The sequence below is a fragment of the Trichosurus vulpecula genome, chromosome 2 (assembly GCF_011100635.1).
Source record: "Trichosurus vulpecula isolate mTriVul1 chromosome 2, mTriVul1.pri, whole genome shotgun sequence".
Classification (NCBI taxonomy): Eukaryota; Metazoa; Chordata; class Mammalia; order Diprotodontia; family Phalangeridae; genus Trichosurus; species Trichosurus vulpecula.
This window is the reverse complement of record NC_050574.1, coordinates 14,716,995-14,838,637: the sequence shown is the minus strand read 5'-3', so window position 1 is coordinate 14,838,637 and position 121,643 is coordinate 14,716,995. Positions and strand designations below refer to the sequence as shown.

The 121,643-nt window shown below is 38.6% G+C and overlaps 2 protein-coding genes and 1 pseudogene across 2 annotated transcripts; all 3 read right to left on the bottom strand.

The window, feature by feature from the left end:
• Positions 1-16,826: 16,826 nt before the first annotated feature.
• On the bottom strand, positions 16,827-52,376 carry LOC118837813 (vomeronasal type-2 receptor 26-like). Its single transcript, XM_036744910.1, has 8 exons — positions 52,171-52,376; positions 48,870-49,161; positions 42,850-43,653; positions 40,763-40,990; positions 37,736-37,744; positions 30,304-30,424; positions 17,257-18,151; positions 16,827-16,851 (listed from the first exon to the last, which is right to left on the bottom strand). Exons 1-8 carry the CDS (start codon positions 52,374-52,376, stop codon positions 16,827-16,829), a joined length of 2,580 nt encoding a protein of 859 aa, XP_036600805.1.
• Positions 52,377-65,587: 13,211 nt separating this feature from the next.
• On the bottom strand, positions 65,588-115,434 carry LOC118836269 (vomeronasal type-2 receptor 26-like). The gene is made up of 6 exons (XM_036743601.1): positions 115,229-115,434; positions 106,516-106,807; positions 103,464-104,267; positions 100,646-100,873; positions 73,679-73,802; positions 65,588-66,531 (listed from the first exon to the last, which is right to left on the bottom strand). The coding sequence occupies exons 1-6, from the start codon at positions 115,432-115,434 to the stop codon at positions 65,588-65,590; spliced, it is 2,598 nt and encodes an 865-aa protein (XP_036599496.1).
• Positions 98,504-99,567, bottom strand: LOC118838645 (annotated as a pseudogene).
• Positions 115,435-121,643: the final 6,209 nt, after the last annotated feature.

Here is a 121,643-nt window from a genome sequence, read left to right as displayed (position 1 = left end):
TCTTCTTGCTCACCTGTACCCCATGGCTTCTTTGCCTTCCTTCATGACCCAGCTCAAATCCCTCCTTCTGCAAGAGGCCTTGCCAGGCCCCTCATGGCTAGTGCCTTCCCTCTGAGATATCTCCCATTACAATGTATATGTCTTGTATTTATGTAGGTATTTGGATGCTGTCTCCTTCATTAGAATGTCAGCTCCTTAAGGTCATGGACTACATTTTTGACTTCCTTTTCATCCCCAACACTTAGCATAGCACCTGGCATTTAGTAAATACTTAATAAATGCTTGTTTATTGACTATCTGACCTGGAGTGCTCAGCCATTTTCTTCATCAAATGTGTGCTGACCAGTTACTACATGCAACACATTGTACATGTAAGGGAGGCTCCCAGACCTCAGTCTGGCAACCTCATTTGGGAGATACACATATCAATAACCCGATTTTCAGGCAGACTATGATCAATGCCACATTCCTAGTACTACATATACTAGCAGTTCAGAGAAGGAAGATGTGCCCTCTGGTTCAGTATCTTCTACCAAGAGGCCACTTTTACCCCTTGGAGAAAATTCTCCCAAAGAGAAGCTGGGCCATTGCAAATGTATCTGTTCCTAGCTCATGGTGACCTGGTTCATTCCACAACGTGTCTTTGGCAGTTTTATCCCTTGAGGGAAACTCTAGCAGGGGTTGAGTCAGGAAGGAGGCAAGGACTCAACTGAAGAGAACATGGAAGAGTTCAGTCAGCTTTTGTATGAGCAGTGAACCTCTTGCCTTGTAAACCTCAGCTGGAACAGAATCAGCACCAAGTGCTTAGTCACAGGAGAGGAGCCTAATGGGATTCAAAACCTCTTCTTCAATTGGAAGTTCAGCTAGGGAGGGATTGATCTCAACTTGAGGTAAATGATCAATGGCTTCAGCATTGATTGATGGTGGTCTGTTGAGAACACTATAGAAGTGTTCCACCCATCCTTCAAGGATCATGTCTTCATCATTAATAAATATGACCCTATCAGTATTGAATAGTTGACTTGCACCGTAAGTCTCTGGTTGACAAATAGCCTTTAGGGCATCATAAAAGTGTTTTGGCTTGTCAACATCAGTGTAAAATTAAATTTCATCTACCTTCTTACTGAGCCAAGTATCCTGCATCTTTCTAAGCTACATTGCAGTTTACTTTTTCCCCTAATTTTTAAACATTTTATTTAAAGTTTTGAGTTCCAAATTCTGTCACTTCCACCCTCTTCTTTCCCCTCCCTGAGATGGTAGGAAGTCAGATATAGGTTATACACATGGGCTTATGTAAAACATTTCCACATTAGTAATTTCATACAGGAAGACTAGAATGAAAGAAAAGAAAGAAAGAAAGAAAGTGAAAACTAGCATGCCTCAGTAGATATTCAAACAATGTCAATCACTTTTTCTCTAGAGGTAGATAATGCTTCATCATTAGTTCTTTGGGATTGTCTTGGATCATTATTTGCCGAGAATAGCAAAGTCTTTACAATTCTTCATCAAACAATATTGCTGTTAATGTGTGCAGCATTCTCCTGGTCCTGTTCACTTTACTGTTCACCAGTTCATGTAAGTCTTTCCAGCTTTTTCTGAAATCATCCTGTTTACCATTTCTTGTAGCACAATTATATTCCATTAAAATCACACACCACAGCTTGTTTAGGCGCTCCCCAATTGATGGCCCTACTTTTGATTTCCAATTCTTAGCCACCAAGTGTTGCTATAAACATTTTTGTACAAATAAGTCCTTTCCCCTATTTTTGGATGTCTTTAGGATATAGACCTAGCAGTGGTATTGCTGGATCAGAGGATATGCACAGTTTTGTAGCCCTTTGGGCATAGCTCTAAATTGCTCTCCAGAATGTTTGGATAAGTTCACAACTCCACCAACAGTGTATTAGTGTTTTCCCACCTCCCCTCCAACATCCAGCGTTTTCCTTTTCTGTCATATTAGCCACTCTGAGAGGCATGAGGTTGTACCTCAGAGTTCTTTTAATTTGCATTTCTATAATCATATGAAAAAATGCTCTAAATCACCATTGATTAGAGAAAGACAAGTCATTCCCCAATTGATTAGTCTTTTTATAAATTTCCCTTAGTTCTTTATATATTTGAGAAATGAGGCCCTTTATCAGAGATACTTGAACATCTGCCAGTTTTCTGCTTTCCTTATAATTTTGGTTCCATTGGTTTTGCTTCTGCAAACCTTTTAATTTTATATAATCAAAATTATCTATTTTACATCTTGTAATGCTTTCCATATCTTCTTTGGTCCTAAATTCTTCCTGTATCCATAAATCTTCCAGATAAACTATTCCTTGCTCTCTTAACTTGCTTCTGGTGTCACCTTTTATGTGTAAATAATGTACCCCTTTGACCTTATCTTTGTATACAGTGTGAGATGTTGGTATATACCTAGTTTCTGCCATAATGTTTCCTAGTTTTCCCAGCAGTTTTTGTCACATAAGCTTGGCTATTTAGGTTTATCATATACTAGATCACTATGGGCATTTACTATTATGTAATTTGTACCTAATCTATTGCACTGATCCACCAATCTATTTCTCAGCCAGTACCCGATTGTTTTTGATAATTATCACCTTATAATATAGTTTTAGAGCTGGTATAGCTAGGCCACCTTCTTTCACATTTTTTTATTGATTCCCTTAATATCCTTAAGCTTCTGTTCTTCCAGATCAATTTTGTTATGATTTTTTCCTAACTCTATAAAATAATTTTTGATAGTTTGATTGGTATGGTGCTGAATAAATAGATTAATTTAGGTAGAATTGTCATTTTTGTTATATTGGCTGAGCCTACCCATGATCAATTAATATTTTTCCAGTTGTTTAGATCTGCCTTTATTTGCATGAAAAGTGTTTTATAGTTGTGTTCATACGGTTCCTTGGTTTGACTTGGCGGATAGACTCCAAAGTTTTATATTGTTTACAGTCATTTTAAATGGAATTTCTCTTTCTGTCTCTTTCTTTTGGACTTTGTTGGTAATATATAGAAACGCTGATGATTTATGTGGGTTTACTTTGTATCCTGCAACTTTGCTAAGGCTGTTAATAATTTCAAGTAATTTTTTTAGATGATTCTCTAGGATTTTCTAAGTATAACATCGTATCAAATGCAAAGAATGATAGTTTTGTTGTCTCATTGCCTATTCTAATTCCTTTAATTTCTTTTTCTTCTCATTATAATAGCTAATATTTCCAGTGCAATATTAAATAATAGAGTTGATAATGGGCATCCTTGCTTCATACCTGATTGTACTGGGAAGGCTGCAGTAATTTCTAAAAAAATGCTCTTTTCCATTTGTCTTCCTAACTTAGCCAGAATTGGGAATAAAATGATGTTGTTGTTCAATTGTGTCTGACTCTTTTTGAGTTCTCATTTGTGTTTTTTTTGGCAAAGATAAATTGAGTAGTTTACCATTTCCTTGTCCAGTTCATTTCACAGATAAGGAAATGGAGACAAATAGAGCTAAGTGACTTGGCCAGGGTCACACAGCATATAAGTGTCTGAGGTGAGATTTGAGTTCCTGTCTTACTGACTCCAGACCCAGCATCCTACCTACCAGGCCACATTGCTGACCAGTTGAGAGGGGTAGGAGGGGAAGGTAGGAGAGGGAAGGAGGGAGGAGGAGAGAGAAAGTGAGAGGTAGAGAGAGAGGGAGAGGGAGAGGAGAAGAGGAGAGGAGAGAGAGAGACATAGAGAGAGGAGAGAGAGAAAGAGAGACAAAGACAGACAGACAGACAGACAGACAGACACACACACACACACACACACACACACAGATATTTGTTCCCGTTCAGTTCTTTCAGGTGTATCCAACTTTTTATGACCCTTTTTGGGGTATTCTTGGCAAAGATATCAGAGGAGTTTGCCATTTACTTCTCCAGATCATTTTACAGATGAGGAAACTAAGGAAAACAGGGTTAAGTGACTTGCCTAAGGTCACACAGTTAGTAAGTCTCTGAAGTCTACTTTGAACTTTAGGCCTGTCATTCTATCCACTGCAGCATCTAGCTGCTCCCTAATAAAAATAGTCACTAAATATTTACTAAGCCCCCACCATATATGTTGGGGCATCTAGATGCCTCAGTGGATAGGACCCTGGAAATGAGTACAAATCCAGCCTCACATACTATGTGACCCAGGACAACCATTTAACCTCTTCTTGCCTTAATCCATTGGAAAAGGAAATGGCAAACCACTGCAGTATCCCTACCAAGAAAATGTCATCTACCATATGGTCCATGAGCCATAAAGATTTGGACACCAACTGAACAACAGCAGCAACAACTACAGAGACATCATCAACAACAACAATCATGTAGGCACTGTGCTAAGCACCAAGGGTACAAAAAAGCCTGAAATCTCTTCTCAAGGAGCTCATAATATAGCGGAAGAGCTCATGGCTTTGAAATTTTAGTCAGAAAAATTCCCCCCCTTTTCTGCCTGTTTTTTAAAAATTATTTTTTAAATTTTCAATTAAATTTTTAAATTAAAGTAATTTAATTAATTTATTTCTAAAATTAAAAAAATAATTCTAAAAAATTAAATTTATTTATTTATTTTTAGTTTTCAACATTCACTTCCACAAGATTTTGTGTTCCGAGTTTTCTCCCCAACTCTCCCCTCCCCCATCTGTATTGTTCACATATTTTTGCTTAATGGGAAGATATTTCCCTTCCATTAATAGACTCATGTGACCTATTTAAGTCACATGAGTTTGAGTCACATGAAGCTTGAGGTGGGAAGAGCATGCTGAACAGGTGGAACAGGAAGGGGTGGAGCAGAGCTGAGAGGAAGTTGGTCAGAGCAGGCTGTGAGTGAGAGAAGGGCATTTTGCCTGAGGCTGTTTGTTTGTGGGAAGGCCCTAATAGAGTGATGGCTTGGGGATGTTGGTGCCCCCTGCATTGCTAATGTGTATGGATTTCTTTGTTGCTATAATGGTTTTGGCCTCGTGGTGTTGGGATGTGGCTTTCTTGTGTTCAAATGTTTTGGTTCTGTCTTCCACAGAGAGAGTCTGTTATATTTTGAGGTTCAGAACTACACTGGCATATTCATAGCATTTACTGTGGGCATCACATTGGCACTGCACCATCGCAAGATGATGTGTGATTTGCTATAGGCTGTACGTATACATTCATATTATATATATTTTCACATTAGTCATTTTGTGAAGAAGAAATAGAACCAATGGGAGAAACCATGAGAAAGAAGAAACAAACTAAAAAAGAGAGAGAGAGGAAATAATATGCTTTAATCTGCATTCAGATTCCATAGTTCTTTTTCTGGATTTGGATAGCATTTTCCATTATGAGTCTTTTCGAATTGTCTTAGATCATTGCATTGATAAGAAGAGATAAGTCTATCAAAGTTAATCATTGCACAATGTGACTGTCACTGTGTACAATGTTCTGCTGGTTCTGCTTATTTCACTCAACATCAGTTCATATAAATCTTTCCAGGTTTTTCTGAAGTCTGCCTGCTCATCATTTCTTATAGCACAATAGTATTCCATTACATTCATATACTACAATGTGTTCAGCCATTCCCCAACTGATAGCCATCCTCTCAATGTCCAATTCTTTGCCACCAGAAAAAGAGCTGCTATAAATATTTTTGTACATGTGGGTCCTTTTCCCATTTGTATGATCTCTTTGGGTACATACCTAGAAATGGTATTGCTGGGTCAAAGACATGCACATTTTTATAGCCCTTTGGGCATAGTTCTAAATTACTCTCCAGAATGGTTGGGTCAGTTCACAATTCCACCACAATGCATTAGTGTTCCAATTTTTGCCACATCTTCTCTAGCATTTATCATTTTCCTGTTTTGTCATGTTAGCCAATCTGATAGATGTGATGTGGTACTTCAGAGTTCTTTTGATTTGCATTTTTCTAATCAATATCAATTTTGAGCATTTTTTTCATATGACTATAGATAGCTTTAATTTCTACATCTGAAAACTGCCTGTTTAAATCTCTTGACCATTTTTCAATTGGGGATCCCGCCTGTTTTTTAAACTAATCCTCCTACCAAAAGTTTGATCAAAAGGTCAGTAGAAGTCCCTCTTTATTGGGAACATGAGAATTGATGGTTAAACTCTTTAGAATTTATGTGAGATATTGTGGTGCTAATTGTGATTGAAAATCTTCCTGGACCATTCATCCCCCTAATAGGCCTCAGGTGGAGCTAGTTAAAGGAAGTTTGATTAGGGGAGGCTTTTTTGTAGGATAGTCCACATCCTTTTTCTAAGTAGGTGTGAGGCCCCAGTCCATTTGCTCATTAGGTGATAATCCCCAGGCCCACACTCTTTTGCTGATGAGGTGCTAAACCCCAGGCAACACCATTTTGCTCATTAGATACGATGCCCTTGGGCCCTAAATAGGGTATATATACACTTAGTTCTACATGTTCTTGAGTTCCAAATTTTCTTTCCTCCCCTCCCTTCCCCCATCCTCCCAAAACAGCATGCAGTCCAATACAAATTCTACATAAACCTTCGCATTAAACTTATTTACACAATAGTCAAATTACAAAGAAGAATTATTACCAATGGAATGAATTATGAGAGAGAAGAAATAAAACCAAAAAAGAAGAGAAAAAAGGGAGCAAATAGTTTGCCTCAGTCTGCATTCTTCAGACTTCACAGTTCTTTCTCTGGATGTAGCCAGCTCTCTCCATCATGAGTCCTTTGGAGCTGTGTTTGAGCCTTGTATTGCTGACGAGAGCCGAGTCTATCAAATTTAGTCATTACAGAATCAATATGTTTGTGGTTGTATACAGTGTTCTCTTGGTTCTGCTCCTCTCATTCAGCATCATATCATGTAGGTCTTTCCAGGTTATTATGAAGTCCGTATCTTCCCCATTTCTTATAACACAACTGTATTCCATTACATTCATATACCACAACTTGTGCAGCCATTTCCCAATGGATAGGGATGCCCTTGATTTCCAATACTTTGCTACCACAAAAAGAGCTTTTATAAAGGACCATGGAGTGGTCTTTTATAGGACCTAGGAGTGGTATTGCTGGGTCAAAGGGTATGAACATTTTTATAGCCCTTTGGGCATAGTTCCAAATTGCTTTCCAAAATGGCTGGATCTGTTCACACCTCCACCAACAATGTAACAGTGTTCCAATTTTCCCACATGTTCTCTAGCATTTATCATTTTCCTGTTTTGTCATGTTAGCCAATCTGACAGGAGAGATGTGGTACCTGAGAGTTGTTTTGACTTGCATTTCTCTAATCAGCAGTGATTTAGAGCATTTTTTCATACACCTATAGATATCTTTAATTTCTTTCTCTGAAAACTGCCTGTTCATATACTTTGTCCATTTCTCAATTGGGGAATGGCTTTTATTCCTATAAGTCTGGCTCAGTTACCTGTATATTTTAGATACGAGGCCTTTATCAGAGATACCGGTTGTAAATATTTTCTCCCAATTTTCTGCTTCCCTCCTAATCTTTGTTGCATTGACTTTTTTTACACAAAACCTTTTTGGTTTAACACAATCAAAATTATCCATTTTGCATTTTGTAATGCTCTGTATCTCTTGATGTGTCACGAATTCTTTGCTTTCCCATAGACCTGATAGGTAAACTATTCCATGCTCTCCCAAATTGCTTATAGTATCAGCCTTTATTCTTAAATTGTGAACCCATTTTGATTTTATTTTGGTATATGGTATAAGATATTGGTCTATGTCCAGTTTCTGCTATACCATTTTCCAATTTTCCCAGCAGTTTTTGTGGAATAGTGAATTCTTAGCCCAGAAGGTGGATTCTTTGGGTTGATCAAAGAGTAGATTGCTATAGTCATTGACTTCTGTGTCTCGTGTATCTAACCTATTTCACTGATCTACCACTCTGTTTCTTAGCCAGTACCAGGTAGTTTTGATGACTGCTACTTTATAGTACAGTTTGATATCTGATATGGCTAGGCCACCTTCCCTAGCATTTCTTTTCATAAATTCCCTTGATATTCTGGACTTTTTGTTCTTCCAAATGAATGTTATTATTTTATCCAGCTCTGTAAAATAATATTTTGGTAGTTCAATTGGTATGGCACTGAATAAGTAAATTAATTTAGGTAAAATTGTCATTTTTATTATATTAACTCGGCCTAATGATGAGCAAGTGATGTTATTACATTTATTTAGATCTGACTTTATTTGTGTGATTGTGTTCATACAGGCCCTAGGTTTGTCTTGTCAGGTAGACTCCCAAATATTTTATAGTGTCTACAGTAACTTTAAATGGAATTTCGCTTTCTATCGCTTGCTGTTGGGCTGTATTAGTAATATATAGGAATGCTGAGGATTTATGTGAGTTTATTTTGTATCGTGCAACTTTGCTAAAGTTGTTTATTATTTTGAGTAGTTTTTTACTTGAATTTCTAGGATTCTCTGAGTAAATCACCATGTCATCTGTAAAAAGTCATAATTTAGTTTCTTCTCTGCCTGTTCTAATTCCTTCAATTACTTTTTCTGCTCTTATTGCTACGGCTAATATTTCTAGTACCAAATTGAATAATAGGGGTGATATGAATATCCTTGTTTCACCCCTGATCTTATTGGGAATGCATCTAGTTTATCCCCATTACATGTAATGCTTGTTGATGGTTTTAGGTAGATGGTATTTATAATTTTAAGGAAGACTCCATTTATTCCTATGCTTTCTGGTGTTTTTAATAGAAATGGGTGTTTAATTTTGTCAAAAGCTTCTTCTGCATCTTTTGAGATAATCATATGGTTTCTGCTAGTTTTGTTATTGATATAATCAATTATGCTGATAGTTTTCCTAATATTGAAACAGCTTTGCATTCCTGGAATAAATTCTATTTGGTCATAGTGTACTATTCTCCTGATAAGCTGCTGCAATCTTTCTGCTAACATTTTATTTAAAGTTTTTGCATCTATATTCATTAGGGAAATTGGTTTCTAATTTTCTTTCTCTGTTTTGACTCTTCCTGGTTTAGGTATTAATACCATATCTGAGTCATAAAAAGAATTTGGTAGGACTCCTTCTTCGTCTATTTTTCCAAATAGTCTATTAAGTATGGGAATTGTTCTTTAAATGTTTGATAGAATTCACAGGTAAAACAATCTGGCCCTGGAGATTTTTTCATAGGGAGTTCATTGATGGCTTGCTCAATTTCTTTTTCTGAGCTGGCGTTATTTAGGTTATTTACTTCCTCTTCTGTTAACCTGGGCAATTTGTATTTTTGTAAATATTCATCCATTTCCCTAAGGGTATCAAATTTATGGGCACGCAATTTGGCAAAATAATTCCTAATTATTGTTTTAATTTCTTCTTCATTGGACGTGAATTTACCCTTTTCATTTTTGATACTGGTAATTTGGTTTTCTTCTTTCTTTTTTTAAATCAAATTGACCAAGGGTTTATCATTTTTTTTCATAAAACCAGCTCTTAGTTTTATTTATTAGTTAAACAGTTTTCTTGATTTCAGTTTTCTTAATCTCTCCTTTGATTTTCAGTATTTCTAATTTGGTATCTAAGTGGGGATTTTCAATTCGTTGTTTTTCTAGCTTTTTCAGTTGCATGCCCATTTATTGATCTCCTTTTTATCTATTTTATTCATGTAAGCATTTAGAGACATAAAACTTCCCCTAAGAACTGCTTTTGCTGCATCCCATAAGTTTTGGTATGTTGTCTCACTATTGTCATTCTCTTGAATGAAGTTATTAATTGTTTCTATGATTTGTTCTTTGGCCCACTCATTCTTTAGGATGAGATTATTTAGTTTCCAATTAATTTTTAGTTTATTTTTCTGTGGTCCTTTATTACAAATAATTTTTATTGCATCATGAACTGAAAAGGATGCATTGACTATTTCTGCCTTTCTGCACTGGATTGTGAGGTTTTTATGCCTTAGTAAACAGTCAATTTTTGAGTATGTGCCATGTACCCCTGAAAAAAAGTATATTCCTTTTTATCTCCACTCACCTGTGTCCAGAGGTCTGTCATATGTGCCTTCTCTAAAATTCTCTTTGCCTCCTTAACTTCTTTGTTGTTTATTTTGAGGTTCGATTTATCAAGTTCAGAGAGAGGGAGGTTGAGGTCCCCCACTAGTATGGGTTTGCTGCCTATTTCTTCCTGTAACTCCCTTAACTTCTCCTCCTGCTATACCACTTGTTGCATATATGTTAAATAATGATATTGCTTTATTGTCTATGGTGCCTCTTAGCAGGATATAGTATCCTTCCTTATCTCTTATAATTAGATTTATCTTTGCTTTTGCTTTGTCTAAGATTAGGATTGTTAGTCCTGCTTTTTTTACTTTAGCTGAAGCACATTATATCCTACTCCACCCTTTTACCTTTACCTTGTGTGTATCCCCCTGTTTCAGATATGTTCCTTGTAAACAACATATTGTAGGACTATGGTTTTTAATCCATTTTGCTACCCGCCTCCGTTTTATGGGAGAGTTCATCCCAGTCACATTCACAGTTATTATTAAGAGCTGTGTCTTTTCCTCCATCCTGTTTCCCTCCCAATTTATATGCTTTTATTTTTCCCTTTTCCCTTTCATTCCTCAAAAGAGTTTTGCTTTTGACCACCGCTTTTCTCAATTTATCCTCCCTCTTGATTTCCCTCCCTTTTCCCCTTGCTACTTCTTCCCTCCCTTCTGACCACCCCCTTTTTGTTTCCCCTTTCCCCTACTACTGTCTGTAGCACAAGTTTGATTTTTGTACTTATCAGAGTATGCTATTCACTTCTTGAACCAAATCTGATGAGAGTAAAGCTCATATACTGCTCTTCTCCCTCCCTTCTTTCCCTCTACTATAATATGTTTTTGTGCCTCTTCATTTGATGTAATTTCCCCTTTTCCACTACCTCCTCACCTCTTCTCCTAGAACCCTCCCTTTACATCTCTTAATTATGTTTTTATCATTGTATCAGTTATTTTATACTGACACCCACAGTCTATGTGTATCCCTTTCAATTGTCATAATAACTGTACTATTCTCAAGATTGACAAATATGTATATATATACATAAATATATGTTTATAAACATATATAAAACAATGTAATCCTATATAAGGATGTAAACAATTTGCCCATATTGATTAACAAGATTGGTGGGGGTGTTCCCCCTGTTTACCCTTTTACGTGTCTCTTGAATTTTGTATTTGGAGATCACATTTTCTATTGAGTTCTGGCCTTTTCATCAGGAAGGTCTGGAATTCCCTTATTTCATTGAAGGCCAATCTCCTTGCCTGAAAAAATATGATCAGTTTTGCTGGGTAGTTGATCCTTGGTTGTAGTCCAAACTCCTTAGCCCTTCAGAATATCGTATTCCAATCTCTCCTGTTATTTAATGTAGAAGCTGAAAGATCCTGAGTGATCCTGACTGTAGTTCCATGATATTTGAATTGTTTCTTTTTGGCTGCTTGAAGTATTTTCTCCTTTACTTGATAGTTCTGAAATTTGGTTATAATGTTTCTTGGAGTTTTCAAATTGGGTTCTCTTTCAGGGAGCGATTAGTGGATTCTTTCCATGACTAATTTCCCCTCTGGTTCTAGGACCTCTGGGCAGTTCTCTTTGATAGTTTTTTTTGAAGATACTGTCCAGGGTCTTTTTTTCATCGTGGGTTTCCCATAGATCAATAATTCTTAAATTATCTCTCATGGATCTTTTTCCAGGTCAGTTGTTTTTCCAATTGGATATTTCACGTTTTCTTCTATTTTTTCATTCTTTACATTTTGTTTGAGTATTTCTTGATGCCTCATAGAGGTAAGGCTTCCACTTCCTCAATTCTAATTTTTAATGAATTTCTATCTTCATTATGCTTTTGAGTCTCCTTTTCCAATTGGTTGATTTTACCTTTCAGGGTGTCATTTTCTCTATTTAGATTCTGAATCTCCTTAGCCATTTCGCCAATCTTACTTTTTAAAGATTTAATTTCATCAGTGTTTTTTTCCATTTTTTTCTTTTACCTCCTTAATTTGTTTTTTTTTCTTTTTTTTGTTTATTTAATTTATTTAATATATTTAGTTTTAGGCATTGATTTTCACAAGAGTTTGAATTACAAATTTTCTCCCCATTTCTACCCTCCCCCCACTCCAAGATGGCATATATTCTGGTTGCCCTGTTCCCCAGTCAGCCCTCCCTTCTGTCACCCCACTCCCCTCCCATCCTCTTTTCCCTTCCTTTCTTGTAGAGCAAGATAAATTTCTATGCCCCATTGCCTGTGTATCTTATTTTCTAGTTACATGCAAAAACTTTTTTTTGTTTTTGAACATCTGTTTTTAAAACTTTGAGTTCCACATTCTCTCCCCTCTTCCCTTCCCTCCCACACTCCCTAAGAAGTCAAGCAATACAACATAGGCAACATGTGTATCATTATGTATAACCCTTCCACAATACTCATGTTGTGAAAGACTAACTATATTTTGCTCCTTCCTAACCTATCCCCCTTTGTTGAATTTTCTCCCTTGACCCTGTCCCTTTTTGAAAGTGTTTGTTTTTGATTACCTCTTCCCCCATCTGCCCTCCCTTCTATCATCCCCCCTTTTTATCCTCTTCCTCCTTCTTTCCTGTGGGGTAAGATACCCAATTGAGTGTGTGTGGCATTCCCTCCTCAGGTCAAATCTGATGACAGCAAGATTCACCCATTCCCCCTCACCTGCCTTATCTTCTCTTCCTACAGAACTGCTTTGTCTTGACACTTTTATGTGAGATAATTTACCCCATTCTATCTCTCCCTTTCTCCCTCTCTCAATATATTCCTCTCACATCCCTTAATTTGATTTTATTTCTTTTAGATATCATCCCTTCATCTTCAACTCACCCTGTGCCCTCACTCTTTCTCTCTCTATATATATACACATACATACATACACACACCCATAAATATATATACATACACACAAATATACATACATATATATATATATGCATATTCCCTTCAGCTACCCTCATACTGAGGTCTCATGAATCATACACATCATCTTTCCATGTAGAAATGTAAACAGAACAGTTCAACTTTAGTAAATCACTTGTGATTTCTTTTTCTTGCTCTTTTTCTTGATTACCTTTTCATGCTTCTTTTGATTCTTGTGTTTGAAAGTCAAATTTTCTATTCAGCTCTGGTCTTTTCAGTGAGAAAGCTTGAAAGTCCTCTGTTTTATTGAAAATCCATATTTTGCCTTGGAGCATGATACTAAGTTTTGCTGGGTAGGTGATTCTAGGTTTTAATCCCAGCTCCATTGACCTCTGGAAAATTGTATTCCATGCTCTTCGATCTCTTAATGTAGAAGGTGCTAGATCTTGGATTATTCTGATTGTGTTTCCACAATACTCAAATTGTTTCTTTCTGGCTGCTTGCAATATTTTCTCCCTGATCTGGGAGCTCTGGAATTTGGCAACAATATTCCTAGGAGATTTCTTTTTGGGATCTATTTGAGGAGGCGATCGATGGATTCTTTCAATTTCTATTTTGCCTTGTGGCTCTAGAATATCAGGGCAGTTTTCCTTGATAATTTCTTGAAAGATGATACCTAGGCTCTTTTTTTGATCATGCCTTTCAGGTAGTGCAATAATTTTTAAATTATCTCTCCTGGATCTATTTTCCAGGTCAGTGGTTTTTCCAATGGGATATTTCACATTGTCTTCCACTTTTTCATTCCTTTGGTTCTGTTTTATAATATTTTGATTTCTCATAAAGTCACTAGCTTCCACTTGCTCTATTGCACTCTGCTTTGCTCGCAGCTCCGTGCATGATAGACCTCACCCAGCAACCATCCAGGCTATCCTGGGCTAGAGCCCTGCTTCCCTCTGCTATTTTGTGAGTTCTGCAGTTCTAGAATTGGTTCACAGCCATTTTTTATAGGTTTTTGGAGGGACTTGGCAGGGAGCTCCCGCTAGTCCCTGCTTTCCAGCTGCCATCTTTCTTAATTTGGTTTTTAAAATTCTCCTTTAGCTCTTCCAGGAATGCTTTTTGGGCTTTAGACCAGTTCACGTTCCCTTTTGCGGTATCAGATGTGAGTATAGTGAATTGGTATTTTGATCTTCCCTGTCTCCATAAAAAGAATCAGTGGTCCTCAGTTTTTTCATGTTCTTCTTCATGTTGGTTAGCTTTCCTCTCACCTCCCCACTCTGATTCTACCTCTCCCTTTCTCCTTCTTCCAAGAATTGGGAGATTATTTTTTAGATATCATCTCTTCATATGCATCTCACCTTGTGCCCTCTGTCTATATATATTCCCTCCAACTACTTTAATACTGAGAAAGGTCTCATGAGTTACAAATATCATCTTTCCATGTAGAAATGTAAACAGGTCAACTTTAATATTTCCCTTATGATTTCTCTTTCCTCTTTACCTTTTCATGCTTCTCTTAATTCTTGTATTTGAAAAAAATTTTTTCTATTTAACTCTGGTATTTTCTCAAGAATGCAATAAATTGGGACAGCTAGGTGGTGCAGTGAGTAGAGCACTAGCCCTTGAGTCAGGGGGGACCTGAGTTCAAATATGGCCTCAGACACTTGACGCATGTACTAGCTGTGTAACCTTGGGCAAGTCACTTAACCCAAATTGCCCTGCCGAAAAGCAAATAAAAAAGAATGCAATAAATTCATCTACGTCATCGAATGTCAATTTTCCCCCCTCATTTATTATACTCAGTTTTTCTGGGTAGGTGATTCTTGGTTTTAATCCTAGCTCTTTTGGCTCCCAGAATATCATATTCCAAGCCCTCCAATCCCTTAATGTAGATGCTGCTAAATCTTGTGTTATCCTGATTGTGGTTTCACAATACTTGCATTATTTTTCTTTTTTTCTGGCTGCTTGCAATATATTCTCTTGAACTGGGAACTCTGGAATTTGGCTATAATATTCCTGGATGTTATCATTTTGGGATCGTTTTCAGGAGGTGATCAGTGGATTCTTTTAATTTCTATTTTACTTTCTCTATCTAGAATATTGAGGCAGTTTTCTTTGATAATGTCTTGAAAGATAATGTCTGGGCTCTTTTTTTTTGATCTTGGCTTTCAGGTAGCCCAATAAATTTAAAATTATCTATCCTGGATCTATTTTCCAGGTCAGTTGTTTTTCCAATGAGATATTTCACATTGTGTTCTATTTTTTCATTCTTTTGGTTTTGTTTTATAATTTCTTGATTTCTATAGAGTCATTAGCTTCCATTTACTCCATTCTAATTTTTAAGGAATTATTTTCCTCAGTGAGTTTTTAGAGTTCTTTTTCCATTTTGCTGACTCTACTTTTTAAGGCATTCTTCTTCTTATTGGCTTTTTGGGGATTCTTTTTTTTTGAGATTTGGTCCAGTCTATTTTTAAGGTGTTATTTTCTTCAGTATTTTTTTTTTGTGTGTCTCCTTTAGTAAGCTGTAGATTCATTTTTCATGATTTTCTTGCCTCACTACCATTTATTTCCACAAGTTTTCCTTTATATCTCTTACTCGATTTTCCCAATCCTTTTTGAGTTCTTCTGTGGCCTGAGACCAATTCATATTTTTCTTGGAGGCTTTGCATGTAGGGCCTTTGACTTTGTGGTATTCTTCTGAGTGTACGTTTTGATCTTCCTTGTCACCAAAGTAAGTTTCTATAATCTGAGCTTTTCCAACTGTTTGCTCACTTTCCCTGCCAATTACTTGACTTTTTAACTCTTCGTTAAGGTAGGGCTCTGCTTCCAGTGTGGAGGTACTGTCCCAAGCTTCAGGCATACTGAGCAGCTGTTTTCAGAGATACTTCTAGCTAAGTGTAAGTTTTCAGTTCTTCCAAGGTGGTATGATCTAAAGAGAGGTGTTTATTCCTCTCCTGGTCTGTGCTCTGGTCCATGAGTGACCACAAGCATTCTTTTCTGCCCTGGAACTGTGAGGAGGGTTGCCTCTCCACTGCTGCCACAAGCTCTGCTCTGCCAGTGCTCCTCCTCGACCCAGAACTGCCACCCAGGACTGTGACCCAAATCCAAGCAAAGCAAGTGAATCTTGCCTCAGTGCCAGAAAAGAGACCCCTGTAATCTCCTGATCCATTATTCAATCCCCTTACTATCTATGGGCTGAGAGCTATGGAAGCAGCCACTGCCACTGCTCTTGACCCTGATGCCACTGCTGCAGCTGCTGCTGTCCTGAGACTCTGTTGGGGCCAGGGCTGGACTACATTCCTCTCTCACCCAGGTCTGACAGCCCTTTCCTACTGACCTTCTAAGTTGTCTTTGGTGTTTGTGGGTTGAGAAGTCTGGAAACCACCACAGCTGCCAGTGATTCAGTCTCCCGAGGCCTGCTCCAGGTTTGCTGGAGACTAGTCTGTGCTGGTGCAGCCTGCACTGGACTGTGCTCCTTTCTCAGCCTGCTGCAACAGACCTTTCTTGTCAACCTTCCAGGCTGTCTTCACCTCTCTGGAACTCAGTTTCATTATTGGCAAAATAAAGATATTGGACTAGATATTCCTTATGATTTATTCCAGCTCTATGATCCTATGACAGAAATCAATCAAATACATATCAATTCATAAAATATTTGGTCAATGAACATTTTGGGTAAGATGTTCTGCTTGGTGCTGGAGATATAAAGACAAAGAAAAAAAAACAGGCCTTGTCCTCGAGGAGCTAATACCATAGTGGGGAACATAAGCCAAATGCAAATTAAGTATGGTAGAAAGCAGAATGTGGTAAGCTCCTTGTTTCAGGCAGAGTCCTTCCCTAATGTGGGTTCTATAAGGAGTGACACTTGCCATCTGTTTTAGGTGGAGATGGTTGGGCTACAAGTAGGGAATTGCAGTGGCATAGAGAGCAAAGGAACAGAATAGAAAAAACTACTCTTGGATAGAATGAAGTCCTTCAAATGAAGGCAGAGGCAGGAAGGATGGAGTTGCTATAGGTCAGGAATTCAGGCCCAAGGTAATGAAGAAATTGAGCTGGATGTGGAGGGTAGGGAGAGAGGTAACAAGCAAGCAGTAGGTTTGCAAGATGTTTAGAAGACTGCAAGATGTTTATAACCTAGAAAGTGAAGAGAACAAATGCCCATGGTTATCATACCTTCAAATATAAGGGCTGGATTTTAAAGTCTCTATTCCATTAAAAGCAGCAGGCAAGGTTGCAAAGAGGATGTAACCAGTAAAAGTGGACAAGGGGTATTACCAAGATATAAAATTACAGCTATTTGCAGCTAATTTAGACGTTTTATCCAGTATTTCTCATGTCCTTGGAAGAGCCTTTGGGATCAGTTTCCTGGCTCTGGAATCTGCTTTATTCCTTGACCATTCCAGAGTGTTTCTTTCTGGCCTTACCAGGATCACATAGCATTTGGGAAAAAAGATGGAGCCCAGTAAACCAGCACTGGAAGCCAAGATGGCAAAAACCTCCACAGCCACCATTGCTTTCCCCTTGGAGCTCTGGTATGTGGGGAGGAAAGAGACCCACACACTGCAGAAGACTAACATGCTAAAGGTGATGAACTTGGCTTCATTGAAGGTGTCAGGAAGGTTCCTGACCAGGAAAGCCACCATGAAGCTCCCCAGGGCCAGGATGCCCATGTAGCCCAGGACACAGTAGAAGGCAGTTACAGAGCCCTCCTTACACTCAATGATGATGTGGCCAGGCTCAGAGTCAGTGTCTGTACCTAAGAAGGGAGGTGAGGTCCCCAGCCAGATCCCACACAGCAACACTTGGATCAGAGAACAGAGAAGGACAAAAGAATTGGAAACCTTCGGCTGCACCCACATCCTCATCCTGCTGTCTGGCTTTGTGGCCTTAAAAGCCAGAACCACCGTGATGGTTTTGGCCAAAATAGAGGAAACTGCCACTGAGAACACGATTCCAAATGTTGTCTGCTGAAGAAGGCAGGTTGCTGTGGTAGGACGTCCAATGAAAAGCAAAGAACAGAGGAAGCAAAAGATGAGAGAGATGAGAATTGTGTAGCTGAGGATCCGGTTGTTGGCCTTGATGATGGGAGTATCTTGATGCTTCACAAAGATAATGAGGATCAGAACAGTGAGGAGAGAAAAGGAGAGAGCCATGCAGGTCAGAGTCCATCCCAAAGGCTCTTGGACACTGAGGAAGGTCATTACCTTTGGGAGACACTGATCCTTCTCCCTGTTTGGATATTGATCTTCTGGGCACTTTACACAATTGTCCATATCTGTAGTTTATAACCAAAAAAGAGCATGTAGTAAGAATGCACTACATCTGAGACCTTGTAATGGGCAGTGGGGAAATGAACTCAGAAACACAAAAGTCCCTGCCCTCAAGCATCTTGTGTTCGTTTGCCTGATGAGATGTAAGATCTATACAGTTAAGAAAAATCTAGGTGATTAGATGAGGGCAAGAGAACCAACTGGGCAAGGTTTACTAAAAGGAAGATTACATGAGTTGTGAAGGAAGATGAAGATGTCAGTAGATATAAATGGGAAACATTGTGTTGTAGGCATGAAGCACAACCTTGTGTAAACTCTCAGAGGCAAGAGATAGAAAGTGAAATTTGGGGTACAGCAATAGTCCAGTTTGGATGGAAAGGAGATATCAAAAGACAGACTAATATGAGATAAGGCTTGAGGAGTAGGCTGGCTCTGAATTTAAGGGTACTTTGAAAACTAAATAACTAAATTTGACTAGTTTAGCAGCACTTTTTAGAGTGGGTGAAATTGAAAGGGAGAAAAGGAAGAACCTTTACAATAATTTGCCAAGACAAGGTAAGAGGTGAGAAAAGACTGAGCTAGAATGATGGCTATCTCTGGAGAGAAGGGGTTGTATAAAAGATCAGCATCAATAACAATGAAAACAGGGAGTCTATGAAGAGATTTCTTTTTGAAAGTACATGGGAAGGCACAGGTGAATGAAATCAAATAGATGTTGTTTCTCTTGCCCTCATTAAATCTCATCTGGTTTACTGAATTTTGTACATGTTACATCTTGTGAATAGAATGACTCTATGATCTTTTCTTTAAATATAAACCTGTACAAAATATAGGCAGAGAAAGACCTTTTATTAACATAAAATATTTATCTAAAACCAAAATAAAACATCATGTGTAATGGGGTCATGATAGCACCTTTCCCCCAAAATATAGGGGTAAAGCAAGGATGCTCACTCTCCCCAGTATTGTTTGTTATACTTGTAGCAACACTAGCAATAGCAAAATATAAGGGAAAGAAATTAAATGTGCAAAATGAAGTAAAGAGTAAATAAAATTACTGTTATTTGTTAATAACGTGATTGTTTACTCAGAAAATCACAGGGGATCATCAAGCATGCTGCCAAGAAACTAAGAATAGATTTGAAAACTAGAGGAATATTTCGTGTTTGTGGATGGGCTATGCTGATAATGAAAATGATGACCAAAGTTAATTTGGAGGTGTAATACTATGGAAATCATGTGTAACAACAATGTTTTTAGCAGCTCCTGTGGTGGTGTAAGAGCAGTAACAGGAGCATAAGGAGGGTGGCTAGCACAGGTTCTTTGAGCTGCTTTTCTAAGGAAAGCAACTTTAAGGGGTTAACAATCTTACTTTAATTAAACATACATGTACCACTCAGTTCAACGGGAAAAGTCAGCACCCTGGACTTCAGAGAGAATACAAACAGAAATTACAAGCAGAAATTATGAACTGAGCAAGATAAACATCAATCGACAGGCTTCTGTCTGATCATGACATTACGTACATAGTTACCAGAGAAAGAGGCATGAATATCTGGCTTTCCAAAGTGGGGGGGGGGTTGCTCAAATGGCTACCTAGAGTCTTGTCTGGCCAAATCACATGGACACTCTTCCCATGAGTAAGCCCTCAAAGCAAAATACCAACTTCAGAGCATATATACCCTGTTTAAGTCCCCAGGACTTAGAGCCTACTTAGCAAAAGGGTGTAGGCCTGAGGCTTAGCATCTATTTAGCAAAAGGGTGTGGGAAAGATCTTTAATCATTAGGACCACATCATATATCATTGACTCTTGATTCAAACAAAGGACACTCAAAGGCACTTGATTCCCTTAGTGCAGTGGTGGGATTCATCTGGTTTGCACCGGTTCAGCAGAACTGGTACCTAATTTTAAGTTGAATTCAGGCAACTGCTTGTTAGTAGGGGCAGGGTCTGTGCCCACCATGTCAGTGGCGGCCGTGGCACCTCCTCAGCTAGGTTCTGTGGAGAACTACTTCTTAATTTATTTGAATCCCACCACTCCCTTAGTGCTGAGAAGCATTCCAAAACAAAAGACAATAAAAAGTCCCACTTTACTTGTCATTACATCAAATTATCAAAATAATATAATGAACTCAATAAAAAAATAAAATGCGAAATTCAAGATCTAGAATATCAAGATAGATAATGGAATTTTGTAGGGTTGAAGTGGTATAGTTGACATAAGCAAGTTAACTTAGCAAGAACACCTCTAACTTGTTTTAAACTTCCATTTTGTGACCAATTAGTTGTCATGCAAGCACCTGAACGGCATATTTGGCAATGATATGTTTGTGTGTGTGCCCCAATCCAGTAAACAGCTATTAATAGCTTTCTTTTAAAAAACTTTGTCTGTAGCACTTAGCACAGTGTTTTAAGTGTATTAAGCAATAAGAGTTGCTTAATAAATGTTTATTGTATTCTTCGTGTGTCTCCCCAAACTTAGACATACCTGTTAATAACATGTGTCCCAAATCTTGTTAAAAACTGATAAACAATTGCTAATTATGTTAAATCTGATAGTTTAATTTCATCTTCAGATGAGATAATTAATTGGCCAATCAAAACTTAGATGTAACTTGTATATGTCCTTAGAGAGTGCTATAAAATACCACAGGAAGCCACAGATATCAGCCTGTTCATTAAATTTGAGCATCTCATGTCTACCTCAGATAGCACTATTCACATGCATAAACACAGAATATATATATATATGTATGTATGTGTATGTATATACATATATATACACACATATGCATATACAAGTTTGTACATATATATATACACTCATATGTATATGCATGTGCATATAAACACATATACACACACAATCTGTGTATGCATGTATTTTCACATATCCTCACACTCTCAAATAAATGAGTGGTCCAAGGATAGGAATGATCAGCTCCTAAAAGTGTTGCAAACTATTAATGACCATGGAAAAGAATGCAGTAAATCAATAATCATGAGAAAAGTGAAAATCATAACTACTGCAAAGTTCGCCTAACCTCCTGTAAATTGGCAATGGGAATAAAAGATGGGAATAGTCAATACTGGGGGGGTTGTTGGAAGGAAGGCATTGTTGTTGTTTGAGCTATAAATAAATACAATCATTTTGGAAAACAATTAAAATTATGCAAATAAAGGGACTAAAATTTCCAAATCATCTGACCCAGAGATGCCATTACCATGTTTACCCCAAGGAGGCCAATGATAGGAAGTTCTCATATATACCAAAAGATTTTTTTGTGGTGGCAAAGAATTGGGAACAAAGTACATAGATGCCCACTGACTGGGAAATAGCTAAACAAATTTTGGCACTTTAATGTAACGAAACAACACAATACTATATGAAATGATGAATGTGGTATATGGAGAAGTATCAATCAGAAAGCATTGCAGTCTAGCCTAGTCTCTCTCTCTATATGTATACATATGTCTGTATGTATGTTCACTTCAGCTACCCTAATCCTGAGGTCTCATGAATTACACACATCATCTTTCCATGTAGGAATGTAAACAAAACAGTTCAACTTTATTAAGTCCCTTATGATTTCTCTTTTTGTTTACCTTTTCATGCTTCTCTTGATTCTTGTGTTTGAAAGTCAAATTTTCTATTCAGCTCTGGTCTTTTCACTGAGAAAGCTTGAAAGTCCTCTATTTTATTGAAAATCCATATTTCGCCTTGAAGCATTTTACTCAATTTTGCTGGGTAGGTGATTCTTGGTTTTAGTCTTAGCTCCATTGACCTCCAGAATATCATATTCCAAGCCCTTCGATCCCCTAATGTAGAAGCTGCTAGATCTTGTGTTATCCTGATTGTGTTTCCACAATACTCAAATTGTTTCTTTCTGGCTGCTTGCAACATTTTCTCCTTGACCTGGGAGCTCTGGAATTTGGCTACAATCTTCCTAGGAGTTTTCTTTTGGGCATCTTTTTCCAGAGGTGATTGGTGAATTTTTTCATTTTCTATTTTACCCTCTGGCTCTAGAATATCAGGGCAGTTTTCCTTGATAAATTCTTGAAAGATGATGTCTAGGCTCTTTTTTGATCATGGCTTTCAGGTAGTCCAATAATTTTTAAATTATCTATCCTGGATCTATTGTCCAGATCAGTGGTTTTTCCAATGAGATATTTCACATTGCCTTCCATTTTTTCATTCTTTTGGTTCTGTTTTATAATTTTTTAATATCTCATAAAGTCACTGGCTTCCACTTGCTCTATTCCAATTTTTAAGGTAGTATTTTCTTCAATGGTCTTTTGGACTTCCTTTTCCATTTGGCTAATTCTGCCTTTTAAAGCATTCTTCTCCTCATTGGCTTTTTGGAGCTCTTTTGCCATTTGGGTTAGTCTATTTTTAAGGTGTTATTTTCTTCAGTATGTTTTTGGGTCTCCTTTTGCAAATTGTTGACATGATTTTCATGATTTTCTTGCATCACTCTCATTTCTCTACTCTTTTTTTTCCTCTACTCCTCTTACTTGCTTTTCCACATCCTTTTTGAGCTCTTCCATGGCTTGAGACCAATACATATTTTTCTTGGCGGCTTTTGATGTAGGCTCTTTGACTTTGTTGATGTCTTCTGGCTGCATGTTTTGATCTTCTTTGTCACCAAAAAAGATTCTACAGTCTAGGTCTGAGTGCTTTTATGCTGCTTGCTCGTCTTCCCAGCCAATTACTTGACTTTTGAGCTCTTTGTCAGGGTATAGCTGCTTTTAGAGTGGATAGTGCTTTGTCCCAAGCTTCAGGGCTCTTATGCTGCTGTTTTCAGAGCTACTTCTACTCCACAGCCACCACAAGCTCTGCCCCACCAGTGCTCCTCCTCCCACAAGAGTCACCAACCACAACTGTGACCTAGATCCACACAGGGCAAGGCAAAAGAACCCTGCCTCTTTGCTAGTTAAGTGCTCCCTGCACTCCTGCTGTGATCCACCACTTGACTTCTCCCTCTGCATGGGCCAGGGACTCCAGAAGCAGCTGCCATTGGAGCTCTGGAAGCAGTTGCTGGAGCTTCCTGCTCCTGCCACCCACCACTTCTGGGGCTGGGTCCAGATCTAGAAGTCTCACCCAGATCTAGAAGTTTTCCCACTGACCTGCTATGTTGTCTTTGCAGTTTGTGGGTTGAGAAGTCTAGTAAGTCTCACATTTTAGTGATTCATGGACTTGATGCCTGCTCTGCCCAATCTACTCCTGGCCTGGTCTGTCCTGGCATGGCCCATGCTGGGCTGTGCTCTGCTCCTCTGTGCTGCAATAGACCCTTCCCAGTGATGATCTAGGCCATCCTGGACTGGAGACCTGCTTCCCTTTGTTATTTTGTGTGTTCTGTAGCTCTAGAATTTGTTCAGAGCTGTTTCTACAGGTATTTGGAGGGATTTGGGGGAGAGCTTAAGTGAGTCCCTCTTTTCCAGCCACCATTTTCTCTTATCCCTTTTCTATCCAACCCAACGTCCTCTAAACAATGTAAATCATATCCTGCTGAACCAGATATTCCTGGATATAGTGGTGGGACATCTTCCCTCACAGTCCAATACTCAATATTTTGGATCTTATGTGTTTGCTGTTTTCTAATTTGCAGATTTGGGGTCATCATTCTGGATAGAGGTGTACTTAACTCTCAATGGTCTATTATTCAAATTATGTAAAGCAGTGAACAAATTATTTTTCCAATGTTGATATGAATTATTAGAACTTAACTTTCTAAACTGTTCTTTCAACAATCCATTCATTCTTTCTATTAACCCAGATGCTTGTGGATAATATGGAATATAATGTATCCACTCTATATTGTTTAATACATGACATCTTTTCATCTCATTACCTTTGAAATGTGACCCATTGACACTTTAAATCTTCATTGGGGTTCCATAATATAGACTTATAATATCTAGACTTTTACAGTTGCTTTTCCTGAATAGGTGTCAGCACCAGTAAATATAAATTTGCGTCCTTTATCTTGGGGTAGTGGTTCAATATAATCTATCTGCCAAATTTGGGCTGGAACTTTTCCCCTTGCTATTTCCCCAGTTACTACTTGAGGAACAGTTCATTCGTTTTCCAATTGACAGATATAACATTCCTCTGCTACTTGCTTTAGCAATGAATAAGATATACTAGTACCTTGATCTTGTGCCCACCGGGGTGTGGCCTGGACCCCTAAATGGCCATCTGCTTGGTGGATCCATTTTGCTAGTACCAGATCACCAGTTGGTGTCAGAATAGGGAAAATATGTTCAGTAGCAATCTTAGCTAGTCAGTCAGCATGTGCATTGTACTCATATTCTGGCTTAGTGAGGGCCACATGAGTGTCTACATGAAAAACCGGCAAACTAGTAACCAAAGACATGTTCCATATATCTTCCCATAATTCGTTGCCCCAGACTTGTTTGCCATGAATTTCCCAATTTTGATTTTTCCACATTGGCATCCACATAGCTAACCCATTAGCCACTGCCCATGAATCAGTGAATATATGACACTGTCCTCCTTTGTCTCTTTTACTAGCTTGATGTACTGACATAAGTTCAGCATACTGACTACCTCCACCTATCCCAGTATTTTCCAAAGTCTGCTTAGTATGTGGATTATAGACTACTGTTCTGCAATATCTTTTATGGCCCAAATATTTTGCTGTCTCATCAGTAAACCATGCATGTTTCTTCTGTTCTTCTGTTCTTCAATTAGTCCATCATTCTGTTCTGCAGTCAATCATCAATCCATTGTTCAGTTTCTAACAAAGCTCAATATGCAGCTAACAACTGCTTTTCCAAAGGTGTATATTGTAATCCAGATGAAGGTAGTTTCCTTGACCAAAATCCTAAAGGTACATTTTGGCTTTGTTGTTTCTGCCATAAATCCCAATTCACATAGTTATCTTGTACAGTCACTTGTAATTCCTCCAGTCCATTTTGCCTAGGCCATGAGTCCAGAGCCAATTGTATAGCAGCTTTGGCTTCTTCACAAGCTTTACTCTGCTCAAGTTCCCAATCAAATTCATACTTTTTCCTAGTAACTTTATATAAGGGTTTCAAAGTCTGTCCTAAATGCAGAATGTGGTGTCTCCAATATCCAAATAGTTGTATAAACTTTTGGGTCTCTTTCTTATTGGTGGGGATAGGAAAAGCTTGAATCTTTTGTGGAGCTTATGGGAGAATTTCTTGCAGGCCTTCATTCAATTGTATACCCCCAAACTTTACAGTTTGAGCTGGCCCTTGAATCTTTCCAGGGCTAATTTCCCATCCTTTTCCTTTCATATGCTCAATTAAAACCAAACTCTTCAATTCTTTTACATTTTCTCATTGTATCATAACATCATCTATGTAGTGGGTAAGCTGTACACCAGGTAACTTTAAGTCATCCAAATGTTCAGCCACAATCCTATTACAAATAGTTGGCTTATGCAGATATCCTCGTGGCAATCGGGTAAAACTACATTGTCGGGCCTGCCACGTGAAATCAAACTAGTCCCATTGTTTAGTCTATTGAGATCATAAAGAAAGCATTGGCTAAGTCAATAACTGTGTACTACGTCTCATTTATGGATCCTTTCAATTAAGGTAACAGTATCTGGAACAGCCGCACACAAGGGAGGAGTCACTTTATTCAATTGTCTATAATCCATGGTCATTCTCCATGTTCTGACTTTTGTACTGGCCATATAGGATTTTCCAATGAATGTTGTAGGGATTAAACTCTTGCTTTAACACATTCCTTTATAATATTGGCAATTTCATCTTACCCTCCTGGCATATGATACTGCTTCAAAGTAATTCCTTTAGAAGGTTCAGGTAAAGTGATTGGGTCCATTTGTACTTTTCCCACTAATATTTTATTAATTCCTGTTTTCCTTGCTGCAGATTGGTATCTCCCCTCAGGTAAATTCAGAATCATACCTTTCAATATATCTATTCCAATAATGTATTCAGGAATGGGTACAACGACCACAGTATATTCTTTCTTAGGCAACTGCCCAATTTGACTTGTTTGACTTGTTTGGCTGATATTTCAGCAGCTCCTAATCCTGTGATAGTAACAGGAGTTCCATGCCTGAACTTCTCAGTATTTCCATAAATCAAGGTGGCCTCCACCCCAGTGTCTATCAATGCCATAGTTATAATATTTGATCCATTTTTTTCCAATATATAGTCAGATTAATATGGAGCCTGTAATCCCATCTGTGTGTTTCTTTAATCTGAGCTGGGGTTGGGCCCATTTCCTAGTCTTCTTGAAGATGTGACACACTTGAATATAAGGGTTCAATATCTGTAGGATTTGTAGGGCAATTCTTCCTTCTCTATTCCATCTGCTATAAAACCCCCTATCTCAGTATATTTTGTATAGCTCATTAGTTGGAATACAATCTCTTCTTCTAAAATCTACCCCTGCTGTCAATAGAGTAGTAAATTTTTCTTTTCTTGTGAGTCTATTCTGACATTGAATCCACTGGCTATTTACTCTTCTCTTTTGAGGAAATTTATCTTTTCCCCAGTCTCTTAAGTCACTTGACTATGAAATATTATCCAGCACGTCTGAAAGGGGTTTCTCTATTTCTGCAATTAGCAGAGTCAGAATTAGGTGTTTTTAAGTAGAGGGAATCATTTTAACTATTATATTCCTACAATAGACTCCCTAGGGAGTATTATAGTAGACTTCAGTGCTCACCAACGTAATAGCAGTCTTCATTACCTCCTCCTTTAACTTTCTCATACAGTCCTTAAGTGAATACCAGGGTCTATCTGCAGTAGACCACATAGAATCTGCAGGATATTCTCTATTACAACCTCTTGATGGCAAAGCAAACAGATTGATTGTTTGGTTACCTCTTTGCAAATGATAATCCCTAAAACCTTGCTGTACAAAAGGATTCTGACTAATGCTTATGAATCTCATACAATCCACAGTATCTACAGATACTCCTGCGGCAACTTTATCACTGATTCTCACCATCCAAGATATTTATGATTCTCCCATTCTCTGGGTGAACTTACTCAAGATATCTGTGATTTCCTGCTGTGTAAAATCCTCCAATATCTCTCTGGACACTTATCTTGAGTTTCTTCCCTCCTTCACTGTATGGGGCACACTGCTGTTTGAGGATCTAATAATATCTCATTCTTTGTGTGAGACATTGTAGCGTTCTGTGCCTCAGATTCTGATATTGTATCATCTTCTCTAGACTCTCTCCCCTTGTCACCATGGCAACCATCCTAGCAGTTAGAGCAGTTAGATTTGACCTTGGCTGAACTGAAATGCACTCTTGATCTCCTTGGCTCCCTCTGCCTTCTAGCTGAATTTACAGCAAAATTAGTAGATTCCTGAACAATAATCTGTTTTTCTGCCACCTGAGACTCCCCATCTTGCTGTAGTATAGAAATATTCTCATTTGGTCTAACTGTTTCAGTATCTGTCTGAGTCTGATTTCTTTTTCTTAACAATCTGTCCCTGCTTTCATATATAATAAGACATGCTGTAAGTAAAATCCAGCCTCATCTACAGAGTGCTGTTGGCAATTCTCTCCCTGGCTTAACTGTAATTTCTTGCAAACATCTTTCCAAATCTCTAGGTTGTCCCCTGCTTTAGCTTCTGTTTCCATTCCTCACAGAAACCAGTGGCTTTAGACCATTCCCTTGCTAGTGAGGAATAAATTATATCATCCCATCCTGGGATAAACATTTCTTCTTCTAAATCCCTTCTACCTACAAATAGAGATATTATACCTTGTGATCCCATGCTCATCACCAAATGTGTCAGCAAGGCAATAATCACAATATAGATGATAATTGTCGAAATGCCTATGTGGTTCTGTATCAGAAAATATACAAGACACTTCACATAGAAGGTAGAAGAAGTAAGCCATTTATTCAGGCACCAAATAACCAGATTGCTAAAATAATAAGTCCACAACATCACAGCAGAGAACCACTGCATCCCACAACCATCTGGCCCCTCCTGGGGCCTTGCCACCAACAAGCAAAATTACAGCCCAGCTATCACACATCTTCTCTCTTTCCCTCAGCTCTAACTGTAGTAACTGCTCTCTCAGCATTTCCTGTGATACAATTTCCTTTTTCTCTCAGCAAACTCCTCCCACCACATGTGAGTTAGGCTTCTTGTGATGTAAACAGGTCACATAGTCTATTAATGAGAGGGAAAGATCTTCATATCTAAATTGCTATTACAGGACTAAACAAGAATGAACTAGTTATAGTTTAAAATGAGATAATACATGTGTTCCCTCTGAACCCTATCATCATCAGAGGTCATAAATATCATCTAATTAAGCAAGACCTGGGAGTGATTATATTATATTTTGATGATCTTAAGAGAATAATCAAGTTATTAGAAGTCATTGTCGCTACACCCCTATTGCAGATAAGGAAGTCCACAAGTGTTGAACTTTGCATGTATTTAAGAACTTTTAAGATATATTGATAAGTTATTTTGATCATTTATTTTTTTATTCCTTTTTTTGGGCTTAAAATACTTTTATATAACATGGCTCTCTTGGAGGGGGAAATAGAGCAATATTGGGAGAAACTATCATGATATAAAAAAGACATCAATAAAATTAATTTTGAAAAAAAATAAATGATGCTGGCTAGGAATATAGTGAAATATGGAAAGATCAACGTGAACTGATTAAAATAAACAATATACACCACAACTACAACAAGATAAATGGAAAGAACAGCCAAAGAAAATCAAAAGTGAGCATTGAAAAATTATAATACATATGGCACAAGAAAAGAGGTAAAAGAAAATGCCACCATCCTACTTTTTTCCAGAGGCTGGAGGTTCACAAGTGGTGTTTATTGCACATATTTTCAAACAGTTTTTAAAATGTATTGATCAGGTATGCTCATTTTTCACTTTCCTTTTTAATAATCTTTGAAAATATTATTCATTATATGGGATGAATCTTTAGGTAGGGATACCAGGGGACTTTAAAGAGTGCTTCAGAGCCTGGATAAAGAGGAAATTAATAAATTTAAAAAAATGTTCGAGTGATGGAGAAGGTAACTGTGACATTGTGAAATTTGTTGATAGATAGGATAGTGGTGCTCTCAACAAGGAAAGGGAAGTTTGGACAAGGGGCAGATTAGGGGAAAGATAAAGAGATCCATTTTGAACATGCTGATTTTGAGATGTCAAAGGGCCATTCTGGAAGAGATGTCCTACAGACAAGTGGCAACAAAGGACTAGAATTCAGAAGAGTAATCAGGGATAAATGAAGAGATCTGGAAATCATTGGAAAAGAAATCGTCCTTGAACTTACAGGAGCTGATAAACTGCCCCAAGGGAGAATGTATTGAGACAAAAGAAAGACCAAAAGAGAATCTTTAGGAATCCTTATACTGGTGGGATTGGAGATGGATTGTAAACCATCGGGCACTTGAAGCCAGTGCTTATTTTCCCAATTGCCTAACATAATCCCTAACATATCTGAAGTACTTAATATATGTTGGCTTAATTGATTGAAGCCAGCAAGAGTTTGAAAAGGACAAGCTAGCCAGATAAAAGGTGAACTAAGAAAAAAAGTGTCACAGTCACAGAAAACAAGGGAGGTGATAATTTTTCAGAAGGTTTGGGGGTAGGGGATGACTATCCAAAGCTACAGAAAGCTCAAGAAGGATTAGGATTGAGAAAAAGCCATTGGAAATAGCAGGAGCTATTGCTGATCTTGAAAAAAGCAGTTTCAGTAGTGTACTGGGATCAGAAGCCTGATGTTAACGGGAAAAATCAGAAGCAGTAGTGTGTTAATGAAAAGAAAGAGACACAGAATGATAGCTTGAGGTGGTGTCAGGGTCATGTGAATTCCTGTTTTTATAAGGATGGGTTAGACCAAGGCATGATGGGGAAGAGCTGGTAGAAAAAGGGGACCTCTCCCCAGTGGATCAGTAATTAAATGGTATGAACAGCTCATTCACAGAGCAAGAAATCAAAACTATTAACAAGTGAGGGAAAATACTCCACATCATGAAGTATAAAATAAATGCAAATCAAAGCAACCCTGAAGTTCCATGTCACACCAAAATCCGTTACTTTGATGACCTTCCCTGTTTCTATTGAGAACATCACCATTCTTCAGGTGTCCTAGGTTTGCAACTTCAGCTTTATGCTCAGACACTTACCTGTCTGGTTGGAAATCTGTCTGTCTGGGCACTGGGCACAGTCAAAGCAGCAGGCAGGCTTTCCCTCCTGTGGAATTTTCCTGAATCCAGCCCCACAGTGATCAGTGCACACAGCCTGGAGGGTTTAGGTAGTAACAAGAGAAGCAAGTGAATCAGGGCCTGGCTCTGGCCTACAGAGTAGAAGCTGTGCTGCTATATGAGAGTTAATGATACTGGTTCACAATAGTTAAAGATATTCTTGATGTGATTCTTACAGAAAAGAGTAATTTTTAAGTCATCCTTTGGTACTTTTCTTTGATGACAAAGATTCTTTTCAAAAATTTGTATCCTTGGAACCAGGAAAATTCACACGGTACTCAATTAACAATCATTTATTGAGCAGCCAAGGTGGCAGATTTCAGAGAGCAACTCGATTGAACACTCCCAAGATTTTCCTCCAAACAACTTTAAAATAATGCCTCAAATCAAATTTCAAAGTAGCAGAGCCAATAAATGTTTGGGGTGAGATATTTTGCTAGGCAAAGACAACGTATGAAGTCAACAGGAGAAGTCAACCCAGTGGGGTTGTGGTCAGCCTGGAGTACAGTGCATGTTATAGCAATACCAGCAATGAGCCTGGGGCACAATTACAACAGTGGCAGCAGCCGCTTCAGGAGCTCTCATCCCAAAGATGGTAAGGGTGTTAGTTTACTGGTCCAAAAGAGATTAGAGGGAAACCTTTTGTGGCACTGGGTGCCATAGCTCAAATGCACTTCTGGGTCACGCTGTCAGATCACAATTCCAGGGTAATGAAGAGCACTAGTGTTTGTGGTTGCAGGGGAGAAGGAATTTTCCTTCAGATGATAAGTAGTATCTATCTAAAACCATCAGCAGGCATTATCTATAATGGGTTTAAGCTAGAAGTCTCCTGAATAAGAACAGGAGTAAAGTAAGGATGCCCATTATTATTCGATATTGTACTACAAATGTAAGCTATAGCAATAACAGGAGAGAAAGAAGTTCAAAGAATCAGAGGAGGCAATGAGGAAACAAAACTATCACTTTTGTACACAATATGATGATGTACTTAGAGAATCTTAGAGAATCAACTTGAAAATTACTTGAAATAATTAACAACGTTAGCAAAGTTGCAAGATATAAAATAAATTCACATAAATCCCAGCAAGAAGAGACACAAGGAGAAATTCCATTTTAAATGACTCTAGACAATATAAAGTACTTGGTAATCTATCTGCCTAGACAGAACTTGGATCTTCATGAACACACTTAAAAAACACTTTTCACACAAATGAAGTCATAACTGGAAAAATATCCATTGCTTATGGGTAGGTGGAGACCATAGAACAAAAAAAATGACAATTGTGCCAAAATTAATTTACTTAGTGATATACGAATCAGACTAGCAAAAATTATGTTGTAGAGCTAGAAGAAATAATAACAAAATTCATCTGGAAGAACAAAAGGTCAAGACTATCAAGGGAATCAATGAAGGAAATGTCAAAGAAGGTGACCTAGCAGTAGCAGATCTCAAACTGTATTATAAAGTGATAATCATCCAAACAATCTGGTACTGGCTGGGGAATAGAGTGGGGGGTCAGTAAAATAGATCAGGACAAAATACACAGCAGTAAATGACCATATATAACAACAATGTTGCTAGTCACTGCTGTGGAGGTGAAAGACTAACAAGAAGACCAACAAGAAGAGCACACAGGAGGGCTGCTAGCACAGATGCTTTGATCTGTTTTTCTAAGGAAAGCAACTTTAAGGGATGGACAATTTTACTTTATTTAAACATACATATACCATTTACTTAGTTCAGGGGAAAAGCTACACCCTGAACTTCAGAGCAAATACAAACAGAAATTACAAACAGATCAACAGGCAGACTTTTATCTGTCTAAACAAAACACAATACATACATAGTTACCAGGGAGAAGCACCAACATCTGGGATTTCAAAGTGGGGGTTGCTGCTCCAACAGCTACCCAGAATCTTATCATGAACACTCTTTCAATGAGTGTGCCCCCAAACCCAAAAGCCAACCTCAGATCTTATATAAACAGCTCTAGGCCCTGGAGCACTTGATTCCCTCAGTGCTGAGAAGCACTCCAATAACAAATAGCAAAAACTCCTACTTTGCTTGCCATTACATTTGAAAGACAGGACTCATCAAAGGTACTTGTTTACCTCACCATTCCAAAAGAGAAAACAGTAAAAAAGTTCCACCTTAATTACCATAATATGATGTTAATCTAGTGTTTGATAAATCCACTGATCTCTGCTTTCAGGATGAGTATTCAGTATTTGATTGAAACTGCTAGGAAAACTAGAAAATGGTATGGCAGAAACCAGGTATAGACCAATATCTTACATGAAGTAGCATTACACCAAGACCTGATAAAATGGATACATGATTTTGACATAACAGATGATAACATAAGTGAATTAAGGTAGCATGCCATAATTTAACTATCAGATCTATGGATCAGGAAAGAATTTATGATGACACAAAAGACAGAGAGTAATGTGAGATGTAAAATGCATAATTTTGATTGTATAAAATTAAAAAGGGTTTGCACAAAGTGAATGCAAACAAGGTTAGATGGTAAACAAAAAGCTTGGGAAAAACTTAGATCAGGTATCTCTAATCAAGGCCCTCATTTCTCAAATACATAGAAAATTGAGTAAACTTTATGAGAATACATGTCATTCCTAATTGGTGAATGGTCAAAGGATATAAACATGCAGTTTTTATATGAAGAAATCAAAGCTACCTGTAGTCACATGAAAAATGCACTAAAATTACTATTGATTAGAGAAATGCAAATAAAAACAACTCTCGGGCACCACATCTCTCCTGTCAGATTGGTGAACATGACAAAACAGGAAAATGATAAATGCTGGGGAAGATGTTGAAAAATTGGAACACTGTTACATTGTTGGTAGAGTTGTGAACTGATCCAACCATTCTGGAGAGCAATTTGGAACTATGCCCAAAGGGCTATAAAAGTGTGCCTACCCTTTGACCCAGCAATACCACTTCTAGGGCTGTATCCCAAAGATATCATACAAGTGGGAAAAGGACCCTTATGTAAAAAAAAATTTATAGCAGCTCTTTTTGTGGTGGCAAAGAACTGGAAATCAAGGGGATGCCCATTAAGTGGCAAATGGCTAAAAATGTTGTGGTATATGAATATAATGGAATACTATCATGCAATAAGAAATGAGGAGCAGATGGACTCCATAATAACCTGGAAAGACTTACATGACCTGATGCTGAGTTAGAGGAGCAGAACCAGGAGAACATTATACATGATTACAAGCACACAGTATCTGTGATGACTAACTTAGATATACTTGGTTCTTCTCAGCAATGCAAGGTTCTAAGACAGCCCCAAGAGACTCATGATGGAAAAAGCTATCCACATCCAGAGAAAGAATTAGGGAATCTGAATGCAGATTGAGGCAATCTATTTGCTCTCTCTCTCTTTTTCTTTTTTGGTTTTCTTTCTTTCTCATGGTTTATTCCATTGGCTGTAATTCTTCTTTGCAACTTGAATATTGTGAAAATAAGTTTAATGTGAACGTATATGTAGAACCTATGTTGGATTGCATGCTGTCTTGTGGGTTGGGGGGAGGAGTGGGTGGGGGAGAAAATTTGGAACTCAAAAACTTGTGGAACTGAGTGTTGTAAACTAAAAATAAAAAAATAAACTAAAAAAAAGCTAAAAAAGAGCTGCTATGAATATTTTTGCACATACATACATATACACATACATACATATACATATATCTGTATATATATATATATATATACACATATATATGAATTTACTTTGTTCACGGGAAAAAGTCAGCAGAACTTCAGAGCAAATACAAACAGAAATTACAAATAGCGAAAACAACACAAATCAACAAACAGGCTTCTAACTGTCTGACCATAGCCATACATACATAGTTACCAGAGAGAGAGAAGCACCAACATCTGGGTTTTCAAAGTTTGTGGGGCACCTTAATGGGTACCCAGAGTCTCATCTTCCGGTGTTTTGTGTACTTGAATACATTTTATACTGTCCAGAGTTATTTTAAGCATATGACACATGACTATGTGACTCTTACCTTGAATTGACCTTAAATCCCTCTTTTTCTTTTTATGTCAATTTTCTATAATCATGGCAAGGAGGAAAATAGATTAAATCTTTATCTCATAAGCTAATACGCCTTAGCTACCATAATAAGATAGGGATATGTAAGCTCAAAATGCTTTTTTCAACCTGAAATTATAGTTATTTTCACATCCAAAACTACTATAAAATGATTATTTGGATTTATTAGCAACGTGTTGCATATACAGTGAGGCCCTTCATATATCTCAGAGTATTGTGGGAATAGTTATGTTTTTGACTATGTTCCAACTGTGTTTCATCAGTTCGTGGGACTAAGGTGTAAATCTATTATTCAGTGAGGATATATTAGAAAATAATTTTGTACAATCAGTTATTTTAGAGGAGAGTAACTTTTGTTCTATCTTGTGACATCCTAAAGTACTTAGGTTCATTGGAGTAACATAATCATCTATATTGGTAATCATGGTGAGACTTTTTTTTTACTGTTTTCCCTTTTGGAGCACTGAAGTAATCAAGTGCCTTTGATGAGTCTGTCCTTTGTTTCTTTGACTAAACCCAGGAGTCTTTGATGAGCTGCTTAAGAAAGAAGAAAGCCTATTTCACATAGGTTTAAGTTGTATGGTTGCGATGTCCTTTGACCCTGAACAGGGTATGTAAACTCAGAGGTTAGTGTTTTGATGGGGCTCTACCTCACTGGAAATGTCATGTGATGTGCCCAGACAAGACTCTGGTTAGCCACTGGAGCCCCCTGGCTTTGAAAACCCAGATGTTGGTGCTTCTATGTCTGGTAACTATGTAATTCTTTGGTCAGGCAGCTAGAGGCCTGTCTGTTGATAAGTGTGTGTTTGCTCTATTTACATTGTCTCTGTTTGTAATTTCTGTTTGCATTTGCTCCAAAGTTCAGGGTGGTGGCTTTTCCCCCTGAAATAAGTGAATTATATATGTATGTTTAATTAAAGTGAAGTTCTTAACCCCTTAAAGTTGTTTTTCTTAGAAACACAGATCAAAGAACTTGTGCTGGGAGCCCTTCTGTGTGCTAGTGTTGTTGGTCTTCCCCCCACCCCACACAGCAGCTGCTAGCAGCAATGTTGTAACACCATCTCTAAAATAAATTCACCTTTTTGGACATTAAACTTAAGCAAAGAATTCATTTACTTACAAGACTCCAGCTTCTGGGATAAGAACTCACTTTGTGACAAAAACTGCTGGGAAAAATGGAAAATATTATGGCAGAACCTAGCATATAACAACATCTCACATCCTATACCAAGATAAAGTTGAAACTGGCACATGATTTAGACATACCATAAACAAATTAGGAGAGCAAGGAATAGTTTGCTTAACAGATCTATGGAAAAGGGTATAATTTATGACCAAACAAGATATAGAGAAAATAATGAAATGAAAATGGATAATATTTATTACATTAAATGAAAAAGGTTTGCACAAACAAAACCAATGCAATCAAGATTAGACGGAAAGCAGAAAGCTTGGGGAAAACTTTTTTTATAGCTAGTGTTTCTGACAAAGGTCTCACTTCTCAAATGTGTAGAGAATTAAGTCAAATTTATAAGAATACAAGTCATTCTTCAATTAAGTGGTCAAAAGTTATGAACAGGCAGTTTTCAGATGAAGAAGTTAAAGCTATCTATACTCATATAAAATGCTCTAAATCAGTACTTATTAGAGAAATGCAAACAAAAACCTCTGAGGTGCCACCTTACACCTATCAAATTGGCTATTATGACAGAAAACGAACATGATAAATGCTGGAGAAGTTGTGGGAACATTGGAATACTAATGTATTGTTTTTGGAGACCATTCTGGAGGGCAGTTTGGAACTATGCCTAAAGAGCAATCAAACCAATATCACTATTAGGTCTATATCCCAAAATGATTTCAAAAACTGGAAAAGGACCTATGTATATAAACATATTGATAGTAGCTCTTTTTGTGGTGGCAGAGAATTGGAAATTGAGGGATAGCATATCAATTGTGCAATGGCTGAGTAAGTTATTGTATATGAATGTAACGGAATACTATGCTGTTATAAGCAATGATGAACAGGAGGGCTTCAGAAAAACCTGGAGAGACTTGCATGAATTGATGGTGGGTGAAGTGAGAAGAATGAGGAGAACTCTGTCCAAAGTAACAGCCACATTGTGCAATGATCAACTATGATTGACTTAGCTCTTCTCAGCAATACAGTGATCTTAGAGAATTCCAAAAGACTCATGATGGAAAAAGCTATTCACTTCCAAAGAAAGAGCTATGGAGTCTGAATGCTCATCGAAGCATACTATTCTCATTTGTTTTTTTCTTTCTTGTGGTTTTTCCCTTTATTCTGATCCTTCTTTTGCAACATGACTCATGTGGAAATGTGCTTTATTTTAAAAAGAAGTCATAAACTTATAAACAATGTTGTTACTTTTGTGCTCATGTATAAGATTAGATCCCTAGGAACATGGGCAGCTACACTGAATATCTAAATTGGAGTGAACACTGTTGAGAAAATAACAAGGCCAGACGAATATATACTAAATTGTACTAAGATCTCTTTTGTTATACTGGAAACACATGGAGGAAGCTTTGCAGGTGGTCAACAATTCTGTGAGATTCCACCTTCAGAGCTACCAGCAACCAAGAACCAATCCATGAAAAATTATTTCCAGTGACCATATGAATATGTGAGACATATGGTATCTGAAGTCCAATTGAATATTAAATGGACATTGGAAGCGGGCTACTAGGATACAGAGTCATTTGAACATTGTATCACCTGGAAGATTTACCAAAGGGGACTGCTTCCAATGGATTTTTGCCACTCTTTTGCCTCAGTAGGAAACTTCTCTCTGGGACTTTGCACTGCCCATAGAGGATTGCCCTCTACACATTTGAGTGATCCATAAAAGTGCAAAGAGGGAATGGAGATGATACAATATATCCCTACTCAAATTAATCAGCATTTACTCAGGTTATTGTGATTTGATGGATGTCAAGGATTATGTTAATGAATTAAGCAGAATATGATTACTTTAGTTAATTATGTATGTCAACATTATGAGGATGAGTTATGAATGAATAATTTACCATGTACTAATGATTATATTCTTTGTATTTGACTTATAAGCTAGTTTCAGATTGTTAGTATGAAACCTAAGAAGAATGTAATTGTTGTACTACCTCCACCATTCTGTAGTAAGCTTTATTCGCTGGTGTAATATCCCCTCACTCTTATGAATCACTGCCATCCACTCTTTTGTAACCTTTGCTTCAAACTCACAATGTCTTTCGACCCTAGGATACTATAGGTCAAATACTAGGCTGTTATCATTCATAGAATGCCCTGTGATGTTGTTGAAAGGATGTTATGGCCTTTGGAAAGCTCTTCTGAGATGCTTGAGAGTTGATGACCTGTTGAAAGTCTCATGACCTTTAAAAGGCCTGTTCAAAAAGTGGTTATGATTGATGGACATTTTACTTAGTTAACCATAAGATCACCCACTTCCAGAATTGACAAATCAGTGAATTGTAATGACTCTTTCTATTTCTAATGTTCTCCCAAGTGTGTAAATGTAGACAGCACCAAAGAGGAGGAGTCCCTGCTCATAAGGAAGATCTTGGATTGAATTAATTAGGGATCCATGGACTTCCTACTATATTGACTAATGGTGCTTGGAGTTCTCAGTGACTTTTGTTGCAGATTGGAATTTTTTGGTCTACAAGTGTTCTTTCTGATTGGCTTAAAGTAAACACTGGTAGGGGTGTTTGAGTGATGCTTTTGAGTGAATATTGACCAGCCAAGTTCTTTCAACCTGGAGTCATTTTCTGAGGCCTGGTCTACATGTGAGGCATGTCTTAAGATGCTAAATATAGCAAAGAAAAGTACATTTTGAGGTATATCCTAGGTTGGAAGGGAAGGTTATTTTAACAGGTTAAGAGAGAGAATAAGTAAAGGCAGAAGTGGTTCTAGAAACATAGGGAGTTCTCTGAAGCCAGCAAGAAACAATTTTAATGAGGAGGAAATAAAGGTGTATTTAATGAAACTCATATGGTTATACTGACAATCTTGGCATTTTGGTTTTAAGATGGATTCAAGGGAAAACAAAAGAACAAGGGGCAAGTAAAGGAGGATGAATATAAAAGAGTACTACTGTCCTATAAGAAGAGTCAAGAGTGATAGATTTCATAATGTAACCCATGTAACAATGAATACTAAGGAGAAAATTGAGGAAGAAGAAAAGAGGAATAAAATAGATGCTTGAGACATACAGAATAATGTGAGTGGCTGAGCACAATAGAAGACAGAAATACTCAAGTCTTATTGCATCAGTTCTTTTTCTGACAAGGGAAATGATTTTAGAATCCTGAAGAATAGAATAAAAATGATACGTGGGAATTTAAAAATGAAGTTAAATAAGGAGATAGTGAGAGAATACTTATTCACCTTCGTTAAGTTTAGGCCATCAGACTTGCATGAACAACATCTTAGCATGTTAAAAGAACTGAGAGATGTGACTTCTAAGTCACTGCTGTCATTGTCTGAAGGATCATTGAGAATGAGTGTGGTGTTTCATGTCTGAAGGGAAGCATTTCCATTTCTGTAAAATAAAATAGATGAAGTCTGTAAAGTAGAGGCTGGTCAGCCTGACTTTGATTCATTGCAAAAGAAAACAGCTGACTAATGGATTGCATTCGTTACTACAAAGTGTCTTTGCTTCTTCAAGAACAGTTCACGATGGAAACTTATAACCTACATTATAGCAGAACTAGGTAGATTCTAAATTGGTGGAATGAGTGCACAGAAAAAAATCATCTTAACCAGTTAGAGTCAACTTGGAGGAAGAAAGATCTGTCCTTGGCCCTGTGCTTTTTAATGTTTTTATTAATGATTTGGATGAAGGTTTGGTTTGAGCACATAGCTGATTTTTAACCTGAGAAGGATAGCTACCGTGTCATTTGACAAAGTCAGAATTCTGAAAGGTCTCAATAGGTAAGAATGTTGGCCAAAATCTAACAAGATGAAGCTGAATAAGGGCCTATTTATAATGTTACATTTGGTTTAAAAAATCAACTCTGCAATGCAAGTTGGGGGAGGCATGGCATCCATCACAGACATTCACCCGAAAAATAAATACTGAGATTTCAACCTGGCATAGTGACAGTGCAACCACTGGATTTATTTAGGATATCTGAGTACAAATCTTGCTGCATATTTATTAGGTATATGATGATTAACGAATCACTTTGGTCAAATATCAGAGTATCAGTGTTCTAGTTTACTCACCTATAAAATATACTACCTACCTCAAAGGGCTTTTGTGAGGGGAAAAAGTTTCCAAATCTTAAAATACCACAGAAATGCAAGCTGCTGTAATTTTAGTGGCCTTCAAGGTGAATAAGTCAGAAGTATAATGAGTCAGACAAAATGGCTTATTGAGTGTGATTCCAACCTACATTAAAAGCATGGTACAGTGTTTCACCAAGAGGTGAAACAAATATCTGCATCTAAAGTTTAATGCAGAGAAAATAACCAAACCTGTAACCTAATGTACAATTAGCCTCACGTGAGCTTTCTGGGACATTCATCCAATTTAAGGAAATAAATCAGTTCAATCAATGATTTAACTCTATTTTGATGACTTCACACTGTAATTATCTACATTTTATCCTGTATGTGTCTTTTATGTATACATAATTGTTTGTTGTTGTCTCCCCAATTTCATGTGCTTGAGACTGTGCTTCAATCCTTTTCCTCCTCTTTAATTTGAATGTATTAATCTTTTTATACCTTGCTTGAGGTCAAAGGCCTTATTTAACATTAATATTGTACAGATTGAGGAGAGGAAAATGGGTGAACCAAATCTGTGATTTTTTTATCGTAGGAAACCTTAGTGAAAAAATTCCCTCATCCTATAGATATTCACACCTGATCAGCAGTCTTAGAATTTTCTGGAGTCTTGAGAAGCTAGTGACTTGTCAAGGATCATAGAGCCAATCTATGTCAGAGGCAGAAAGTGACCACTTCTTTCTGATGCCTATGCCAGCTCTCTATCCTCTCCTCCATGGTACCCTCAATTCTTGTTGTTATTGTGCCCTTTAGATCAGTGCTAGCTGCCAAATAACCACCTTATTTACAAATCTACTTGGTTCATTTTTATTTAAAATAATGATGATAATTTTTTTGTCTTGGCAGCCACTATTGGGAAGAGAAAGAGATAAACAGACTAGGGTGGACTAGGGAGTGTTGAATGAATGAATTATGACCTAAATGGGATTAGGGTGACTGGACACATAAAATGGCATTTAGTTTTTGCACAAACCTTCATATCGAAAAAGTTTTGGTGTATCGCTTCCTTACAAATGGTGAAATCTTGACCAAGTGGAGCCTGGGGGAAAAACTGCCCCACTTTCACTAGAACCTCATCATAATTAGGCAGCATCCGAAAGTTCATGATATCATATCTAGCCACAGGATTCTTTTCCTCATTCAAATCCACCTGGTCCCCAGCAGTGTTGTTAAAGGAAATATTCCTCAGAGATGAATGAAGCTAGATGGGGAAAGAATTGAGTCACTCGCTTATGTGCACAGGCAGGGGAAAACAGGACCAAGATCAATGGTCCAGGCAGGAAACCTAGTAGCATATTCATTCACCCATTCACTCAATAATTTATTTTCTCATAAAGCAAACATTTTCTAAGCACATCCTCTATATAAAGAATCATTACAGGTGCTGAAGTTTCAATGCCTTAAGATTGTGTTATTGTTATAGAAGTAATTTTTAAAAGTCCTTCTTTTTATTTGGATTTACATAAGAAGGAAACTCAAAAAATTATCATTAATAGAATTGCTACCATCCCTCTCATGCCACCTTGAACACATTAAATTCTTACTTGGGAGTCTGATGAGATAACTCATGTAATGTACTTTGCAAACCTTAGAGTGCTATGTAAATGTTAGATATTATTGCTACTACTGCCACTCTTTCTTCTTCTTCTTCTTCTTCTTCTTCTTCTTCTTCTTCTTCTTCTTCTTCTTCTTCTTCTTCTTCTTCTTCTTCTTCTTCTTCTTCTTCTTCTTCTTCTTCTTCTTCTTCTTCATCTTCTTCGTCTTCTTCTTCTCCTCCTCCTCTTTCCTCCTCCTCTTCCCTATTCCTCCTCCTCCTCTTCTTCTTCTACTACTACTACTTCTGCTCCTACTCCTACTGTAACTCCAGCTTTAAAAATTAAATTAAATTAAATCACAACCCAGCAATTATCATTCAATCATCCATCCATTTGGTGATACTGATGGAGTCCAGGTGAATGGGCAATGGGGAGAATGGTTGAACATTTCTCATGCTAAGTCTCTGATTATCTCTTAAATTTTTTATAATGAAGTAATATCCTATTAGGAAAGCATTATTAGGATATATTTTTAAAAATATCCTTAATTTCTTTTAAAGAATGGCACTAAAGATTTTTTTCTAATTGAGTCACAAGAAACTCCACTGAGTCTTTAGATTGGGACTGGGGAAAGTGAATGGTATTCTTCTAAAACATGGTTTTTAAAAACATTTTTAATGGTCCATTTTGCAGAATGATGAAGCCTATGTATCTCTTCTCAAAACCATCTTCCTTTGTTTTTAATTTCTCATGGAAAAATTCTAAATTTCAGTTAGAAGTTAGCAAGAATAATGATGTAAATTTTTCGTATTCATTTTCATGGATTTTTTGCAATCTATCTTCATACTTCTTGAGTGCCATTGTCTAATGTTAGACCTCAGACTAACAACCCCATGTCCTAAAATGATGACTCTAAATTCTCCACTTAATTAAAGCTGAGGCTACCATCACTTTTCTCAAAGATTAGTGATTTCTTAGAAGCCTGCTTTTCATATTTGTCATGGGTTGGCACTGAGAAGGGTTTATGTATAAGGCCCTGTTCTAAAGCATATAGAATGAGAAAAAATGGGAATTAACCTGAAAGAAAGGAAGTGGCACATATAAAGAGGGTAGTTAGATTTCATCATGTTCCTGCATCTAACAATTTAGTCACTGTTTCTAAAAAACCAATTCAACATGCATTTTACATTGGATTCAAAGCAACTCTCCTAGGTATTAGGTTTGAGAAAATCTTTCCTGTAGTTCTGAGGGAAAGACTCAGACCTTCAGAAAGAACGTGTCCAAAACAATGCTTTGCAGCTACAGGTAAGTCCTCAGTATTATCATATATCCATAGTGAACAAACTCTTAATGTTTCCAAAGGAAGTGAAACCAAGAAAATCATGTAAAACAAAGAAGGTGACACAGGGGCATGCCAAGAAAAAGCAAGGTAAATGCCTATGCCAAGGAAAGTAGCAAACCAAGAATGTCCACTTGTGAGCCTGGGGATACCAATGGACATCACCTGAGGAATAGAGGACATTACCTGCCATGGTTGAGGCACCAGGTCCCCTTCATCTCTCATAGATCCGATTTCTGATCCAGCATGGAGCATTTCATGAAGAGCCCAGGCCACAGCATACACAGCATTGTAGAGCAAGTAACTGAGGCTAGACATGGTCATGTCAAAATGGTGCAAAGGAAGCATCTCCAAGGAAGCATTCAGGGAACAGTTTTCTTGCTCCAATTTGGTTGGCCTATCTGGGCACTCAAATGCTGAGACCCAGAAACTCTTAAGGAAAATGTCTTCTGGGTATTTGGTTGGAGTGACTGTCCTGAGAAAAGCTTTGAAACCAGGAATCTCCCTTGTGTGATGTGAAAATATGAGAGCTCCATGAAAAGCTTCACCATCACGATGGTAGGGTCTCATGGTGACATCCCAGTGTGATGTGATAATACATACCTTCCAAAATCCAAATAAAGGTGGTTGAGAATATCTCAGGATCATTAGTGAGTCTGTATCACCATGGATAATGATCACCTTGGCTGATGATGCCATAATTCTGGGCATAAAAGATACTAAGGATTCAGCATGGCGTCTCTCACTGACAGGGATCTTCTCTGTGAAGGCCACACAAGCTTTGTTCCTTCTCATCTCTTCTCCCATGTCCCAGAGGAACTTCTCACCTCTCATGTCATCTGTGACAACCAGCCCCACCCATGTCCAGCCAAAATGTAGTAGCAGCTGGACAATGCCCGGGTGCAGGGAGGAGTCCTGAGGGGCCATCTGGTAGAGGGAAGGGAACTGGGCCTTGTCACTCAGGGCAGGGTCAAATGGGCCATAGCTTATCTGGATGGGAAAGAAAGATGGGTCTCCCTGGGCTATCTGAAAGCGATTCTGGTGCATAGCAACAAATCTCAATATATTACCCAATCTACCTATGTTCATTAGGCAAAAAATAGAGAGGGCTGCTCTAGTTGAGGACAGTGGGTGGAATGCTGATTACTTGACCATTAGTCCAGCTGAAAGACAATGGTTAGAGAACAGAATACTCTGATGCTACTGGTTTTAAATCCTTCACTTCCCTGAATCCTCTGTGACTTCTTTCCCAATAGTGAAGGATTTCTCCTGACTCACTGTCCTCGTTTGTGGTCCTAAAGAAGTTTCCTGGAAAAACCGACACATTTTTACTATGCGTTGGAGATGGTGGTCATTAAGAAGTGATTCTTTCTTCACTCAAAGTGGAGTTCCTCAAGAATGGTGTTGTTAAAACCAACATGTCTGGCAAATAGATATATGCTCATGTATATGAGGCAGGTAGGTTTCACAGTAGATAGAACTCTAGGCCTTGCGTCAGGAAGCTCTAAATTCATACCCAGTGTCAGACACTTAACTGTGTGGCCCTGGGCAAGTGTCTTAACCACTGTTTACCTCAACTGAAAAACGGGCAAAATAATAGCCCCGAATTTCCAGTGCTGTTGTATGAATCAAATAAGATATTTCGTAATCCTCCAAACTTTATTTACCTGCTGTTTAGTATTTTTAATAGTAATTGAAATAACTGTTTTACATATGTTTGCAATGTTGATGACTCATTGGAAATAATACATTTTTTAGGAATAGAAACCTGTTTAATCATTTGGGTAAAGAATATCCTTGTGCCAATGCAGAACAGCATCCTTTATGCAACACTTAGGTTTAGAACAACCTAGCAGGAGTGAGGAATCTGGATCCTGGAGGCCACATGTGGCCTTCTTGGTCCTTGGGTGTGGCCTTTTGACTGAGGCCAAGTTTGACAGAACAAATCCTTTTATTAAGGGCATTTGTTCTATGAAGTTTGGAGGCTGCAGGTTCCCCACCCTTGAAGAGCAATCAGAGTTTAAGTGAGTTACCCAAAGTCATGTAGCCGATTGATTGCCCAGACCCTGGTTTCACTCTCCCTGCCCCTGGGCTCACTCCGCCCATCCCTGTGTTCACTCTCCTAGCCCCCATTCACACTGGCAGGGCAGGTTCCTAGGGAACAATTGGCCACTTCTCACCTCAGGCTTCAAGGGGTAACCATGAGAGACTGGACATGTCTTTCTCATGTAACTGCTGATTAGTCCCTAGCATGAGACTCTCCCTTCTCCCCTCCTGTTGAATATTAGTCCATATAAATTAGCAAACCAAAGTTAATTATCTTTTACAAATAATTATTTACCAAAGTCATACAATAAAAATAGTTCATTCAAATATTCATCCCAAGAACTAAAAAAGAGCCAGGAATAACATAACCTCTAAGACTAAAAGTAAGAGCTCACACAAGTCATTTAAATTCTCTGAACCTCAGGTTTTGTTGTCTTTGGAATTAGAAAATCAGGTTACATGATTTGCAATGGCTCTTCCTGGTCTAAAAAGTAAATTACTACAATCTGTTCAGTAAAAGGACTACACATTTTTCTCCACAACTCATGATGTTATGGTGTGGATGCAAAACTGAGGTTCCTAAGGACATGCCAACGGAGTTCAAATGGAAAGACAAGGCCTGCCAAGAAGCTTGACTGAATCGGAACAAATACGAGAAAGTTAGCCACCAGGTGAGGAATTTTCTTGGCAATAACTTCTGGGCCCCAATGACACTAAGATTTGGGGTAGGAAGGGCAATATGAATGCCTGTCATGCTGATGACATCTAAGCCCTATTGAGGTATGAATTTCATTCTAGCCGCACTGCCTCAGGCAAAGAAAATGAATTTTGAGTCAGAAAGCCCTCAGTTTAAATCTTGCCTCAACACTTAGATACTATGTGGCATCTAGGTAGCACAGAGTATTGGGTCTAGAGGTAGGAAAACCTGAGTTGAAATACAACATTAGTCAGTTATAAGCTGTGTGACCCTGGGCAAATCACTTAATTTCTTTCTTTTTTTTAAATTTTTTTAAAATTGATTTAACATATTTAGTTTTCAGCATTGATTTTCACAAGAGTTTGAATTACAAATTTTCTCCCCATTTCTACCCTCCCACCCGCTCCAAGATGGTGTATATTCTGGTTGCCCTGTTCCCCAGTCAGCGCTCCCCTCTGTTACCCCACTCCCCTCCTGTCCCCTTTTCCCTTCCTTTCTTGTAGGGCAAGATAAATTTTTACGCCCCATTGCCTGTGTATCTTATTTTCTTGTTGCATGCAAAAACATTTTTGTTTGTTTTTGAACATCTGTTTTTAAAACTTTGAGTTCCAAATTCTCTCCTCTCTTCCCTTCCCACCCACCCTCCCTAAGAAGTCAAGCAATTCAACATAGGCAACATGTGTATCATTATGTATAACCCTTCCACAATACTCATGTTGTGAAAGACTAACTATATTTTGCTCCTTCCCAACCCATCCCCCTTTATTGAATTTTCTCCCTTGACCTGGTCCCCTTTCAAAAGTGTTTGTTTTTGACTACCTCCACCCCCATCTGCCCTCCCCTCCATCATCCCCCCCATTTTTTTATCTTCTTCCCTCTTCTTTCCTGTGGGGTAAGATTCCCAATTGGGTATGTATGGTATTCCCTCCTTAGGCCAAATCTGATGAGAGCAATATTCACTCATTCCCCCCTCATCCGCCCTCTCCCCTCCTCCCACAGAACTGCTTCCTCTTGCCACCTTTATGGAAGATAATCCATCCCATTCTATCTCTCCTTATCTCCCTCTCTCAGTATGTTCCTCTCTCATCCCTTAATTTGATTTTATTTCTTTTAGATATCTTCCCTTCATCTTCAACTCACCCTGTGTCCACTCTCTCCCTCTCTCCCTCTCTCTCTCTCTCTCTCTCTCTCTCTCTGTATATATATATATATATATATATATATATACATACACACATAGATATATACATACATATACATTCACCCGTATATATACATAAACATATATGTATGCATATTCCCTTCAGCTACCCTAATACTGAGGTCTCATGAATCATACTTGTCATCTTTCCATGTAGGAATGTCAACAAAACAGTTCACCTTTAGTAAGTCCCTTGCAATTTCTTTTTCTTGTTCTTTTTCTTGATTACCTTTTCATGCTTCTCTTGATTCTTGTGTTTGAAAGTGAAATTTTCTATTCAGTTCTGGTCTTTTCACTGAGAAAGCTTGAAAGTCCTCTATTTTATTGAAAGTCCATATTTTGCCTTGGAGCATGATACTCAGTTTTGCTGGGTAGGTGATTCTAGGTTTTAATCCTAGCTCCATTGACCTCCGGAATATCGTATTCCAAGCCCTTCGATGTCTTAATGTAGAAGCTGCCAGATCTTGGGTTATTCTGATTGGGTTTCCACAATACTCAAATTGTTTCTTTCTGGCTGTTTGCAGCATTTTCTCCTTGATCTGGAAGCTCTGGAATTTGGCAACAATATTCCTGGGAGATTTCTTTTTGGGATCTATTTGAGGAGGCGATCGATGGATTCTTTCAATTTCTATTTTGCCCTGTGGCTCTAGAATATCAGGGCAGTTCTCCTTGATAATTTCTTGAAAGATGATATCTAGGCTCTTTTTTTGATCATGGCTTTCAGGTAGTCTGATAATTTTTAAATTATTTCTCCTGGATCTATTTTCCAGGTCAGTGGTTTTTCCAATGAGATATTGCACATTGTCTTCCATTTTTTCATTCCTTTAGTTCTGTTTTATAATATCCTGATTTCTCATAAAATCACTAGCTTCCACTTGCTCCATTATAATTTTTAAAGTAGTATTTTCTTCAGTGGTCTTTTGGACCTCCTTTTCCATTTGGCTAATTCTGCCTTTCAAGGCATTCTTCTCCTCATTGGCTTTTTGGAGCTCTTTTGCCATTTGAGTTAGTCTATTTTTTAAGGTGTTGTTTTCTTCAGTGTATTTTTCAGTATTTTTTTGGGTCTCCTTTAGCAAGTCATTGACTTGTTTTTCACGGTTTTCTTGCATCCTTCTCATTTCTCTTCCCAATTATTTCTCTACTTCTCTAACTTGCTTTTCCAAATCCTTTTTGAGCTCTTCCCTGGCCTGGGACCAGTTCATGTTTTTGTTGGAGACTTTTGGTGTAGGCTCTTGCACTTTATTGACTTCTTTAGGCTGTATGTTTTGGTCTTCTTTGTCACCAAAGAAACAATGCAAAGTCTGAGACTGAATCTTAGTGCGTTTTCGCTGCCTGGCCATATTCCCAGCCAACTAACTTGACCTTTGAGTTTTTCAGTGGAGTATGACTGCTTGTAGACTAGAGAGTTCTATGTTCCAAGTTTGTGGGGGGAGGTGCCGGCTCTGCCACACCAGTACTGCTCCTTCCCCAACCCCCAACCCAGACTGGGCTTAGATCTTCAGCAGGCTGTACACTCCTGCTCTGATTCGCCACTTAATTCCTCCCACCAGGTGGGCCTGGAGCCGGAAGTAACAACAGCTGTAGCTGCCCCACCTTCGCTGCCCCCGGGGCTGGAAGCCGAACGGCGAACTCCTTCTACTCCCGCAGCTTTTCCCACTAACCTTCTCAGCAGTCTTTGGTGTTTGTGGTTTGAAGAGTCTGATAACTGCCGCAGCTCACTGATTCAGGGTGCTAGGGCCCCCTCCGCCTGGCTTCTGGTCTGGATGGTCCATGCCGTTCAGGCTGGGTTCTGCTCCACTCCGTTCCCAGCTCCCAGCTCCGTGTGGGCTAGACCTCACCCAGAGACTATCCAGGCTGTCCTGGGCTGGAGCCCTGCTTCCCTCTGCTGTTTTGTGGGTTCTGCCGTTCTAGAATTGGTTCAGAGCCATTTTTTATAGGTTTTTGGAGGGACTCGCTACAGAGCTCACGCTAGTCCCTGCTTACCAGCCGCCATCTTGGCTCCGCCCCCCCAAATCACTTAATTTCTATCTGCTACAATTTCTTCAACTGTAAAAGGAAAATTAATAAAAGTACCTACCTCCCAGGATGATTTTAAGGGTCAAATGATATCATATTCTTAAAGCACTTAACATAGTGTGTGGCACTTAGTAGGTACTTAAAGAAACAAACTTCCATCATTTCTCCCTTCCATCTCTGTAATGCTGGACAAGTCACTTCATCTCAAAGAGAGGGGCAAGAGATGGCAGGTTCAAGATTCCCTACCTGTGGTAATCTGTAGAGCTCCATAAGGGTCCCCATCTGGACAGAAAGAGCAGATGTGGCTCCTCCAATAACAGCCATGGACTTGTCCTGTCTCTGACAACTATAGTTTGGGATGATCCTGTCCTGTCCTGAAAGCCACCTCAGGGAGCTCTCCAAGGTCCTGGCATCACTATGGTAGGTGTTGTAGATGTGAAATCCCAGGGTAGTATTAGGAAGCAGCCTGGAGTCCCTGTTGATCTCCTCCACAGCAAACATCAGGGCTAGGACCTGCTGGTAATTTTTGTGTAGCCACCTGCAGGAAGTGGGGAGATCAGAAGCTAGTAACAAATACTTGGGAGCGCATGGGCTTGAAGGAGACAAATTCAGCCAAGCTAAGTCCAGAGCATAGGGCCCAGGGCAAAAGAAGCTTGGTCTGTGGATCAGAATACCCCATTTTCACATGACTTGCACCCCTTTGCTGTTGACCTGTCTGAAAAATTGGAGTGTGAGTCATGGAGAGGGAAATTCTCCAGAATTCCTAACTGGGAGGGCTACTTGGAATGCTCTCTCTTCCTGCCTCTGTCTCCTGACCTCTTTTCCTTCCTTCATGATTGAGCTCAAATATCTCCTTTATAAGAAGTCTTGCACATCCCCTCATGGTTAATGCCTTTCCTTTGAAATTATCTCCCATTACAATGTATATACTTTCCATTCATACAGGTGTTTGAGTATTGTCTCCCTCATTAATATATCAGCTCTTTAAATGAATGGACCTCATTTTTGCCTTTCTTTGTATCCCTAACACTTAGCCGAGTGTCTGGCATGTAGTAAGCACTTAAGAAATGATTGTTGCCTGACTCCCTGAACTGAGTCACTCAGGTATTTTATTCAACAAATGTGTACTGAGCAGTTATTATGTGAAATGCACTGTACAAGTAAGAGTGTTTCCCTGACCTCAGTTTCACAACCTCAGCTAGGAGACATACACACTAATAACCCCATTTTCTGGTAGACTGTAATCCCACATTCATGGTATTACACACACCAGCAGTTTAGGGAAGGGGGATGTACCCTTGGGCTCAGTGTTTTCCGTCAAGAGGCCGCATTTATCCCTTATGGCAAATCCTCCCAGGGATGAGCGAGCTATTGGAAACATATCTCTTCCTAGCTCATAACAACCTGGTTCATTCCACAAAGTTTCTTTGGAAATTTTATCTTTCAAGGGAAAGTGTGAAAGGGGTTAAATCTACAAGGAGGCAAAGAGTGATTGGAGAGAGCATGCTCACTGAGCCCAGTAAGGCTAGGACCTCTTGTTGTATATCTCAGTCTATCTGAAGCCTCAGTTTCTTGGATTTGTATCTAACACAGGCTCATCTTTTCTTGTATTGTACACTTAGAACCCCTTATCAGATCCATTGTCATGACTCAGGGAGGATCCTTGGGCAGAAAAATGTTTGGGAAGCTCATTTCAGAGTATGAATGGCAAGACTAGTTGTAGGTACCCAGTTGCCTTGGTTGTGTCCCTTCTGCACAAATGAGCCTGGCCCCAAATTAGAAGCGCTATTGGTCTCAAAGAAGTATCTGGTGGCACAATCAATTCACCTTGACTAGTGGAGGACTCTGCACATGCATTCTCTAATGATTTGGGAGTAGACTCCTTCATTTCATCTGCTTAAGTGAAAGATGACACATAACTTTGCTAGTGTTCATCCTTACTGTTGTTCACAATCTACATTTATTAGGTATTTGTTAAGCATATCAGAAAGGCCTCTCTGGCCATGCTCTCTTGGAGGTTCAGTTTCCTCATCTGTAAATTATGAATAATAATATGCAGGCTACCTGCCTCTCATAGGAAATGCTTAGTGTGTGCAAATGCATGAGCGCACACACACACACACACACACACACACACACACGGGGCTGCCCACTTTTCCGGTCAGGTTCTTTGCAGGACAACAGATGCTAATACTTGGTTGCATGCAATGATGTGGCACACTTGCTCATTCCCTGGGATGGGTGCCCATACCAAATATCCATCATCCAGGAAAGAAAAAATATGATTTTGAAGTTGCCATTTATACGACACCTTAGTGTTACAAAAATTATAAACATTATGCCAATGATTGTCACAATCCCCTAAGAGATAGCTACTATTATTATCCTCATTTTCACACGAGGAAACTGAGCCTTAAAGTGGTATACAACAGCTATGTTATTATACTGCTGTTACTCAGAATCACACCTAATAATTGCCTGAGGCTAGATTTAAAACCAGATTCCTACAAGTCTAGCACTCCTCCTGCTTGGGTTCCCAGTGTGTCAGTACCTCCCTCCTTCCTCTTCAGCAAGGACAGCCTGGCAGTCAGAGCAGGGAAGACAGATGGACCTTGTCCCAGACAATTTGATAAAGGACAAGGTCTTCCTTCTTCTTAGACTCCAGTGGTCACAGGAAAGATACAAATGGCAATAATGTGGCCCCTCCTAGTTCGTAATTGAGGGAAAGGATTTTTTAATGCATTCTGGCAATACGGTGGAGCAGGTCAGAAGTTTCCAGGCTTTCCACAGTTCTTCCATAAGCAAATAGAAAATGACCATGAAATGGATGTAGAGCAACAAAAATCTAGGGGTGAAGCAATTGTCCTCGTAAGAGAATTTTAGAAGACTTCAGAAAAGATAGGATCTCCAGGGCCAAGTTATGGATTGAGTGAAGTGTAAACACAAGGGAAATTCCACTGAATCAACAAATAGTAGGCACTGAAGGAAGCAGACTAGACCTCAAGAAATTTTATCCCACATACTTTTACCTCACAGACTAGGAACTTTCAACTCCAGAACTTTTACATTACAAACTTTTGTCTAAGAATAGCAGACAGCTGATTGGGGGAAGACCGAAGAACCTCCTGTTCCCTCCCCCCACACCTGTTGTTTCTAGAAGCCAGGCCTAGTGATGCTGATCAGAAATGATGCCAAACTGTGGCTGTGGGCAAAGAGGAGTGAGCACAAGCCTGGGGAGTGTGGTACTGCAGGAAGCAAGAACCTTTTCATTACAGCTTGGCTGGGAACCTAACTGTGGCTTAAGGGGGGAGGAGAGGCTTCTCTGAGGTTGGGTTCCCAGAGTTCAGAAAACAGCTTACTTACCGTAAGGAGGATCTGAAGCCTAGGTCTACATTGTCTACAGATTTTGAGGATAGATAAAAGCCTAAAAAAGGACAAGAAAAGTCACAGACAAGAAGATAGAGAAAGTCCCCAGGAGCTGGGGATTGAATACTCAGGCTTACTGATCTGTTTCCTAAGATGAAAGCCCAGGCACCTGTTCACTTACTGGTGTGCATTACAAGCCTTGTGTGGATGCTCAGCTCCTGTGAAACTCTTCACTGCCATTAAGTACAGGGGGAAAAACCCACCAATGACCAGGTCTCCATCTCTGTGGACTTGTGGGTTGATTTGCTCAAAGCAGGGGAAGTTTTCTTCCCTGAATAATGAAGAGGGTATGTTCAGGAGCAAGAAGAGGGTCATCGTTAAAAACATTGGGGCCTGTGTCCTGAGCAGTGCCCCAAACTCTGAGCCTGTGAGCAGCCAGGGCATCGACAGCCACTGCTTGAGTTACACTTCAATGGGAAAATCGTTCTTTATCTGACAAGTGCCTTCTCTGGACAGATACCCAGACACTTGTCATTCTCTGCCACTGCAGCACACAGAGCAGAAGTCCAACTCCTGTCCAGGAGCCAAGCTGCAGGAACCAGGTGTTATTTATAATCCTGGTAATGATGGGAGGGGGTCTGGTCCCTGGTTGGTGAAGGTGCATGTATCAAGAAGGAGCTTGAGGGAGCTTCACTGCCTGGGGTTCTGCACCTGAATTTTGGCCTCCAAGGGAAAACCCAAAGAAAAATATGTTTGGTCATCTTCCTCCCCCTTCTCAGCAAATCCCCATGGTAATCCGGCAGCCTGTTGTCTCAATGACACTTGCTGAGCCTTGGAAACTTGTGTGTAGCTGATACAGCAAAACTCCTGGGACTCAGAGAGGGGCCTGAGTTGGATCAGGTGTGATCAGCCCTGATTCACTGAGAAGAGGGGAGAATGAGCTGAAATTAGTGGTACTGCCAGCCTCCTCAATCAGGCCCTAACATTCTGTGAGTTCAGAAGCACATGTCTTCTGATGCCAGGGCCTGAAAAACCCCTTCTTCAATGGCCTGTTCCATGAATAGTCTATTCACACTGGGCCAGAGCTCTTCCAACCTGCTCCCTGAACCACCTAGTGATCTGAGCAGTGTTTGCTTGGGTTTGGCTGTGCTGATAGTTTCTTGGGGTCAATGTCACTTTCCCTGAGAGAATAGAAGATCCTTGAAGGCATAGTCTTTTATGTGGGTCTTTTTATCTCCAGCACTTAGACCACTGTGTGGCTATAGTAGATTCTTAGTCAGTGCTTATTGATTGACCTATTCTAGGCAGTCTTTCCTGGTCCCCTCCTAACTTTCCCACTGCTAGTGTCTCCTCACTTGAAATCCCTTCTGTCTATTTCATCTACTCTGTAAGGACTTGGTATTGAGCTAGTTGTTCAAAGTCTATCTTATTACTATATGAGCTTCTTGAAGGAAAAGATTGAAGTTGTGCTTTTCTTTATATGCCTTGCTTGGCCTTGGCACAGTGTCTGGTACATAGTAGGCTTGTGCTTGTTGACTGTTTTGTTTCTGCCCATGTATCCCCGGTACCTGGGCCAGTTCTTGGCAGATTAAATTCTTATTGAGTTGTTCTCAGGGATTGCTGAGTTACCTTTCAACTCTAAAATTCTGTGATCCTGTGATTTCTAGGAGCCACAATGTGGGAAGCATAGTGATGAGCTAGAGTTTCCAGAGGACAGTAGGTATGCCCAAAGACCTTGCATTCTTTATTCCAAATGGTCAACTATCCAAAATGGGTATGCTGAGCCTGTAGAGGATTTGGGTGGACATGGCCATTCAATACAATTATTTGAAAGAAAATCATGAAAGGATTTCAATTTCATTTTCTTAGCCACAAACAGTTGAATTATGACAAAAGGATAGAGGGCAGAGAGAAATCAACTGAAGTATAATGGAAAGAAGGAACCCTTTGTAATCATCATAGTTATTCAAGTTATTGTGGTCTGCTTCATGTAGTAGTGGGTTCCCACACTTTGGAGGTCTCTAGGAAGATGCTAAATGACCAGTATTGGGAAGAGTATAGAGGGAATTCTTGTCCCAATCTAAGTTTGTCTAGGGGGCTTCAGGTGTTTTAACTCTGAGATATTCTGTTAAAATTGAGTCCCCGGTAGAATAATTGTCCCAAGTCTCAGGTAGAATTCACAAAGGACTCTTATTTATGTATCCTTTTGAGGAAGTTTCCTTTATTCTCTTTTTCCCACAGAATAAATTTTACCATGGTCAGAAAATTCTAAGTTTGGCAATATCTCATAGACAATGAGGCTTTATAAGGTATCAACTTAGCTTTGAGTAAAAACAGCTCACGCCTTTGAATATGAAAGACAACCTTTAACCAGAAGGACACTCCACAAAGGTCTCCAAAGAGTGAAAGTTCAAAGCTATAAAGTAGTAGCATTTCTTATCCAATGGTTTCTCCAAATTACAATGGGAGAAATAAGGATAAAAGAGTACCAAGGATTTAAACCTAGAACCAAAACAAAACTTTTTGTGAATCCAATGATATTAATCCCATAGAATGCATTTCTCAATTTATCTTACATGGAAAAGTCATTTCATACCACTCTTTGCATTGCCTTAACAGATCAGCATACAGTAATGAGAAGGAAGACTTTTATTTTTTTACACTTTTTTTTAGCTTTGACTTTTTAAGGAGGAGAAAGAATTTCTATTAGCTAATTTCCCAAATTTTCAGACTTGGAAATCTTCCTGGTCTCTTTTTATCTAAATGAAAATTTAAGCTTCCTCAAACTTTTCTGCAATATTCTACTAAATCTTACTTAGCCTTTTATTTTGGCATGTACTAGATGTTTTAATAAGTGACAGAAATCAGAGCTTTATTGTTCCAATTGGCTTAAAATGACTAGTTCTAGATTCTTTCCTTGACCAAAGTTTGAATTTCCAAGTTGTACAGACATTTTGTGATCTTCTCAAGCAAAACTTTACCAATTTGATTTTTGAAAAGCTTACAGATTTATGCTCTATTCCAATTCCTCTAGGTGACTTAGCTTCTAATTCACCTAGGCAATTAAATTCTAAATCATTCACATCATACACCCCAGGTGGGTAACAACCTCTAAGTTTCAAACTGGAAAACCACTTGCTCTGTTTGGAAGATAGAATTTTTATGCTCGTTTCAGTTTTAAGAACTAAGTATTCTCTCTCTTCAGGGAATAGAGAAAGTGACAGGAATATGCTATTTGTGTGGAAATTTTACCAAATTAAACCTAGGGATCTGTAACCCCTAAAACCTGCTAGGATATTGCATCATTTGTTAAAAATTCCTCTTATCTGTCTTTTTGCCCTCCTAACTTGGCCAGAATTGGGAATTAAAAGATGCTTTTGTTCAGTAGCATCTGACTCTTTGTGATTTCCAATTTTGGGTTTTCTTGGCAGAAAAGTGGAGTGATTTGCTGTTTCCTTGTTCACCTCATTTTGAAGATGAGAAATCTGAAGAAAATTGGGTTAAATTACTTACCCAGGGTTACACAATTAGAAAGTAACTGAGGCCTAATTTGAACTCAGGTCTATCTGACTCCAGGACTATCACTATCCACTGTACCATCTAGCTGCTCTCTAATGATAATATGGTAAATAAGTATTTATTAAGCATCTACCATATACATTGGGACATCTGGATGGCTCAGTGGGTAGAGTTCTGTTTCTGAGATCAGGAAGATATAAGTTCAAATCCAGTTTCACTTACTATGCAACACAGGGCAAGTCATATAACTATTTTTTTTGCCCAAATCCACTTAGAAGGAAATGGCAAACTACTCCAGTGTCATTGCCAAGAAAACCTCATATGCCATAGGTCCATAGAGCCACAAAGAGTTGTATATATCCAAACAACAGCAGCAGCAGCAGCAACCACCATGTACCAGGCATCGTACTAACCACTGGTGATACAAAAGTGCCAAAAGTCAGCCCTGCCCTCAAGGAGTGCACAATCTAACGGAAGAGCTCACTGCTTTGAAATTTTTGATGGAAACATTTTCCCACTTTTCTGCCTGGTTTTTAAGCTCAGGTACAGTTGAAGGGGTATAGTGGAAATAAGCAAGCTAACTTAGCATGAGCACGTATGACTTTTTAAGCCTCCTTTTCATGACCAATTAGTTGCTATATAAGCTGCTTTTCTGTAATAAGATAAGCACCTAAAGGGCTTCGTTTGGTAATGATATTTGTCCCCAAATATCACAAACCCACTAATGAATGTCTTTCTTTTTAGTAATAGTATCCCCAGAATTTAGCACAATGCGTGGCACATAGGAGTTACTTAAGAAATGTTTCTTGCATTTTACACACCTCCTTAAACCAAGAAGTGCCTGTTAACTACATAAATGTCTGAAATCTTGTTAACAACTGATAAATAATTGCTCATGATATTAACTCTGATAGTTTGCTTAAATCATGAATTAGATAATCAATCACCATTCAAAACTTAGATTTAACTTCTAAATTCCATTAGAGGAACCATAAATGAATCCTAGTAAACGATAGATATCAGCCTCCTCATGAGTTGTGTCTAGGATTGGTTCCTCTGTTCTTTACACTTGGACATTTGACCATTCCATGTCTACCATGGAGAGAATTCATGTATGTACACACATACACACAGAACACACACATATACAAATGCATGTATGTGTATGTATGCACACATACATACATATATATTTTTATGTTACGCACACACATATATGAATTTACAAACACCCACACACACTCTCTTTCACACACACACACACACACACACACACACACACACATCCAAAAAGTGTTTCCAAATAAATGAATGGTCAAAGGATATGAAAAATAAGTTCTTAAAAGAGTTACAAACTATACTCTAAATTACTAATAATGAGAAAAATGCAAATCAAAACAACAACTTTCACCTGACCTCCTGTAAATCGACAAAGGTGATATAAGATTCAAATAGTCGATGTTGGATCTTATCTTTTTAAGGAACACTCCATTTATTCCTATGGTTTCTAATGTTTTTTTAATAGGAATGGGGTTTGTCTCTCTGCATCTATTTCTGTATCTATTGAGATAATCATATAATTTCTGTTAACTTTGTTATTGATATGGTCAATTATGCTGATACTTTTCCTACTATTGAACTGGCCCTGCATTCCTGGTATAAATTCTGCCTGGTCATAGTGTATCATCCACACGATAATGGATTGCTGTAATCCATTTGCTAAGATTTTATTTAAACTTTTGCATTTATATTCATTAGGGAAATTGGTCTAAAATTTCCTTCTCTGTTTTGTCTCTTCCAAGTTTAGGTATCAGCACCATATATTTATCATAAAAAGAATTTGATAGGACTCTTTCCTCATCTCTTTTTAAATAGTTTATATAGTATTGGAATTGTTTTTTAAATTTTTGGTAGAATTCCCATGTAAATCGATCTGACCCTCGATTTCTTTTTTTGAGATTGTGTTGTTTAAGTATTTTATTTCCTCCTCTGTTAATCTGGGCAATTTATATTTTTTGTAAATATTCATCCACTTCACTGAGATTGTCAGCTTTATTGGCATACATTTGGGCAAAATAGCTCCCAATTATTGTTCTGATTTCCTCTTTGTTGGTGGTGAATGATACTGGTAATTTAGTTTTCTTCTTTATTTTTTAAAATCAAATTCATCAAAGGTTTATCTATTTTATTGTCTTTTCCCATAAAACTACCTCTTAGTTTTTATTTATTAGTTCAATAGTTTTCTTAATTTCAATTTTGTTAATCTCTCTTTTGATTTTCAGAATTTCTAATTTGGTGTTTGGGGATTTTTAATTAGTTCAATTTCTAGCTTTTGTAGTTGCATGCCCAATTCACTGATCTCCTCTTTCTTATTTAATTCACATAAGCATTTAGAAATATAAATTTTTCTCCCAAGAACTGCTTTTGGTATGTTGTCTCTTTATTGTCATTCACTTGGATGAAGTTATTGATTGCTTCTGTGATTTATTCTTTGGCCCACTCATTCTTTAGGATTAGGTTATTTAGCTTCCAATTAATTTTTAGTCTATCTTTCCATGGCTCCTTATTACATACAATTTTATTGTATCATGATCTGAAAAAGGATGCATTTTTTATTTCTGCCTTTTTGCATTGGGCTGTGTGATTTTCAGTATTCTTCAGTATTTTTGCAGTATCCTTGCCAAGAAAACATCATATACTATAGGCTTCATGCAGCCATTAAGAGTTGGACACCAACTGAACAACAGCAGCAACAACAACCATGTATCAGGCACTGTGCTAAGAACTGTGGATCCAAAAAAGCCAAAGGTTAGTCCTGCAGTGAAGGAGGTCACAATATGGTGGAAGAGATCACATCTTTGAAATTTTTGACAGAAAATTTTCTCCTCTTTTCTGCCTGGCCTTTACACTCATTCTCCTACCAAAAGCTTGATCAAAAACTCAGCAGAAGGCCCTGTTTTTTTGGGAAGGAGAGTTTAGCATGAGAATAAGTGGTTAAACTCTTCAGAATTTGTCAGAGATAGCCATTTACTTGGTAAGATTGTTAGTCACTTAGCTGGATCAGGATCAACAAGTATAGACTTAGGCAAACCATTTCTTCCAGTAATTTTTTTTCCAATTTCTGAACAGAAGCCCAACAATGCTTTGTGCCAAAACAGAGTGATCCCATAATGAATGCTGACCACTCCAATCATGTCAGAATTATGCCATTATTTGGCAAGGGAATATGGAGTATCTGACAATGAAGACTGACTCAAGCAGTCACAGATTCTGCACCAGCTTCTTCAGAATTGAGACTTACATCAGGCTTATATCATTAGTAATAGGAATCTTATTATATACTTGAGTTTTATGTTATCTTAGAAACCAAACAGAAAATTTAGACAGAAAGGATAGTCAAGACAATATAATAATCACAAACAACAGAATGACAATCAGACAGATACATTTCTTGATTATTTGCCGGTAGAAAATAAGGTGAAGGGAAAGAGGGTTTAGAAAAACAGTTCAACTTTAGTAAGTCCCTTATAATTTCTCTTTCTTGTTTACCTTTTCATGCTTCTCTTGATTCTTGCATTTGAAAGTCAAATTTTCTATTCAGCTCTGGTCTTTTCACCGAGAAAGCTCAAAAGTCCTCTATTTTATTGAAAATCCATATTTTGCCTTGGAGCATTTTACTCAATTTTGCTGGGTAGGTGATTCTTGGTTTTAATACTAGCTTCACTGAGCTCAGGAATATAATTTTCCAAACCCTTTGATCCCTTAAGGTAGAAGCTGCTAGATCTTGTGTTATCCTGATTATGTTTCCACAATATTCAAATTGTTTCTTTCTTGCTTCTTGCAGCATTTTCTCCTTGATCTGGAAGCTCTGGAATTTGGCAACAATATTCCTAGGAGTTTTCTTTTTGGGATCTTTTTCAAGAGGTGATTGGTAGATTCTTTCAATTTCTATTTTACCCTCTGGCTCTAGAATATCAGGGCAGTTTCCTTTGATAATTTCTTGAAAGATGATGTCTAGGCTCTTTTTTTGATCATGGCTTTCAGATAGTCCAATAATTTTTAAATTGTCTCTCCTGGATCTATTCTCCAGATCAGTGGTTTTTCCAATGAGATATTTCACATTGTCTTCTATTTTTTTCATTCCTTTGGTTATGTTTGTAGTATCTTGATTTCTCATAAAGTCAGTAGCTTCCACTTGCTCCAAACTAATTTTTAAGGTAGTATTTTCTTCAATGGTCTTTTGGACCTCCTTTTCCATTTGGCTAATTCTGCCTTTCAAGGCATTCTTCTCCTCATTGGCTTTTTGGAGCTCTTTTGCCATTTGGGTTAGTCTATTTTTAAGGTGTTATTTTCTTTAGTATTTTGGGGGTCTCCTTTAGCAAGTCATTGACTTGTTTTTCATGGTTTTCTTGCATCTCTCTCATTTCTCTTCCCAATTTTTCCTCTACTTCTTTTACTTGCTTTTCCCAATATCTTTTGAGCTCTTCCATGGCCTACGACCAGTTCATATTTTTCTTGGAGGCTTTTGATATAGGCTGTTTGACTTTGCTCAGTTCTTCTGGCTGTATGTTTTGATCTTCTTTGTCACCAAAAAAAGATTCTAGAGTCTGAGTCTGAGTCTGAATCTGCATCCTTTTCCATTGCCTGGCCATGTTCCCAGTCAACTACTTGACCTTTGAGCTTTTTGTCAGGGTATGACTGCCTATAGATAGAGAGTGTTTTGTCCCAAGCTTTAGGGGCTGTGCTGCTGTTTTCAGAGCTACTTCTACTCCACTGTCACCACAAGCTCTGCCACAGCAGCACTCCTCCTACCCCAAGAACCACCAGCCAGGATTGCGACCCAGATCCAAGCAGAGTAAAGCAAGTCCTGCACTCCTGCTCTGGTCTGCCACTTGATTCCTCCCACTGTGTGAACCAGGGACTCTAGAAGCAGCTGATGTTGGGGCTCTGGAAGCAGCTGCAGGAGCTTCCTGCTGCTGCTGTCACCACCACCTCCACCACCCCCAGGGCTGGGGCTGGACCGCTTTCTAACACCATCTAGCAGTTGTCCCACTATCCTGCTCCTTGGTCTTTGGCATTTGTGGGTTGAGAATTCTGGTAACTGCCACAGCTTAGTGATTCATGGCCCTAAGGCCTGCTCTGGGCCGACTCCTGGTCTGGTCTGTCCTGGTGTGGCCCATGCTGGGCTGTGCTCTGCTCCCAGCATGACACAATAGACCCTTCCCTGCAACCATTCAGGCTGTCCTGTGCTGGAGACCTGCCTCCCTCTGTTATTTCGTGGGTTCTGCACTCTAGAATTTGTCCAGAGCCATTTTTGCAGGTATTTAGAGGGATGTGGGGGAGAGCTTAAGCAAGTCCCTGCTTTCCAGCCACCATATTGGCTCCACTCCCTGTCAGCTCTGCTTTTTTAATCAGGAATGCTTGAATATGTTCAATTGTATTAAATGTTCATTTTTTTCCTCCTGAAGGATTATACTCAGTACCACTAGGTAGGTGATTCTTGGTTGTAACCCTAGCTCTTTTGCTTTCTTGAATATTATATTCCTGGTAGTTTTCATTTTCAGGTTTCTTTTAAGAGGTTATTGGTGGATTCCTTCAATTTCTATTTTACCCTAAGGTTCTAGGATATTAAAGTTGTTTTCCTGGATAATTTTTTGAACTATGATTTCTATGCTTGTTTTTTTTTTTTTGGTTCATGGCTTTTAGGTAGTCCAAGAATCCTTAAATTATCCTCTCCACATCTATTTTCCAGGTCAGTTGTTTTTCAATGATGTAGTTCACATTTTCTTCTATTTTTCCACTCCTTTGATATTGTTTTATTTTTTCTTAATGTCATTTGGAGTCATTATGTTCTTCTTGTCTAGTTCTAAGTTTTGAGGAATTATTTTCTTCAGGGAACTTTTGCACCTCCTTTTCTGTTTGGCCAATTGTACCTTTTAAGGAGTTGTCTTATTCAGTGAATTTTTATGTATCTTTTTCCATTTCTTTCTGCTTCTTTTTACAAAGCTGTTGATTTGCTCCCCACCCCAGATTCTCTTGGATCACTAGCATTTATTTCCCCAACTTTTCCTCTATCTCTTTTATTTGAATATTAAAATCTTTTTAAAACACATGTAGGAGTTCTTTTGGGGCTTGAGATGAATTTGCATTTTTCTTCGAAACTTTGTACATAGCCCTTTTGACATTGTCTTCTTCTGAGTTTATGTTTTGATCTTCCCTGTTACTATAGTAACTTTCTATGGTCAGGCTCTTTTTTCCTTCTTTGTTTTTTGCTTATTTTCCCTGCCTATTTCCTAACTTTTAATTTTATGTTCAAGTCAGGCTATGATCTGGAGGTAGAGGAATTAAGGTCCCAAGCATCTTGCACTGAAGATGTGGGACCTCACTGCTATCCTGCTGCAATCTGGGCATAAATATTGCTGTTAACCTGTGCTGGGACTTTGAGGCCTGCCACTGACCTGTCCTCGGGTTTGGGGTGTGGATGTTGGTGTGCCCAGAAGTTGCCTGCACTGGATTCTGCTCCCATTTTACCATATTGAGACAGACTTGCCAACCTTCTAAATTGCCTTGGGATGCCAAATGTTTCATTCCATTTTTCTGTTTGTTCTGCTGCTCTGAAATTTGTTTTGTGCTGCTATTTTATAGTTGTTTGGAAGTGAATTTAGGAGATTCAGGTGAGTTCCTGCCTTGCTCCACCATCTTGGCTCTGCTTCTCTTCAGCGGCCTCTCTCAGTGACCAAAGACCCATTTCATAATATTCTTGCATTCCTTTAAGTTTTCTTTTATCATTTTCATTGGATTATAAAAATCATATTTTTGCAATTTTAAAAATCTTTCTTTAGCTTTTCTGGGAATTATTGTGGTGTATTTTTATTTGAAGTTTCAGCTTTTCTGTCATCATAGAATTTTTTATGTTCCAGTTTGTGTGTATGTGTGTGTGTGTGTGTGTGTGTGTGTGTGTGTGTGTGTGTGTTCTTTTTCCAGGCTATTTCTTCATTTTGAACTTTGTGATTTTGGATGGCCAAGTGAAATGAGCACTAAAAGACCCCTGTAAGGAAATAATATTCTGAGCAGGATAACCAGCAAAAAGTCACAGTGAAACACATTTCTAGCCTAGGAGAACTTGGTGGGGCAGAAAGAGAGGTCTGCAGATACTGGAGTGGAGGCTACCAAGAAGGATTATGGGGTGGAAACATCATCTGCTATTGAAAGTAGAAGGAACAACAGTGGCAGTCCCACTGGCATCACTCAACATCCTTGGATAATAAGAATTAACACAAATTTAGGCGAACACCTGGTCACAAAGAGACCATAGGGCACTCTTCTCTAGCACTGGGCATAGAAATAAGCACTTGGCCATCCAAAATCCTTTTGTAAGGTTTCTCTTTACTGTCTGAAGTAGGACTGTGGTTCTGTAGTGGTAATTAGGGCATGGTTTTTTCTGCTATTCTTCTCTTAAGTGCCTTTAATGAATCCGGCCTTTGTTTGAATGGGGCAGGTAAAGTGGGATCTATTTTTTTTGTCTCCAGCTCTATGAATGCGTCTCAGCACTAAGAGAATAGAGAGTCATTGAATTGTTTATGATTTGGTACTGAGGATTCTAGAGCTTCCCCACACCCTAAATGGTGAGCCTGGAGTCCCTAGGGCCCTGAGGGAGGTATATAAGATCTGAAGTTGGTGCTTTGTTTTGGGGGTAAACTTATTGAAAGAGTATGGGCAATGAAACTCTAGGAAAACTGTTGAAATAACCTCTCCCCGCCAGCTTTTATAACCCAGACAGATATTGGTGCTCCTCTGTTAACTATGTATATTGTGATTTGGTTAGACAGAAATGTTGATCTGTTTATATTGTCTCTGTTTATAATTTCTGTTTGTATTTGCCCTGAAGTTCAGGGGGCTGATCCTTTCTCCCTGAACTAAGTGAAAGATATATGTATGTTTGATTAAACTGAGATTGTTAATCCCTTAAAGTTGCTTTCCTTAGAAAATCAGATCAAAGAACCTGTATTGGCAGCCCTTCCTGTGTACTGTTGTTGCTCATCTCACACAGCCACAGTACCTGCTAGACAAATTGTTGCTACAGGTTCTTAGGAGAACTGATGATTCTTGTTGTGATTCATGCTTCCACAGAGCTCCAGGCCAGAAATTTGGAGATACTAGACAAATACCTGGACTCTTTTCATGCTGACTCTAGAGAGTGAACAATGAAGTCATTCCAATGAATCAGGTGAGAGGTTAAAATGGATGAACTAAGGTTCAGGGTATGTAAGTTGAAAAGTGTTATGGTATGACCACTGAAGGGATATGGAGACAAGGACTAGGCAGAGAGTGGCACACCATATCTAGTAGTCATGTTACTATTGTTCTGGCTTGGAAACAAAATTCAGGCTAAAAATATATTGAGCATAGCCCCTAACCAGCATGAGATGGATGATGCTTTGCCCCTGCAAACCAAAATGATATGGAGGATGTGCTTCTTCTTAGGAAATAGGGTGGAAAGGATATATGTTTCTATGGCACAATGCCACCTTCAAGTCTTAATTTGTGGACCTCTGCCAGCTACTGAGTGGCATAACTGCCCTCTAGCAATCCCTAGGGACCTGTCCTGGCAAGTCCATTCTGAGCCATGCCTTCTCCTAATCCTTCTCCTAATGTAACTCTATTTGTGTTTAGGCTGTCCTGTCAGAGGGTGGACACTATGCTACACCCAATAACAGCTATTTTTCACCCTTGTTGAATAATTCCTGGTAATGTCTTGGGCACCAAATTTGACTTGAATCCAGGTTTTGGCATCAAGAATCAAGCTTCTAACCTTCTTAGTTCTTGTCTGCTTAGTTCTTCCTTATCTTGCCTGCTATTGAATATTGGATGATTGGCAGGTGAGGAGGATGATCTCCACTAGGAGTTGGCCTCATGCCTCATTATGATAGCATGCCCTCATGTGGTCATGAACAGGAATGAGACAGTGGGTAAAAAAGGACTCTATACCTACAGTTTGTGACTTGTGTGAGATTGAACAGTGAGTCATACCTTAAGGCTTATTTTAAGAAATGAAATAGAGAATTAACAAAGCAGTTCAGTGTCAAGGAGACACAAAATGCAAGCTGTTCTCACCTCTCATTATAATCCTGGGGCTATGCATTGATAAGATTAACATGAAGAAATATTTATAGAGTGGTTACACAGTACGTTGAAAAGAATTATAGTTTTGAAGTGTAAGGAACTGAATTCACACTGTGGCTCTGCCTCTTAGTTGGTATATGACCTTAGGCAAAATAATTCACCTCTCTTGGACTCAGTTTCCTCACTGGTAAATAAAGAAGTTGGACTAGATATCCATTATGATTCATTCCAGCTCTATTATCCCATGAGAGAAATCAATCAAATTCATATCAATTTATAAAATATTTCCCAAATGCCCATTGTGGGCAAGGCACTCTGGTGTTGATGATATGAAAAAAAAAGAAAAAAAACAGGCCTTGTCCTCAAGGAACTAACATCATAACGTGGAATACGAGTCAAGTCCAAACTAAATATGGTACAAAACAGAATATGATGAGCTTCTTGTTTCAGGACAGGGTCCTTTCCTAACGTAAGTTCTCTAATGAGTGACACTTGCCATCTGTCTTAGGTGGAGATGGCTGGGTTACTAGTGGGGAATTACAGTGGCATCTAGAGCAGCAGAACCAAATAGAAAACTACTGTTGGATGGAATTGAGTCCTTAAAATGAAGACAGAGGCAGGAAGGAGGGGTTCTCTGTGGTCAGGAATTCAGGCCAGAGGTGATGAAGAAATGGAACCAGGTGTGGAGGGTAGGGAGGGTGGTTAGCCAGTAAGCAGTAAGTCCTGGAAGATCCCGAGGATGTCCAGAAGCTAGGAAGTGAAGGGAACAAAAGCCCATGTTTATTTCACCTTCAAATATGAGGGTTGGATTGAAAGATCTCTATTCCACTAACTGCAGTGGGCAAGGTTGGAAAGAGAACTTAACCAGTAAAAGTGAGCAAGGGGTAATCATTACGTCACCAAGATGTAAAATTACAGCTATTTGCATCAAATTTAGATGTTTTATCCAGTATTTCTCATGTCCTTGGAAGAGTCTCTGCACCCAAGTTCTTGATTCTGTTATCTGCTTTATTCCTTGACCATTCCAGAGTGTTTCTTTCTGGCCTTACCAGGATCACATAGCACTTTGGAAAAAAGATGCAGCCCAGTAACCCAGCACTGGAGGCCAAGATGGCAAAAACCTCCACAGCCACCATTCTTTTCCCCTTGGAGCTCTGGTATGTGGGGAGGAAAGAGATCCACACACTGCAGAAGACTAGCATGCTAAAGGTGATGAACCTGGCTTCATTGAAGGTGTCAGGAAGGTTCCTGACCAGGAAAGCCACCATGAAGCTGCCCAGGGATAGGATGCCCATGTAGCCCAGGACACAGTAGAAGAAAATTACAGAACCCTCCTTACACTCAATGATGATGTGGCCAGGCTCAGAGTCAGTGTCTGTACCTAAGAAAGGAGGTGAAGTCCTCAACCATATCCCACACAGAATCACTTGGATCAGAGAACAGAGGAGGACAAGAGAATTGGAAACCTTTGGCTGCATCCACATCCTCATCCTGCTGCCTGGTCTTGTTGCCTTAAAGGCCATAAAGACCATAATGGTTTTGGCCAAAATAGAGGAAACTGACACTGTGAACATGACTCCAAATGTTGTCTGCTGAAGAAGGCAGGTTGCTGTGGTAGGACGTCCAATGAAAAGCAAAGAACAGAGGAAGCAAAAGATGAGAGAGATGAGAAGAGTGTAGCTGAGATCCCGGTTGTTGGCCTTGACGATGGGCGTATCTTGATGCTTCACAAAGATAATAAGGATCAGAACAGTGAAGAGAGAGAAGGAGAGAGCTATGCAGGTCAGAGTCCACCCCAAAGGTTCTTGGACACTGAGGAAGGTTATTACCTTTGGAAAGCACTGGTCTTTCTCCCTGTTTGGATATTGATCTTCTGGGCACTTCACACAATTGTCCATATCTGCAGTTTAGCAACCAAAAAAGCATGTATCAAAAATCCACTATATCTCAGGTCTTGTACTAGGCAGTGGGGAAAGTAAAAACAAAACAAAACAAAACAAAAACAAAAACAAACAGTCCTTGCCCCAATAGACTGATCATTTGTTTTTTTTGTCTGGTGAGATTTAAGATCTACACAATTGAGCAAATTGACTAAACTCAAAATGGTTAGATGAGGGCAAGAGAATGAAGTGCCAAGGTTTAGTAAGAGGAAGTGTACATGAACTGTGAAGAAATATGAGGACACCAGTAGACAGAAATGAGAAGCATTGTATTGTAGGCAGGAGGCCCGGCTTGTGCCAACTCATAGAGGCAGGGGATATAGAGTGCAATTTGGGGCATAGGCAGTAGTTCAGTTTGGATGGAAAGGAGTTCTTAAGAAGCAGCCTAAAATGAGAAATGGTTTGAGGTGTAGGTTGGCTCTGAATTTTAAGGGAACTTTGAACAATAAGGAACTAAATTTGGCTAGTTTAGCAGATTCTGAGAGGCTGAAATTAAAGGAGAGAAAAGGAAGACCATTTGCAATAATTTACCAAGACAAGCTAAGCAGTGAGAAAAGCCTGAACTGGAATCATAGCCATGTCCATGGAGAGAAGGAGATTGATAAGAAAACGATATCATCACCAAGAACAAAAAAGTAGAGAGTCTATGAAGAGATTTCTTTCTAAAAGTACATAGGGAGGAAAGGTTGAATGAAGAAATCAAATAGAAGTTGGTTCTCCTGCCCTCCTTAAATATATTTTCTGTATGTTACACCTCATGAGTAGCATGAATATGTGATTTTCCCCTAAAAACCTATACAAACTATAGGCAGAGAAAGGTTTTTATTAACATAAAAAATATATATCTAAAACCAAAATAAAGTGTCATATTTAATGGGGGTTATGCTAGCACCTTTTCCCAAAAATATAGGAGTAAAGCAAAGCTGCCCAACTGTCCCCATTATTGTTTCTTACATTTATAGCAATATTAACAATGGCAATATGACAAGAAAAACAAATTAAAGGTTCAAAAAGAGCTAAAGAGAAAATAAAATTATTTTTATTTACTAATGGCATCATGATTTACTTAGAAAATCCTAGCAAATCATCAAGCATACTAGAAAGTAATTAAGAATAGCTTAGAACACTGGAGGAATATTCAGCATTCATGGCCAGACCATGGCATGATAATGAAAATGATGAACAAAGTTAATTTACAGTTGTAATACAATGACAATCAAATTATCAAAGGAATATTATAAAGACCTCAGTAAAATAATAAAATGCAAAAATTCCAAATGTAGAATATGGAGTAAATAATAGAATGAGGTGGTGTTCAAGTGGTGTAGTGAAAATAAGCAAGTTAAGTTAGCATGAGTACCTCTAACTTGTTTTAAGCCTCTGTTTCATGACCAATTAGTTGTTATGCAATCTGTTTTTTTTCCCAACAAGGTAAGCTCCTAGAGGGCATAGTTTGGCAATGATATGTGTTTCCCTCAAACAGGTAAGCAACTATTAATGATCATCTTTCTTTTTATTAATTGTATCCTAAGCACTTAGCACAGTAAATATATTAAGCAAAAATAGTTGCTTACTAAATATTTATGGGATTCTATTTGTGTCTCCTCAAACACAGAAATACCCATTAATAACATAAATGTCCCAAATCTTGTTAACAACTGAAAAATAATTGTCAATGATGTTGAGTCTGATAGTTTGCTTTCATCTTAAGATTAGATAATTAATCACTAATCAGAACTTAGATGTAACTGTAAATGTCCTTAGATAGAATCATAAAATGCCACAGGAAGCCATAGCTCTCAGCCTACTCATGACTTGTATCTAGGACAGATTCCTCTGTTCTTTACACTTAGAAATTCGAGCATCCCATATCTACCACAGATAGAATTTATTATACCCATGCATAAACACAGAACATATATATACATATACATATATGCATATACAAGTGTGTACATATAAATAAATATACCCAACCTGTATATGCATGTATTTACAAACACCCTCACACTCTCTCACACACATAGCAAAAAACCATTCCCAAATAAATGAATGGCTGAAGGATATGAACAATTGGTACTTAAAAGTGTTGCGAACAATTCACCATAAGAATGGATTCAATAAACCATTCATAAAGAGAAAAACAAAAATAAAAAATATCCCAAGGCTCACTTAACTCCCTGCAAATTGGCAAGGGTGATGAAAAGGATAATAGTCAATTTTGGAGAGGTTGTGGGAAGGTAGATACACTTGTGTATTGTTGGTAGAATTATGAATAAGTGCAGCCATTTTGGAAAACAATTTAAAATTATGCAAATAAAGCAACTACAATGTCCATGCCATCTAACCCAAAGATCTCATTACCATTCTTATCACCCAAGGAGGACAATGATAGGAAGTTCTCATATACACCAAAAGATTTCTAGCACCACCTTTTGTGGTTGCAAAGAATTTGGAACAAAGTTGTGTTGGCAACCAAAAATGGGCTCCTTAGCACTTAGTCAACAAGTGCCCTTGACTAGTTTGGCTTTTTCCCCTGAACTGAATGCTGTTTGTATGTTAGACTGGAGTAAGCTTGTCAGCCCCTTCACCTTGCTTCCCTTGCTTAAGATGATGGAAAGAACCTGTGCTTTCCCGGTCAACCCCTTCACCTTGCTTAAGCTGATGGAAAGAACCTGTGCTTTCCTGGTCAACCTCTTCACCTTGCTTAAGCAGATTGAAAGAACCTGTGCTTTCCCCGGCGTACCTTACACCCCCCGCAGAAGCTGGATGGTTAAAAACAGCTTCCGTTGGAGCCAGAGGCTGCTATAGCTATAGCTACAGCCACAGCCACAGCCACAGCCACAGCCACGGCTGAAGCAGGAGCTGCCAGTAGCAGAGCTGACCTACGGGAGGAAGCTGAACAAGGACTTCAGGCCAGTGGGTAATCTTTTTACCATAGAGGGGGAAGCATGATTTTGCTTTACACAATCATGCTTCTCTGTAGCCTCCTGGTTACTCTTTTGAGGCATACTTATTGGGCCTGGAAGCTTTTGATCAATATATCAAAATGGGGTTGCTGGTTCATGGGTTGGTTACTGTGGAGCCTAAATATATGTTTTGATTCTTCTGCTTTCTACTTTGAGAGTTTCTTATATCCGGCGGTTCCAAACCTTTCAGACATGTATATGATCCTCTTTGAGATTATAAACTCTGCCCTCCTAATACAAAAGTAGATGCTCATTGACTGGGAAATAGCTAAACAGATTTTGGCACTTTAATCTAATGAAACAGTACAATTCTATATGAAATGATGAATGTGGAAGATGGAGAAATAGCAGAAAGCAGTTGAGTCAAGCTCTACTCATTCCTGCAACAAACCAATCCAAAGAGCTCTAGAAAATGCAACAGTCTGAATCCTGAAGGAGTAACCCAAGAAAAAAGTCACAGAGTCATTTTTTTTCTCAGCTGACTGGCATAGGATGAGGAACAGGAGGTCAGCAGATATTGGGGATTGGATCTGTTCAGGAATGCACCATGTGGAGGACTCCAGGGTGCAAAGAGAGTCTAGGCACTGTGGCAAGAGGAGCTCCTGGGCCTATTCCAGGACAACCATAAACACCTAGGGTAGCTTGGTGCAGAAATAGGTGCCAATTACTGAGGTCCAAGACATAGCTCCAGGGTGGAAGACAGGAGGGAACCTACATCCAGGGGATGACATTCCAAAGTAAGGAGATTCTATTGGTCACAATCTCATAGGAATAAATTTTGCATCATTGTAACTCTGGATCCAGTAGCAAAGCAGGGTGACAGTTCCACCTCCTAGCTTAGTCTGAAACCTACAGAAGAATAACTGGGGTGACAGGTCTAGACTAAAGGGGAACCTGTACTTCTGTTACTCAGAACCAGCAGAGCTCCCCAGCTGGCTGATCATGATATGCTGAGCCACAGTATTCTCTTGCTCAGACTAAAATCTTGATGAGGGGCTTTTGGGGTTTCGTCCATGTGGACAGGAATCAGCTTTGGATATGGTTATTTTCAGAGCACTGAAATCTTACAAATCCTCAGGCTAGACTTTCCCTGTTAATCTAGAATAATGTAACACTCAATACCCCAAGAAAACAGCAACAAGGCCCCAGTCTCCTCTCCTTCAGTGTAAAGAGCCAAATCCTAACATCAAGCCCAAAGTCCGCAGTTTTGCTAGAGGAAGAATGAGCAAGAAAAAAATAATCCCACCCAAGCTGGTAACAGGAAAACACAACACATAGCCCTAGAAGAAGAGAATGACTCCAAAATATTTACAAGGAAAGACTTAAAGAAGAGCCCCGAGGTTTACCTCACCCCGTATATTGGCAGGTGTGACAAAAATAAAAATAGTAAATGTTGGAGAAGTTGGGAACAATTTTAACTAGAATTTCTGGAAGAGATCAAGCAAGATTTTTTAAAAGAGATTTTTTTAATCAATAAAATGAGAATGCTAATGGAAAAAAACAATGGAAAATAAATGAGAGCAATGGAAGAAAGAATTGGAAAAGTAATTAACCAGTTGGCACAAGAGATACAAAACCTTGTTCTAGCAACAGCCACTATGACAATTAGAATAGACCAAATGGAAATCAAGGATTTCATAGGTAAGAAGAAACATTAAAGCCAAGTCAAAAAACTGAAAAAGAGGAAAATATTAAGTATCTGAGAGCAAAAATAGCTGACCCAGAAAATAGATGAAGAATGAAGAATCATTAGAGTATCTGAATGCTATGATCACAATAAAGAACCTAGACTTCATGTTTCAAGAAATATCAATTGAAAATGTACCCAGATCTCTTAGAACAAGAGGGCAAAGTGGAAACAGAAAGGATCCACTGGTCATCTCTGGAAAGAAATACCAAAATGGAAATTTCTGCAAATATAGCAAAAGTCTAGGGCTTCAGGGTCAAAGAGAAAACACCAGAAGCAGCCAGAAGGAAAGAATTGAAGAACTGAAAGGACATACTTAGGATTGCACATGATTTAACTGGAGAACATGGAACACAATGTTCCAGAAGGCAAAGAACTTACTCTGCAGAACTGACTATCATCTTAGACAGGAAAAAATGGATATTTAATGAAATAGAAAACTTCCAAGAATTCTTGATTAAAAGACTATGTAGAAACTTTGAAGTTCTAATGTAGGAACTAAGAAAAAATAAAAAGGTAAAGAGAAACAAAAATGTTATGAGGGCTAAACAAAGATAAATTATAACAAAATATGAGATATAGTATTATAGTATAATAATATAATAATAATTAGAAGATAATACATGTGTCTTCTCTGAACCCTATCATCATCAGAACTCATAAATGTCATCTAATTAGGCAAGACCTGGAAATGTTTATGTTATATTTTTATGATCTTAAGAATCAGCATATGAGAAGACATTCTCCTTCCACTCCTCTTGCAGATAAGGAAGTCCATAAATGTTGCACTTTGTATATATTTCAGTACTTTTTTTGACATATTGATTAGTTATTCTGATAATTTCCTCCATTTATTCTTTTTTTGTCTCAAAATACTTTTATATAAGATGGCTTTATTGGTGGGGGAAGTAGATCAATGAAAGACCTCAATAAAACTAATATTTCTAAAAAAGAAATTGACAAAGGTTAGAAATACAGAGAAGTATGGAAAGATCAACATGACATGATGTAAAGCAAAATATCCGCAATAACTACAAGACAAATGGAAAGAACAACCAAAAAAAATCAGAAGTGAGCATAGCAAAATTATAAGAACATATATGGCATGAAAAAAGGGATTAAAAATACCATCCCACCCTTTTCCAAAGGTTGGTGGCCCATATGTGGCTATATATTGCACATATTTTCCAACTTTGTTAATGTATTGATCAGTTATGCTTATTTTTATTTTCTTTTTCCTTTAATAGTCTTTGAAAATATTATTCATTATATGGGATGACTCTTTGGGTAAGGATACCAGGGGGCATTATAGAGTGTGTCAGGGCCTGGGTAGAAAAATAAATTCATAAAAACTTGTTTTTTAAAAATGTTGAAGTTATTTAAAAAGTAACTGTGACTTTGTGAAGTTTGGTGACAGAGAAGATAGTGTTGCCCTGAAAAGGAAAAAGGAATATTGGACAAGTGGCATATTAGGAGAAATATGAAAAGACCCATTTTGACCATGTTTCCTTTGGGATGTCGAAGGGCCATTCTGGAAAAGATATGCTACAGCACAGTGGCAATGAAGTACCAGGACTCAAAGGAGTAATTAGGGATGAATAAAGAGATCTAGAACTTATGGGGGCTCATAAGAGACCTAAGGGAGACTGGATTTAGGGAAGAGAAAGATCAAAATAGAACCTTTATGAGTCCTTATACTGATGGGATTGGAGATGGATTGCTAATGTCAGGCCAGTGCTTATTTTCCTAAGTGCCTAACATAATCTCTAACATAGTACTTAATATATGCTGGCTTAGTTGATTGAAGTCAGCAAGAGTTGGAAAAGTAGTGGCAATTCAGATAAGAAGTGAACTAGGCAAAAGCAGTTTCACAGTCACAGAAGACAAAAGAGGTGATAATTTTCTGCTGGTTTGGTGGTGGGAATTGATTGTTCAAAGCTGCAGCAAGATCAAGAAAAATGAGGATTGAGAAAAAGCCATTGGAAGTAGCAGGTGCAGCCAATTTCAATAGTGTAGTGGGATCAGAAGCCTGATGCTAATGAGAAAAATGAGAGGCACCAGCTTGTCAATGAGAAGGAAGAGATATATGATAATAGCTTGAGGGAATGACAGTTTCATGTGAATATGTGTTTTTGTAAGGATGGGTTAGACCAAGGCCTGTCTGTTAGTGATTGGGGAGGAGCTGGCAGAAAAAGGATACCTCTCCCCAGTGGATCATTGATTAAAGGATATGAACAACTAGTTCACAGAGGAAGAAATCAAAACTATTAACAGATGAGGGAAAATGTTCCACATCATGATATATAAAAGAAGTGTAAATCAGAGCAACCCTGAGGTTCCATGTTACACCAAAATCCATTACTTTGATGACCTTCCCTGTTGCTATTAAGACTATCACCATTCTTCCAGTATCTCAAGTTTGCAACTTCAGCCTTATGCTCAGACACTTACCTCTCTGGCTGGCAATCTCTCCATCTGGGCACTGGGCACAGTCAAAGCAACAGACAGGCTTTCCCTCCTGAGCAATTTTCCTGAATCCAGATCCACAGTGATCAGTGCATACAGCCTGAAGGGTCTAGGCAGTAACAAGAGAAGAAAGTAAATCAGGGCCTGGCTCTGTCCTGCAGAGTGGAAAGTGTGCTGCTAAGTGAGAGATAATGATACTAGTTGAGAATGGTAAAATATGTTCTTGATGTGATTCTTATGAAAAAGTCATTTTTTATTCATCATTTGGTATCTTTCTTTGATGACAAGGATGCTTTTTAAAAAATGTATATCCTTGGAGCCTAGTATGGGGAAATTCACGTACTGGTCAATTAACAAACATTTATTGAGCAGCTAAGGTGACAGGGTACAGACAGACAGCAACTTAATCAAATACTCCCAACATTTCCCTCCAAACAACCTTAAAATAATGCCTCAAATGAAATTTCAGAGTAGCAGAGTCAACAAAAGGTGGGGGTTGAGACATTGCCAGCCCAGGACAGTATAAGTCAACAAGAGAAGTCTATGACATTGGGATTGTGGTCAGACTGCACTGTACATGTCACAGAAATACCAGCACTAGGCCCGGGAGGCAGCTGCAATAGTGGCAGCAGGAGCTTCGGGAGCTCTCATCCCAAAGATATTAAGGGGATCAGACTACTGGTGAGAAAGTGATTAGAGGGGAAATTTTTATGGCACTGGGTTGTGTAGCTCAACTGCACTTCAGGGTCACAGTTTCAGGTTACAATTTTAGAGTAATGAGGAGTACTAGTGCTTGTTTCTGCAGGAGAGCTGGAGCCCTTTGTAATAGCTCTAAAATGGAGAATAATTCTTGTGGTTACTCAGAAGGGAGAAGGAACCCTGGACTCAGTTATGAGGCAGGAAAAAAATACACCAGTTAGTTGCTGTAGAAGAACAGAGGACCTGGTCACAGTTCTGGGCCAAGAAGAGAACTTTTGCAGGTGAATAAGAACAAGTTCCCTTCCTTAGTAAACCAGAGCACAGACCAGGGAAGAGTGAACACACCTCTCCTTGGATGAAGAAAAAGACTCATAAAGCATCTGAACCAACTCTGAAAACAGCAACATGAAAAGCCTAAACCTCAGGACAATTCTTCCCTTCAACTTAGAAGCGGAGCTTCACTTTAACATAAAGTCAAGAAAAGTCTTAGAAAACATGCAAACAACAAAAAAAGAACATGATAATAAAAAGCTACAAAGGTGATAAAAAAGAACAGACAAAAAAGAAGAGACAAAGATATCAAAACAGGTAGAAGCAAAGATTCAAAGGAAAAAATAAATTGTACACAACACCACAAAAATTCCTGGAAGAGCTCAAAAAGGAATGTAAAAATCAGATAAGAGAGGTAGAGCAACAATGGGAAAAGAAATTAATGATACAAGAAAATTAAGAAAAGGGGGTCAACAACTTAGTAAAAGAGGCACAAAAATACTGAAAAGACTAACACCTTAAGAAACAGAATTGGCAAAGTTGGAAAAAAAGATATAGAAATTCAGTAAAGAAAATAATTCTTTAAAAATTAGATTTGGCTAAGTGAGGCATCCCAGCAAGTCAGCAGCAAGCCCCATCTCAGCAGACAGAGGGAGATCCTGGGCCCCAGGGTGGTGGAGCCTGCAAGCATAGACCAAAGTCTGGCATTGTATACCAAAATAAAGTCCAAATGTATACACAATTTCGATATAAAGGCCGATACTATAAACAATTTAGGGGAGCAAGGAAACATCTATCTGTCAAATTTATGGAGAATGGAGGACTTTATGACCAAATCAGAGATAGACAATATTATGAAATGCAAAATGGATTACTTTGATTACATTAAATTAAATTTTTTTTTCACGAAGTCAGTGCAGCCAAGATTAGGAGGGAAGCAGAAAACTGGGAAAGAATTTTTACAACTAGTCTCTCTGATAAAGGCCTCATTTCTTTTTTCTTTTCCTTTTTGGAGGGGGAGGTCAGGGCAACTGGGGCTAAGTGACTTGCTCAAGGTCACACAGCTAGTAAGTATGTCAAGTGTCAGAAGCTAGATTTGAATGCAGGTCCTCCTGACTCCAGGGCCTGTACTCTACTCACTGCACCACCTAGCTTGCCCTGAAGGTCTCATTCCTAAAATATATAGAGAACTCACTTACAAGTTATTTCCCAATCGACGAATGATCAAAGGATATGAGCAGGCAGTTTTCAGAGGAAGAAATTAAAGCTGCCTATGGTCATGAAAAATGCTCTAAATCACTATTTATTAGAGAAATGCAAATCAAAACAACTCTGAGGTACCGCATCACACCTATCAGATTGGCTAACGTGATAAAACAGGAAAATGATAAATGTTGGAGAAGATGTGGGAAAGTGGGAACACTAATGCATTGTTGGTGGAGCTGTGAGCTGATCCAAACATTCTGGAGAGCAATTTAGAACTCTGCCCAAAGGGCTACAAAAATGTGCATACTCTTTGACCTAGCAATACCGCTTTTAGGGCTGTGTCCTGAAGAGATCATAAAAATGGGAAAAGGACCAACATGCACAATATATTTATAGCAGCTCCTTTTGTGGTGACCAAGAACTGGAAATTGAGTGGATGCCCATCAATTGGCAAATGGTTGAACAATTTGTGGTATATGAATGTAAGGCAATACTATTTTGCTATACAAAATGATCAACAAGTGGACTTCAGAATAACCTGGAAAGACTTATATGAACTGATGCTGAGTGAAGTGAGCAGAACCAGAAGAACAATGTACACAGTAACAGCCATAGTGTAGGATGACTGATTTTGGTAGACTTAGATCTTCTCAGAAATACAAGGACCTAAAACAATTCCAAAGGACTCAGGATGGAAAATGCCATCCACATCCAGAGAAAGAACTACGGGGTCTGAATGCAGAGCAAAGCAGACTATTTTCTTTTTTTTTTCTTTCTCATGGTTTCTCCCATTCATTATTATTCTTCTATACAACATGACTAATGTGAAAATGTGATTAATAGGAATGTATGTGTAGAGCCCATTATCAAATTGCATGCCATCTTGGGGAGGGAGGTGGAAGAGAGGGGGAGAAAATTTAAAACTTATGCAAGTGAATTTTGAAAATGAAAAATGAATTAACTAATAAAAAAGAAAGTTGAGTAAAAAAATATTTTTTTGTGGTTTTATGCTATGATTATAGTTTTATCACGATCACATTCATTCAGTGATTTCTCTGAAACCTTGAGTCTGGGGGCTGTGCAAAGTGGCATCAGAGTGGCCTTCTGGAGGAACCCACAACAAAATACCATATGAACATTTAAGTGTTTATGAGCTGTTTGTATATTTTACTCACACATTCCATTTCCTGCTAAATCTTATTGTTTTTGCCTTCACAACATCTCTCTGGTATGCCCCTTTCTCTCCCCTCTTAGCCACACCAGCCTTCCTTGGGCTTCCTCCTTCTGTTGTCTCATCTGTCCCATCCATCTTTCACTCAGCTGCTAACAGGATCTTCCTGAAGTGCACTTGGAGGCTTTTGACAGGCCCCCAGCTTAGTATGGCATCTAGTATACAGTAAATAGTTAATAAATGCTCATCAGTAGGTAGACGTCAGAAAAACCTAGAAAGAATTATATGAACTGATGCTGAGTGAGGAAAGCAGAACCAGGAGAACACTGGACACAGTTACAGCCACATTGTGTAATGACTAACTTTAATAGACTTAGCTATCCTCAGCAATGCAAGGTTGTAAGACAACTTCAAAAGACTCATGATGGTAAAGGCTATCCACATCCAGAGAAAGAATTATGGAGTCTGAATGCAGATTGAAGCGTACTATTTGATCTCTTTTTTTTTGTTGTTTCTTCTTTCTTGTAGTTCATTCTATTGGTTTTCATTCTTCTTTGCAACATGAATAATGTGAAAATATGTTAATATAGGTGTATGTAAAGCCTATATCAGATTGTATGCCATCTGGGGGTGGGGAAGAGGGAAAAGAGGCATAGAAAATTTGAAACTCAAAAGCTTGTGGAACTGAATGTTGTAAATTAAAAATAAGTAAATAATAAATAAATAAATGCATGCTGATTAAAATAAAGCCACTTAGGAATAGTACAGCCAAATTCCAGAGCTTTTAGGTCAAGCAGAAAATATTATAATCAGCCAGAGAGAAACAATTCACATATTGTGAAGTCACAGGTAGAATCACACAAGAATTAACAGTTTCCACATTAACATAGTAGAGGGCTTGGAATATGATATTACAAAAGGCAAAAGAGTTAGGATTACAATGAAGAATCACCTATCTACAAAAGATGGATTTAGTATTTCAGGGTGAAAATGGATATTTAATGAAATAGCGCACAGGAACAAATGGAGCTTCCCTTCAGATGTTCCCTATCAGATAATACTTAGTACTTATCTAAATATATAATTAGTACTTATCTAAAAGTATCAGCAGGCATTATCTCTAATGGGGATAACCTACACTATCCAATGAGGAGAAGAATGCCTTGAGAGACAGAATTAGCCAAATGGAAAAGGAGGTCCAAAAGACCACTGAAGAAAATACTACCTTAAAAATTAGATTGGAACAAGTGGAAGCTAGTGAGAAATTCATGAGAAATCAAATATTATAAAACAGAACCAAAGGAATGAAAAAATGGGAGACAATGTGAAATATCTCAATGGAAAACCACTGACCTGGAAAATAGATCCAGGAGAGAGAATTTAAAAATTATTGGACTACCTGAAAGCCATGATCAAAAAAAAAAGAGCCTAGATATCATCTTTCAAGAAATTATCAAGGAAAACTGCCCTAATATACTAGAGCCAGAAGGCAAAATAGAAACTGAAAGAATCCATGGATTGCCTCCTGAAAAAGATCCCAAAAAGAAAACTCCTAGGAATATTGTTGCCAAATTCCAGAGCTCCCAGATCAAGGAGAAAATACTGCGAGCAGCCAGAAAGTAACAATTTGAGTATTGTGAAAACACAATCAGGATAATACAAGATCAAGTAGCTTCTACATTATGGAATTGAAGGGCTTGGAATATGATATTCTAGAGGTCAATGGAGCTAGGATTAAAACCAGGAATCGTGTACCCAGCAAAACTGAGTATAGTGCTCCAAGACAAAATATGGATTTTCAATAAAATAGAAGACTTTCAAATTTTCTCAGTGAAAAGACCAGAGCTGAATAGAAAATTTGACTTTCAAACACAAGAATCATGAGAAGCATGAAAAGGTAAACAAGAAAGAGAAATCATAAGGGACTTACTAAAGTTGAACTGTTTTGTTTACATTCCTACATGGAAAAATGATGTGTGTAATTCATGAGACCTTGGTATTAGGGTAGGTGAAGGGAATATACAAACATACATATACGTATGTATACACACACATATAGACAGAGGGCACAGGGTGAATTGAATATGAAGGGATGGTATCTAAAAAAAAATAGAATCAAATTGAGGGATGACAGAGGAATATATTGAGAGAGGGAGAAAGAGAGAGATATAATGGGGTGAATTATCTCACATAAAAGTGGAAAGAAAAAGCAGTTCATTGGAAAGGAAGAGGGGCAGGTGAGGGGGAATGAGTGAATCTTGCTCTCATTGGATTTGACTTGAGGAGGGAATAACATACACACTCCTGTGGGGTAAGATACCCAACATGAAAGAAGGAGTAAGGGGATAGAAAAGGGGGGATGATAGAAAGGAGGGCAGATAGGGGGAGGAGATGATCAAAAGCAACACTTTCGAAAAAGGACAGGGTCAAGGGAGAATATTGAATAAACGGGGACAGGATAGGAGGGAGCAAAATATAGTTAGTCTTTCACAACATGAGTATTGTGGAAGGGTATTGCATAATGATACACATGTGACCTTTGTTGAATTTCTTGCCTTCTTAGAGAGGGTGGGTGGGGAGGGAAGAGGGGAGAAAATTTGGAACTCAAAGTTTTAAAAGCAGATGTTCAAAAAAAAGGTTATTTTTGCATGCAACTGGGAAATGATATACAGGCCATGGGACACAGAAATCTAACTTGCCTTACAAGAATGTAAGGGAAAAGGGGATGGGTGGGTAGTGGGGTGACAGAAGGGAGTGCTGGCTGGGAAAGGGGGCAATCAGAATATATGCCATCTTGGAGTGGGGGGGGAGGGTAGAAATAGGGAGAAAATTTTTAATTCAAAGTCTTGTGGAAATCAATGCTGAAAACTTAAAATATTCAATAAAAATATAAAAAAACTAGAATTGGGCAAGTAGAAGCTAATGACTATATGAGGCATCAAGAATTAGGCAAACCAAATCTAAAGGATGAAAAAAAAATAGAAGAAAGCATAAAATATCTCATTAGAAAAACAAATAACCTAGAAAATATATCCAGGAAAGATAACTTAAGAATTATTGGTTTACCAGAAAGCCATGATGACAAAAATAGCCTGGACAGTATCTTCCCAGAAATCATCAAGGAAAGCTGCCCCAACATCCTAGAACTAGAGGGTAAAATAGTCATTGAAAGAATCCACCAATCACCTCCTGAAAGAGATCCCAAATTGAAAACTCCAATGAATATTGTTTCCAATTCCAGAATTATAAGGTCAAGGAGAAAATTCTGCAAACACCCAGAAACAAACAATTCAAATATCATGGAACTACTGTCAGGATCATATAAGAATTTGTAGTTTCTACATTAAAAGATCAGAGGTCTTAGAATAAAATATTCCATAAGGCAAATGAACTTAAACTACAAGCAAGGATCAACTACCCACCAAAACTGAGCATAAACTTTCAGGCAAGGAGATAGGCATTTGATCAAACAAGAGATTTCCAGACCTTCCTGATGAAAAGGCCAGAGCTCGATGGAAATTTTTATCTTCAAATACAAGACTCAAGAGAGGCATAAAAAGGTAAACAGGAAAAAACAAGAAAAAAAAAAAACTTTGCTATTCAATAAGGGCAAACTATTTACATGCCTATATGGGAGGATCACACTTGGTTTTTTTTTTTTTTGGCAGTGCAGTTGGGGTTAAGTGACTTGCCCAAGCTCACACAGCTAGTACATGTGCCAAGTGTCTGAGGCTGGATTTGAACTCAGGTCTTCCTGACTTCAGGGCCAGTGTTTTACTCACTGCGACATCTAGCTGCCCCTGGATCATACTTGTCAATCTTGATAATTGTTTATTTATTATGACATTAAAAAGGGATATGCATGGACAGAGGGTGTGGGTATATATTAACTGATGTGATGATAAAAAAAACTTATTAAGGGGTGCAAAGGGATTGTAATGGAAGAAGAGGAAAGGAGGAGGCAGAAAAATTACATTACATGAAGAGGCACAAAAACCTATTATAGTAGAGGGAAAGAAGGGAAGGAGATGAGCATTGTTTGAGCTTTACTTTCATCAAATTTGGTTCAAGGAGGGAATAGCATACTCACTTAAGTATAGAAAACTAATTTGCCCCACAATCAGTAGGAGGGGAAAGAGGAAAGAAAAAGAAAGGGGTCTTTAGAAGGGAGGGAACAAGTAGTAAGGGAAAACAGAAAGAAAAGGGAAGGAGGCTGATAAAAAGGAGGAAAGACTGAGGCAGGCATTGGTCAAAAGTAAAACTCTTTTGAGGAGCAAAGGGAGAAGGGAGAATTAAAAACACAAATGGAAGGGATAGGATAGAGAGAAAGGCACAGACAGTGATCATATTTGTGAATGTGAATGAGATGCACTCTCCCATGAAATAGAAATAGAAAGCAGAGTGGATTAAAAACCATAATCTGAAAATATGTTGTTTACAAGAAACCCATTAGAAACAGAGGGATACACACAGGGTAAAGGTCAAAGGCTGGAGTAGAATATATTATGCTTCAGTGAAGTAAAAAACCGGGGGAGCAATCCAAAGCTCAGACAAAGCAAAAGCAAAAAATAGATCTAATCAAAAGAGGTAAGGAAGGAAACTATATCCTGCTAAAAGGCACCATAAACAATGAAGTAATAATATTACTAAACATATATGCACCAAGAGGTATAGCACCCAGATTCTTAGAGGAGAAATTAAGGGAGTTACAGGAAGAAATAGAAAGCAAAAGTGTATTAGTGGGGCACTTTGTAATGGTAAGCAAAGTGGGATTTTTGCTGAATTGAATGTGTGTTGAGATCTAGCCAATCAGATGTGCATGAGTTTCAGCCAATCAGAGAATTACATGTGGCTCTAGCCAATCAGATGCTGGCTAGAACTGTATATAAGGAGAGCCCAGAGTGTGAGAGAAGCAGACATCAAGAAGGCATTGAAGAGAACACATCAAGAGATCTGCTAGCACTGAGAAGAGAACAGCTGCCAGCACTGAGAAGAGAAGAACAAGAAGAAGAACAACAAGAAGAACAAGAAGAAGAACAAGAATAAGAAGAAGAACAAGAACAAGAAGAAGCCGCCTTGAGCTAAGGGGAAACCTCACAGAGACAGGAAGAGCATCTGAGAGTGCAGAGGAGAGCCTCTGAGAGCATAGAGGAGACCTCTAAGAGAGAAGAGAAGACATGAGGCCTCTGGCCTTTGGGGGTGATTGGGATGGTGTTGCTGATAGTATGTGTTGTTGCCCTGTTGGATTGCATTTTCGCAAGGATAGAAGCTGAGGGCAGGAACCCCTGGAGTCTGCTGTTGGGCAGGAGAGGGAAGAGATTGGAATGGAGCAGTCCCCTTAAGCTGAGATTTGTAGCAGAAACAGAGAGCTGCCTACATGTGAGTCTAGGCAAGAGTTGAGAGCAGTCAGCCCACAGAGCAAGAGATATGGGACTTGAAAGTAGCCCTAGGTTCAAGATGAAAAGAGGACTTTGCTTGGACACTTGGAAGTAATTAAAGATGTGTTGTGCTAGGTAAGACCCTAGGCTGGGATCCTATGCTGTGTAAATAAGTGATATGGGGATGCAATGATATATACTATGTGGTGTGATGATATGTGTGTGTGTATATATTACATATATGTATATTATATATATGTATGTGTATATATATATATATAGTAATATATATATATAGTTAATATATAGTGGATGTGATGATATATACAATGGAGTGTGATGTTCTTACTGTAACCTAGGGGTGGATATGAGATATATGAGATAAATTATATACTTTGCTTAAGGATGTTATGTTATGAGGTATATGAGATATATAACATATATGAATATTATGCTTTGCTTTAATTGAACATTGGTTACTTTGTTTAAGGATATTATGTTGTGAGATATATGATATAAATGATATAATATGCTTAAGAATGTTATGTTATGAGATATATGAATAAATAGAGAGTTCATTATATTGTGTGATTGGACCCCAGAAACTGTTCACAGCAGTGGTCCTCAGATGTGCTGCTGTGATTGGCAATACAGACCTCAATGTGCCTTTCTCTGAACTTGATAAATCTGACCTCGAAATAAACAATAAAGGAATAGAATTTATGAAAAGGTAAATATGACTGACCTCTGGAGAAAACTGAATGGGGATAGAAAGGAATATACCTTTTTCTCAGTGGTAATGGCACCTACATAAAAATTGATCATGTGCTAGGGCATAAAAACCTCACAATCCAGTGCAGAAAGGCATAAATATCAGATCATGATGCAAAAAATACTTGTAATAAAGGGCCATGGAATGATAGACTAAAAATTAATTGGAAACTAAATAGTCTAATCCTAAAGAATGAGTGAGTGAAACCTCAAATCGTATAAAAAAATCAATTACTTCATTCTAGAGATTGACAATAAGATAACATATTGAAACTTAATGGCATACAGGAAAAGTGGTTCTTAGTGGAAGTTTTATGTCTCTGAATACATACATAAATAAAATAGAGAAAGAGGAGATCAATGAATTGGGTATGCAACTAAAAAAGCTAGAAAAGCAACAAATTAAAAATCCCTAATTAAATACCAAATTAGAAATACTGAGAACCAAAGGTGAGATTAATAAAATTGAAATTAAGAAAACTATTGAACTAATAAATAAAATTAAGACCTGGTTTTGTGAAAAAAAAAACACAATAAAATTGGTAAGCTTGGGTTAATTTGATGAAAAAAAGAAAGAAGAAAATCAAATTACCGGTATCAAAAATGAAAAGAGGCAATTCACCTCCAATGAAGAGGAAATTAAAAAAATAATCGGGAATGATTTCACCCAATTGTATGCCCATTAATTTGAGAATATTAGTGAAATAGATGAATATTTATGAAAATATAAATGGCCCAGATTAATAAAAGAGGAAGTAAAATACTTCAATAACCCCATCTCAGAAAAAGAAATTGAACAAGCCATCAATGAACTCCCCAGGAATAAATCTCCAGGGTCAGATTTTACAAGTGAATTCTATCAAACATTTAAAGAACAATTATTTCCAACACTATACAAAGTATTTGGGAAAATTGGCAAAGAAAGAGTCCTACGAAATTGTTTTCATGATACAAATATGGTACTGATACCTAAACCAGGAAGAGCCAAAACAGAGAAAGAAACTTATAGACCTATTTCCCTAGTGAATATAGATGCAAACATTTTAAATTAAATATTACCAAAGAGATTACAGCAACTTATCATGAGAATGATACACTTTGATCAGGTAGGATTTATACCAGGAGTGCAGGGCTGGTTCAATATTAGGAAAACCATCAGTATAATTGATCATATCAACAACAAAACCAACAGAAACCAGATGATTTTCTCAATAAATGCAGAAAAAGCTTTTGACAAAATACAACACCCATTCTGTTGAAAACACTGGAGAGCATAGGAATAAATGGATTTTTCCTTAAAATCATAAGTAGCATCTACCTAAAACCATCAGCAAGCATTATAGGTAATGAGGTTAAGCTAGATGCATTTCCAATAAGATCGGGGGTGAAACAAGGATGCCTGTTATTTTTTTTTTATTTTTTATTTTATTTTTTTTTGGCAGGGCAATTGGGGTTAAGTGACTTGCCCAAGGTCACACAGCTAGTAAGTGTGTCAAGTGTCTGAGGTCAGATTTGAACTCAGGTCCTCCTGACTCCAGGGACGGTGCTCTACTCACTGTGCCACCTAGCTGCCCCAAGGATGCCTGTTATAACCACTGTTATTCAATATGGTACTAGAAATGTTAGCTTTAGCATTAAGAGAAGAAAAAGAAATTGAAGGAATTAGAATAGGCAACGAACAAACTAAGCTATCACTTTTTGCAGATGATATGATGATATACTTACAGAATCCTAGATAATCAAGGAAAAAGAAACTATTGAAATAATAAACAAATTTAGCAAAGTTCCAGGATATAAAATAAACCCACATAAATCATCTGCATTTCTGTATATTATTAACAAAGCCCAACAGCAAGAGATAGGAGGAGAAATTCCATTTAAAGTTACTGTAGACATTATAAAGTATTTGGGAGTCTACTTGCTGAAACAAACCCAGTGACTGTATGAACACAATTACAAAACATTTTTCACACAAATAAAGTCAGATCTAAGTAATTGGAAAAAAAACATCAGTTGCTTGTAGGTAGGCTGAGCTAACATAATAAAAATGACAATTCTACCTAAATTAATTTACTTATTTAGTTCTGTATCAATCAAACTACCAAAAAATAATAACAAAATTCATCTGGAAGAACAAGAGGTCAAGAATATCAAGGGAATTAATGAAAAGAAATGCTAGGCAAGGTGGCCTAGCCCTACCAGATTTTAAATTGTATTATAAAGCAACTACCATCAAAAAACACTTGGTATTGGCTAAGAAATAGAGGGTTAGATCAGTGGAATAGGTTAGATACACAAGGTAAGTTGTCAATAATTATAGCAATCTACTGTTTGATAAACCCAAAGACCCCAACTTCTAGGATAAGAATCCACTATTTGACAAAAACTTCTCAGAAAATTGGAAAATAGTATGGCAGAAACTGGGCATAGTCCAACATCTGACATCATATACCAGAATAAAGTCAAAATGGGTACATGAGCTAAGTATGAAGGCTGATTCTATAAACAAATGAGGGGAGAAAGGAATAGCTTATCTGTCAGATTTATGGAGAATAGAGGAATTTATGACCAAACAAGAGATAGAGAACATTATGAAATGTAACATGGATGATTTTGATTACATTAAATTGAAAAGTTTTTGCAGAAACAAAGTCAATGCAACAAAGACTAGGAGCGAAGCAGAAAGCTGAGAAAGAACTTTTACAACTCGTGTCTCTGATAAAGAACTCATATCTAAAATATACAGGAACTGAGCCAAATTTATAGGAATACAAGTCATTCCCTAATTGATAAATGGTCAGATATGAACAGGCAGTTTTCAGAAGATGAAATTAAAGATCCCTATAGTCATATAAAAATGCTCTAAATCACTATTAATTAGAGAGATTCAAATCAAATCAATTCTGAGGTACCACATCATACCTATCAGATTGGCTAACATGACAAAAAGAGAAAAATGATAAATGTTGGAGAAGATGTTGGAAAGCTGCAACACTAATTCATTTTTGGTGGAGCTTTGAGCTGATCAAACTATTCTGGAGACCAATTTGGAATTATGCCGAAAGGGCTATAAAATATACATACCCTTTGACCCAACAATATGTTTCTAGGGCCGTATCCCAAGGAGATCATAAAAATGGGGAAAAAGGACCCACATATACAAAAATATTTCCAGCAGCTGCTTTTGTGGTGGCCAAGAACTGGAAACTGGAGGATGCCCATCAGACAAAGCAAAAGAAAAAATAGATCTAATTAAAAGAGAAGAAAGGAAACTACAACCTGCTAAAAGGTAACATATACAATGAAATAATATCATTGCTAAGCATATATGCTGCGAGTTACATAGCACCCAGATTCTTAGGGGAGAAGTTAAGGGAGTTACAGGAAGAAATAGACAGCAAAACTATATTATTGGTGTACCTCAGCCTCCCCCTCTCAGAACTAGATAAATCTAACCACAAAATAAATGAATATGAAATTAAGGAAGTGAATAGAATTTTAGATATGATAGACCCCTGGAGAAAACTGAATGAGGATAGAAAGGAATATGCCTTTTACTCAGTGGTATATGGCACCTACACAAAAATGACAATGTCCTAGGGCACAAAACTTCACAATCCAATGCAGAAAGCCAGAAAAATTAATTACATGCTTTTCATATCATGATGCAATAAAATTACACTTAATAAAGGGCCATGGAAAGATAGAATAAAGTTAATTGGAAGCTAACTAATTTAATTCTAAAGAACGAGTGGGTCAAACAACAAATCATAGAAACTATCAATAACTTCATCCAAGAGAATGACAGTAATGAGACAACATACCAAAACTGATGAGATGCAGTGAAAGCAGTTCTTAGGGGAAATTTTATATCTCTGAATACTTATATGAATATATTAGAGAAAGAGGAGATCAATGAATTAGGCATGCAACTACAAAAGAAAGAAATAGAACAAAATAAAAATCCCCAATTAAATACCAAATCAGAAATTCTGAAAACCTAAGGAGAGATTAATAAAATTGATATAAAAAACTATTGAACTAATAAACAAAAGTAAGAACTAGTTTTATGAAAAAATCAATACAATAGACTAACTTTGGTTAATTTCCTCAGAAAAAAGAGAAAATCAAATTACTGGTATCAAAAATGAAAAGGGTGAATTCACCAGAAATGAAGAGGAAAATAAAACAGTACTTAGGAGCAATTTTGCCCAATTGTATGCCAATAAATCTGACAATCTCAGTGAAATTGATGAATATTTACAAAAATATAAATTTTCCAGATTAACCGAAGAGGAAATAATGTACTTATATAGTACTTTTAGAAAAAAAACTTTTGGAAAAAGAAATTGAAGAAGCCATCAATGTATTCCATAAGAAAAAAAAATCTCCAGGAATAGATGGATTTACAAGTAAACTCTATCAAACACTTAAAGAAAACTTAATTTTAATATATAAATTCTTTGAAAAAAAATAGATGGAGTCCTACCAAATTCTTTTTATGATAAAAATATGGTGCTGATACTTAAAACTGGAAGTCAAAACATGGAAAAAAATAGACCAATTTACTAATGAATAAATTCAAAGTTTTAAAATAAATTATTAGCAAGGATTACAGCAACTTATTATGAGGATAATATACTATTACCAGAAGGGATTTATAGCAGGAATGTAGGACTCGTTCAATATTAGGAAAACTAACACCATAAATGACAATATCAACAAAAAATGAATACAAATCGTATGAGTATCTCAATAGATTCAGAAAAACCTTTTGACAAAATGTGTAGCCCATGTCAGATTCCATGCCATCTTGGGGAAGGAAGAGGACAGAGAGGGGCAAAAATGAGAACTAAAAATTTTACAAATGTGAATGTAGAAAACCAAAAATATATGAATTATTTAATTTAAAAAGAAAGTTGCTCTTCCAAAGAGGAGAGGAGTAATCAGAAAAAAAGAATATTGTTTTTATTATATACAATGTTGTCTTGGTTTTTGCTAATTTTCCTCTTCATTATTTCATTCAAATCCTTTCCATGTTATTTTCTAAAATCATTGAACTCACTTCTTAGTTTTCCATCACAATCATATACCACAACTTATTCAGCTGCCCCAATTAATGTACATCCCTACAGTTTCCAAAGAGAACTGCAATACATATTTTAGAACATATAGATTCTTTTTCTTTTTCCCTAATCATCTTTAGAAACAGACCAAGTAATGGTTCTGCTGGGTTAAAGGTTATGGATAGTTTATTTACTCTTTGGGCTTAATTCCAGATTGCTCTCCACAATCATTAGATCATTTTACAATTTTAAAATTCCTCTATTTTTTTCCACATCCTCTCAACATCTGTCACTTTCCCCTTCTATTATTTTAGCCAATCTCGTAGGGATAAAATGATATCTGAGGGTTGTTTTAATTTGCATTTCTCTAATCAATAATGACTTGAGGGTGGGGGGCAGAGCCAAGATGGCAGCTGGAAAGCAGAGACTTGCATGAGCTCTGATCCAGGTCCCACCAAACACCTATAAAAATGGCTCTGAACAAATTCTAGAACTACAGAACCCACGCAATAGCACAGGGAAGCAGGGCTTCAGCCCAGGACAGCCTGGATGGTCACACGGTAAGGTCTATTGCACGGACCTGGGAGCAGAGGGGAGCAGAGCCCAGAGTGTGCCGTGTGGACCAACCAGACTGGGAGCCGGGAGGAACAGGCCCTAGCACCCTGAATCAGTGAGCTGTGGCAGCTACCATATTTCTCAACTCACAAACACCAAAGACAACAGAGAAGGTCAGTGGGAAAAGCTGTGGGGACAGAGTGAAAGGAGTTCACAGTTCAGCCACCACTCCAGGGGCAACAGAGGTGGTGCATCTACAAAACTACAGCTGCAGTTGCTTCTGGCCCCAGGCCCACCTGATGGGAGGAATTAAATGGTGGATCTGAGCGGAAGTGCTGAGTCATGGTCCAGGTTGCTGGTTCTTGGGGGAGGAGGAGTGCTGGTGTGGCAGACCTTGAAACAGCTCTGAAAACAACAGTGTATCCCCTCAAGCTTGGGACAAAGTACTCTACAAGCAGTCATACCCCGCTGAAAAACTCAAGGGTCAAGTTAGTTGGTTGGGAATATGGCCAGGCCTCAAAAACACACCCAGATTCAGTCTCAGACTTTGGAATCTTTCTTTGGTGACAAAGAAGACCAAAACGTACAGCCAGAAGAAGTCAACAAAGTCAAAGAGCCTACATCAAAAGCCTCCAAGAAAAACATGAACTGGTCTCAGGTCATGGAAGAGCTCAAAAAGGATTTGGAAAAGGAAGTTACAGAAGTAGAGGAAAAAATGGGAAGAGAAATGAGAGTGATATGAGAAAACCATGAAAAACAAGTTAAGAACTGGCTAAAGGAGACCCCTTAAAAATAGACTAACTGAAATGGCAAAAGAGTTCCAAAAAGCCAATGAGGAGAAGAATGTGTTGAAAGGCAGAATCAGCCAAATGGAAAAGGAGGTCCAAAAGACCACTGAAGAAAATACTACCTTAAAAATTAGATTGGAGCAAGTGGAAGCTAGTGACTTTATGAGAAATCAAGATATTACAAACAGAACCAAAGGAATGAAAAAACAGAAGACAATGTGAAATATCTCATTGGAAAAACCACTGACCTGGAAAATAGATCCAGGAGAGAAAATTTAAAAATTATTGGACTACCTGAAAGCCATGATCAAAAAAGAGCCTAGATATCATCTTTCAGGAAATTATCATGGAGAACTGCCCTGATAATCTAGAGCCAGAGGGTAAAATATAAATTGAAAGAATCCCCCAATTGCCTCCTGAAAAAAAGATCCCAAAAAGAATATTCCTAGGAATATTGTTGCCAAATTCCATAGCTCCAAGACCAAGGAGAAAATATTGCAAGCAGCCAGAAAGAAACAATTTGAGTATTGTGGAAACACAATCAGGATAATACAAGATTTAGCAGCTTCTACATTAAGGGACTGAAGAGCTTGGAATATGATATTCCTGAGGTCAGTGGAGCTAGGATTAAAACCAAGAATCTTCTGTAACCAGAATGGCCTTTGTTTTCTTTGAATGACTCAGCTTACCTCATTGAGTCTCGCTGGACACTGGGGCTTGCTCTTCCGGGGCAGAAAGCCCAGCGACCATGCCAGGAATCAGAGAACTTCCTGTGTGATGAGTCATGGGGCTGGCTGAGGGGAGGTGTTAACTCCAGAGCCACACCCTATTGGGTGTTAACCTGGTCTACACTAGGGGGAGGAGTCAGCTCAAGAACCCATCAGCTCTGGTCATTCAGGTGGTGCTTGATGATGTCAAAAGCTCTATAAGAGGGGAGAGGGTAGCTTGAAGATCCCCTTTCCTTTTCTGGTTGGCGCAGCAGGAGTGGGGAGCATGACTTGTGGCCAGCCCTTGCTCTCGGGCTGAGCCCAGATGTTGGTAATTTTGAATTTTATTGGTTCTGTCTGTTGATATTTATAATTTGTTTTTATTTTGGTTTTGAGGTTCGGGGTGCTGGTTTGTTTTCCCCCGAACTAAATGAATATTTTGAACCTCAGGGTGCTGGCTTTTTCCCCTGAAGTACATGAATGAATCTGTATTTGGTATATCTCTTGATGTTTGTCTCTTTGCTCACCTGAACTAACTGAATGCTGGCGTTTTTCCCCTGAACTAAATGAATGTTGTCTGTATGCTAACTGAATGCTGGATTAAAGTAAGCTGGTCAACGCTTTCACCATGCTTTCCTTGTTTAAGCAGATAAAAAGAACCTGTGCTTTCCTGGTGTCCCGGCAGCCTCCTAGGCGCTGGCTGTGGGGGGATCTTATGCCCCCACAGGAGCTGCTAGCTGGGTTGTTAAAACAGCTTCCCAGCAAAACTGAGTATCATGCTCCAAGGCAAAATACAGATTTTCAATAAAATAGAGGACTTTCAAGCTTTCTCAGTGAAAAGACCAGAGCTGAATAGAAAATTTGACTTTCAAACACAAGAATCAAGAGAAGCATGAAAAGGTAAACAAGAAAGAGAAACCATAAGGAACTTACTAAAGTTGAACTGTTTTGTTTACATTCCTATGTGGAAAGATGATGTGTATAATTCATGAGAGTTCAGTATTGGGGTACCTGAAAGGAATACATACATACATACATACATATGTATATATGGATAGAGAGAGAGCGAGAGAGAGAGAGAGAGAGAGAGATGGAGACAGAGAGAGAGAGACAGAGGGCACAGGGTGAGTTGAATATGAAGGGATGATGTCTAAAAAAATAAAATGAAATTAAGGGATGAGAGAGGAATATATTGAGATAGATAGATAGATAGATAGATAGATAGATAGAGAAAGAAAGGGAGAGATAGAATGGGGTAAATTATCTTGCATAAAAGTGGCAAGAAAAAGCAGTTCTGTAGGAAGGGAAGAGGGCACAGGTGAGGGGGAATAAGTGAACCTCACTCTCATTGGATTTAACCTGAGGAGGGAATAACATACACATTCACTTGGGTATCTTACCCCATAGGAAAGAAGGAGGAAGGAGATAATAAAAGGGGGACAATAGAAGGGAGGGCAGATGGGGGAAGAGGTAATCAAAAACAAACACTTTTGAAAAGGGACAGGGTCAAAGGAGAAAATTGAATAAAGGGGGATAGCATAGGGAGGAGCAAAATATAGTTAGTCTTTCACAACATGAGTATTGTGGAAGGGTTTTACATAATGATACACATGTGGCCTATGTGGAATTGCTTGCCTTCTTAGAGAGGGTGGGTGCAGAGGGAAGAGGGGAGAAAATTTGGAACTCAAAGTTTTAAAAACAGATGTTCAAAAAAAGTTTTCGCATACAACTAGGTAATAAGATTTACAGGCAATGGGGCATAGAAATCTATCTTGCTCTGCAGGAAAGTAAGGGAAAAGGGGATGGTGGGGAGTGGGGTGACAGAAGGGAGGGCTGACTGGAGAATGGGGCAATCAGAATATATGCCATCTTGGAGTGGGCGTGGGGGAGGGTAGAAATGGGGAGAAAATTTGTAATTCAAACTCTTGTGAAAATCAGTGCTGACAACTTAAAATAATAAATAAATAAATAAATAAATGAAGTAAATAAATAAATAAAAATCATTACTTAGAGCATTATTATATGAGTATAAATTGTTTAATTTCTTCATTGGAAAACTGCCTGTTCATATCCCTTGCACATTTATCATTTGGGGAATGGATTGTATTCCTATAGATTTGAAAATGTCTAATTACTAATTGTGAATTTCCCTCCATCTTATTGTTACTATTTTCATTCTCAGTCTTCCTTTCTATGCTATCTTTGTTTCCTTATCTTTTGCATTTATCCTCTTATTCCTTATTTTACTCACCCCTCTAAAATTCCCTCATTTATCTTCTTCCCCCACCCTCCTAATCTTATTCAATACACCTTTTAAAAGATCCTTTACCCTGCTATCCCCATTTTCTGACATCTCTAGGAGTTCAGAAGACTTCTTAACCTCTTTGGCTGTACACTTTGCTTCGTCTTCAATCCAGATGAGAGTAAGATTCCAACATTACCAGCCCTCAACCACCACTCATTTCCTTTGTATTAGATTTTTATTTTATGACCCATTTTGTGATAATTGCTCCTCTTTACCTTTTCTTACCCAGTTTTGTTTTTCAGAATTACCCCATCATATACAACTCAGCCACAACCTTTCTTTCAAACTACCTCAGTAATGATAGCTGCTTAAAGAACAATGATAACATTTTCATATGTCACAAATAAACAGTTCACCCTTTATCGGTGCCTTATAATTGGTCTTTAATTACTTCCTTACATTTCTTCTGGATGATTTATATAAAATTTTCCCTTGAGTTCTGGTCTTTCTGTTATGAATACCTGAAAGTCTTTCAATTAATCAAATGACTATTTTTTTCCATTCAGAACTATATTCAACCTTTTTGGATTAGTTATTCTTAGACGTAACTAAAGGTCCTTTACTCTTTGAAATATAATGTTCCAAAGCCTATGGTTGCTTAGTGTAGTAGGTCTTGTGAAATCATCATTGTTTTCCCACACTATTTAATTTGGTTTTTTTTCTTGTTGTTTGCAATATTCTCTCTTTAGCCTTGGAAGCATCAAACTTGGCTATGACATTCCTGTAAGTTTTCTTCTTAGGATCTCTTTCAGGTGATGATTGGTGAATTTTTTCTATTTCTACTTTACTTTCTTGTTCTAGAACTTCAGAGCAACTTTCCTTAATTTCTTCTAATATTATATTCATATTTTTTTAATCATAACTTTCAGGTAGACTGACAATTCCTATATTTTCTGTCCTCAGTTTGTTCTCCAGATCATTTGTTTTTCTAATAAGATGTTTCAGATTCTCTTCTAGCTTTTCCTAAGTTTATTATTTCTCGATGTCTTAAGTATCATTCTATTTCACTTGCCTGATTTTAGTTTTGGAGGAGTTATTTTCTTTCTTAAGATTTTTGTATCTCCTTTTCTAAATGGCTAACTTGATTTTCATAATTTTTTGAATTGCTTTTTTTAAAATTTTTCCTTGTTCTCTTTTATTTGGTTTTTGAATTCTGTTTTTTTCATTTTCTTCCATAAGATTTTGTACATATGTTTCTAAATGGCTAACTTTCTATTCATAATTTTTTGAATTGCTGTTATTTTTTCTAATTTTTCCTCATTTTCTCTTACTGGATTTTTGTATTCCTTTTTGAGTCTTCTGAGATTACTTTTTGGGCTTATGATTACTTAACCTTACTTTACTAATTATTTAACCTTAATCTCAACCTGCTTTGGGATCTGAGTGGCTTTTTTATTTTTATTTTTTACCTCACTATCTTCCTTTCAATATGAGTCTAGATTTTCTTTTCACCAAAGAAGCTATTAACGGTCAGGTTCTTTTTCCTCTGCTTACTCAGTTTCATTTTTAATTTTTCTTATTTTATTTGTGTGGCTCATCATCATCGTTAAGTTTTAATTGCAAGTAGTGGGTAATATTGTCATAGGCCTCAGGTCTTTTTAACAATTGTTTTCTAAATCCTGTCCAGGGGCTTAATATCAGGGAATCCTCTCTTCCTCCCCTAAGTCCCAGGCACACTTTTCAGAAAATGTTCTAGCTCCCTGTGCTGCTGTACTCCTTTAGCCTATGTTTCCTTCTCCTTGCCCATAGCTGTGACAGAGCATCATGTCTAGTCAGCACCAGTAGATCTGACTTCTGGAATTAGCAGGGGGTCCCTCAATCTTTTCTTAGTCAGCCATCCATTGATCTTTAGATGAAGGTTTGTTAGGTAAAAGTCTGTGAGGTGAAAGTTCCTGAGGCTGTGAGATATAAATTCCTATGATGAAATTTCTTACGGCCATAAATGATGTGAGGGTTGAGGTAAAATTTATTGTACTTAGTCTGCTTCCTTCAGGGTCCACTATTTATTGATTCAGTGGAGTCAACCTAAAGATGTTTCTACTTTGCTCAGACCAAAACTCAGCCCCTGGAGTCTTCTCTGAGGTCCTCTCAAGAAGTTTTCAGGAGGACAACTGCTTTGTCCCTTTATTTTTCCTGCACTATGTTCACTTCTAGGTAATTTTCTGTCTGTTTATGGAGGAAATCTGAAGAGCCTGGAAATTTCTGCCCTACTCTGCCATCTTTCCAGAATGCTTTTCCAACTGAATTATTTTCAAAACCATGCTATGCAGTCTTTCTTTCAAAATTATTGCTTTTCTCCAAATAACTCATTTAGAAAGAATAACAATAGAGATTTCAGTCATCCAGAGAAGAGAATCCCAAAAAGAGACTCAGAAAAAACCCCCAAAAACTAAGGTATAAAAACCTTGGAGTCAGAAAATTTACAGAGAAACACAAACTGTAAGCACATTCAAAGAGGTATAAAGGAGTTCTGAATAAATTTGTACAAATCAATGTCACAGATGGATTGTAAAAAAATAAGTCTTTAGAAGAATAAACCTAAATCAAAAGTAACATAATAGATAAAAGGATGGTGGAGTAGCACTCTGTTGTGAAAAATCTTCACATAAGAAAAATGGGGGAATAATCTAGCAATGGGAGTATACTAAAGATGATCTAAACAGAAGGGTCTACAAAAGGATTGTAGAAATTGGATTATAAATCTGCGGAGGAAGCATGATATAGTAATTGTGTAGTAATTCAATTACCTAAAAGTCTTCTAAATCACTCTCTGCCAAATCCATCTACCAACAATCATTTAATAATTATCTACTATGTGCCAGTCACTGTGTGAGGTGTTGGAGATAACAGCACAATGAATGAAATAATCCCTACTTATAAAGCAAAGTAGATAATAAATTCTTCATTCACCTTAATGAAATTGCATTCTTCTAATGATGAGCTAGCCCTTCTCCAAGATGAAAGGATTATGGGTATATAATGCACAATTAGTCCAGCTGAAAGCGTGGCTGGCATTTTACATCAAGTGCATTTAAGTGTTGGGTTCCTCTGATCCCCCAAACCCAAGTGCACAAAACGGGACAGAAAGTATAGAAAACAAACACATGATGTCTTACAGGTGCCAGATAAGGCTCAAATCATCAGGTCAAAGAAAGAGGCAGCTAAGGACCACTGATTGATGTTGGAGTCTCATTTTTTCCTACCTGGATGTGGGAGTTTATCAGGGTTTGTGTCCTATGCTACACAATGGTGGAGTTGATGGTCTCCATGACAGCTGATTCTTCATGGGGGTACACTGTTGACAATCTGGAGGATGTCACCCTCTGTCTTATCCTGCTCATGCTCATGTTTTCTGCAAACTGTCTTAAACTGTTGTTTTCTTTTTTATAGTAAAAGCATATTCCCCTTGCATATTTGAGATATGAGATCCCTATCTGAGGAAGTCTATAAAAATATTTTCCCAATTTTCTGCTTTTCTCATCTTAGCAACATTTATTTTATTTGCACAACCTTTTTTATTTTAATATAATTGAAATTATCCATTTGCACCTACCTTTGCTCTCTATCTCTTGTTTATTCATAATTTTTTTTGCCTCTCATCACGTCTGATAAGTAATATGTTCCATGTTTTTCTAATTTTCTTTTAAAATCTACATATCTAGATCATGTATCCATTTTGACCTTAACTTGGCAAATATTGTAAGATACTGGTCTATTCCCAGTTTCTGTCATACTATTTTCCAGTTTTCCCAACAATTTTCACTAAATAAGGAATTATTATCCCAAAATCTTGCCTTTATACTTGTCAAATACAATGTTATTATATTTATTTACTTCTGTAAACTTCTTTAAACTCTATCTCCGTTCCCTTGGTCTACCTTTCTCTATCGTAGAAAATAGGAGATAGTTCTGACAATTAGTGCCTTATAGTTTAAGATCTGCTACTAATAAACTGACAAATCTGTATGAATGTTTTTTTAATAATTTTGTTTATATAGTTGCTGGGATAGTTTTTGCAGGTATACTCCTATGCATATTATACTGTCTAGAGTCATTTTAAATATATGACTTTCATGACTATATGGACTCTTTCTGAAATTTACATTAAATCCCTCCTTTTCTTTCTATGTCAATTTGCTAGAATCATGGCAGGAGGAAAGCAGATTAAATCTTTATCTTGTAAGCTAATACCCCTTAGTTACTATAATAAGATACAGATTTGGAAGATCAAAACTATTCAACCTGAAATTATGGTCACTTTAACATTCCAAACTACTAAAAAAGTGAGTATTTGGGCTTGTTATAAACCTGTTGTGTATAGAATGAGGTCCTTTATGTATCTCAGAGTATTATGCAAACAACTGTGTTTTCAACTATGTCCCAACTATGCTTCATCAGTTTGTGGGACCAAGGTATATAGCTACTAGTGAGGGTAAATCAGAAAATAATTTCAGTACAACCAGTCATCTTAGAAGAGAATAACTTATGGTCTATCTTGGGACATCCTAAGCTATTAGTTTTATTGGAGTAAGATAAGCATCTCTAAGGTAAATTCATCTGTGTGGCCATCAAAGTTAAGCAAAGAAGTAATCTACTTACAAGTCTCCAACTTCTGGGATAAGAACTCACAATGTGACAAAAACTGTTGTGAAAACTGGAAAATAGTATGGCAGAAATGAGGCATAGACCAATATTTCACCCTGTATACCAAGGGGAGGTTGAAAGGGATACATGATTTAGACAGAAAGTGTGATACCATAAAGCAAGTTAGGTGAGTAAGGAATAATTTACCTGTCAGATCTATGGAGACGGGAAGAATTTATGATGAAAGAAGAGATAGAGAATAGTATGAAATACAACATGGATAATTTTGATTACATTAAATTGAAAAGGTTTTACATGAATAAAACCAATGCAATCAAGATTAAAAGGAAAACAGAAGGACAGACAACAATTTTTTAGAGCCAGTGTTTCTGATGAAGGCCTCATTTCTAAAATATATAGAGAACTGAGTCCAATTTATTAGCATGCAAGTCATTCCCCAATTGATCAATGGTGAAAGGATATGAACATGCAGTTTTCAGATGAAGGATTCAAAGCTATCTATAATCCTATAAAATGCTCTAAATCGCTATTGATTAGAGAATTAAAATTCAAACAACTTGGAGATACCACTTTACACCTATCAAATTGCCTAATATGGCAGAAAATGAACATGATAAATGTTGGAGAATATGTGAAAAAATTGGAACACTAATGCATTGTTGGTGGAGTTATGGACTGATCCAACCATTCTGGAGAGGAATTTGAAACTATGGCTAAGGAGAAACCAAACATTGCATACCCCTTGATCCAGTAATATCACTACTAGTTCTGTATCCCAAAGAGATAATAAAAAAGCAGAAAGATCCTATATATCCAAAAGTATTCATAGCAGCTCCTGTGGTGGCAAAGAACTGGAAATTGAGGGAATACACATCGATACGGCAATGGCTGAACAGTTCTGGTATGTGATTGTGATGGAATACTATTGTACAATAAGAAATGATGAGCAGGATGCTCTCAGAAAAAAAACCCTGGAAAAACTTATATGAACTAATGTTGAGTGAAATGAGCAGAACCAGGAGAACATTGTACGTGGCAACAGCAACATTGTGTGATGATCAACTATGATAGATTTAGGTCTTCTCAGCAATATAATGATCTTAGACAATTCCAAAACATCCATAATGGAAAATGTTTTTCACATCCAAAGAAAGGACTATGGAGTCTGAATGCAGATCAAAGCATATTCTTTTCATTTGTTTTTTTCTTTCTTGTGGTTTTTCACTTTGTGCTGATTCTTCATTCACAATATGATTAAGAAGGAAGTATTCTTTTAAGAAACAATCCATTCAGAAATATTTGTAGTGGACAATGGAGTGCCTAGATGGATCATACTCCTCACTGATCCACAACTGCTGGAAGGCGGAAAGAGATGTCAGGATGGAGCCTAGAAACCAGACAGAATATTTGACCTCAGGTGGCACAATGATAATGTTTTCTTTGTGCTAGGGCTATAATCTTTTGGCAACCTGTCAGCAATGTCTAGGTACATGGTACCAGACAATACAGTACTGGCATACAAATCTTTACAGATGTCAACATCACACTTCATGATTAAGTTGAAGGTAGTTTCATGGATTGCACAGGATTCCATACCTAAGAAAGATGGTTGGAAGAGAGCTTCTGGGCATCAGAAACTCTTGTTGTCAATGGTGATAACCTGACCATCAGGGAGTTCATAGTTCTTTTCCAGAGAGGAGCTTAATTCATCAGTGGCCATTTACTGCTCAAAGTCTAGGGCAGTGTAATACAGTTTCTCCTTGATGTCATGCACAATTTCCCTCTCGGCTGTGGTCAGGATCTTCATAAGGTAGTCCATCAGATCATGGCCAGACAGATCTAGACAGTGGATGGTGTGGGGAAGGGCACAACCTTCATCGGTGGGCACAGTGTGGGTCACACCATTACCAGACTCCATCACAATACCAGTGATTTGATCAGAGGTGTACAGGGATAGCACAGTCTTTATGGCAATGTGCATGGCTGGGGTATTGAAGGTTTCACACATAATCTAAGTCATCTTTTCTCTGTTGGCTTTGAGGCTCAGGGGGGCTTTTGTGAGTAGCACAGGGTGCTCTTCAGGGGCCAGATAGACCTCATTGTAGAAAGTACGATGTCACATATCCATGTCATACCAGTTGGTGACAATACCATGTTCTGTGGGGTGCTTCAGGGTCAGAATACCTCTCTTGGTCTGGGCCTCATCCCCCATGAAGTTGTCTTTCTGGCCCATATCCACCATCACATCTTGATGTGTGGGGCACCCAGCAATGGAAGGGAAGACAGCCCAAGGGCTGTCGTCTCCTGCAAAGTCAGCTTTGCCCATCTCAGAGCCATTGTCAACAGCAAGAGCAGCTATAGCCATGGCAAACTTTGACGTGGAAAGTTTATACCATTAAGAGAGAGAGGAGGTGGTGCTGCACCTGGAGGCAGGGGGAGGCAAGTGCTTGCTGGGCAGAAGAGCTCACAGCTGAAACTGCTGTAATTTTAATGGACTTCAAAGTTATTAAGGCAAGAGAATGATGAGTCAGACAAGATGGCTTATTGAGCACGATCGCAGTCTACATCAAGAGCAGGGCACAGTGTGGCTAGAAGACTTCCAAGAGGTAAAAGAAATACCTGCATCCAAAGTTCAATGCAGTGAAAATAACCAAATGGGTAACCCAATGAACAATTAGCCTAATGTCAACTTTCTGGGACATTCAGCCAATTTAAGGAAATAAATCAACTCGATCAATGATTTAACTACTTTGATCCCTTCACACTCTGACCTCACTGTGATTGTTTCCATTTTATCCTGTATATATCTTGTATGTACAGAATTATTTGAAAGTTGTCTCCCCAATTTCATGTGCTTCAGACTGTGCTTCAATCCTTTTCCTGCTCTTTAATGTGAATGTACTAATCTCTGCATATGGGGTCATAGGCCTCAGATAGCATTAATATTGTACAAATCGAGAAGGGGGAAACTATCATAGGAAATCTTAATGAAGAAATTCCCTCAGCCTGTAAAGATTAGCGTCAGATGAGCAGAGGCAGAGTTTTCTGGAGCCCTGAGAAGCAAAGTGACTTGTCCAGGGTCACAGAGGTAGTCTATGTAGGAGGCCAAAATTAACCCCATGTCTTTCTGACACATATACCATCTCTCTATCCTCTCCCCCAGGGCGGCCTGAATTGTTATTGTGGCCATGGACTAATGTCAATTGCCAAATATCCATATTATTTGCAAATCTACTCAGTTCACTTTCCTTTAAAATAACGATGATAATAATGATAATTTATTTTGACTTCACCATAAATGGGCCACTGCTGGGAAGAGAAAGATATAAACAGCCTGGGGTGGAGGAGGGAGGGTTGAATGAATGAATGATGACCCAAATGGGGTTAGGGTGACTGGAAACATTAAATGGCATTTAGATTTTTGTACAGACCTTCAAATCAATCCTCTTTTCATATAGCTCCTTTTCACAAATGGTGAAATCTTGACCAAGTAGAGACTGGGGGACAAACTGTCCCACTTTCACCAGAACCTCATCATAATTAGGCAGCATCCTATAGTTCATGATATCATATTTTGCCGCAGGATTCTTTTCCTCATCCAGAACCACCTGGTCCCCAGCAGTGTTGTTAAAGGAAATATTCCTCAGAGGTAAGTGAAGCTAGATGGAGAAAGAATTGAGTCACTCTCTTATGTCCAGAGGCAGGGAAAAACAGGACCAAGGTCAATGGTCCAGGCAGGAAACCTAGTAGCACATTCATTTATCCATTGACTCAATTGTTCATTTGCTCATAAAACAAACATTTTCTAAGCACAGTCTTTACACAAAGAATCATTGCAGGTGTGGAAGCCTCAAGGCCCGAGGGTTGTGTTACTGTTATAGAATTCATTTTCAAAAGTTCTTCTTTTTACCAGGATTTATATAAGAAGGAAACTCAAAAAATGATCCTGAATGAAATTGCTACCATCCTTCTTCCGCTGCCTTGAACACATTAAATGCTTGCTTGGGAGTTAGATGAGATAACCCATGTAAAGTACTTGGCAAACTTTAGAGTCTTATGTAAATGTTAGCAACTACTACTACTACTGCTGCTGCTGCTGCTGCTGCTGCTGCTGCTGCTGCTACTAGTACTGCTGCTACTCCTCCTCCTCCTCCTCCTCCTACTACTACTACTGCTACTACTGCTACTAGTACTACTACAACTTTAAAAACTAAATTAAATCACATCCCAGATTATTAATCAATTTGTTGATAGTGATGGGGTCCAGGTGAATGGGCAAAGTTGAAACTGGTTGAACCTTTCTCATTCTAAGTCCCTGATCACTCATATTAACCAGGGCTCACTCCCATACCAAGTAGTGTGAAGCAGTCCTGGTTCTCACTCCTATGAGCAGTGTGTGCCTCTCAGCTCATTCGGCCTATAATGAGAATGAGGCATGGAGAACACTAATAGAAATGATGATCACCACATACCTGAGAACATAATCTTCAGAAGCTGCTGGCCAAATGAAGCATTGTGCTCATTGGCCTCCTGTCAATGAGACTCTGCATGCTTAGCTATATTGGATTGCAGATACATAGTTACTGCTCCCACACATGGAACCTTTCTGGCTTTTGTGTGCAGTCATGTGCAACTCTTTGTTACCCCAGGGAGTTTTCTTGACAAAAGGGCTGGAGTGATTCGCCATTTCCTTCTCCATCTTGTTTTTATAAATGAAGAACTGAGGCAAACAGGGTTAAATGACTTGGCCAGGGTCACACAGCTAGCAAGCATCTGAGGCTGGATTTGAACTCATAACCATAAGTCTTCTTGATTCCAAGCCCAGTGCTCTATGCACTATGTCAACTAGTGGACACTTACTACATCTAGGGCACTTTAATTTAGATAGCTACAGGGATGGTGAGCAGGGCCAACAGGGAGAAATCTAACACATCCTGTCCAAGCATTATGTCAGAATAGATATGATCATGGTACATGGTTCCCAAGAAGAAAGACAGAGAAAAAAGGGAGAAAATACCATTTTAAAGGAAAACAACATTGAATGATGTCAGATGTCACAATATTTGTCAATGCAACGACCAATCTTGATTTCAGAGGACTAATTAGCACACTTTTCTTGTCATAGTAGCAGTGGACTAATGGGATAAAATGAAACAAACATTGTCAGATGTGGTCAATGCATCATTTTATTTTGATTATGATTTTTTCTAATGAGGTGATAGTCTACTAGAGAAGGATTATATGGATACATATTTTAAATATCATTAAAACTTTTTTTAAAAAAAAGAACAAAATTAAGATTTTTAAAAAATTGTCACAACAAATTTTACTCCAGCTTGGGACTGGGGCAGTGAATGAGACTCTTCTAAAACCAGGTTTTAAACATTTTTTCATGGTCCTTTTTTTGCAGAAAGGTGAAGCCTAAAGATCTCTTTTTAAAACCATGTTACTTTGTTTTTCATCATTAATGGAAAAATTCTAAATTTCAATTAGAAGTTATTGAAAATAAAGACATAATTTTTTCCCTTTGAAATTCACAGACCTTTTGAAATCTGTCTATGGACCTCTTGGGTGGCAGTATCTAATAGTAGACCCCAGGTTACAACCCATGCTCTAAAATGAGGACTCTAATTCACCATGAAATTAAAGCTGAGGCTACCATCATGTCTCTCAAAAAAGAGTGATTTCTTCTAAACCTGCTTTTCTTGTCCATCATGGGTTGCCACTGAGAAGTTTTTTCTGTATAAGGCCTTATTATAAAGCACATAGAATGAGAAAAAAGGGAGAATTAGCCCCCAAAATTGGAAGTAGAACTTTATAAAGAGGGCATTTATGTTTCATCATGTTCCTGCATCTAACAATCTGGTCACTGTTCCTTAAGAACGAATTTGGCATGCATTCTACATTGGATTCAAAGCACTCTCCTAGGCACGAGGCTTGAGAAAATCTTTTTTGTTGTTCTGAGAGGAAGGCTTAGTCCTTTAGAAAGAATGGGTACAAAATAGTGCTTTGCAGTTACGGGTAAGCCCTCAGTATCATGGTGTATCCATAAAGAAAAAACTCTTAAGGCTTCCAAAGAAAGCCAAACTAAGAAAATAAAGTGAAACAAGGAATGTACATCTGCAAGTCTGTAACATGCCAAGTAAAAGTAAGAGAAATGTCAATGCCAAGGAAAGTAGCAAACCAGGAATGTCCACTTGTTAGCCTGGGGATACCAATGGACCTCACCTCAGGAATAGGGGGCATTACCTGCCATGGTTGAGGCATCAAGCTCATTTCATTTATCACAGATCCCATTTCTGATCTGGTCTGGAGCATTTCATGAAGAGCCCAGGCCACAGAATACACAGCATTGTAGAGTGAGTAACTGAGGCTAGACATGGTCATATCAAAATAGTGCAATGGCAGCATTTCCAAGGAAGCATTCAGTGAACAGTCCTCTTGCTCCAGTTTGGTTGGCTCATTTGGACACTCAAATGCTGAAACCCAAAACCTCTTAAGGAAAATATCTCCTGGGTACTTGGTTGGGGTGACCGTTCTGAGAAAGGCTTTGAAACCAGGAATCTCACTTGTCTGGTGTGAAAATATGAGAGCTCCATGAAAAGTTTCACCATCATGATTGTAGGGTCTCATGGTAACATCCCAGTGTGATGTGATAATCCACACCTTCCACAGTCCAAATACAGGTGCCAGAGAATATCTCAGGTTCATCAGTGAGTCTGTATCACCATGGATGATTATCACCATGGCTGATGATGCCGCAATTCTTGGCATAAAACCTTCCACAGATTCAGCATGGCGTCTCTCACTGACAGGGATCTTCTCTGTGAAGGCCACACAGGCTTTGTTTCTTCTCATCTCTTCACCCATGTCCCAGAGAAACTTCTCACCTCTCATGTCATTGGTGACAACCAGTCCCACCCAAGTCCAGCCAAAATGTAACAGCAGCTGGACAACACCCAGGTGCAGGGAGGAGTCCTGAGGGGCCATCTGGTAGAGGGAAGGAAACTGGGCCTTGTCACTCAGGGAAGGATCAAATGGGCCATAACTTAACTGGATGGGAAAGAAAGATGGTTCTCACTGGGCTATCTGAAAGTGATACTGAGGCATAGCTAAAAATCTCAACATATTACCTAATCTAGTTAGCTTCATTAAGGAAAAAATAGAGTGGGCTGCTTTAGGTGACTATTTGCATGGGGTGGGGAACATTTGAACCACTCTAAGATTAAGTCGGCTGAAAGCCAATGGGTGGAAGCCAGAATACTCTGATGCTACTGGTTTTAAATCCTTCAGTGCCTTGAACCCTCTGTGACTTCTCTCCCAAATTGTTCAGGATTTCTCCTGAGTCTGTCATCGTTTAGCCCCAAAGCAATTTCCTGGGTAAAACTGACACATTACTACTATCTATAAGAGATTGTGGTAGTTTAAGAAGTGAGTCTTTCTTCAAGCAAAGTGGAATTCCAGCAGAATGGTGCTGCTAAGATCAAAGTGCTTGGTGAATAAATATGTGCCTGCATGTATGAGTTAGCTAGGTTTTACATTAGATAGAACACTAGGCCTTGAGTCAGGAAGATCAAAATTCAAATCCAGTGTCAGAAATTTACTCGCTGTGCATCCCTGGACAAGTCACTTAATCACTGTCTGCCTCAACTGAAAAATGGGCACAGTAATAGCACCTGATCTCCAGTGTTGCTGCATGAATGAAATACGCTATTTCACAATACCCAAGGCTTTATTTCACTGCTATTGATCGATTTGAATAGAAATGAGAATATTTATTTCAATTATGCTTGCAACATTGATGACTCTTTTTGAAAAAAAAATAGAGTTTTTAGGAATAGAGACCTGTTCAATCATTTGAGTAAAGAACATCCTTCTACCAATGCAAGTGAGCATCTTTTCTGTGACATTTAGGTTTAGAAGAACCTAGCAAAGGCAGGGAATTTGCGACCTTGAGGCCACAAGTGGCCTAGGAGGTCCTTGGGTGCAGCCTTTTGACTGAGTCCAAATTTTAAAGAACAAATCCTTTCGTTAAGGGGGTTCATTCTATGAGGTTTAGATTCTGTCAAAGGGGAGGACTTGAGGACCCCAAGGGACATATGTGACCTAGAGGCCACAGGTTCCTCACCCCTGGAGATCAATGAGCACTTAAGTGATTTACCCAAAGGAATGTATCAATCTTTTGCCCAGGCCTTGGGCTCGCTCTACTGTCCCCCATTCACACTGGCATGCCAGACTTTCAGAGGACGATTGGATACTTCTCACCTCAGGTTTCTAAGGGTAAATGTGAGAGACTGGGAATGTCTTCCTCATGTTATTACACATTAGTCCCTAGCATGAGCCTTTCTCTCCCCCCATCCCATGGAATATCAGTTAATATAAATTAGTAAGCCAGAATTCATTAGCTGTTAGAAATAATTATTTAGTAAGGTCATATAAGAGGAATAGTTGGTTCAAACATTCCTCCCAAGAGTTCACAAAGAGCAAGGAATTACATAGCCATTAAGACTAAAAGTAAGAGTTCACAGAAGTCATTTAAATTCTCTGAATCTCAGATTTTGTTGTCTTTAAAATTAGAAAATCAGGTTATGTTGTTAGTGAAGGCTCTCCCAGGTCTAAAAAGTAAGTGACTAAAATCTGTTCTGTAAAAGGACTACAGTCTTTCCCCATGTCTCATGTGGTTATGATGTGGAAGAAAACCTGAAGTTACTGAGGACATGCCAGCAGAGTTCAAATGGAAAGATGAGACCTGGCAAGCAGCCTGACTGAACTGGAATAAATCCCTGAAAGTTAGCCACCAGGTGAAGCATTTTTTTGAAAATAACTCCTAAACACCTGCAACACTAAAATCTGGGGAAGGAAGCGTATTAGGATTAGCCTGTCATGCTGTCTTCTAAGCCTTATTGAGGTACTAATTCCATTTTGCCACACCAGCTCAGATAGATTGCTGGATTTGGAGTCAGAAAGCCCTCAGTTCAAACTCAATACTCAACAGTTATGCGGCATCTAGGTGGCATCGTGGATAGACTGTTGAGCTTGAAGGCAGGAAGACCTGAGTTCAAAGGCAAACTTAGTCAGTTATTAGCTATGCGACCCTGGTTAAGGAACTCAATTCTTCTGTGCTAAAATTTCTTCAACAGGAAAAGGGAGATTAATAAATAGCACCTACCTCCTAGGGTGGTTCTAAGGGTCAAATTATATTGTATTTGTAAAGTCCTTAGCAGTGTGTGGCATATAGGAGACACACAGTTCACTTCACCTCAAAAGGAGGGCAAGAGATGGTAGATTCAAGATTCCCTACCTGTGGTATTCTGTAGAGCTCCAGAAGTGTCCCCATCTGGACTGAAAGAGCAGATGTGGCTCCTCCAACAACAGCAATGGACTTGTCTTTCTTCTGACAACTATAATTAGGGGTGGTCTGATCCTTTCCAGAAAGCCACCTCAGGGAGCTCTCCAATGTCCTGGCATCACTATGGTAGGTATTGTAAATGTGAAATCCCAGGGTAGTATTAGGTAGCAGCCAGGGGTCCTTGTTGATCTCCTCCACAGCAAACATCAGGGCCAGAACCTGCTGGTAATTTTTGTGTAGCCACCTGCAGGGAGTGGGGAGAAGATCAGAAGCTATTAACAAGCCCAGTCTTGAAGAGACAAATCCAGACATGCTGAATTTAGATCATAGGGCCCAGGGCCCAGGCAGCTTGGTCTATGGATCCAAACACCTTGTTTTCACATGACCTGCTCCTCTGTACTGTTCCTCTGTCTTAAAGTCGGAGTGAGAGTGACGGAGGAGGAAATTCTCCAGAATTCCTAACCAGGATGATAACCTGTAACGCTATCTCTGCTCACCTCTAGCTCCTGGAACTCTTTGCCTTCCTTCGTGATTCGGCTCAAATATCTCCTTCTGGAAGATGCCTTGGAAGTCCCCTCATGGTTAGTGCCTTTCCTTTGAGATTATCTCCCATTACAACACATATGTTTTGCATTTACATGAGTATTTGAATGTTAGATTGCCCATTAGAATATCAGCTCCATAAGGGCATGGACTATATTTTTTGCCTTCCTTTGAATCTCTAACACTTAGCAGTGTCTGACATTCAGTAAACACTTAATAAGTGATTGTTGACTGACTCCCTGAACTGAGTCACTCATCATTTCATTCAATAAATGTGTACTGACCAGTTACTGTATGAAATACACTGTGTAAATAAGAGTGGTTTCCTGCCCACAGTCTCATAATCTCATCTAGCAGATACCATTCTCAGGCACATTTACAGTACTACACATGCTAGCAGTTCAAGGAAGAGAGATGTACCCTCTGGCTCAGTGTCTTCTGTCAAGAGGCCATATTTACCCTTTATGGGAAATCATACAAGGGAGGAGCTGAGCCATTGACAATGTATTTATTCCTATCTCATGATTTCCTGGTTTATTCCACAGAGTGTCTTTCGCAGTTTTATCCTTTGAGGGAAACTCTAAAAGGGGCTGAGTCTAGAAGGTGGCAAAGACCCAACTAGAGAGAGCATGCTCCCTGAGCCCAGCAAGGCTAGGATCTCTTGTTGTGCTCTTCAGTCTATCTGTAGCCTCAGTTTCTTGGATTTCTTCCTATGCACCAGAATCACTTTCATATAGCCCAGTGAGACCTACATTTCTTGGGATCATCTTTTCTTGTATTGTTCACTTAGAACCCATGCCTGACCCAATGCCCAATTCTTTTCCTGGATACCTGCCATGGAACATGCTTCTGGCTAGTGTTTGCTCTTCACTTCTGCTGGATGTTATCGGAATGGGCATCTAGTTTGAACAGGGCATTCCTTACTTCTGGCCCTTTATTACAGAGAGATAACTGTTGACACTAGCCTATCCATGCCAGGCCAGTGTTTACTATAGCTTCTACAACAGAAAATTCTTGGTCTCTGCACATTTTGCAATCTCCCTCTTTCACCCCCTCTTCCTTTCCTTTCAGCCCCAGAGAGAGGCCAGACAAATGTCTTATGTACTGTTAGCTAGGTCTAGAGAAAGAGAAATGAAGAGGCATACTTTTTTTTTTTTTTTTACAGAGGTCAGGTCCAGAGTTCCAATGAGCCCCTGAGGGAAGGGGCGGGGATATTGTAAATGTTCAAGATGTTTAATGGCTCGGATGACATCGTTGTGGGAAGGCACTTACCTGAGCCCCTCACCTCTATGTTTCACAAGCCACTAGAGAGATAGAAAGATTTTCTGAATAATCTGAATAATCCAATCTGAAATTCTATGTAACAAACACTTACCAGCTTTTGTAGTGTCTTGGAGAAAGCCAATGTCATGCAATTTATCCTGCATTTCTTGTCCTATCCATTGATTTTTCAGTGTAGACACACTTTCATCACCAACAGTCATTCTGGTTCATACTGGATGCCTCAGAGTCTTCCCAGACTTTCACATCAGAACCACAGCCAGTGTCTCAAACACCACAAGTGCCAAACCTGTCCAGCCTATCACATAAAACCCTAACAGGTTCATTCTAATTTAAGGACAAGTTGTAGCTCTAAGAATTTAAATCCAGAGAGGTTCTATTCACCAAGTTCCAGAAGACTAGGGCTCGTTTGTACCTAAACATAAAATCGTGGCAGTCAAGGGAACCCAGAAGTCATTTTTATTTTTATTTTTTTACTACTTTCAACTATGTCACTTTGAAGTGAAACAGAACAATCATATCTCTCATCTCCATGACAGCCTTTTAGTCATTTTATGGCATGGCATTTAGACTCTTCTCTATCCTGGTTGTCCTACTCAAGAAATTTTGCAGTTAAAAATGTCCTTTTTTAAATAGTGGCATCCAGACCTAAACATCACATTTTATTTTATTTTATTTTATTTCATTTTATTTTATGGGTAATTCAAATCAACTTTACTCAGGAAATTAGCAAACATAGATGACCTGAGAGGAACCAGTTTTAGGTGAGGGTCTGCCTCCAGGGCTCAGTTTTATCTGCCTGTGTGAGAAAGCCTGAAACCTGTTGAAGTCTTCCTTAAGGGAAGGGCAAAGCCAAGGCCTGGTTGAAATGACCCAAGAGACCTCAAGCAAGGAAATCTGCAGATCAGGGGTCTGGTTACTGGCTCTTACAGTCTCCAGTCTGGTCATTGGCTGTCTTCACCTTCAGCTCTGTCTGCAACTCTTCATCTGCATCTAGGACCCGCTTTGGCTTTTGGTAATTGATGATCAGAGTTCAGTTGGCCCTGGCAAAGTTCAATGCAGAACTATTTGGGAGAAGTTGGGATCAGTCTGTGTCAGGAACAGAGAATTTCTTGTAGTACTTTTTGTACTTCATGGTCCAGACAATAAGGCAGCACTTTGGTCCACAGTGACACTGTAACATCTTTAGGGTAGGGAAGATTAAGAATGCACCACTGAAAGCTCATTTTTGTGTCCTTCCATATGAAGATAAGATTAGATAGTAGTTCACTGGTGTTTACATCATGCTCTTCAGCCATCTCCTTTTCATCAGGTAGTGGTAATGTATTTTCCTCTTTCTGTTGCTCCTTGAGAGTAGGATAGGTATGACTCAAGGACAGCCAACAGCTCCTGAAACCATCTTCCTGATGCTGACCAAGATGGGGCCAGGAGCCCTCACCACTCTGAGATGCCTGGCACTGCATGGCCTGGCCTGCTCCCCCAACATCATATTTTTAATTCAATATGACCATGTCACAGTACATTAAGACCATCACCTTCCTAGTCCTGGGTGCTAAAACTCTCTTAATGTGGCCTAACATTGTATTATCCTCTTTGACTTCCATATTACATTTTAATTTACCATCTTATTCACATTAAATTGGAAAAACAAATAAAAAGAATAAGGATCAATGCTTGCAAGACTGTGGAGTGACAGGAACATGCAATTATTGCTGGGAGATTTTCAAACTAGTAGAACCTTCTGAGAAAATAATGTTACTAGTATGTAACAAATTAACCAAAGTGGTCATAGTCTTTGACCCAAAATCCTAGTGTTTAGAATATATTCAGAAAATGTAATAAAAAAAGAAAACAAAGAAGTGGATTTGTTCATAGCAACATTATTTATACTTGAAAATAAAAAAAAGACCCAAGAAGCCATCTAAATGTCCAACAATAGGGAATGGTTACATACATTAGAGATGCTTTGATAGAACAGAGTCATCATGGTCTTGTGGAGTGGTATCAAACTCAAATAGAAATGGGGGCCACTAAACCGTGTGTAAGGAATCCTACAAGTTACATGTTGAGTTAGAAAACCATATATTATTTGTATCTTGTTTTATTTATCTTCTTAATGATTTCCCCAATATAGTTTTATCTGTTTTGTGTGGCAATCAGCAGTATGGGCCAACTGTGGCCTTTGGGCCATGGGTTTAACACCTCCAGTATAGTGCATAGAAAACTGGCTTCCAAATAAAGATAGCCTGGCTCAATCCTGCCTGTGATTCATAATGTCTGTGTAACTCTGAGCAAGTCAGTTAACATGTTCAGTGTGCCCAGGGAATTCTCTAAGAGTGTAAGAAACAGAACACCTGTTGATCTACACCAGTGGATTGAATTTTCTCATTTGGAATTCATTATGCTGTTAAATTTATATAATACACACACAGATATATGTACACATAGACATGTGTATATATTTCTATCTTCATGTGTTTGTATACATATAACATACTACATATATACATATATTAATATTGTAAGATAATATAAACAAGGAAGTATTAAAAAGCATCAAATAACCCATAAAATATTGTAAAAGAAAAAAGCAGAATGAGAATAATAATATATACACTAAGTACAATCATAAAGTAATAGAAAATGAATGGAGAAATGAGGAATGAATCCTGATGGCAACTTAGAGCAACGGACTGAACGCTTATTTTGACATTTTGGGGAAGCATTGAAATTTAGTTATTTAAATATGAGAAATTATAAATTAATTTTAATTCTTGTACTGTTGTTTAATATTAAATTTATTCCAAAACATTGTCAGCAGTTGAGACAATTTCCAACAGACTTACATAAATGCAACCAGGAATAAATACAGTCAATTCTAAAATTTGAATAAATTTAATGAATAAATGAAGACATAAATATGGAGAGGGTAAAGAAAGTGATGGAAAAACCCAAGCCATATTGCTGGAACAGGGGGATAAAAGGAGGGGTACCAATTAATTTCTACTAATCAGATGCAGATGGCCTTATTTTTAGGATGTTCTGGTGTCAGGAAGTCACAGTTTGGAGTTAGGAAGACCTGAGTTTGAGTCCTGCATTTGAGACATTACCATGTGCAACCCCGGCTTAATTAGCATCTGTCACAGAGGCTAGAGATGCTGCTACTGTATCTTTAAGGAACAACAGACTGTTGAGAGACTGGCAGTTTAAGTGTATGTCTGGAGAGACTGTTACCTGCTGTGGTGGAAGAGAGACTGGGTGAGGTGCACAGAAAAAGAGGATGAAGTGAGCTTTTGTCCTGAAAAGCCATTTAAATCATACCCTGTGATGAAAAGTTTTATAGAGAATTTTTGAAAACCTTTAGTTGTTATTCTGAGAACAGTCAATGCTGAGTGTATGTTCACATAATAGAGAAGACAGAGACTACAGTGATGTGACAAATGTGGCTTTGACTATGATTGTTCTCATAAGTGATAAAATAAATAATTATTTATAACATCGTATTAATTTGTTACACTCTTACTAAATATTATTTTTTATTTAAGCCTAGGAATAGGCAGTTTGAGAGTACACACACACACACACACACACACACACACACAGATACACCACACATGTCTAACATAATGTATAAGCATTTATACACATCCATATATGTGTTGGTTGGTTGGTTGTTGTCCTTCATTCTCGAAGAGGACCAAAATGACACAAGTTTCATTGTGATTGACTGTGGCTGATGAGTATGAGCTTGGAATGCTCTATCACAGGTCAGGCACAAATAGGCCATTTGAACATTTGGGATGGACACTACAAATTTGTGTAACCTGCATTTCCTTTGAGCTGTTTCAATTCTGCTTTACTCATAGAGCACAGCACCTTCTCTGATGTGGGCACGCCGTGCTATGCAGTCCTGTGCCTGTGTCTCCTGTGTCACATGATCAGTTCCAAAGTTCTTGAGGGAGACCTTGAGAGTGTTCTTGTATCACCTCTTCTGAACACCATGTAAACGCTTGCCCTGTAAGAGTTCTTCATAAAACAATCTTTTTGGCAAGCATATGTTTTGCATTCGAACAATGTGGCCAGCCCATCAGTGTTGCACTCTCTGAAGCAGAGTGTATATATATACACACATACACCCCCACATATAAAAATGTATATTGGAAGTTAGAGAGATAAAAAGAGGGAGGAATGAACTGCTTCGGAGAAATAATTTATTAGTTTATTATATAAATTAAATAATATTTAATAAACTGGTGTAAGGATTCAGATCCAATTAGTGAATTAAGGAAAAGCTATAATTTTAGTAACTGGTAAAAAAAATATCCAGACACACATTTCAATCACCTTAAAACTCAGGATTTCTAGAATGGTTAAGGCACCAAGTCAAGGAGGGCAGCTAGGTGACACAGTGGATAGAGTGCTGGGCCTGGAGTCAGGGAGACTCATCTTCCTAAATTCAAATCTTTCTATATGTCATCATCTCTGATGAGGAAGCTGTGGGCCAGCAAGGTGAAGTGCTTGGTCAAAATCATCCAAGTAATAAGAATCAGAGGCACATTTTGAACCCAGGTCCTCTGATTTTTGAGCCAATATGCTTCCCCAAGCAGCCTTCTTGGAATAGACTTTGACCATCCATCTCTGATGATCCTGTTTGCTTGCACACAGGGAGGATCCTTGTATAGAAAAGTGTTTGTGAATCTCATTTGGGGAGCACAAATGACAAGAAAACGTTTCAGTGACCAGTTTCCTTGGTTGTGTCCATCAGTACATACACACCCAACCCATCTTCTAAGTTTCATTGGCGATAAAGAAGAACCTTATGGGACAACCAATCCACCCTGACCAGTGGAGGACTCTGCACATGCATTCTCTAATGATTTGGGAGAGCAGCCTCTTTCATTTCATCATCTAAGTGAAAGAAGACACATAACTCCACTATTGCTCACCCTCAGCTGTTATTCACAGCCTACATTTATTCAGCATTTGTTAAGCACCATGGTATCCTGGAAAGGGCACTGGTCTCAGCAACAGAAAAGTGTCTCTAGCCAGGATTTCTTGGAGCTTCAGTTTTCTCATCTGTTAAATATACATAATAATAAACAGGCTGCCTGCCCTACAGGGAATGCTTAGTTCTCCTGGGTGTGCAGGTGCACACAGGACACACACGCACACACAGACATGCACACACACACACGCAAGCAATTCTGGGCTCTCCACTTTTCTGGGTAGATTCAATGCAGAATAAGAGATTCAAATACTAAAATACAGGATTCCTTTACTTGGTTGCATCCAATAATGTGGCATACTTGCTCATTCCCTGGTATGGGGGCCCATACCAATACCTTTCTTCACAGAATAAAAAATACATTTATATGGCACTTCAGGGTTTTTTAAAGCTTTATATAAATTATACCATTGATGATCACAATTCTCTAGGAGACAGCTATTATAGTCTCATTTTCACAGGAGGAAACTGGGCCTCAGCAAGTTGAAGGGACCATAAAATGACATTGCAACCTTAAAGTGCTATATGGGAGCAACTGGACCCAGATGGCTCTGGAGGGGAAAGTGAGGCTGGTGACCTTGCACAGGCCTCCCTCACTCAAAGTCACCTGCGAGTCATGTCATCATTTCCCTGATGTCATGGTCATCTTCAAAAATGAAGGCCACCACACAACAATACTGCCATTTTTTTTATTACTGTTACTCAGAATCACACATAACAATTGCCTGAGGATAGATTTGAACTCAGATCATCCTTCCTGTAAGGCCAACAATGAAGAAAGTGATGCTGCTGCTTCTACTGATAGCTAGCCTCTTGCTCGGGTTCCCATTGTGTCAGGATCTTCCTCTATCTTGTTCAGCACAGACAGCATGGCACTCAGAGCAGGGTAGAGGGATGGACCTTGTCCCAGGCAATGAGTTAAAGGACACGATCTGCCTGCTTCTTGGACTTGAAGGGCCTTAGCAAAGATTCAAATGGCAGTAAGGCAGCCCCTCCTAATTCCTAAGTGAGGAAAACGATTTTTTTAGATGTGTTCTGGCAAGATGGTGGAATCGGTCAGAAATTTCCAGGCTCTCCAGGTTTCTGCCCTAAACTGACCGAAAATTACCATGAAATGAGTACAGAGCTCAGAAATACAGGAGTAAAGCTGTTGTCCTCGTAAGACAACTGGAGAGGACCTGAATAAAGACAGGACCTCCAGGGGCAGAGGTTTGGCCTGTGGGAAGTATAACCACCAGGTAAATTCCATTGATTCAGTTTATGGTAGAACCTGAGGGAAGCGGACCAGGTCTCCAGAAATTTCACTTCAGAAACTTTTACCTCACAGCCTCAGGAACTTTCACCTAGAGAGCTATTACCTCATAAACTTTCATCTAAGGAATAGCAGACTGCTAAGTGGGGAAAGATTGAAAGACCTCCCCTCCACTCCCCACTCACTGTTTCCAGAAGCCAGGCCTAGTGGTGCCGATCAGGAGAGATGCCAAAAATGTGCCTGTGGGCAAGGAGCCACTGCTCCTTACTGGCACAAGCCCAGTAAGTGTACTTCCAGGAGAAAGAACATGAGACAGCATGAATGGGGCCCTAACTGGGGTTTAGGGGAGGAGGAGAGGAGCTCCTGAGATTGAGCTCCTGGAAGGAATTCAGAAAACAACAGTAAGGAGGATCTGAAGCCTAGGGAAACATTGTTTACAGATATTAAGGACAGAACAAAGGCTGAGAAAGATAGAAGAAGAGATACAGACAAGAGGATAGGGAAAGTCCCCAGGAGAGGGGAGTGAATACTCAGGCTTGCTCCTGTATTTCCTAAAATGAAAGCCCAGGTACCTATCCACTTACTGGTGTACATTACAGGCCTTGTGTGGATGCTCAGCTCCTGTGAAACTCTTCACTGCCATTAAATACAGGGGGAAAAACCCACCAATGACCAGGTCTCCATCTCTGTGGACTCGTGGATTGATTTGGTCAAAGCAGGGGAACTTTTCTTCCCTGGCTGAAGAAGAAGGTATGTTCAGGAGAAAGAAGAGGGCCTTTAGAAGGTACATGGGGGCCTGTGTCCTGAGCAGTGCCCCAAACTCTGAGCCTGAGAGCAGGCAAGACATCCACAGCCACTGCTTGAGTTATACTTCAGTGGGAAAATTGTTCTGTTTCTGATAGGTACCTTCTCTGGACAGAAGCCCAGACACTGATCTGTCCCTGACACTGGAGTAAACAGAATTGAAGTCCAGCTCCTGACCAGGAGCCAAACTGCAGGAACCAAGTGCCATTTATAATCTTAGGGAACATGGAAGGGGATATGGTCCCTGGTTGGTGAAGGTGCATGTGTGGAGAAGGAGCTCTAGGGAGTATTCCCGCCCAGGATTCTGCACCTGCATCTTATCCTCCAAGGGAAAACTCAAAGATGTTTGGACATCTTCCTCTCCCTTCTCAGCAAATCCCCATGGTAATCAGACAGCTTCTTGCCTCAAGGACATTTGCTGAGTCTTGCAAGCCTGTGTGCAGCTGACAGAGCAAAACTCCCAGGACTCAGAGAAGGGCATGAGTTGGATCACATGTGATCATCCCCAATTCATTGAGAAGGGGGAGAGAATGCATTGATATTAGTGAAGCTGCCAGCCTCCTGGATCATCATTCTATGAGTTGGGCAGCATATGTCTTCCAAATTCAGAGCCTGAAAATACCCCTCTTCAAAGGCTGTACATGAATAGGCTACCGACGCTGGGCCCAAGCTACCTCAACAACACACAGACCTGAGTGTTGCTTGCTTGGGTTTTTGATTATCCTGATAATTTCTGGGGGTCCATGTCACTTTCTCTGATAGAAGAGAAGTTCCTTGAGGGCACAGCCTTTCATTTGAGTCTTTTTATCGCCAGCACTCAGGCCACTGTTTGGCTACAGTAGACTACTTAATCAGTGCTTATTGATTGACCTACTCTAGGCAGCCTTTTCTAGCCCCACTCCCAACTCTTCCATTGCTTGTGTTTTCCGCTCTTAAAGATGCTCTTATCTACTTCATCTACTCTATATAGAGTTGGTTGTGGCCTAGTTGTTTGCAAGTCAGAATATGAACTTCTTAAAGGAAAGGAATGTGGTTTGGCTTTTCTTTATATTCCTTGGGTTTGGCACGGTGTCTGGCATATAGTAAGCTTGTGCTTGTTGACTTTGTCATTTCTGCCCTTGTATCTCTAGAAGCTAGCAAACTGCATGACAGATTGAATGATTATTGGGTTGGATCCAGTGACTGCCAAGTTAACTTTCAATTATGTGGTTGTATCATTTGTAGGAGCTACAGTGAAGGAAGGATAGTGATAAGCAAGTGTGTCCAGAAGCCAACCAAAATGGCCAAGGATCTCAAGTTCTTTTCTCATGAGGATCAACTGCCCAAAATAGGAATGCTCAGACTGGAGAGGAGTTGGGTGGACATGGCTATTCAATACAAGTATTGGAAGGGAAATCATGAGAGAGGAATTCAGTTTAGTTTTCTTGGCCACAAACAGTTGATCCAGATCCATGACAAATGGATAGAAGGTAGAAAGATGCCAGTAGAATTTTGATGGAAGAGGGGAAAACTTTGTAACCATCATAATTATTCAAAATGGATGTGGTCTGCTTTGGGTGGTAGTCTCCAAATAGATGCTGAATAATCAGTCTTGGGATGAGTAGAAAGGGAATCCTTATCCTAGTCTAAGTTTGACTAGATGGTTTCAGTGTCTTAACTTTGAGAGATTCTGTCTAAACTGAGTCCTCAATAGGATAATTGTCCCTAGTCACAGGTAGAATTCAAAAAGTTCCATTATTTACACCCTCTTTCCAAGAGGTTTCCTTTCTCTTTTTTCCCACAGAGTAAATCTTACCATGGTCAGAAAATTCCAAGTTTGGCAAAATCTCATAGACAATGAGACTTGAGAAGGTTAAAAAAAAAAATAAAAATGGAGTTAACACCGCTATTTGAATATGACAGACAACCTTTAACTAGAAGGACACTCTGCAAAGGCTTACAAAGATTTAAAATTCAAAGCCATAAATTAGCAGAAGTTTTGTACAATGGTTTCTCAAAATTACAATTGGAAAAATACATATAACATTAACATAAAACAATGTCATGGATTTTAAACATAGACCCCAAACAAAACTTTTTCTAATCCAATAGAGTGCATTTCTTAATTTATCTTACATGGAAAGTTCACTCCATTTACCAATTTTTGCATTGCATTGGGAGACCAGCATAAAGTAATGAAAAAGAAGACTTGTCCTCTTTTTAACTTTCTCAGAATGAAATGGAATTTCTGCAAAGCTAAATTCACAAATTTTCAGACTTGGAAATCTTCCTATGCTTCTTTTATCTAAATGAAACCTAAAGGTTTCTTAAATTTTTTTTTTCTGCAACATTCTACTAAATATTAGGCTTTTATTTTGGCTTGTACTAGATATTTTGATAAGTGACAAAAATAAGGGCTTTACTGTTCCAATTTGATTAAAATGACTAGTTCTATATTCTTTCCTTGAAGAAGATGGAAATTTCCAAGGTCTACAAATGTTTTTTTCATCTTGTCAGGTAAGACAAGTTTGATTTCTGAAGAGCTTACAAATTCATGGCCTATTCCTGCAGCCTCAAGGCCACAAGAGGCCCTCTAGGTGCTGGAGTGTGGCCCCTTGACTGAATCTAAATGTCACAGAACAAGTCTCCTTAATAAAAGGCTTTGTTCTATAAAACTTGGATTGTCAAAAGGTCCCACTCAAAGATGTAGAAGGCCAGGTGTGGCCCTGAAGCCACAGATTCCCCACCCCTGGTTCCAATTCTTTGAGGTCACTTAGCTTCTAATTCACTTAGGCAATTAAGTTCTAAATCATTCCCAACAGACACACTTAGGTGGATAATAAGCTTCAAGCTTCACAAAAAAAATCACCCACTTTGGAAGATAGAATTTTTATAGTTGTTTGAGTTTAATTTAAGAGCTAAATAGTTTTTCTCTCTCTCTCTTTAGGGAAGAGATAAATGACAGGATTATCCTATTTGTGTAACAATTTCATAAAGTCAATCCTAGGGAGATGTAACTTCTAAAACTTGCTAGGACATTGCCTCATTTGTTAAAAAAAAATCCCTCTTAACTGTCTATTTGCCTTACTAACGTGGCCAGAATTGGGAATTAAAAGATGTTGTTGTTCAGTAGTGTCAGACTCTATGTGAGTCTCCAGTTGAGGTTTTCTTGGCAAAGAAAAAAGGAATTATTTGTTTCCTTGTTCAGTACATTTAACAGATGAGGAAACTGAAGCAAAAAGGTTTAAGTTACTTGCCCAGAGTCACAAAGCTAGTTGTTAACTTATGCTGATTTTGAACTCAGGTCTCCTTGACTTGGTGCCTGTCACTCTATCCGCTGCACCACCTAGCTGCCCCTTAATAAAAATATAGTCAATAACTATTTACAAAGCACCTACTTACTGACCAGGCACAGGCTCTGGGAAGCCCCTTGAAGGCTCCTTGAATCTTCCCACATTCCTCTCAGGTTATAAGCCCTTCATTATTGCCCAGCCCAATTCTCCTTTACTCTTAACCTAGCCTAGCCCTCAATTAACTGACTTATCTCTAGATAGCCTTTGGCTACTTCCCATCCTTAATCCCATTCTCTTGGTTTGTGGTGTTAGACCTCTAGTCACCCCAGTCTATTGGCCACTCTCATCAAGACCCTCCCTAGACTCCTCCTCTAATCACACCAGACTACTTGGCCACCCCTAGATCCCTCCCTCAGTCTTTCTGTATGTAAGATCTATCTTGCTTCCACGAAGGTCCTCAGATTCAATCTGGCTCGGGTGGGCTTAGGGTTATAAATGTCCAGATTCCTTAAGAGTTTGGTCAATATGGCAGATCTTTAGTAAACTGTTTGTCTTTGGCTGAAAGAAGGCTTGAGTTGAATTAATGTGGGCAGAACCTGTATGTTACTATTTCAGCATTCGAGCACCCCTAAACCTCAACACTACCAGGTATACTGGGGCATCTAGATGCCAAAGTGGATAAGGACTGGGTCAGGAATCAGGAAGACTTGCCTCACTTAGTAGGTGACCCACAGCAAGTCATATAACCACTTTTTGCCTTAATCCACTGAGAAGGTAATGGTGAACTGTTATACCGAGAGCGAGTAAGACACTCCACAAAGTATAAGTTTTAAATGGAGAATTTACTAGCCGGCGGTCATTAGGGTTCAACCCAAATCAAAATGACCAGGAGTTTGGGGTGGAGAAGTCAAGTTTATACAGTAGATCAAGGAGCAGTGGTTAATTATCTCTTGAAACTTGCATATATTATTTTATCAGGCTTGGCAAGCCTCTTCCACTTTTGTGATCATGATACATGTAGAGGAACCTCCTAAACAGACTGCAAGTACAGCATATCATACTGCTGACAAAGTGTGAACTGAATTGCAATCCAGGATCTCTCTGTTCAATTTGCCATTTACATCCCACAACATAAGATAAGAATAAGGAATTCAAGAGAATGTCCGGGGCTGAGACCTTCATCCTTCAAGGCCATAGGCAGACCAAGGGACACTCCAGCTGGGTTTGTTGACACAAGATAGAGACGTCTCTCAGCCCGCTCAGGAAAGAAAGAGAGATTGCTAAGCATCAGGCCCTTCCCTTGGCCATACTCCATACTCCCAGAACAGTCACGGCGGGGAGGGGTGCCAAGGACACTCACTGAACGCCAAATGGCAGGAACTAAGTCTGATTTTCTTACAAACTGGGGTTTTTTAGTTAGGGGCTGGGGGCATGGTTTTTCTAGCAATAGCTGGAGTTCAGGTATCACATTTCCCACTTCTTTATGGAGCTATTCAAATCTTTGAAAAAGGAGGTTTGGGCCACAAAGACAGGGACAGAATTTACATGAGAACAAATAAGGTTGGAGATATGAGAGAGTAATCAGGAACCTATAGTTATGGACAGGATCAATAAAATGAGGGGGCCAGCCAAAGTGCTAGCAGGGTGGTGAGCCAGGGGGGACATTGGTCCCCTAAAAATCACCCAATGTCAGCTTAGGCTGGTCCCAGGTGCATAGGTCTGCAGTAAAAATTCACTAAATGCATCTCGTAAAGCAGGGGTTTGGGAAGTAATTGAAGGCATGCATATAGTAACAATAGAGGACAAGGCTCAGGTAGAAATTCAGAAGCTTCTTCAATTAGAGTGGCTGTAGCAGCCAGGGAGTCTAATTGTTTTGAAAATAGGCAGCTGGCTTGGGGTCAGATCCTAAGGACTGTGTTAGGACTCCCAAAGCCTGTGCTCTCCCTTCATCAACATACCAAGCGAAAAGTTTGTGAAGACAAGAGTGTTGAGAAGGGTCAGTTAAAGTATATACCTGTAAAATATTAAGCAAGGTGCTCCTCTCAGGATTAGGGTCTCATCCCTTAATGGAATGTCCTTAAGTCAATCTGATCTGGCCTTGCCAACAGAGGTAGGGGTATTTCCTGAGCAGTTTAGAGAACAAAGAAGCCCAGGTTCTTCTTCCAGTTACTCATTAATTCAGGCTACAAAATGGTATAAAATGTTCCACATTTCCCCCTTTTGGTCAAAGGCAAACTGAAAGTTTCACCTGAAGACCAATTAAGGTATGGAAAAACCTCTATCTTCTTCAGGGGTGAAGTTCTAAAAATCCTTATCTAGGTGGAGTCAGGTTTTTTCCTTTTCTGTGTTTGGACATCCCCAGGGATGGGCAGAAATTGTAAACTAATTGTAAACAAGCAGAGGGAGCATAATAGCTAAAAATACTAAAAATACAGGAAAAACATTCTTGGGAACGCAAGGATTCAGAAAAGGGAGCTGTCCTTCGTGCAGTTACTGGTCCAGAGTCTCAGGAGGGGCTGCCTGTGTCTGATGCTGTCCCCTTCAGGCTCTTTGAAACTGCAGGGCAAAGTCTCCTATAGGCTCAGATGTCCACTCTTCAGATGTGACAGAAGGATCAAGGAGTCGATATCCACCTACCAGGGGCTCCCAGAACACATGTGATTTGATGATTGAGAGAAAAAAGCACAACATAGGTCCCAGCTACACAGGGCTAAGTTCTAACAAATACAATAAGCAGTTCAGTATCCCAGCCACACAGGGCTGTGCTCAAACAATTACAATAAAGATTTTCTTCCCATAATTCACAAAACTGCACAATTACATTGAGTCAGGTACAGACCAAATTACTTAGATGATTCACAATAGAGGGGGAGATTTGCATGTCACATGTTTTACATTCATAAATTGGATAACAAGAAAACTT

Excerpts from the sequence above, each read along its gene's own strand:
- LOC118837813 (XM_036744910.1), bottom strand. The coding sequence starts at position 52,376 with ATGTTTTTAACGATGACCCTCTTCTTGCTCCTGAACATACCCTCTTCA. Across the intron at positions 43,654-48,869 it reads AGCTCTACAGATTACCACAG|ATAAGCTATGGCCCATTTGA; the intron begins GTAGGGAATCTT and ends TTTCCCATCCAG. Across the intron at positions 16,852-17,256 it reads GAATGGTCAAGGAATAAAGC|AGGACTTCATTCTATCCAAG; the intron begins AGATTCCAGAGC and ends GCCTTCATTTGA.
- LOC118836269 (XM_036743601.1), bottom strand. The coding sequence starts at position 115,434 with ATGTACCTTCTAAAGGCCCTCTTCTTTCTCCTGAACATACCTTCTTCT. Across the intron at positions 106,808-115,228 it reads AAGGCCTGTAATGTACACCA|GTGGCTACACAAAAATTACC; the intron begins GTAAGTGGATAG and ends CACTCCCTGCAG. Across the intron at positions 104,268-106,515 it reads AGCTCTACAGAATACCACAG|TTAAGTTATGGCCCATTTGA; the intron begins GTAGGGAATCTT and ends TTTCCCATCCAG.